Source organism: Gossypium hirsutum, chromosome D02 (assembly GCF_007990345.1).
Source record: "Gossypium hirsutum isolate 1008001.06 chromosome D02, Gossypium_hirsutum_v2.1, whole genome shotgun sequence".
Lineage (NCBI taxonomy): Eukaryota > Viridiplantae > Streptophyta > Magnoliopsida > Malvales > Malvaceae > Gossypium > Gossypium hirsutum.
Genome location: NC_053438.1, coordinates 71,029,976 through 71,132,829, shown reverse-complemented (window position 1 = coordinate 71,132,829; position 102,854 = coordinate 71,029,976). Strand labels below are relative to the sequence as shown.

General features: G+C 32.9%; 13 protein-coding genes, 4 non-coding genes and 2 pseudogenes across 19 annotated transcripts; 8 read left to right on the top strand and 11 right to left on the bottom strand.

Annotated features, from left to right (window-relative positions):
* Positions 1–1,985: 1,985 nt before the first annotated feature.
* Positions 1,986–5,937, bottom strand: LOC107908669 (probable magnesium transporter NIPA6; annotated as a pseudogene).
* Positions 5,938–6,599: 662 nt separating this feature from the next.
* Positions 6,600–10,822, bottom strand: LOC107908670 (translocon-associated protein subunit alpha). Its single transcript, XM_016835908.2, has 8 exons — positions 10,622–10,822; positions 9,228–9,389; positions 9,074–9,124; positions 8,819–8,907; positions 8,217–8,294; positions 7,746–7,949; positions 7,368–7,439; positions 6,600–6,921 (listed from the first exon to the last, which is right to left on the bottom strand). The coding sequence occupies exons 1-8, from the start codon at positions 10,683–10,685 to the stop codon at positions 6,874–6,876; spliced, it is 768 nt and encodes a 255-aa protein (XP_016691397.2). The 5' UTR covers positions 10,686–10,822; the 3' UTR covers positions 6,600–6,873.
* Positions 10,823–11,338: 516 nt separating this feature from the next.
* LOC107908671 (protein XAP5 CIRCADIAN TIMEKEEPER) lies at positions 11,339–15,581 on the bottom strand. Of its 2 annotated transcripts, none has more exons than XM_016835910.2 (12): positions 15,246–15,581; positions 15,088–15,153; positions 14,819–14,883; positions 14,606–14,718; positions 13,590–13,668; positions 13,385–13,461; positions 13,243–13,304; positions 12,979–13,110; positions 12,816–12,869; positions 12,020–12,085; positions 11,853–11,927; positions 11,339–11,686 (listed from the first exon to the last, which is right to left on the bottom strand). In XM_016835910.2, exons 1-12 carry the CDS (start codon positions 15,414–15,416, stop codon positions 11,636–11,638), a joined length of 1,011 nt encoding a protein of 336 aa, XP_016691399.1. In that variant the 5' UTR covers positions 15,417–15,581; the 3' UTR covers positions 11,339–11,635. The 2 variants fall into 2 exon arrangements, with proteins under 2 accessions (XP_016691399.1, XP_016691398.1); XM_016835909.2 differs by having other exon boundaries at positions 13,590–13,692; positions 15,246–15,561.
* A 6,291-nt stretch (positions 15,582–21,872) lies between these two features.
* LOC107908672 (transcription factor bHLH121) lies at positions 21,873–25,630 on the top strand. 2 transcript variants are annotated; one of them, XM_016835912.2, is made up of 5 exons: positions 21,873–22,231; positions 22,341–22,462; positions 23,583–23,710; positions 24,197–24,679; positions 24,757–25,630. In XM_016835912.2, exons 1-5 carry the CDS (start codon positions 22,101–22,103, stop codon positions 24,925–24,927), a joined length of 1,035 nt encoding a protein of 344 aa, XP_016691401.1. In that variant the 5' UTR covers positions 21,873–22,100; the 3' UTR covers positions 24,928–25,630. The 2 variants fall into 2 exon arrangements, with proteins under 2 accessions (XP_016691401.1, XP_016691400.1); XM_016835911.2 differs by having other exon boundaries at positions 21,955–22,231; positions 24,194–24,679.
* A 3,598-nt stretch (positions 25,631–29,228) lies between these two features.
* Positions 29,229–33,314, top strand: LOC107908674 (probable alkaline/neutral invertase B). The gene is made up of 5 exons (XM_016835913.2): positions 29,229–29,364; positions 29,768–30,296; positions 30,926–31,357; positions 31,838–32,396; positions 32,881–33,314. Exons 2-5 carry the CDS (start codon positions 29,844–29,846, stop codon positions 33,174–33,176), a joined length of 1,740 nt encoding a protein of 579 aa, XP_016691402.1. The 5' UTR covers positions 29,229–29,364; positions 29,768–29,843; the 3' UTR covers positions 33,177–33,314.
* Positions 33,315–35,686: 2,372 nt separating this feature from the next.
* LOC107908675 (ER lumen protein-retaining receptor erd-2.2) lies at positions 35,687–39,475 on the top strand. The gene is made up of 6 exons (XM_016835914.2): positions 35,687–36,052; positions 37,491–37,690; positions 38,237–38,377; positions 38,461–38,541; positions 38,950–39,074; positions 39,166–39,475. Exons 1-6 carry the CDS (start codon positions 35,830–35,832, stop codon positions 39,212–39,214), a joined length of 819 nt encoding a protein of 272 aa, XP_016691403.1. The 5' UTR covers positions 35,687–35,829; the 3' UTR covers positions 39,215–39,475.
* A 453-nt stretch (positions 39,476–39,928) lies between these two features.
* LOC107908676 (5'-methylthioadenosine/S-adenosylhomocysteine nucleosidase) lies at positions 39,929–43,439 on the bottom strand. The gene is made up of 8 exons (XM_016835915.2): positions 43,075–43,439; positions 42,909–42,972; positions 42,164–42,255; positions 41,706–41,812; positions 41,504–41,578; positions 41,348–41,422; positions 40,840–40,932; positions 39,929–40,435 (listed from the first exon to the last, which is right to left on the bottom strand). Exons 1-8 carry the CDS (start codon positions 43,166–43,168, stop codon positions 40,238–40,240), a joined length of 798 nt encoding a protein of 265 aa, XP_016691404.1. The 5' UTR covers positions 43,169–43,439; the 3' UTR covers positions 39,929–40,237.
* Positions 43,440–46,055: 2,616 nt separating this feature from the next.
* On the bottom strand, positions 46,056–49,502 carry LOC107908678 (uncharacterized). Its single transcript, XM_041089270.1, has 5 exons — positions 48,967–49,502; positions 47,585–47,887; positions 47,261–47,479; positions 47,043–47,171; positions 46,056–46,573 (listed from the first exon to the last, which is right to left on the bottom strand). Exons 1-5 carry the CDS (start codon positions 49,213–49,215, stop codon positions 46,367–46,369), a joined length of 1,107 nt encoding a protein of 368 aa, XP_040945204.1. The 5' UTR covers positions 49,216–49,502; the 3' UTR covers positions 46,056–46,366.
* Positions 49,503–56,171: 6,669 nt separating this feature from the next.
* On the bottom strand, positions 56,172–56,669 carry LOC107908156 (auxin-responsive protein SAUR23). The gene has a single exon (XM_016835411.2). The coding sequence runs from the start codon at positions 56,632–56,634 to the stop codon at positions 56,320–56,322; it is 315 nt and encodes a 104-aa protein (XP_016690900.1). The 5' UTR covers positions 56,635–56,669; the 3' UTR covers positions 56,172–56,319.
* A 1,348-nt stretch (positions 56,670–58,017) lies between these two features.
* On the bottom strand, positions 58,018–58,537 carry LOC107908679 (auxin-responsive protein SAUR23). The gene has a single exon (XM_016835918.2). The coding sequence runs from the start codon at positions 58,417–58,419 to the stop codon at positions 58,135–58,137; it is 285 nt and encodes a 94-aa protein (XP_016691407.1). The 5' UTR covers positions 58,420–58,537; the 3' UTR covers positions 58,018–58,134.
* A 6,181-nt stretch (positions 58,538–64,718) lies between these two features.
* LOC121214920 (uncharacterized) lies at positions 64,719–64,870 on the bottom strand (annotated as a pseudogene).
* Positions 64,871–74,662: 9,792 nt separating this feature from the next.
* Positions 74,663–74,823, bottom strand: LOC121215222 (U1 spliceosomal RNA). The gene has a single exon (XR_005910951.1). It is a non-coding gene; the product is annotated as a U1 spliceosomal RNA (small nuclear RNA).
* A 286-nt stretch (positions 74,824–75,109) lies between these two features.
* LOC107907676 (auxin-responsive protein SAUR21) lies at positions 75,110–75,427 on the bottom strand. The gene has a single exon (XM_016835010.1). The coding sequence runs from the start codon at positions 75,425–75,427 to the stop codon at positions 75,110–75,112; it is 318 nt and encodes a 105-aa protein (XP_016690499.1).
* A 3,361-nt stretch (positions 75,428–78,788) lies between these two features.
* On the top strand, positions 78,789–80,155 carry LOC107907679 (auxin-induced protein X10A). Its single transcript, XM_041089269.1, has one exon. The coding sequence runs from the start codon at positions 78,825–78,827 to the stop codon at positions 79,140–79,142; it is 318 nt and encodes a 105-aa protein (XP_040945203.1). The 5' UTR covers positions 78,789–78,824; the 3' UTR covers positions 79,143–80,155.
* Positions 79,482–79,643, top strand: LOC121215233 (U1 spliceosomal RNA). The gene has a single exon (XR_005910962.1). It is a non-coding gene; the product is annotated as a U1 spliceosomal RNA (small nuclear RNA).
* A 5,775-nt stretch (positions 80,156–85,930) lies between the features above and the next one.
* LOC107907680 (secreted RxLR effector protein 161-like) lies at positions 85,931–86,320 on the top strand. Its single transcript, XM_016835012.1, has one exon. The coding sequence runs from the start codon at positions 85,931–85,933 to the stop codon at positions 86,318–86,320; it is 390 nt and encodes a 129-aa protein (XP_016690501.1).
* A 4,348-nt stretch (positions 86,321–90,668) lies between these two features.
* On the top strand, positions 90,669–90,830 carry LOC121215029 (U1 spliceosomal RNA). The gene has a single exon (XR_005910765.1). It is a non-coding gene; the product is annotated as a U1 spliceosomal RNA (small nuclear RNA).
* A 2,494-nt stretch (positions 90,831–93,324) lies between these two features.
* Positions 93,325–93,486, top strand: LOC121215144 (U1 spliceosomal RNA). The gene has a single exon (XR_005910873.1). It is a non-coding gene; the product is annotated as a U1 spliceosomal RNA (small nuclear RNA).
* A 986-nt stretch (positions 93,487–94,472) lies between these two features.
* Positions 94,473–95,060, bottom strand: LOC107908157 (auxin-induced protein X15). Its single transcript, XM_016835412.2, has one exon. It carries the CDS (start codon positions 94,996–94,998, stop codon positions 94,708–94,710), a length of 291 nt encoding a protein of 96 aa, XP_016690901.2. The 5' UTR covers positions 94,999–95,060; the 3' UTR covers positions 94,473–94,707.
* Between the last annotated feature and the right edge of the window lie 7,794 nt (positions 95,061–102,854).

Here is a 102,854-nt window from a genome sequence, read left to right as displayed (position 1 = left end):
AAAATTAATATTTTAGTCGGTGTTTCTGTTAAGAAAAACAACAATTCAACTCTTTTTGAAAGGTTGATAGTCAAATATAACTTTTATTAAAAAAATTGAGGGCTAAAATTGATAAAAGATATAAACATTAAGGGCTAAATTAGACATTATGTCAAAATAAAATTATGTAACAAATGTATTTATAAAGAATTGGTATAAAGGACAATGAAGTTTTAATTAAAAGAGCAAAATAAAAACGTTAAAAACCATAGCATTTTAAGTTTAAATCCCATTATGCATGTGTATTTTTTTTATTTTTTTTATATAAAAGATATAAGAATAATAAAATATCCTTAAAATAATATAATTTACCTTGTAAAATAATAGATTTTAGTTATTACCAGGGACGTAGCTAAGGGGACTAACAGGGGCCCCGATCTTCGCTAAAATGGAAAATTTTTCATTTAAGTTCTTTAAAATTTTCAAAATTTAAAGATATAAGTTATTAAAATAGTGAAATTGTTATAATTTAATTTCGGTATCCTAAACAAATTTGCTGGCTTCATCCTTAGTTAATTACACAACTAAATTAACATCACCACAATTAGAAGCTTAATATATAGTACAAATAATTAATATCTCTAAATAAATATGATCAAAATCAATCATTACAATACACAAACATACTCATAATGGAAATATATCTGAATATAGATCAAAATAAATCTGAATAAAACTCACACGAGATGGAACTTAACCTAAATGTGATATTTTATACATAGGGGTGAACATTCGATCGAATTGAGTGAAATTTTTTTGAGTTAATTGAGTTGACAAGTCTCATTTTATCATCCTAACTCAATTTGAAAGTTTTCGAATCGAATCGAGTAAAATCAAATTCGAGTCGAGTTGAATCAAATGAAATTGTTCAAGTTAAATAAAAAAAAATTAAACATATCAAACTAAAATCTTGTTACAATATAAATAATTCCATGTTAGAACACATAAATTTGAAACTATATATTTTTGAAAAAAAATCAAAGCAAAATAAGAGAAAAAAAATCAAAAATTATTATTTTAGAATTTTTTTAAAATTTTTTTTACATATTCTTCAGATTTTTTAATACTTTTTAAGCTTTTATAATTTTTAAAAATATAAATTTTGAAATTTTTATAAATATTTTGATTAAAAATTATTTTGTAAGTTTTGTTAAGAGAGACCAATTTGCTCATTTTTAAAATTGATAGGGGCCAAAGGTATATTTATACTAATCAATTATTTGAATTATTCAAGTTATTCAAATTGTAAAATTTAACTCAACTCAAACTCAAATTACTTATTCGAGTAGAAAAAAAAAAGAATAACTTAATTCAATTAACTTGAAATTTGAATTTTTTATTTTATTTTTCGAGTTGAATTGAATTTTGATCGCCACTATTTATGCTTAATAAGACTCGAATATAAAATTAGACAATTGTTGAAGTCTCACCATGGTATGTTTAAGATGAATTTACAAAGGGTAATGGGTGACAAATAATTACAATTAAAAGAAAAATAATTTAAATGATTTGATTTCTGATTATGCCCAATTAGATTATTCTGCTGGATTTTAAATTTACGGTAAAATTATAGTTTTGCTCTCTATACCATACACGATTTTGAGAATCAATTTTTGTAATTTAATTTAACATAATTTGATATTCTTGCTATTATTCATGTTATGCCTTAATCCATATCATTAATATACGGAGTTTTTATTTAGGAAAAAAAAATCTAAAATCATGAGGCTGAGCAATTCTTTTTAAAATGATAAATTAGTAAAAAATAATAATAATAACTATAATTTCACCATTTAAATGACATAAGGAATTTTGAGTTTCGGGTTTTCAAAAATAATTTGGCTTAAGGCATAACATTTATAATAGTAGGAAGATTAAATTATGCCAAATTAAAATACAAGTAGTAAACCCCAAAGTTGAATATAGTACAGGGACTAAAACCACAATTTAACCAAAATTTACCTTTTCCATTTCTAACTGATACACCTATTGGGGTCTCATTTGCAAGTGGTTGGAGAAAAGAAAAGGCATTCACCAAAACTACCTTTTAGGCTTTTGTTGACCCCCCCCCCCCAAGTAACTCTTGCTTTGCTTTGGTTTCCACATGTACAATTGAGGGGGTGAGAGCAATCATCTTAGAATGGCAAAACCTCGTGGCTCGTAATACTCATCGAGACGGTGGTGAGTGATTAAATGTTCTTCCTCGGGACTCTTTAAGGAGTCGCCATTGATGAACCATGTCACGGTTCCTGCAATGTAAATGAATGCTTTGATATAAGCACAAATAGGTTTCTATGGAAAGTTGAAGCAATTACTTGTTTGCAATTCAATAAAGACAATCGAAGTTACAATAATTCCAATCGAATCGATCATTGGAAGTACTCAACTGAATAACTAACTCAATTCTAACTAACTAACTAACTAACTAACTAAACAGAATAAATTTGGAGAGAACCCACCCAGGGCCTCAACCTTGCATGGAAAGGTTATAATATCATATAAAGTTTCAACATGTATGGTTATCATGCACATGCAAGGGAATGCAAAATTCAAATTGCTCATATAAGGAACTGACACATAGGTGAAATGGTGGGAGTGGCGTTGCGCAGATAGCTCATCCCATCCATAATACATTGTAGTCTATCCATGGAAGGATAAGTTTATAGTTTCGAGTTTAAACAAGGGCAGAAAGAGGGGCAACTCATGAAATTTATAGTTTCAAGTTTCGACCTTTCCCCTGCCAAAAGGGGGAGGGGGGGGGGTGTGATGAGTTCTGCATGTACCTACTGGAGGAGGAGGTGGTTCCTGTTCTCTTGTCACATGAAGTATGATTGTTCCCGAGAGCACGGTGATGAATCCGCATATCTCAGAAGCAATGCTGCCTGCATTTTGGCCTGACCAGTCCTATAAAAATAACAGTATAACAGCAACCATTACAATTAACAAGCATAAGTAGGAATCGGTCCCGTGGTCCTGTGTTCTGATGAATTAAAATTTTCACCTTAAACATGATTACACTAGCGATAATGGTCAAAGTCGTGAACATCACATAATATACCGGAGAAACAAGTGTGGCATTGAATGTATCCAAGGCCTACAAAAAAGAACATATGCACATCAGCCAAAAACAAGCCAACCAGTCCTATTTGAAAGATGCACAACTTTAAAAATATTACGCCGGACATGAGAACGAAAAAGAGAAGGCTTGTAGTTATAGACCTACTTAGGGCATTTTCGACGTCCAAAAATATCAATGGTACTGTAAAATGAAAGGATTATATGCAGAAATAGTTCATCAGATGATGCTCCAGAAGAAGCTACACTTTGCATGTAAATTTCTGGACACAAAGCTTTTGAAACTGCTAGTAATTCTGGGATCCAAAATAAGAGATTTTCAGGTAAAAGTACCATGGAGTCACCTATACTAAGAGCTAGATTGTATTTTGCTCCCTTTACTCAAAAAAATAGCAAATTAGTCCATGTATGTCAGATCAAATAGCAAACTAGTTCTTTTGTGTTAAAAATTTCATCCATTTCAACTGTTAAAAACTGATGTGGCTGATAGAATAATCAGACAGTTAGATATGGCATGCCACATGTGCTTCATTCTGACGTATAATGACCAGTTATTAATAGTAGAAATGGATAGAATCTTTAACAGGATCTATTTGCTCCTTGGTCTAAAGTACAGGGATTAATTTGCTCATTTTTCTAGTAGAGGGGGCAAAATGCAATCCGATTATTAGTACAAGGGCATCCATAGTACTTTTACCGAGATTTTCATCAAAATGTTAAATTATTGAATCATTCGATTAAGTTCCCATACCTAACATGCAATAATTTAGCATATCTAATGACAAAACTATGCTAGTTGCATAAATAGAGCGTATGTTTTTCAAGTCATTCACTCAAATGAAGGAACAGACAACCAAGGAGGCATGGAATCGAAAATACTAACCTTATTGAGATAAATTAATTGTGTAATGACACAGATAACAGCAACTGTAAGAAAAAACCAAGTCTGAGGATAAGCAATCTGACTCATCCCATCCAATGTAAGCTTTATAGCAATTCCAATGGCTTTGATGCTAACAACCTGTGACACCACCTGAGAAACATTGTGCTTACAGCATAATTTGCCGAGAAAAGTTCATTAATTAGACGTACATACCGTAAGAGAACCCATCAATGAACATATTCCCAAATAAACCAGTATATTAGTCTGTCCATAATGAGGCTCAAAATGCAAAACCAAAGCTAAAACTGCTGAAAGTGTAGCTACTACATAAACCAGAAAAGCTGCCAACATAAACATGCGAAAAGGAACAAAAATTAATGACTCAAAACAAGGTTTGAACGCCAAAGGATAAAAAGTATGAAGAGAAGGATCAAACCTGGTTGTGTCGCTAGAGTCCATATGTCTTGTACGGAACTCGGGTATGCTCTTGTGGTGCATGAATTACAATCACCACCGAACCAACAATGCAGGAAACACAACCTACAATCCCCATTTTCTGAATTCGTTCGTTCAACAAAAAGTGTGCCAGGCAAGCACTGTAGATGTTTATAAAGCTTGTAAGTTATCGAAAACATATGAATCACTGATCTTTAACAAACAAAAGGAACCTCACCTCACAATTATACTTAGAGCACCAAGCGGGGTAACTAGAACAGCAGGAGCATAGATATAAGCCACGAAATTCGCAATCTCTCCCATGATCACTTTCCATACGAAACTTGATTAATTTAACAAGGAATGTGATTTCGGGCTTATATGTTTCGAGAAAAGAAGATTATTGTGAGTAATAAACTTACTTGTTATCATGCCTGCCCACCAAAGTGGCTCTAGTAAGTAGGTATAACCTCCAACTCCTATATTATACCATAAGAAACCAAGAAAGAAAGTTAATTACATAAGATAATACTTGCATTCTACAATCTCAATAGCCATCTATCGATCAACATAATCAAGCACTAATGGATTAAAGAAAAGATCGATTTATTGGAAGAAGCCTGTGAAGTGTCATTTGTCAGGAATCAACAAACCTTTAACGGATCAAAAAATCTCTCACTGATTAAGGATCCAATCCAATGATTCGACATTTTCCAACATTTTTCTTGAATTTCTTACTGTAAATTGAACGTCATACATCTAAAAATGAATTTCTAGAAAATGAACAGTAAGCTCTCTCCTAATATCAAACACATTCAAAATTCAATACCATTGAACTAATCCTATAAACAAAATCCTATTAACTCCACTGAAAGTTCAAAAAAAAAAAACAAAAAAACAAAGAACACAAAAGAATCAAAATTAAACAACGCAAAACAAGCTCAATGGTAAGTCATAATTAGCAGCAAAAAAATCACGTATCAAAATTAATTTAGAAAGGAAAACAAACCTGCGCGAATACCCGAAGCACCACCACGCTTGAGCCCTTTCTTCTTCAAAATAAAACTTGAGCCAATAAAAGCGCTCGACGCCACTGCTAATATCACTCCCTTCAAATTGTCGGACAACCCCATCGCTCTTTGATCACATAAATGATCAATCAACACTTAAATTATTATTAATCAAGAAGAAGAAGAAAGGAGAATCGAATTCCCGCCAAAAAAGCCAAGAATTTTTATTCAGATGGAAAAGTGAATTAAATGATTAATTAAAGAAAATGAGAGAAAGAACATAAAACCCTCTTTCCCTCCATTAAACAAGAATTGAACTTATTATTATTATAAATTCCGTCGTGTTGCCGGAAACTTCACGGGTTTTTTCATTTTTGTACGGTCCAAATTAATGGATAGATTAACGGATCCCCTGCTTCGCGCGTTATTTTACCAACTTACACTCAGCTTTTCCCTCTATCGTTGGTTGCAACTACTAACTACTACCAGAAGAGGGGAAAAAATAATTAAAGATAATCAAGGCTTTGTTACAAAAGATGGTGGATATGGATGGATTTCCATTACTATTTTTAAATTTAATTATAAGGAAGCTTCGTAGAATCTTCTTTTAATCATAGGAAGCTTTCCTTTAAGTGCTCAAATAGTCGGAATTTAAGATTTAATTTTTAGTGACTAGCAAAGGTTAAATTATGTTATTTTTATTTTATTTTATTTTTGATAATTTATTAACTTCTTTTATTTTCAATTTTCAATGAAATCTAAAAAATTAATTAATAGATTTAACACTGAAAATAATTAAATTAAATAACCAATTAATGAATTTGGCGTGTATAAGAACTAAAAGTTAAAAATGATCATCTTGAATAACATGAATTAAATCGAATTAAATCTACAAATTTTCATAAAGAATAATAGGCTTTAAAATAAATATTTTAAGATCAAAAAGTATAATTAAAATTGATCAGAAAAACATGAAAAACTAAGTTAGAATTAAATTTATAGAAACTGACAAAAATTGAGCTAAGTATAGATGAAATGAAACTGATGTTTTTCCAAAAACAAGAATCTAATAATTAATTATTTTAACTAATAATTATAAAAATAAAAGAAGCAAATTAAAATTCATGGACTAAATCTTAATTTTGAACATGATAAAAGGACCAAAACCAGAAATTGACCATTAGCAAAATTCCCCAGTTTCCTACCACTTCTAATACACAAGTTAGTTTTGCTTCAAAAAGGCTCAATTTCGGAATCCTCGTGAAAATTAAATCTGAAGGTTTTTTTTTTTTTTTAAATTCTTTCACATACTACAATAGCAAAGGTATGCCATTTTCCCTGGGCCTAATTCTCAAACTATTTGTGCCCTCACTTAAACTTTCCAAAATGCCAAGAAATGAGTTTGCAATTAGCCTGCAAGCACTGCCCCATCTACTTCTTTTTCTTCGATTTGGAAGCTGACTGAGTGTAAGCAGTTCCCTGAAATAGCCAAAACACAAAATTATCAATAAAGGAGACACTGATACATAGTTCGACCAAATAAACTGAAATTTGAACGGATAATTATCAAGCCGAACTTAAGCTTGAGCTATCAATTGAGCCAAATCCGAGCACTATAATACTCTATTAGAACGGGCCTAATCTATCTTTTCCTTTTTAGCATATTTTTATATTATGAAAATACATTTTAAAAAGCTTAATTACGAACAAACTCAAGTTCTAGCTTGAGTACGAAATCGATATACAAGCTTAATCAAGCTATTAGCTCGATTATGCCTCAAGCCAAGCTCAAGCTTAGAAATTGATGTTCAAGTTTAGCCCATGCAAAATATCGAGGCCGAAATTCCAAGTCGAGCTCAAGCTCGATTACACCGCTAAGCATCAAAATTATGGTAAAAGTGATAGATGGTGCCATAAGCCCTAACCTGAAGCCACTCGTCCAATGAGGTATCAGTAGTCCTGGTTCCGACTTCCACCTTTGGAGCTCTCTTAGTTTTCTAGCAAAAATTAAAAAAGGCAAACATATAAGGTTATAATCACATTGCAACATGGAAATTTTCTTCAATGTAAAGAACAACAATCACAAATGTTCAACATTCACAGCACAACAGATTGCTGGGAATTTGAAATAAAGTCATTCATGCTAGAACATTGAAGATTTTCAGGAGCTCTTAAAATGAGAGAGATATCTAACTTATGTTCTATCACAAATCGATCTTTTAATAATTAAAAAAAAAAACTAGCTCCAAACTGTTAATCGTATCTTATTCGTAGTTATTGGAATAAATTAATTATTAGAATACCTTGGAGATACGCTGAAATTGACCGTGAAGCCATAAACCGAAGAGAACAAGCAGTGCAATCCCGAGGGTAACAAGGAAAACAGACTCGACACTGAGGAAGCCACCAGCTTCAGCAACTTCAATGGTACCATTATAGAATGTACTTTGGTATGGGTGCTGGTCAATCTCATAGAAAATGTTGCCCACAAGATCAAAAGTTCCAGGCTGCATCAAAGTTCTAAACATGTTAGCTTAACTGCAATGAATAGTTCATCCTGTGCGATCTCTAATCAATAGTTCAACCCGTATACATTTAGGTTGATTGTATGATCAAGATCCAGCACACATTTAAGGAAAAAAAAACCTCAAAAATGCCAGATTCTCTGTTACACATTGAACCCAACAGACCTCCGGTTCCAAATTGAACCAACATAAAGAACACATATACAGTTCTAGCCTTATAGTGCATAAACTCTTTAAGTAACCATTTACCTGCAAGTACTTGCTAACCGCAAATATGTAAGGGAAAGTAGCTTGCTTTGAAGGGGGTACGGATGCATTGTTAAAGGCCTACATTAAAACAGACATTTTTCAGTTAAAAAATCAAAAAATGTCACAGGCAGTTTCAATCCAACAATGTAGGATGTGACATTCCAAGATAATGAAGTGTGTGATCAGCTTTGTAACAACAAAGAAACTGAAGATCGGTATTAGATACTGCAACAAGCATTGGATAACCAAAAAAGAACATAGGCAGCAACAGTCGAAACAAGGGGCACAGCACTGTAATTGCGCATTGACCAATTTGAGCATGAATGACTAAACTGTGATTACAAGCTCAGGATCCAACTTTAGCAATAACATCATCATAAGGTAACTGAATTATGTGAACTAAATGCATATATCACCATAAGGTAACAGAATTATGTGAACAAATGACTCAATGAATACAACATTTTAGTTTTATAAAAACTAAGGGTAAGATATTCAATTATGTGAAGTTTTTGAGTTTGGAAATAATAGAAATCAATCAAAATGATAACTGAACGAATTAATGAACAAGAAGAATTTGAAAATTTTCAAGCTATGATTACCTGTGCTGATAGATTTTGAACAAGCATACGATGATCAAAAGGGAGATGAACACTGGCTGTGATTGCAATGACATTCACAGGTGACTCACCTGCAATTTAAAGAAGTGTACTAAGCAAAGAGACAAGGAAACCACACATGGCTAATTAGAAAGAGGAAAGCATTTAAGCGTAGCCAACAAAAGACAAAAATTATGCATCACTACTTCCAACATAAATCTATTACTTCATTGTGAAGACAAATTAATTAGTAATTACCAACATTTTCCACCCCAACAAGGAGTTCAGTCTCTTCTCCGGCTGATACCACTGCCCAAGTAAAGCAAAAAGGTTAGCCATTTTTAAAAGTGCACATCACTCTCAAAAACCTACAACATCAAAATCCCGCATGAAGCATCAAAAAAGTCCTTACATTTGGCACTGTTTTTAGGGAAAAGACAGAGAGTTTCAACTCCTGGAGCCGAGTCAAAATTCCCAGAACCGAAATCCTGAGCTTCCTCACCAACAATCCCGAGTTCACCTCCTTCAACAGCTTCTGCAACATCCGCCTCCGCTTCAGATTGACACCTAGCAACTATCACACAAAAGAAAAATCACGGCACAACATAATATAAAATCAAACAATTCATTTATTTATCTATTTATGAGAACAAGAAGGTAAATCAGCGTGCAGAAACATCAGATCAGAGTAATTAACAAGCACTCTTTTCTTGCACTTCGTTAGACCAAAAAAAAAAGAAAAAAAGAAAGCTAAACTGAACTTTAAGCAGCCACAAAATTAATGGGGAGATCCAGTGTGAACTACTTAAAATTACTGAATTTGTTACAATTTTTTAATGTTTTAAGTAAAGTATTGAATTAAGTTACTGAAATCCTTACAAAATTATTAAAATCTCTTACAAAATGTTCTTGAGCTTATGTGAAGCTCATTCTAAGGAGCTTTTCTCTATATTTTCCCTTAAAATAACAGTAAAACGATGCATAAGCTCTTTTCCAAAACCAAGGAAAATAAAAAGAGAAGCGACATTAATTGAAATTTCACAACCATGCAAATGCAACAACGAATCTGAAAAGAAAGAAATCACTTAAAATTCTCATAATCCAATCGTAAATAAAGAAACAAATCGATCTCATGTGGATTTAAAGCGAAAAGTCCAAAAAAACACTGAAACAAGACAATCTAATTGCATCTCAATGGAACAGATCAAATCTATCAAAGCAAAAAGCATGCAAGCAGAAAAATCCAAAAGTAAGATCGAAACTATGAACAAATAAATGAATCGATGAACATATATATAGCTATTTAATGACAAATTACAGCGAAGATTTAATGTTTTCAGTAAAATGTTGAATTCTTTATGATGTAAATTACTTAAATTCTTGCAAAATTCTCTTGAGCTCATATGAAGCTCATTCCAAGGAGCTTTTTCTATATTTTCCCTTAAAATAACAGTAAAACGATGCAGACAGCGACATTAATTGAAATTTCACAACCATGCAAATGCAACAACGAATCTGAAAACAACTTAAAATTCTCACAATCAAATCGTAAATCAAGAGAAACAAATCGATCTCATATGGATTTGAAGCGAAAGGTCCAAAAAGAAAAACTAAAATAAGACAATTGAATTGCATCTCGATGGAACAGATCAAATCTATCGAAGCAAAAAACATGCAAGCAGAAAATCCAAAAGTAAGATCAAAACTATGAACAAATAAATGAATCGATGAGCATATATATATATAGCGCTTTCTAGTATCAAATTACAATGAACATATCTAGATCTGGGATGTATAAGACTAAACCTTGGAGAATAGGAGAAGCAAGGAGTAGAACGAAGAAGAAAACGCTGAAGCTTTTCATCGCCATTTCTAAGAGTTCCTATTTTCGTCAAAGAAGTCTAGAAAACAAAAAAGTGAGATTCTATGTGCGTAAGAGTATTATGGAGGGCCGTGGTTTACAATGCCTATAAATCTCGGAGTCAAATATAACAGAGGCTTGAGGGCACACAGACCAAACCAAGGATAAATGATACTACGTTTGTTTGTTTGCATACGTCGTCGTTTCGGTCCAGCCCAACAAAACTGATCTCTTCCCTTTTCTTTTCCATTTGCATTTTCTTTTTCAAATTTGACTTTTTTTTACTTTTATTTAACATAAAATTATTTTATTTTTATAATTAGATTGATTCAAATATTTAACACCATATATAATTATTACAAATTAAACATAATATTTTAAAGATTAAATATTAAATTTATACATTAATTTTGTTCAATGTACAATTTAATATTTTTTTATTTGATACAATAATACATACAAAACTTAAATTATATTCACATATATACATATTTTTTTATTTAATTATACACATTTAAAAAAATAAATTTATTTATTTAATTTTATATTAAATTAATATAATTATTTGTATATACGATATATCAATATTTTATGTTAATTCAAAAATATTTTAACAATTTCTAAAAATTTAATCACACTAAAATATTATCTATAAAATCGCATACAATTAAAATTTATCTTTATTTTTAACTATGTTAACTATTAACAAGAACTCATAAAACCAGTGACTAATTTGGCCTCTTTTGTAGAAAAGGCTCATTGCACTATCATTGTTGGGAAGAGTACCTAACAACCCCAAAAGGTACATTCGTTCCGAAAAAGAATCTAATTTATAATTAAAAGTTCATGGTTACGAGAAATAGATAACAAAACCATCTGTTCATATACAATCAGAACAGTTTTTCTTCTTTAAAGTACAGAGACGGTCTCCTCTCGTCCCGCAAGGCTTCGCCGATTATTCAATCTCCATGGATGGTGTATCGCTCCCATTTCTTCGTTGGATCATATATCTGCCAAAGATGAATAACAACCAATTAAAACTTAGGCTTCATTCTTTTCATAAAATCGAAATGATTCACAGCTATAGCAAGGTTAGGCTCCCTTGCATCACAAGCAAGCCAACGACGAGGACAATGCATGGAAGCGAGCGCATGGAAAGAGAGAAATAATACGTACCTCCCATCTTGAAGCAGGGAAGATGTGCTTGTTCTTTTCGTACCAATGCCTCTCGACTACTTTACCGGCATGGGACTATCAACAATTGGAGTAAAAATCAATGCACTATGTCATACTACTGACTTTGAACCTCTTGAAAGCAAAGGATAAGAGGGAAGGAGAAATACCTCGTCCTTCTCGATTGTAGCATCGGCTATCGTTCGCACATCTTCATGCACATCGAAATGGAAAAGCTGTTTGAGGGGAAAAAAAGATGAACAACATTAATAAGCGAAAGGTATTAGTATTAATAAACCTTACCAACATTAACATTAGGATGATTTCACAATCTCAAATGGTTAAATTCAGCTTTTAGTCCCTGTACTTAGTAAAAGTTGTGGATTTAATCCTTGTACTTCTATTTGTTCATTTTTAGTTCCTATACTTTCCAAATTTTAAATTCTAGCCCTCACCAAACAATAATTGTTAATTTTATTAAGAAAAGTTCTGTTATTTCCAAAATTTGATGTGCCAAACATATTATCATATTTGTATTATCATGTCAGCTTATTATTTACACATATTACTCACTGAAAATCTAGTTAATGGATTAACGACTTTCATTTATGTTAATACTGAAATTTCAAACTTAAAGTATAGGGACTTAGAATGATCCAATTGGAGAAGGGACTAAATCTACAACTGTATAAATAGTACAGGACTAGTAATTGAATTTACCCAAATGGATTTAACGGCTACTATCTGGATCAGGACTAAAACTGACCAATTTGAAAAGTACAGACTAAAATTGATCAAATAAAAGTACAGGGACTAAATTCACAACTTTAGCAAAGTACCGTGACTAATAGCATAATTTAACCATCTCAAAATGATTCAAAGTTGACTGGCAAGAAGACTGAACTACTTGTGACAAGCAATATATGGCAACTAATATGCAGAAGAATTCACAGAGCATATTCTTACCGGTCCACTTTTGCCCCTCGCCTTGTTAATAATCAGCTCGTAGAAGCTATGTTGCTGAACTTTCACAAACATGCAAAGAAATGAAATCAAGTTAGATAACATCCATTAAACATAGTACAAAATTGCTGTTGAAATTAAGAGCCTGGTTTCGTGTTCAACTCACATGAGGAATAATAAGATCTTCTTTAACATAAAGCAGATTTTCCACAGAAGTTGTCCGAATCTCTCTAAACTCTGGTGCAAGTTGCTGCTGAACTGCTCGAAGGAATTCTCCTATGGTATCACCCTTGCGTACCTGAGCAAACATAAAAACAAAATAATAAAAATAATGGCTATATGGAAAGAGTAGATTAAAAATAAAATGGAAAGAGTAGATTAAAAATAAAAGCATTCAAATAGGTAAAACTTGTTTAGGTAGTTAACTTGCCTGGATCACTCGTCTATGGCCTGCTCCATCCCAGTAGCTGTAAGTAATTTCAAGGGGTTCATCTGAAACACAAAAACACTCAGCCAAAACACTGTTTTTCATGTATCTGTATCAAAAAGGAAACTGTCACAAGAAAACTTACTCTTAATTTGCTCCTGTTCGAGAATCCACTGTTTCCGCAACCTTTCACGTTCAGCTTGCTCCTCAGCCTCCCGCTCACTGAAAGAATAACCTCGTCAACACTAAGCTCAAATGTTAGGTCCAATTCTGCTAAAAACATTCATATAAAAGTGCATGCACATGCATGCATGGAAAACCACTAGACGCAAATATGTAGGGAATGTAACCTGTCAGGAAGAAAGCTAGTTTCCACTGATGGATCCTTGCCAAATTTTCCACGACTAAACCTCTTTGATTCCAAAGTTTCTGCAGAAAGCATCATAGAAGCAGCTATTGTTGGTCAACACACTAAAGAATCAACGATGAAGTTTAAGTCTCTAGAAACTAAATCAATATCAAAATCAATATATCAAACAAAAATTGTGGAGATGTCATCTCATGTACAACCATATATAACAAAGGGAGGATCTTAAAAATCAACTATATTCGTTGCAGTGATGAAATATCAAGTAAAATAACAGTGAAAAATCTATACATGAATGCATCCAGAGGAGACCGCGAATGCTAGTAGAAGAGTTATTATTATCTATGATTTCCAGAAATATAATTACCCAGGGATAGAGAGCCATAACCCCACCTAGACAACATTACCAACAAGTCAATAGTATAACATCCAAGACACTGAGTCGACAGCTTCACAACAGCAATCAAAGGACTCAATAGGAAGTGAAAGTTTACAACAGCAATTGGCAACAAAACCTCATGATCCTATTCTAATCCTCCGTGTCCAATAGACCCGATGATACTAAATCCGTTATGATGGGATGCAATATATGGCCTAGAAAAAGAAAATGGTTGCAACCCTAAAATATTAAAGAAACTAAAACACCATTTGGGAAGGAAAGTGATTTATGAACTTTCATCCAAGGTGAAATAACAATACAAAATTTGTTGGATCTATCCATGTACTACTCAATTACCACTTTGCCTTGGAAATGTTAAGATAAAACAAATCTAATTCTCTGTATACTATAAACGAGTGGAACAGTCAAGCACGAGATACCAAGTTTCAATGCTGATAGTTGTATATTTGATCAAAACCGGCTACCTTCAATGCATCTTTAGTTAATTATATCTCCAAGCTACAATCGTTCTATATTCAACACATACCTAATATATTGTAACTGCCATAAACCTATTACTATAGCAGTCTTAAGAGTACAAAAAAGGGATAAATTCTCACTGTTTTCATCATCTTCCTCTTCACTTCCGTTGTCGAAATCATCTGCAAAAGACAGGCGAGAATTCCCCTTAACTTTCCTCTTCTTCCGCTTTTGCAATTGAAGCTCTTCTTCCCTGTAACGTTAAGATTTAAGAAAGACAAAAATGTTAACTAACTAAAGAAAAAAAGGATCCAGAGAAAAATATACAAATACATATATATGCAAAATCTTACTCTTGTTGAAGCTTCTGGAGTTTCTCCTTCTCTTCCTCTTCGATTTTGTTTCGGATATTAACTCTCTATATCAAAGATACCAATAACAGTTCCAGTTAGGCACCTTACTTTAGTAAAAGCATAAATTATATAATGTAATGAACAAAAAAAAATATTTTCTATTCAATATGATTGATTTGCTTCTATTAATAAGGAAAACGATAAATCTTTCTTATATTCCTTCAATTTTTCATCCTATCATCAATCGAAACCCTAAATTAGAAAATTACCTTCTCTACATATTGCTCTCTTGTAACCAAACCAACAGTTTCCTTCTTAAATGCAGTCTCGAGAATCTGGAAAAAAAAAAGAGCAAAGCATGAGCGGAATTAAAGAATTAAGAACCCTAGGTTTCAAATGATTGGGGGGAAAAGAAAAGAGATTGAACCTCAGAAGTACTTGAACCGAATTGGAGAAGACCGGGTTGACCTTTAGCGGAGGCGGACTTGGTTTTAAGCTCTTGGATTTTACGGCGTTCGGTTTCTCTCTGCTTCTCGAGACGGCGGATCCTAACGGCATCTTGGGCCGTGCCGACGTACCCGTCTCCCATGCCCGACATCTTTTGTTTTCTCCGATGAGTGCAAATTGAATGCAGAGGAAGAAACTGAGAGATGCCGAAAGGTTATGTGAATGTTCTATCTAAGGACTAAAATCGAATCAAAGTTGTATTGTTCAGGGCTTAGTATAAAAAACATATATACACTACCATGTTCCTGACCCATCCACAAAGTCGGTAAAAAAATTCAATGTGCAAGTGAGGCTTTAGTTAAAAAGGTTAAAATATATTGTTAGTCCTTGTACTTTAAAAATTTTGAGATTTAGTCATCGTACTTTAAAAAAGTTAATATTTCAATCATTCAACTTTTTCTATTTAAAAATCATAAATCCAATTAGTATCATCAGTTCAATTAAAAATCTGAATCTCATATTCAATTTTTTTCATGAGACTGTTTTGAATGTCATGAATCTTCGAATAAAAATCCAAACAATTTTAGTTTTCGATCTCTGACATTGATCGTCATGTCAACTTAGGTCTAAAGTATGTTTTTTTCCTTGTCGATGGGTATTGATTTACTGTATTGATCATCGAATCGTCACTTAGAACTCGCTAGTAAGACTTAAAAAAAAAACTTAATAGCCCAATGAAACAAAATGGTTAGTGACTTATTTGAAAGTTTTCATTTGCCATTAGGTTGTTAAGGTTTTTTTAAGTCTAGTTAGGGAACTCCAATGGATGATTCGATGATCGATACAATGAATCAATGCTCATCAGTGAGTAAAATAACATACCTTAGATCCAAGTCGATCTAATGATCAGTATTAAATATTAGAGAAGAAAATTGTTTGAATATTGGTTAATAGATTAAAACGTTCAAGGTTATTTCATGAACAAAAAAATTGAATTGTAGAAGATGACATATAATAGCATGGTGACTTAAATGAAAACTTTCGAATAATTCAGTGACTATATTATAACTATTTGAAGTTGAATGATCAAAACGTAAACTTATTATAATTTAATGGTATTGGTGTAATTTGCCCTATTTATAATTGAGTATTTTTTTTTGGTGAAATGAGGTATCAATTACATAAAGCAACCATTCATTTTATCTACTTGTAGTAAATCTAAAATATCCTTAGGAGTCTCATCAATAACTTGTAAGCTTGATTTCCAACTCAAACTGAGTTTAGCAAGACGGTCCGCTACCAAGTTTTGATTTCTTGGTATATGCTTAATCCTCCACTCCCCTTCTGAATGCAAGACGCGTAAAGCTCTTCGGAGAACAGTGATCCCTGAATCTTCCAAATCCATATCATTCAAGGTTTGGGCAACATCAAGATTATCAGTCATGATGGTAATTCGTCTAAATCCCTTATTGAGTAAAATAAGGATACCATCAAGAATGACCCAAACTTCAGCTTCGAACGGAGAACACACGCATAGGAATCGGTTAAAATCCACTATCCACTCTCCAACCTGGTCACGAGCCACGCCTCCTATTGCAGCATAACCGGAACTACGTCTCACATGTTGAAAATCACATTAACAATAAGCAGAGCTGTAACACCCCTTACCCGTATCCAACACCGGAATAGGGTACGAGGCATTACCAAAACACATACACTTGTAAACGTATTTAACCGAGTTATAAAATTTCATCAAAATTAAAACTTTCAAAATAATTAACATGTTTCTATAACTTTTCCCAATATATCCTCAAAATATTATAATCATAATAATTAGGGCCTGCGAGACCCGATACATACTCATGCAATTTAATGCTTCATTTCCATTTCATTCAATTCGCAATTTCTCATGCTCATAATTTAAATCATATCACTAGCAATTTCCATTTAATTCACGTGCAATTCAATGACATCAAATTCAAAACTAATACGTATTTACCATTTAACTCAATGTTTATTGATTATACCATTCAATAACACATTTATGAAATTCTCAATTTAGCAATGAAAATATCACTTTAGTTTGAATAACAACATCGTCCTGATATAAATACACTACCACTTATCCATTTACTTTAATTCTTTTGGGCCCATTTGTCACTTACCATCCTTAATCAAATTAGGGAACGGTCACGGAAAATTGAGTACTTCACTTTCACTTTGCCATAGTATAACTATGGTCTTACGTATGATCACTTATCACTTGTCCCTGATCAGATAAGTGTAGCCACCTATCACTTTGTTTCTTGATCAGATAAGTGTAGCCACCTATCACTTTGTTTCTTGATCAGATAAGTGTAGCCACTTATCACTTTGTTTCTTGATCAGATAAGTGTAGCCACTTATCACTTTGTCTCTTGATCAGATAAGTGTAGCTAAAGCTATCACTTATCACTTTTCACTTGTCACTTGATCAGATAAGTGTAGCCGAAGCTATCACTTATCACTTTGTCACTTGATCAGATAAGTATAGCCGAAGCTATTACTTATCACTTTCCACTTGTCACTTGATCAGATAAGTGTAGCTAAAGCTACCACTTATCACTTTGTCACTTGATCAGATAAGTATAGCCGAAGCTATTACTTATCACTTTCCACTTGTCACTTGATCAGATAAGTATAGCCGAAGCTATTACTTATCACTTTCCACTTGTCACTTGATCAGATAAGTGTAGCTAAAGCTACCACTTATCACTTTGTCACTTGATCAGAAGTACTCAAATCCGGCGTTCCGCTCAATTTGATCATTTATTCATATATCAGGCTTACCAACATGTGTTAATTCATAAACCATTCATGGTATTATTTCATGCCAAATCATATACTGAATATACCATACACACATACTATGAAACTTTATTTTCACACATGAGCTTAAACCATGACCAATAATGCACAAAAATAAGCATCATTCATATTTCATCGTTTATGAGTTATAATCAAACATATGACCATTTATACACGAATCATTCATATATTTCCCAATTTTCCTCCTCCTCCTCTCCATTCCACATCCTTAATGTGTATAACACACTTAAACAACATTAACCATAATTTCAATATTCACTAACATGTATATTCAAAGCTGTTTATCCGAGTCAGAGTCAATAAATTATTTTTATCCGGAGCTACAGAGCTCCAAATTAAGATCCGTTAATTTTCCCTGAAACTAGACTCACATATCTTCATACCATAAAATTTTCATAATTTTTGGTTCAGCCAAATAGTACAGTTTATTCTTTAAAGTTTCCCCTGTTTCGCTGTCTGACAGTTCCGACCACTCTTCACTAAAAATTAATTATCTCATTGTACAGAATTCGGATGATATTTTAGCTTGTTTCTTCTAAAAATAGACTCATTAAGGATTCTAACCATATAAACTATAACTCATAATAATTTTTGTACAATTTTTAATGATTTTCCAAAGTCAGAACAGGGGAACCCGAATTCATTCTGACCTTGTCTAACAAAATCTATTATATCTCATGATTTACAATTCCATTGCTCACATCATTTCTTTTATAAGAAACTAGACTCAATAAGCTTTAGTTTCATATTTTATTCATCCTCTAATTCAATCTCTACAATTTTTGGTGATTTTTCAAAGTTACACTACTGCTGCTGTCTAAAACTGCTTTAGTGCAAAATGTTGATTTCCATTTTGCCCCAAATTTCACAGTTTATACAATTCGGTCCTTTCTCAATTAACCCCTCAATTAATCTAATTTTCTCAATTAGTACTTTACTAGACAGTATAAGTTGTTACACAACTATTGAAATTCAGAATTTCCACATATAACTCTATCTTCAAACTCTTTTACTATTAGGTCCCAAACATTCACTTTCTATTCAATTCTTTCAATAAAATCAGCATATGAACAATTTAAAGCTCTAATTTCATGTTAAATCATCATATACTTCCAGCACATATTCATATCAACTTTCAACTTCTTTCATAAAATCAAAAACTAATGGATTTAACAAGTGGGCCTAGTTGTAAAAGTCATAAAAATACAAAAATTTCAAGAAATAGTCAAGAATTGAACTTACTTGTAATAAAAATATGAAGAAACAGCTTGAAGAAGCCCTTCCATGGTGTTTTAGCTGATGAGAATTCAGAAAAATGAAGAGAAATCTAGATAATTCCACTTGGGTCCTAACTTTATTAAGCAAATTTTGCAATTTTCCAATTTTGCCCTTAATTCTCCTTACTTTCTTGCTGATTTCATGCCTCTGCCGTCCAGCCCAAATAGACCTTGGGTCTATTTGCCTTTAAAACCCTCTTCCTTTTATCATTTAAGCTATTTAATCATTTCCCAAATTTTGCATTTGTTACAATTTAGTCCTTTTTGTTCAATTAATTATCGGAACTTTAAAATTTCTTAACGAAACTTTAATACTAACTTTTTAACACTCCATGAATATTTATAAAAATATTTATGGCTCAGTTTAAAATCCCCGAGGTCTTGATACCTCATTTCGATTCTAATTATTTTAATATTTATTTCTAGTGCACTATTCACTATTTCAAAAATTTTCCTAACTTCATATTTAACTTATACTTACTAAATTAATAATATTTTCTACCCATTTGTCGAATTTAGTGATCTCGAATCACCGTTCCGACACCTCTGAAAATTCAAGCCATTACATTTTTTTTTCGTCGGATTTGTGGTCCCGAAACCACTGTTCCGACTAAGCCTAAAATCGGGCTATTACAAGAGCTCTCCTCTGATGATCAATCCAGATGATAATTGGGTGTTTTTATTCACTGATGGAGCGGTGGCCAGAGATTCCGATTTATAATTGAGTATTTAAGCAAAGAAAAACCACGTTTATTGTTTATTACAAGTATGAAAGTAGAGTAAACCTTCAACATTTACTTCTTCTTCTTTTTTTGTCAATTTAGTTTTTTTAGTTGAATTTGATTATTAACTTTTTTTAAGTGCAATCACTATTTTAATGTAAATGTGGAGTAAAGTATTAATTTTTTAACGATTTTGATGTAACAACTCTTATATTAGTCTACGTGTATTTCATACTAACATAACAATATTTGTATTATATCATGTCAACAAATAATTTAAAATTTATAAAAATTCTAAATTAGAAAATGTATAAAAAAAAGTTGATAAAATTTTAAAAAACTAGCATGAAGTACACATAAATTGCCATGCAGACTGTCATATTTAAGATTTTAACGTTTTAGTCATGATTTTTGTAAAAAATAATAGCTATTCATTTTTAAAGGTTGATAGTCATATTTGACACTTTTTAAAATGCTGAGGGCAAAATTTAGATAAAAAATAATAGTTAAATTGATAAAAGATGTGAATGCTAAAGGATAAATTTATTGTTATGCCTATATTATATTATATTATTACATGCCTTTATTATGTTAATGAAAGGAAAAAAATTACTGTAATTAATTAAATTAATTGATTGTTTTTGTTTAGATAAAGAAGTGATAAAAATAATTTTAGGTTTTATTTGGCATGAAAGATAAAATTAATTAATTTAATTAATTGCAATATTTTTTCTTTGTTTTTAATATAGTATGAAAGATTCAAAATCATATAATCAAAAGAATTGATTTGATTTTAATTTGAAAACATAAAATAAAATATTAAAATTTAGAAGAAAATTTAAATTAATTAATTTTATTAATTTCAATATTATAGTAATAAACCGGTGATAAAAAATTTCAATAATTTATTTAATTGATTTTGATATTTTAAAATTTAAAATTTCAATATTAAAAAAATAAAACTTTCTAAAAGGAGGTAAACAAATACAATATAAAATAAAATTTAATGAATTGTTTTAGTTTCTATTGTTTTTTACTTTAATCCCCAATGTTTTTTAAAAAATATTTGTATATGCGACTAAAATGAAAGTGTAAACACGGCATGTATGGGGGAGAGCAATATCCAGTTAAAACTAAGAAATCTAACTCTGGGTTCAGTGAAAACTAAGAAGTATTTAGTTTGAGTAATATTTAGGGTGAGTTTGGATGGGCGGTGCGTTTACCTGCGGTTAGTGTAAAAACAGTGGTGGCGGTGAGATTAGATACTGTAGCGTGAGACAAAAAGTAAGCTAAACGCACAGTACCGCACCCAATCGCCCATCCAAACCCACCCTTAGTCAGTTTTAGTTTGAGTAGTTTGAGCAGTTTTTTCGGTTATGGGTTTGGTTTTGTCGATTATTTCAATAGTTTATCGATTTTTGAATTTTCAAACCGGTCCAACAAAACGGCTTAATTTAATATTTTTAGTTATTTAAAACATATTTATAATTTATAATTTATGAAATAAATATAATTTATTTAAGCCTAATAATCTAGTCCAATAATTAAATGACCAAACCAAACGACTAAAGTCAATTTGGTTATATCAATTTTTGAGCTCTAATTCAATCAAGTCGTTTTTTTTGTAGATTATGATTAATTAAGTCGATTTAATTAAAACTGACAGAAAAACAAATGCTCTCCTTTAGGTGTGTACAGTGTGATTAGAGTGATAAAATTATAACAAATTTATTTTAAGTGATGAAAATAAAAATATCCTAAAAAGTTGGACGAAGAAATGTGTAACATACTAAAAAAAATCAAACCGAATACTGCCCATTGATTTTCGATTGTGTTTTATATTTTATTACCAGCTATAGGCTTTTTGTTGCGGTCGTGGATTTCCAATAACAAGGCAAATAAAGCTAAAGAAAACGATGTGAATTTTGTGAAGCTACGTCGTCACTCTGTTTTCCTCACTTCGAATCAATGGATCAACTCAGAAAAGACGCTGCCTTTCTTCCATCAATTCCATCTTCAAATCCTTCTATAATCGAGTTTCGTCAACCCCCAGTCGACCCGCTTGTTCCCTCCACGACCCGTACCCAATCCAAATCTGGGTTAGGTTTTTTTTTTCTTGTTTCATTTTCATAAATTTCCTAATCATCAATTTGATTCTTCGTTTTTGTGTTAATTTAACACTGGTTGCTTTTGATTTTCATTTTGCAGCCAAAGGGATGGAGAGGAACCTAAGGATTGCGTTGCGGCGAGGAAACTTCAAAAGGCTGACCGTGAGAAATCGAGAAGAGATCGACTTAATGAACATTTTCTTGAATTAGGAAATGCACTCGGTAGATTTTTCGAACTTTGGAACTTTCACTTTTTATAATCCTCTATTAGCAGAAATTGGTTTCTATTACGATTTATTTTTCCGAATTGGTTGACACTATCGAATACTAGCGATCAAATTCAGCAAGATTAACGATCTGATTAGCATAACAATTCATAAAATTCAGAATTTATTTATCTATAATTATATATTTATCACAAAAAATTTTATATAAGTTCAAAAAAGAGAGTTTTACAATTCAATAAATTGTATTTCGTTCTTGGGCTGCTGTAAATGAACAGAGCGCTGTGAACCATTGATATAAGCTCCCTTTATTAAGCTAAATAAACCAGTATTCATTTATTAAACAACGAGTCTGAATAGAGGTGTGTTCGATTCATTTATGTTCACAAATAAGCTCTTTTATAGACTAATTTATTTAAAGATAATATTTTCCTATGAAAAATACTTAAATAATATTTTCCATCTATTTTTATATTTAAATTTTGTTGGTTTGTTTATTTAATATTTTGTTTGTTTGTTTGGTTTACTGTTTGTGAATGTGTTTGTTTAATGTTCGCAAACATGTTTGTTTAATGTTCATGAACATGTTCGTGAACATTAAACAAACATGTTCACGAAGGTTAAATGAAGCGAGCCTGAACATACCAAATAATAAATGAACCAAGTTTGAACATGATGTTAAAAATTTAAACTAACATGAACCGAACATGAACAACTTCAAAAATTAACAAATGAACATGAACAAAACTTTGTTTGTTTGAGCCAGGTTCATTTACACTCCTATTCGTTCCTATTGTTATAATCGTTACATTAGAGTTCGATTTGAAGATATGGTTTCTATTTGTATAATGATTAGTAGTAATTGGTTTAAGGTATTGTGCTTTATTGTATTGTGCCTATAATCATGAAGTTTGGTTGAAATAATGTCAGCCAAATGCTTACAGATTATGGGTGTGATTTATACATTTTCTTAAAATCTTGTTTATGATTTTTCGCAATCCGATTCCTTCTGTACGGATATGATATGAGTACTTGAACTTCTTGTATAGTTTTAGTTCTTTTTTAATTGTTACCTTGGAATTTTGAACAGTCGTTGCTTATTTGTTTATGGAATCCAGATCCTGATAGGCCCAAAAATGACAAAGCAACCATCCTTACCGATACCATTCAATTGTTGAAGGATCTTACATCTCAGGTCACCAAGCTGAAAGGAGAGCATGCCATGCTCACTGAAGAATCTCGTGAGGTGATATTTGATATGTTTGAATTTAGTATACGGTGCTTAGATTTGCGAAACTTGTTTGATAAGGCTCTTATTGGTAAACGTACCATTGAGGCCATTATATTAGAAATTAGATTGCATTTTGCTCCCTTTACCCCAAAAATAGGCAAATTTGTCCTTGTATATTAGATTAAAGAGCAAATTGGTCCTTTCTAGTAAAAATTTCATTCATTTCTATTGTTAAAAACTGGCGTTGCTGACAAAATAACCAGACAGTTACACGTGATGTGTCATGTTTACCTTATTCTGACGTACATGACCAATTTTTAATAGTAGAAATGGATGACATTTTTAACAAAAAGACCAATTTGCTCTTTAATCTAATGTATAGGGACTAATTTGTCCATTTTTTGAGTGGAGGGGGCAAAATACAGTCTGACTCCTAGTATAAGGGCCTCCATATTACTTTTACTGGCTCTTACGAGGTTGTTTTTCTTGCTTTTGAAGCAGTTGACCGTGGAGAAGAATGATCTAAAAGACGAGAAAGCATCTCTCAAATCCGAAATTGATGATCTTAATATTCAGTATCAGCAGAGAGTCAGGACTATGTTCCCGTGGGCGTCTGTAGATTACCCGGTTGTCATGGCTCCTCCTTCTTATCCTTTTCCAGTACCAATGGCAATGCCTCCCCCAGGAGCTATTCCAATGCATCCGTCCATGCAACCGTTTCCTTTCTTTGGGAACCAAAATCCCGGGGTCATTCATAACCCTTGCTCCACTTTTGTCCCATATATGACTCCTAATACCATGGTTGAACAGCAACCGACACAGCATGTCACTCCACCTGCACAACCAAGCAGCCGGTCTCATGCTTCAGGCAAAGAAGACTCGAAAAACAAGTCCTCAGGAGAGAGCAAGATTGAGAAAACTGTGGATTCTAACGACGTTGCTACTGACCTTGAGTTAAAAACACCTGGTTCTACAGCAGATCAGGTTCATATGTAATATTTATTACGATTGTAAGAAAATTATTAAGAGCATGCAGCTGATTTACTGATGTATATCTCCAGGATTTATCATCAGGACAAAGAAAGCTCAAGAAATCTTTAAGGAAAGAAAACAGCAATACAGAAGGGAGTTATTCAAGCAGGTGCTCTTCATCTTATAGTGCACAAGATAGCTCATCCAATAGTGTTGTTGGTGGCAAAAAGGCAGATGACCTAGACGGGCGAAATGATTGACAAATAAGGTCAGCTTGTTCGCAACACGTACGCGTCATCTCTTCCATTTATTCCATCCTCTAATATTTTCTCCACTTATAGAATCCAATTATCTGCCTACAAATTGTATCACTTTTCTGATATCATGAAGACCCCAAAGAAATTGCTGTTTCATAGTATAGTTTAGTTCGGGTTGGGTTGGGTTTTGTCCAGCTGCTTTCTGGTGGTAACGATATTCTCTATGGCTCTACCCTCTTTCTAGGTGAGATACACCCTAGATAGGTAGACGAAGGTCATAACCTATTAGTATGATCTTAGATATATTTGATGGTAGCTGCTGATACATTGTTAAATTGATCTCTTCTTCCTATTGCTTCAAGTTCCGTATAGAGAATATTGAGTTGTAAATGTTAACATATCTGCCAGTGTACATGTTAGTGACTTACTGGAACTTGGTTAACAAAAAATGCTTTGCCCAAAGTTTGCAGCAAGTTCCTGCTTCTGTGGGTTTTTTCTTGCAGTTTTATTCCCTAACATGGATATGCATAGAGTTGGGAATAGGGGTAATAGAGACACTAGTGCTTGTAAGTTCTTTGAGTTCGACTTGAAAAAACTCAAATTCGATTATCAAGCTGAGTTCAAGCTTGAGCTGGTCAAGCCGAATTTGAACACTGTAATACTCTATTCTAACGGCTCACGAGCCCAATCGGGCTTTTCATTTTAATATATATTTATATTATAGAATTACATTTTACCCTTTTCTTATAGAATGAGCAGTAAAAGTACCATGGATGCCTTGTACTAGGAATAAAATTGCATTTTGCTCCTATTAAAAAAATTGGGCAAATTTACCCATGTACATTAGATCAAAGAGCAAATTGATCCTTTTCATTAAAAAATTCATCCATTTGTATTGTTAAAGATTATTGTGGTTGATGGAATAATTTGACAGTGACGTGGCGTGCCGCATGTTTGACGTATAGAGACCAGTTTTAGTAGTAGAAATAGATGAAAATTTTAACAAGATAAACTTGCTTTTTGATCTATTGTACAATAATTAATTTACTAGGTTTTTTTAAAGGGGGATGCAATTTGATTCCTAGTATAAAGAGTTCCATGATACTTTTACCTAGAAAGAGTTTACGTACAAACTACAAAAACGAATTTAGTTGAGTTCAAATTCGAGCTTATTACACATGATAAATGAGTTTTATCAAGTTACTTGAACTTGATTGAGTTTAAGCTTGAAATTGATGATTGATTGAGCCTGAATTGAGTATTAACTTTTGAATTACTTTTTTTTTAATTTAGCTCGGTTTAATTACATTCCTAGTTGAGAAATTACTAATTTTGAGTACTTGGTTTTTTCTTATTTAAAAAAAAAAAATTGGAAGCGGTTTTAAGAGGTTTGAATGTTAGACATTTATTTTGACATTAGACTGATAGCGAGTTAGAAGTTTTTATCAATCTGAACTCAAATTTGCTTTGAATCTCAAATTTGTTCCATCATAAATAGTCTCAAGCTCAAATTTATACATAATATATATTTTTTTCATTCATAACATAATTGTGCTAATATAATAAGTATCTCCTTCATTTGTAGCTCATCAGTCTGCCAGCACTATTTTGTTTTTCAGCACTTAGTGCATATACAACCCAAACTGCGTACACTACATACCCTAAATCGTGATTCCAAATAAATATATTTTTAAATTAAATTATGTTTTTAAATAGAGAATTTTAATTTTTAGCCTTTTGAAATTATTTTCTTCATCTCAAATAAAAATGTTTTAACATATTTTTTTTGTACTTTACAATGAACATTGTATTATTATAAATTCTTTTTTAACAATCTTATTATAAGTTTTGATCATATCTATTTTTTTATATAATATTTAAAATTACTCAATTTTTTTTTAACTTGTAAATAGTAAGGTAAGACACTTTAACATATTTAAATTTACATCTTTTTATATTAATAACAATATCTATATCCATCATAATAGCAGAGCTAATAATGTAATAAAAAACCAACATGATTTAAGAAACAGAACAAAGCAACAAAAGAGGAAAAAGGAGAAATAAAAACCAATAAAAGGAAAGGCACATATCAAATAACAAGGCACCTTTGGATCTCTGCTGACCGTACACGTGGAAATGAATGAACAAAAATAAATTCAGAGAAAACAAACAAATTTTGTCTGCAAAAACCAAAAAAAGATCCCTCTTCTCCACTGTGTATGTGCAGTAGGCTCCTCCATTATTATATATAAAGGGCTCAAGTCCCAATAGCATGTTAGCTGTTCCTTCACTGCATGTAACTATCATCCACGTCACCCTCCAATTAGGGGCCTCTACCACCCTCGACTTTTCCGCTCCGTACATTGAACTTCCATCTAGACTCTAACTTTATTTGGGTAAATTGCAATAGAGGTCACTCAACTATGTTCCTTTCTTCATTTTTGGTTACTTAATTATGAAAAGTTAAAAAATAGTAATCTAATTATTAGTAAATTTATTTTTTGGTCACTTAACTATTCAATTATATCTTTTTTAGTTATCAACTAGCTAACATAAAAATTGACTACCCAAGAAAAATCTAAAATAATTAGGTGATCGATAAATAAATTTACTAATAATTGGGTAACCAAAAAAGAAAAAATAATAGTTCGGTGATTACTAATATAATTTACCTTTTTTGTCAAATTATTCTACTGGTCCCTGTATTCTACATAAGTTGTTGATTTAGTCAATTGTACTCCATATTCTTTTCAAATTTTGAAATTTCAATAATTGTTTTAATGATAGTCGTTAAATTTGTTAAGTTGTATTATGTTATTTTTAAAATCGTACGTGAGAAACATGTTATTGCATGTATGATGTCATTTTGGCTTATTGTTATTTTTACATAATACTAGCAAAAAAAGTTATTTTGTTTTAGTTAACGAATTTAATAGTTATTGGTTGAGTTCGAATTAGAATTTTATAATTTGAAAAGTATAGGGTATAAAAGTGATTAAATTAGACGTCATAGACTAAATCTACAACTTATGCATAGTATTGGATTAATGGCATAATTTGATCTATCAGATTTAATTGCTAACATTTTGGGTCAGCACCTATAGTTTAAGGACTAATAACAAAAATCGACTATCATTTTTAAACTTAAAAATAATTAATTGATATGATACTAATATTTTAAAAACTTAATTAGTATGCCTTAAAGTTTGAAACAATTTAAAATTAAGCCATAATTTGAGGATGTTTGGTGCAAATAATCCATTTTAATATTCACTAAAATTAAACTTCTTAATAAATTCAAGAATTACTTAGATTAAACTTGACTTGTTAGAACTTGATTGAATAATAATAAGAATACAAACAATAAACAAGTTTGGTGTAATTATATGCCCAAATCCAACTTGCTTATTAATATAAACATGTCATTTTCATAAGCTGACGGCTATTAAAATATTAATTTTTTATGGAAATTTGTTTTAAAGGTAAAAACCAATAGAGAAATTAAAGTGTAATTTTATCATTATATTGAAGGATTAAGGTTTTCTACCCTTTCTTCTGCCCCTTGAATCTTATCAAGGACAGAGTTAGGGTCCTTGTCCCCAGTTTCCTCTGGAGTGGAAAATTTTTTATTTAGACATCTTTATAATTTATAAAATTTTAAAACAGTAATAATAAAATTGCACTTTGGTCCAGGGGTGAAGTTAGAAAATCTTTTTAGGGGAGCTAAAATTAAATTGTAATTTTTACGATAGTAAAAATGTAATTTCACCATTTTAATGGCCTATATCTTTATAAATTTTAAAGGATTAAATCAAAATTTTATATTTTTAATGGCTAAAGTACAATTTTACCTTTATTAATTTAAAATTTAAAAAATTTTAAAAGGATTAAATGAAAAATTTTCATTTTAGGGGACCAAGCCCCTATCATCTCCCTAGCTACTCTCCTACTTTAACCCCTCAAAAATTATAAAAATTTAATTTAATCCTTTAAAGAATATAAAAAAATTTACTATAGTTAAAATCTTTTGATCAATTTTCATCCAATTAAGTTTTATATTAATTTGGTTTTATTATATAATTATATTTCATTTTCACCCTTCACCTACTAAACCCCCCACAAAACCAAAAACTACATGCATTTCGTACACGTGATTGTTTCAAGCTTCTGGGCCTTTTTAAGATTACCCAGCTGCCGGTCACCTTATACTTATTCCCTTAACGAGGTTTACTGGTTAAGCCGGTTAACCCATCAGCCTCATCAATTATCAAATGGGATATTTCCATGTATATTATATATTTAAATTCATAATTACATAAATACTTCTAGTACTATATATTTCCATCCTCACTCTTCAAACTGAGATGATTTCTTCAAAATTTTTTCTCCTTTTCTTTTCTGGATCCTTGACAGAGTATAAGCCTTTGCTCTAAGCAGGTTAGTGTTTTTTTTTATTTTTTTCCATTTTTATATGATTTTACGATGAAAATATTAGCATATATGATGCATGCAACACTGTTTTTATGATCTTAAACTCATCATTTCTGTTCGTCTTTTTTTTCTTATTGATTTTGTTAACCTAAATGTGTATTAAGATTTGAATTTAGTGATTTTTTTTTGGGCGAAATGATATATGTTGATAATGATATATACGTGAATATTTCTGTTTGATTAGAAGCAAAGCATGATGGAATTGAATTGAATATTTCTGTTTTTGATCTGTTAACTAAATTTTGTTAGTTAATTAGTTGTTTTCGCTTTGGAGCTGCAATTTAACATGCAATTTCAAGTGTTAAATGATTTGAAAATTTTGAATCCTGTTATTTACTTCGGATTTTAGGTTGTAGAAGATTTGAATCAGAATTCGGTTACATCAGTTTGTCTTTAGCGTTTAGAATATATATACAATTCGGAAAATGTCGACACCGGATGTGGATGTGGATGTGAATCAGAATCAGAATCAGAATAAAAACGTAAAAGCTGAGGATATACTCTGCCCCCTGGCTGAATATGAAGAATGTGATTTCTCAAAGCTGTTAGAGAAGCCTAGGCTTTTGAATATAGACAGACAGAGATCACTTGATGAAAGGTCGCTCAGTGAATTATCGATTGGGATATCTCCGCGTCATGCTACCAGAGCCATTGATCCTAATTCATCTCGCTTTTTTGAGCAATTGGATTCTATTTGTTCACCGGTGGGTAGAAGGTCAGGTTTTAGTACACCTAGGTCACAAATTGGTTTTGACCCGCATCCGATGGTTGCCGAAGCTTGGGAAGCCTTGAGAAGGTCATTGGTGTATTTTCGTGGTCAACCGGTCGGGACTATTGCAGCATTGGATAATACTGAAGAAAACCTAAACTATGATCAGGTGAGCACTCTCTTTTCTTGTAACTCTATCTCAGTTAAGAGTGAAATTAGTTCGATTTGCGTATACGTATGCTCTCTTTGTCATGAGAGCTGATAATTGTAGTGGCCATGGTGATGCAATATGAAAAATCTTCAGTTTAAGAGCTGAGTTAATTGTCTATTTCTTCATCTTTTGCAGTTCTGTGGCTCTTTTTCTGAGCAAATAGCTAATAAATAGTGCCTAATTCCTAAGTAGAATATACTATTATCATATTTTGCACTGCTAGTATCTGTTTCTTTTCCTCATGCTGGTTCTTCTGACCTTTATTATTTACTTTGACTGCTATATGGTGCAAGTTATAGAGGTATTTTCGTTTTTCCTGTTTGTATGATTTGAAATAACATTTGTTGTTATTGATTTAATAGGTGAATATATCTAGTTCTTTTCATCTCTTTCATTTTAATGTTAGCAATGTTAAATATAGTATGTTTTCTTTTTAGATTTATGTGATGATTTTATCCATTTGATTTGTGTTTCTTTATTAAGCATTCTATTTCTTGAACCTCCTATGAGACTAACTTTGTGAATTTCCAATAAATGTTCTGGTTTGTAACGAGTTCTTAATGTGATTGCTTATGTTTTCTCCAAAGGTCTTTGTGAGAGACTTTGTCCCTAGTGCGTTGGCTTTTTTGATGAATGGGGAACCAGAAATAGTAAAGAACTTCATTTTGAAGACTCTTCGCCTTCAATCATGGGAGAAAAAGATCGATAGGTTTCAGTTAGGAGAAGGAGTAATGCCAGCTAGTTTTAAAGTGCTCCATGACCCAGTTAGGAACAATGAGACATTAATTGCAGATTTTGGTGAGAGTGCAATAGGAAGAGTTGCTCCTGTTGATTCTGGATTTTGGTGGATTATTTTACTTCGAGCATATACAAAGTCTACTGGAGACACTTCATTGGCTGAGTTGCCTGAATGCCAGAAGGGTATGCGCCTAATTCTGAGTTTATGTCTCTCAGAGGGATTCGACACATTTCCAACCCTTCTCTGTGCCGATGGTTGCTGCATGATTGATCGTAGAATGGTGAGTTTTTCACAGCACATATAGCACTAGCATTAAATAGAGTTTTGCCTATTTCTATAACTAAAAGTATAATATTACTTGCTTGACATTCCTTTTTTTAGTATATCTTCTTGCATCTATATAATGGTATGTGCCTTAAAAAAGTAGCACTCGTGTATTGTTCTATTTTTTATAGTTTACCCAACTATTGTTTACCATATGGGCCACTAGCAATTTTATATTTGAAATGGTGATGATTATTTGATCCAAAATGAAAGTAGTGGGTCGTCCTTTATCTCAAATAATCTTCTAGTGGTTAAGCCTGATAACATGCTTTTATTTTGGGTTGTTTTATATATGATAGTGCTTATACAATGAGAGTCTAAAGGCTTGTACATTAGGTCTTCGATTTATCATGGGAAATTAGTTTCAGCACCGCATTCCTATTTTAAGTTTCAATACTGTTGGGCTGAGCTTTACTGCTTCTCATCGTTTCTACAGGGTGTATATGGCTATCCCATCGAAATCCAAGCTCTTTTCTTTATGGCTTTGAGATGTGCTTTGCTTCTACTCAAGCAAGATGATGAAGGAAAGGAGTTCATAGAACGTATAGTTAAACGCCTGCATGCCTTAAGCTATCATATGAGAAGTTACTTTTGGCTCGACTTGAAGCAACTCAATGACATATATCGGTTTAAGACGGAAGAGTACTCTCACACCGCAGTTAACAAGTTTAACGTAATGCCTGACTCTCTTCCAGAATGGGTTTTCAATTTTATGCCTGTTTATGGTGGCTACTTTATCGGTAACGTTAGCCCTGCAAGAATGGATTTCCGTTGGTTCTGCTTAGGTAATTGCATCGCAATTCTATCATCATTGGCTACTCCCGAACAATCAACTGCCATCATGGATCTTATAGAATCACGCTGGGAAGAGTTGGTCGGAGAAATGCCGTTAAAGGTTTGTTATCCAGCCATGGAAACTCATGAATGGCGGATTATAACAGGATGTGACCCCAAAAACACCCGGTGGAGTTACCACAATGGAGGATCATGGCCAGGTACGATTTAAGACTTATCGACCCTCGTTCTATCATACGTTTCTTATGTTTAGGTAAAAGTACCATAGAGACCCTTGTATTAGTAACCGGATTGCATTTTGCCCCCCGCTACTGAAAAAATGAGCAAATTAGTCTCTATATATTAGATCAAAGAGCAAACTGGTCTTTCTATACAAATTTTCATCCATTTTTACTATTAAAAACTGATCTTGTATCTCAACATGAGGTATAGTTACACTTCACGTTAAACTATTTAGTTATTTTGTCAATTATACCAGTTTTTCATAGTAGAAATGGATAAAAATTTTAATAAAAATGATCAGTTTGCTTTTGATTTAATATATAGGAACTAATTTGTCCAATTTTTTGAATAAAAGGGTAAAATGTAATCTGATTATGATTACTAGAATAGGGGCTTCCATAGTACTTTACCCTTATGATTGATGAACTTCTTATCATATTTTGCTTGCTGCATTGTGTCCAGTGTTACTATGGCTTCTCACAGCCGCTTGTGTGAAGACTGGACGTCCCCAAATTGCAAGACGTGCCATCGAAATAGCCGAAGCCAGGTTGCTGAAAGACCATTGGCCAGAATATTACGACGGAAAGCTGGGCCGATACATCGGTAAGCAATCACGTAAAGCTCAAACGTGGTCGATTGCTGGTTACTTAGTGGCGAAGATGATGTTGGAAGACCCATCTCACTTAGGTATGATAGCGATTGAAGAAGATAAACAAATGAAGCCCATTTTGAGAAGATCATATTCATGGACTTTATAGAAAAAAAAATTGTAGCTTTTGACTCACTGACCTGTTTAAGTAGAAGGGTTTAAAAAAAAAAGTTAAAACAGTTCAATAATATTTGGTCATTGTAGAATACATTATGTTTCAGTTTAATTTGCACGATTACTTTTTCCATTTTTGGGCTTATTTGAAGAGACATTGAAATATTTTAGTCAAAAATGAGAAAAAATAAATTAAACTAAAAAATCTAATATTGAACTAAACTTTTGGGGTTTGGTTAAAGCTGTTTTTGTTGAGTTGTATGACTTCTATCTACATAAACAACACAAAAAGAATATTGTTATGGTGGTTATTGGGTAGACCGGGTTCGGGATGCTCGGTTTGTTTCGTTTGAGCTTAAATTAAGTTGGCATTGTTATTATTATTATAATAATTTATGTAGTATTTTTTTCTTTAAAAAATTTGAATTAAAATTGACTCCAACACTAAAGGGTTAATTTAATCTCAATGAATTGAAAATTAATATTTTTAGTAACTTAATCTTTTAAACACATTTTATAACTCACAATGAAAACTACTCTGATGAATTTTTATTTTTTTTACAAAAAACTGTTGAAAATTATAAGTAGATAGAAATCTATTCATCACTTCATAAAGAATAAATTCAATGGGTTTTTATTTTATTTTATTTCATTTTATTAAGATTATATTATCATTTATCAAATAATCTAATTATATTTAATGTTTAATTTTAAATAAAATACCAAATATATTTTATAACTTATATTCAACATATAATTTTTTAGTACTTGTTTTTTTAATATTTAATTTTTCAGTTTATCAAAGATAGTTTAAATTAGATAAAACTAAATTTCATATATAATTAAGTTAGATAAAAAAACTTCATTGATTTAGGTATGATTGAAATATTTTTTTGGTAATTTTTTATATAATATTTTAAACTTGTTTTTACTAACCTAAATTTAAAAATTAAAATTTAATTATCTTCAACTCAAATAATTATGATTTAAACTTATAAAAATCAACAAAAAAAAATAAAAAAATAAAAATGAAATTAAAATTAATAAAATTATCGAAAATGTAATTTTCGATTTTTTTTTAAAAAAAAAACCTCTAGCTGCAGGCCCCACCATGAATAGGTACAATGTTGAATGGTCTGATAAGCCACTCACTTGTCTTCATCCTTAAATGTCAAACTAACATAGCCAAGATTTCACTTCAGTTCCTTCTAAACATAATAAACTCAAATGTCCTTAACATTACTCACTTTTTGCATTAATTATCAATAATGTATATATCTATTATATATTATAAAATATTAGGTAAACTAGCCGATTGAGTTTTAGCTCAACTGGCATGAGTATTATTGCTAGTGTAGGAGGACGTGAGTTCGAATGTGTCAAAGTGCATTATCCTCCTATTTAAGGGTTGGAGAGGGGTTATGTCTAGTTTTAGACATCTAGTTAAAAAAAATATGATCAAAACTTATAATGAGATTATTCAAAAAAGAACCCCTAAACTAAACATATAGACAATACTTGGTTTAGTTGATCAATTGGACGAACTATTAGTGTAATTCTATTTTGGTTATAAAACTTTAAAAAATTTAATTCAATCATTAGTGTTATTGACATTAGGTATTTTGGTCACTCATCCTTTAAATCATTAATGGAATATTGACATAACCTATTTTCATTGGCACAATAATAAAATCAGCCCTCCACTATTTATAAATTTTACCAAATTGGTCATAATTTTAAAAATTCAATACATTTAGTTTTTAACTTTATGCATTATGTCAATTTAGTCTTAATTGATAGTTTAAGGACCAATTTAAAAGTTAAGGACCAAGATTCACTTTTGCTCCTTCTAAACCTCCTAAACTTAAGGATTAATTTGAAAATTAGGTTATAATTTAAGAGGAAATTACTAATTCTATCACACGCGCGTATGCGTGTGGAAATCACATATTTAAAACATATACTTGTTTAAAAATAACATACAATATACAATAAAACATATGGTTTAAAATTAATTATATAACCGATGGAGATAATACAATATGTATATTAAAACAAAATTATAAAAAAACATTAAAACAAATATTTGGTTAAATGGCATAGATATTTTAATTATTTTTTAAAAAATAAAAAAATAAAATATTCTCAAAAAATATAATTTTTTCTAATTACGTAAGGATATTTCCATATTTATTTTATCAAATTGGTGACCTGATTGAAACTCATCAAACTTAGTTAGGGACATAATAAATAATATAGATTATTATTTTATATAAAAAATATCATATATATATTTTTTTTAATTTCAACCCAATTTTCAATTATTGGTTCAAATTTTTTTAAAATTTATCATATAATTTTTTCTTTATTAATTTACTATTTTAAATTTAAATAAGAATAAGAATTTAAAAAATTCTACTTATTGATATAAATAATTAAAATTGAAGATAGTAATTAATAGTACATAAATAAAGGATTTATTTTTGGCAAGAAAATAAAGGATTTATATTCTATTAAACAAAAACTATAAAATAAAATCCCAAAAAGACTTCCATTTAACATTACGAATAGGCGGATACCCACTTTCTCTAAATCCCACAAAATTTCCATCACTTTCTCGGGAACAAGAAAGAAAAAGAAAAGACATCATGAGGGCAGAGAAGAGGCTGATCCACGCGGCAACGATGTGGGTGAGACGACAGCCGCCCAAGGTGAAGGCTTTTTTGGCGGTGGTGTCGGGGATGGCGGCTCTTGTTTTGCTCCGATTCATCGTACACGACCACGACAACCTCTTCGTCGCCGCCGAATCTGTCCATTCTCTCGGAATTTCTGTACTCATCTATAAACTCACAAAAGAGAAGACTTGTGCCGGTAATCCGCAATTAAAAAAAATGCTTTATTTTTCTCATTCGATAATTAGAATTTATATTTTTGATTAATTTGTATTTAAATTAAATACATAATGAATGGGTGACTTTGCCCAAATTTAGTAATTAAAAAAAACCGTAAAGGGTAATTCAAAAGCTACAAAATTTTAGAGGTTTCTATTTTAATGCTTGTGCCGATCGGTGATCAATTTTAGCTTTACTCGTTGTTTTCTGGGATTTCTGGCTTTGTTTTTTCTTTTTTTAATTTTTGTTAAGATTGAAGGTATGAGTCTTTTATTTTTGTTTTTGTGACATGAATTCAATTTTTAATATTTAAAGTTTATTGCTTTGTTCTAATTTTTCTTAGCCATACCGATGTGGGAGAGTTTTTTGATTGATTTCTTGTAGGTTTTTAAAGTCAACTATGATATTTATATGTGTGTTTATGTATTTACATGTATACGTATATATATGCTATTAAGTGTTCTTACTATGGTATCATATCAATTTTATATTGAAGGGTTTCTTTTTTATCCAAAGAAATCCGTATATATATATATATAAAGACATCAGAGTTGATATTAAGAACACTAAATAGCATATATATATATATATGTAGATATAGGAGTTGACTTCAATTAGCTTAGTGAATTGATATGATACCATATTAAGAACACTTAATAGCATATATATGTGTGGATGATATTTTTTGTTTGTAAACTATGCTAATTCATTTGCTTGATTAATAAATATATATATATATAGGTGAATGTACCTCAGAGATCCTTCTATTATAGGGACCTGATTAAATTAGTCTCTCTACTATTAAATGGATCAATTTAGTCCCTATACTATTAAAAAGAATTGAATAATTCCAAATTGGAATAGAGTTAATGTTTACTCTCTAACCGAGTTAATATTTTAAAAGTTTTTATAGTTCTGTAAATGAAATATTTTGCTTGGAGTTGAACTGCGGTTGGAAAATAATAAATTTTAAGACATTTTTTATACAGCAAATGTTAACTCTGTTACAGTTTGGACTTATTTGATTCTTTTTAATAGTATAGAGACTAAATTGGTTCATTTAATAATAGAGGGACTAATTTGATCTAGTTCTTATAATACAGGGACCTCCTAGGTACTTTAACCCATATATATGTTATTTATGTAAGTTTGTGCATAAATTGTATGTATGACCAGAATATTTGATTAATAAATAATAGAGTTTTTGGAGCAAAATAAATGCTGCCTCTTTTCTTCATGACATTGCTGCTATGGTTCTAAATCATTTCCCGTTAAAATCCCAAGAAGTCTTTTAATCTTTGTCATTTATTTACACTACATAAACTGTGCATTCTTGATTAACTATGTTTTAACTAAAGTGTAGAAGTTATTTATCGGCGAAAAAATATTGGATTTACTTTGTTTTTGAATGTTCCCAGGACTATCTCTGAAATCCCAAGAACTAACAGCTATATTTTTAGCTGTTAGGCTGTATTGTAGCTTTGTCATGGAATATGATATACACACCATACTTGATTTAGCCACATTGGCTACAACCTTATGGGTTATTTACATGATCCGTTTTAAACTCAAGTCGAGCTACATGGAAGACAAGGACAACTTTGCTATTTATTATGTTGTAAGTTTCCACCTGTCGTCCTAACTTTTTTCTTTACTTTTATGTATGCTGCCCCTGTTCCGGATATTGTTGGGTTTAGAAGTGAATTGCTACCGGCATTATCTCCTTCGGTTCATGCTTTTTAAGTTGATGGATGGTCGTTTTTTGTTCCAAAGCTTATTCTTTCATTCGTATGAGGTGTTTGTAACCCTTGAAACGAATGTCCATGCTTACAGAGGTAAATTACCGGTTAGATTCTCTGTTTGTGATGGTATTCGCAGGGCATATTTATAACTACTTGTCTTACGAGCGTTCATTTGTCCTCAATCATGCTGTTTGTTTCAAACACCATCGTGAAAGTGACCTTGTACTTTGACTTGCTCAGTTTGGTTTAATAGATAGTATCATATAAACCCGTTGAACCAAATCCATCGAGGTGTTACTTTTTGTGGCCTTAGACATTGGCTCATATTAACCGCACTATTATCACCTTTGTCGCTCTTGTGGAATCTTATTGCGATCACTTTCTAGCAGTCATATCCTTGCTCTTTTGTAAATTGGACGCAGGTTATCCCTTGTGCAGTACTAGCTCTGTTTATTCATCCATCAACTTCACATAATCTTATGAACCGAATTTTCTGGGCGTTCTGTGTATATCTGGAAGCTGTTTCAGTTTTACCTCAGTTGCAAGTGATGCAAAATACCAAGGTACTAATGACTTAAAAACTATAGATTACATTTAGAAGGCTTATAAGAGTTCTGCTTTAACTCATCTTCTCGTGCTTTTGTAGATTGTCGAGCCTTTCACGGCTCATTACGTATTTGCATTGGGTGTTGCAAGGTTCCTCAGCTGTGCCCATTGGGTTCTCCAGGTTAGATCGTTGATGAGAGGTTGACCTTGATTGGTTTTGGTTAAAATTTTTAGGGTAAACTACATTAATAATCACTCAACTATAAAAAGTTACAAAATGGTTTTGGTCATTAGCTGGTTAACGTAAAAATGGAAACATCCAAAAATTTAAGATGGTTGGGTGACGAAAAAAAGACAAAATTGAATAGTTGAATGACCAATTTCTAACATTTTATAGTTGGATGATTACTTTGTAAATAATAGACAACTCGAGCATGCATGATGATTGGCCTTGAAGGTCGAATTGATGTCTACTAACCATGTTGTATGTTAACATATAAGCATTCTAGTGCAGCGGTGAAAACATATTTTTATTACGATGGTGATTGATTGCATTGGGATATTAACTCTTGTCTACCGCTTTCAACAGGTTTTAGATAGTCGAGGACACTTGCTGGTTGCCCTAGGTTACGGATTATGGCCTTCTATGGTTCTTATTTCGGAAATCGTTCAAACTTTCATTTTAGCTGACTTCTGTTACTACTACATCAAGAGGTCCATTTACACAAGCTTTATAGTTTAATTGGTCCAAGCTTAAAACATATCATTAATGTTTACTTACATAATCATATTTATGTCTTTACAGTGTATTCGGAGGGCAGCTTGTTCTCCGTCTTCCCTCTGGAGTGGTATAAGTGAAGATGCTGTCGTGTAGTCGTTGATGAGCTTGCTGACTGAAAAAAGAAGTATGACTCGTTTCCGTAATGTGGCAAGTTATCCTTGTTTAAGTTCTTGTTTTTCGCTCTCGACGCCTTTCTTTTGACTCGATATCAGTGGATAGTTTGTATACTTCGGAAGAGGATATTTATATCGAAAACATTTCATAGATGGATTAACTCTTTTTTTTTGTGTCAAATCCTTAAATTATTAGAATAAGCTTTAAACATTGATTTCAATTAGTGAAAAATGCTATTACTATTATGTTATATAATAAAATGGATAAGGGATTCATTGAGAAGCAAGAAGGGGCTCATCAATAGTGTATCTTTTCCTTTTGTACATGTCATGAATCATGATAAGAGTAAATTTTCAAGTAATTTTGACGAAAAAGAAATTTTTTTTCCTTTTTTAAAGATGGTAAGAACACAATCAATGTATTGGTTCTGATGCCAATTTTCATAATTCACTTGGAATCTATTGAATTTCACACTCAAAAAGCTAAAAATATCTCACAATTTTGTACTAGAAAAACAAAAGATACAAGTAATTGTTTGTCTCGTTCCATGTATGAACACAATCAATTTGTTAACTCTGATATCAAATGTTGTAATTCAATAATGCATGCTAAAACTTTTTAACCTATCAAATCTCACACGAGATCAATTTCTTACAGCCCTCAAGAACTGGCATTTACCATGCAAAAGGAAAGCTACAATTGCATTCGTAAGAGGATACACATAACAACAAACATAGACTTATATGCTTGTAAGCAAAATTCAATATAGGGCAAAAGCCAGTGTGCAATGAAGCCTACTATGTAACGTTAAGACTGTCTTATTCAAACACTCGACTACTTAAAAACTATGGATTGTTTGTTGCTGTTTTGATCTCTAAAAGAAACACTCCTCTAATGTTTGCATCTCATGGATGTAAGAATCACAAGTTTTTTATTGTCCATATATTTTTCAGAATGAAAACGGTGATAAGTAGGGACACAATCAAAGTTCAGGCAAGCACTTTCCGCTGATAAAATCGATGACTTGAGTGACAACTTCTTCTAGAGTCGCAGTCACCGCAGCCAAATTCTGCAGGAATTCCTCTGCAGTTGGTTTCTCACCATCTACTATATCGGTCACTGCTTTAACAAATATTGCAGGGACTTTCAAAAGCTCTGCCACATAGGCTACAGCTGCTCCCTGAAACAAAAAACAAGAGGAAAAATTTAAGGGCTTAATGTGTCAAATATTGCAAGGATTAAATAGAATTGTTTTCACTTTTTAAGGGGGGGCCAAAGTGCAATTTTATCACATAGTAACTTTGAATTCTACCATTTATTAGGGGACTAAAAGATAGTTTTTCCATTTGAGGGGTGCCAACGCCCGTGCCTGCCCCCTCTAAATTCGCCCTTGAATAGAAGGACATGAGTTCAAGCTCGTATCATTCTCCGATTTAATGGTTTTCGGGGGGGGGGGGTTATGAGTAATAGTAGAAATTGCATAAAAAAAAAAGCCTCTTTCAAAGTAGCATGCATGGTTTGCAAGGATAATATGATCTATTTCGCAATTTTTCTTCATGACATGGGGGGTGTTTTGGTGATTACCTCCATGTCTTTAACCGTAGCATCGTTTGCGGCAATTGATGCTTCATCATGAGGGGACATATCCAAAGAATCGCCTGTGGATAACTTTCCGGTCTGAAACATAAAGCCAAACCAAGTATAACGGAAAATTATCCTTGGAGTGTCCCTTGACAAAGAGTAATAACTAAAGAAAAACAAATGTACATGTGGGAGACCCGAGGGAGCAGATCAAACAATAACCATGAACAACATGCATATTACTAATCACCAGGTAAATCGAATAGCTATCTTTGTATGAAGTTGATGCAGGTGCAAGCATTTCAATGCGCAAACGGCATACAAGTTATATGGGAATGATAAACAATGGTCTTAACTAACTGATAAGCAATTTCGAGGGAAAGACACTTAGAACAAGGAAACGAAAACAGATTTTAGAAGTTCAGTATAAGCACAAAATACAAGAGTTCAAAACACAGCCAACAAACCAGCTTTGTTGCCGGACGAAGTGGAATACAAGCAAAACAGTTACCTTCAAATTAAGAGCTTTCAAGAGATTTGGTGTTGAGTAGGTCTGCCGCAAACCAACACCGTATAGATCAAAAACCTATATAAGAAAGGGATTGGTATCCTTCTATCATGGAATAAGAAGTAAATGAATTGAAGATTAAGGGCCCGTATTACTCACCGGGATTGGTATTCTTCTATCATGGAATGCAACATGAGATACGAGAAAAACATCACCGATCGCAGCTCCTTTTTCCTGGAAAAATCGAAGAAAATCATTAGAAGCAATGTATACCTAATAGAAATGTAGCTAAGGATCATTGCTATTACAACCGTTCTTCCTTAATTTGAAAAAAAGAGGAAAATTTGGTGCTTGGAATTACCTTAAAGCCGCCGGCAGTGCCAGCATTTATGATTAGGTCTGGCTGCAATGCTCGGATAGATGCATAGGTCACAAGAGAGGCAGAAATCGTGCCAACACTATCAACCCCTGCAAAGAATTAACCAAACAATTCAACAAATTGGGACAGTGAACGGAAGAAACTTGCACAACAGACTCAAGTACTCACAAATAAGTTGAGCATTTTCAAATAACATATGCTCAAAATGTTCGAATACAAATACTATCTAAACAGAAGTTCTCTTTTACCTGATGCAACGTTTAATTACATTCTTTCTTTTTTCCGTGTTTTTGGTAAAGGATTTAATCAGAAAGCTCTTAAATTTAGACAAGAACCATAATGTATAACTTCCAGCCAACTAAGAATTGCTATATCACTTCGAAAGTAAGATTAACAACACTCTGGAAAAAAGATGAACTTTTGCGTGAAAAAGTACTTACCAAAGGTTAAATCTTTTCCAGGCCAAACTAGATTGATTATGATGTCCTTGTATGCACCATGATAATGGATCCAAGGGACCCCTTTTGGAAACCTGCAACATTCATTAACAAAAGAAAAACACATAAGCAATGTTGAATAATAGCCAAAACTAGACAGGAAAACCGATTGAGCCTTAGCTCAACTGGAACCGTAATTAGGAGAATGTGGGCTCGAGCTCATATTTTCCTCCAATTTAAGGGGTTGGAGGGGGGGGGGTTATTGATAAAAGTAAGCACCGTAACAAATAACTAGACATGAAATAATCATCTGATAATTAAGTCCATTCGATTAGACATTGATAGTTTGCTCTTTTCGATTAGTAAAAACTAGTTACATGCAACAACATCGGTTGGACCAAGTAGTAAGAAGCTCGACAAGCTTGCCCCCTGTTTAGGGGTTCAACTTAACTCAACTTAGAACTTTTGATTACTGACACCCGAGGGGAGGTTCTCAGGGGAAAAAAGAACACATAGCATAAAACCAAACACCAAATATACATATCTAACAAGCATAAAATAAATAGTTTTAGCACGTATTCCAATTCAAAAAACATAGCAAGAGAACATTTTTGTTCATAAAACTATAAAGATCCTGCAATAACTCACTATCCATCGAAATATTGATGATTTAAAGATTAACCCAATATCAAAATCGTTGAAACATTCCAAGAAATAATAGAAAAGGGAGAAAAAAATGGGAACTCACGAAGAATGAGGGTTTTCAATCAACTGGAACTTATTCACCACCGGCAAAGCTTCTGTTTGCATAGCTATATCAATAAAAGAAGAAAACCCCAATAAACATCATAAAAATCAATAGAAATAACAAAGATTGAAAAATAAAGGAAGAAAAAGAAAACTGGGTTTATTACCAATGATGATAAGGATCGATGAAATTGGGTGTTTTTCGACTTGAGCAACCATGGCTTCCACTGAAGCATCTGATCCTTCTCTATGAGGAGCCATAGTTGTGTTCTTTTGAAAAGTCTTTTTTATTATGTATATATCTCTCTCTCTTTGGCTTCACCTTTTATTGCCTTTGCCGCTGCTGGTTTTCACCTTCTTCACCTGGGGGTTTTGATTTTCTTTTTCCTGGAAAATCTGGAAATTTGATAGTGGTGGGCAAAAGGACGATGTTATCATTTAAAGATTTTCAACCATTGGTCGAATGAAGGTCCATGAGAGAGGCTCTTGATCTGATGGTCACGCCTGCATGTGCGTGTTTATGTTTACTCATTATATACGGGGAAGCAATTTTCGGTTAAAATCGAGAAAAATTAATTTAATTGAGCAAAAAATATTAGGTCAATAAAACAGGTTGAATAAAAAATTAGTCTCGTTTAAAATATGAATTGGGCTTAAGATTAAACATTCAAGGTCCGAACCGGGTCTAATCCGACCCATTTTCTATGTTTATAAATATAATAAGTTAAGTTATTTTTATACATTATATAATTTATAACATATAAAAGCTAAATCTATAATAACATATAATACTATAATGTAAATATTAAAATTATCTATAAAATTTTAATACATGAAAAAAATATTAAATTAAAATAATATCATTTTAAAAAATTTAAAAAAAATATGAGCAGATTTGGGCAAAAAATTTAGTACCATATTTTGAATTGTGCCGGACATAAGCAAATATAAAGCATGTTAATATTATGCTTTAGCCTGATTCAAATTTAGCCTGATTCAGATCTAGCACAATCCGATCTATAAACACCTATATTCTCACATTTTCATACAGTGTGACTCACCTTAATATTGTCATTGAAGCTAAAATCTTATTGACCAATATAAGGACTGTTAGACATAATACGTCTACTATGTTAGAATATGAGAGAATCATCGCTTTTCAAAATTAATCTCTTTACTATGTTGAAATTTGAAATTTGATCTAAATAAAAAATTAGTCGCTTTTTAACTATTATTTGGTCACATTATTAGGATGAAATGAAAATTCAATTCTTTATATTCAATCAATAATAAGTTTACATATAAAAAACCTGCTAATGATTCACACTTGGTGCAAAAATGATTGGCAAGTGAGATTTCGATGCATATTGCGAGAGAGCAACATGGTTATTGACTGGTAGTGATGTTGGTCGATTAATTATTCTCGAGAAGCCTCCACTGTTTGTGAGACACATCGTGAAAGAAGATAAGCAGCAAACAATACTGTTAGGTGCAGAAGAATAATAATTCTTCTAATATTTTAGTCTTGTTCCAAATTTCTTTTCTTACCATTTAAAAAAATAATTTTAAGTCATCACTTTGACCACGATGGTATCAGGTGAAGAGACTAAAATCATAATTAAACTAATCAAATACATTATGAATTTTCCCTTGAACCCAAGTTTTAACTTTTGACTTATTTGATTGGGTTTTTGTAAATATTAATTTTAACATTAACATAAAATATTTAAAAAAAAAAGTCAAATAATGAATGTTTGAAAGTGAAAGTTGGTAAAGTTATGTACTATCATTAACAAACAACTTCACTTTCAAACATTAACCTAAAAGCCTCACCTTTATTCTTTTTGACCCGAAATTTTGATGTTCCGAAATTCTGATTAAATTTAAAATCGAGTAATCTAAATTGAAACAAATCTCTTTTAATATTGTTTTCAATATTTATAAAACTTAAACCCAATAATTAATAAAGTTAAATTAACTATATATGCCGATTTTTTTATTTAGTCTTTTAGGCCGTCTTTTTTACTTTTAAGAAAATAGGCCATATTTAGAGAGAGAGAAGAGAAAACCCGTCCATCCAAATTATGTAGAAATAAGAAAGAACAAGGAAGACAATAGTTTTATGTATTTCACGCGTGAAAGGGGAAGCAGAACATGGACCACATTGCAAAGCAATCAATCTCTTTGTTTCTGTACTTAAACCCTTCAATATTTCCACATGTGGTCATATTTGTGGCAACTTTCTGAATGTGTTTGTTTCTTTGTGCTATTGTTCACTTGATATCGGTTCGGATAAATAGATTAAATTAGTCTATGAGTAAAATCGTTCGAAATCGGTAAAAAGCGAAAATTAAAAGAAATTTTTTCTTTTTTGGTACAAGAAGCAGGATAAAATCTTAACTAGACTAGACGAGTCCAAGTCATTCCAGAGCAGTCATAATGTAGTATTTGAAGAGAAAAAAATTAGTGATAAATTGATTTATAAATTTTTAATTGTTTATTTAATTATTGTTGGATTAAAAATCGAATTAGGAAGAGGCTATTTAACTAATTCGACCATCAATTCGATTTTTAATATATTGATCTTGACTCAACCCTTGCACTTTGGGCTATGTAACTTAGGTTATCAGTATTGCAGACCCTAAGGCCTAAGCACCTAACTGGTTTATCCGTGCAGTGTTATGTTTAATGATGTTTGAATCGAATCGGTTAGATCGTGAATTGATCGGGATATGAGTCTAGAAAATTATATTAAATTGATTGAATCAGAAACTAATACAAATCGACTAAAAAATCGGTTGAGTCGACAGTTGAACTAGATTTATTTTATTTTTAATATTTTCTAATCAAATCGATTAGATTGACGAACCAATGGCTTGACTGATTCAACCACCGATTTAGATCTAAAATTAGTGGTTGTGCTATGCTTTTATAGCATATTTCCAAAAAAGTTAGTGTTTACAAAACCAGATCAAATTAAAAACTATACATCAGTTCGAAACAATGTAAAGAACTAATTTATCCCATGAACTAAAACGAGTCAATTTAACCAATAGTTAAATTGATTGACTGGATTTATGTTTTTATCAATTTATTTAATTTAAATAAATTGATAACCAATGAATTGGTTAGTTGGATTCCAAAAACATTAAAATAAAACTGGGTTTTTTTATATATAAAATCTGATAATCATAGACAGCTCAAAAGGATGTTTTCATTTGTCTATCACACAATTTTCTGGGTTTCTTTTTTCACTTTGGTACTAAAAAAGCCAGTGAAAATATTGTATTTTGTACTGTATTTGCATGTATTATGGTAATATATTTTCATTAGACAATACAAACCAGTGAAACTGCACATAATGCAACTTAAAAGCTACTAAGAGTTTTTTAACTTAAAATTAACCAAAATTTATTGTCCCTTTTTTCTTTTGTCACCCTTAATATTAGTGATATGCAACTAGGATGATGGTTGCAGTAACGATGAGGACGATGCGAGAGGCTCGTGAACGACAGAATTCGAAGAAATCGAGACCGGGTTGCCTTCTAACTGCAGCATGACGCTTCCTAAGATCTCCGTCAATAGTTTCTTGAACTCATCTTCTTTAACCGCTTTCCCGTCGTCCGCGTTTATCATGTCAAAAGCATCGGCAACGACCTGGTCGATCTGGAGAGATTACGATAACTTTTAGCTAAGTTTACAGCTACGTCCATTGTGTAGAAGATTGTACGTGTAATATATGTCATTTGCATGTAAAAGTATTATGGAGGTCGAGTCTGATTATATTTTGCCCTATCAACTTAAAAAATAGACAAATTAGTTTATATACGTTAGATTAAAAAGTAAATTGGTCCTTCTGTTAAAAATTTTATGTACTTTTACTGTTAAAAAATGATCCTTGTACACCAGCATGAGGCACACGTGGCATGCCACATGTCACTATTTAATTATTCTGTCAATCATGCTAGTTTTCAACAGTAAAAATAGATAAAAAAAATTTAGTAGAAAGGACCTGTTTGCTCTTTGATCTAATGTACAAGAACTAGTTTGCCTATTTTTTGAGTAAAGGGGACAAAATGCAATATTACACCTAGTATAAGGGTCTCTATAGTATTTTTACTTTCATTTGCATTACCTGTTCAACTGCACCTATTGGAGGTAAACTGGCAGATGGTGCCACTACGTCTAGCACGACGCGCAAGTACTCCTTTGATACTTTACCATTACGATCTTTCGGAACATTTTCTAAAGCCGTATTAAGCAACTGCGATCACAAAAAGACGAAAGGATCGATTAGAAACGGTAGCAACACGAGAGGATTGCGTTTCTTTCATACGTCTTAACATATATTACCTTGTCTAGTTCGAACTTGTTGGTTAATAGTCTTTTAATGCCGCTCCCATCGAAAGTGTTCTCACTATGGGCGACGATTACGGGTTGTTCCTTGAGATTTTGAGCCACACGTTCCGCAACTTTCTTGAATTCTTCCAAGAAGGTTTCTTGGGAAACAAGTTTCTCTTGATTGTTGCCATCCCACAATTGCAAAGCCGGTTCGATTATGTTACTTGTAACCTAAGCAACCAAAAACAAGCCACAAACAAGTGGGAAAACACAATTCCCTAATATATTACAAATTGAAGATTTGAACTATTCATGTGGAAAAAAAAGTTAGATTACCCAAGAATCCGGAGAAGGCGGCATTCCTTGATCGACCGTAAGTTTCTCCAAGGCCTGAACGATGCAATCACGCATCGGTAGTACAGCATCATCCGACACAATCTGCGAAAATACGGACAACATCTCCACTTCATAACTCGGACCGTTAATGAACTCCAAAAGATCTTCACCGTCGATACGGAGGATCACGATAGGGTCTCGCTTCAAACCCGCCGCCATACCTAATAGAATATCCGAAACAACCTCTTTAAACTCGGTCTTGCTCACTTTTTCTTGTTTCCCTTGAGTGAATTCATTCAATACCTGGGGAAAAAAATGTCCTAATGTCAGCTTCTATATCCCATTACCGGTCTGATGAAACCATCAGACGCCCACCCCCGCCTAGACCAAAGCCTTCAAAAATAAATTGATAAATTACACTTCGACCCCTCAAAAATTAAAAAAATTTATTAATCCCTTCAAAAATTATGAAATTATATTTTTAACTTCTCGAAAAATTTATAATTCGATACTGACCCCACCCCTGCCTAGACCAAAGCCTTAGGCATGGGAATATGGCTCCATTGTTGGTGTACATTACTATAATTATATCTGCAAATGGTTAGCAAGTTAGGTGTGCAAAAAAGTTAATTCTAGTCCAAAATTGAAGGAATTATATTCATTTTGGTCCCCACTAACAAGAGTTCATTTAATTAACTTAATTGGACCCTCAAAAAATATATATTTACATATACAATTATTACATATATAAGAGCAGCTTGACTTTGTCTTAAGTGACTTATATGAACAGCAAAGTTTCAAAACGACAGCAAAAAGCTTCCACACCATTCGTCACAAAGGAAAATAAATAAAAGACCAAGTGGGGAAAAAGCTAGAAAGTCGACCATAACACCGACCCTGTTGAACAATTGGTTCTCTCGAGCTACCTAGAAGCTAGAAATGGCAATGATCCCTTTATTGAATGGTATAATTGCATTTTTAGTGTTTCTCTAATATAAATAATTTAAAATTAATCTTTTTTAACCTTTTCTAGTGGAAAAATTATAATTTTGTCCCTTTAATTCTTTTAGTTTCATCCCAACCCCTCACATAATTCCCAACTTGTCCCCCCCCAAAAAAATAAAATCATAACATTATGGTTCAATCCTCTGGAAATTGAAAATTACAAGCTCATACAATAGATTTTGACCGGACCGAACCGAACACCGGTCCACAAAGGCAAAGCAAACGACTAACAGATATAGAAGGGGTTCATATGCAAACCCCTTTATGCCTTATGGCATGAACATGCGAAGCTATTAAAGCTGAAAAAAGAAAAAGAAGCAGACTACAAACGAAGAAAAGAAAATGGGAAATTTAAAAGAGAGACAAAAGTGACAAACCTCAGAGTAAATATGGTCAGAATCAGGTGAAGAACCTTGAGCAGGCAAACCGAGAGCAGCACCAATATCAGCCACAGCAGGTTGTAATTCTTTCACAGAGAGGTGACCATCACTGTCTTTATCAAGCTCTTTGAACTTATGGTCGACGAAACTAGTGAACACCTCTTGGTTTTCAACCAACTCCATTATATCCGAACCGTCTAGGACTTGCTCACTTTTCTTCTTTAAAGAGGATGTGTTTGTCGCCATTAAATTCACCCAACTGGTTTCCTTGTGAGTCTTGTGATTTAGCCCAAAGGAGTAGGGTTTTTTGTATTAAGTAGAGATTGAGTAGACCCGTGAGTGGAACACGAGTTAAAGGTGATGATGGGAGTGGGGGTTTTTTGGGGAGGTGAGTGAGTTACCGAGTTGAATGTTCTAGTTTGGGTGAGTGGGACACGAGTTGGATATTTGGGGTTTAGCTTGTTATATATATAGAGAATAGATATAGATGGGGAAAGTGCGGTTTTTTGTTTTGGTTTAATCGAAGTAAGTAAAAGATAGGGCATGTTTGGTTTCATTTTCATGAAAAATCAAACTTTTTGGGTTACTTTAATTACGAAAACAATCATTCTTTTCCGGTTAACGAAGATTAATCTTCTATATTTCGTGATTATTATTTCTAATAATATTATTTTTTGATTATTTCAATTTAATTTTTCCTGATTAATATTATTTGAGTTGATTAAACTTAAAATCAGCTGCTACATTGATTTGAATGTAAATTTAAACTAGCTTAGAAGCAAAAGCTTGCAGCGACGAAGCATAGTATAAATTTTTAATTTAAATCCTTTATAATTTATAAAATCTTAAACTATTAATAATAAAATTATACTTTTGTCCCAAAATGAGAAAATTTTAATTTAACTCTTTAAAAATTATAAAAATATATATTATTAAAATAATAAAATTATCGTAAAAATATACAATTTAATTCTTTCCCAAATTTTCTGACTTCACTACTGACCGCTTGTAATCAATAAAATTTTAGAAACCAAGATAAAAAAATATCAGTGATTGAAGAGGTCTTAATTTTTTTTAATTTTTATGTTTTTTAAATAATTAATTATTATTAGACTGGTGGTTGAATCGTCTAAACAAAAATTTAGTGGCATGATCAATTCAACCATTAATTTAATTAAAATATTGAATGTGACTTCCTACTATATCCGAGACTTGTTGTTTTTATTATTTATAAAATCAATAATACGGTAAAAAATAGTAAATTGACGTTAGAAAATTCTTTTAACCCATAATTTCTTGTATTATGATTATCAAAATAATTATTTTTCAATTAAATAATAATAATTTGGCATTCATCCAAAAGCAAGAATGCCATATATAAAAAGATAAATTAAATTATTAAAATAAAAATCTAAATTAATAATTGAAATCTTTTTATTATATTATAAATTAAAATAATTAATTCAATTCAAATTAGCAAATAAAAAAAATCAAATGTGATATTTTTGGTATTTGTCCATATTAATTTTTGGTTTTCGATATTCAGATTTATTCTAGAAAAATAAATTTTATTTTATAATTTTTGAATATTTTTTAAGATTAAAATATTTTTCAAAAATTTTTAAGTTATTTTTATTATTTTAAATATAAAACATTTATTTTTATTTCATAAAAATTATAATTAATTATATATTAAATAAAACAAAATTCGTTTCGATTGCGAATAATTATCTAAATATCTCGTTTGGATTTATTTTTCGATTTTTCTTACTTAATCCTTTTAATAAATTTATAGATTAGACACGTGGGGCGGTTAGGGAGCCTCCAAAAAATGAAACAAGATATTACATTTATATCTGAACAGGCGAGCGAACCACACAAAAAAGTCTAATGCTCGACCCAACCTTTTGCTTTTAGAGCTTTGTCGGCCCCTACCTAAGATGATGACACGTGGATATGTGGACCCCACTCCGCTTAAGCTTTTTGATTTATTGGAGTCTGTATCCTGTCTCCATCAATGCTACGTGGCCACCACCTGATGGTAAGACATTTATTCAATTTTATCTTTACATGTAATGGAAACGGATTCAGCGTATAAAATTACCCTCTGTTTTTTTTTTAATAGGACATTTATCACCAACAATTTTGTATAAATTATCCTGCATATTTTAAATAATAATTTAATTGAAGTTTAAAAAATATTTTTTTTCCCAATTTGATTACTTAAATTTAGATTTACCGTTCAATTTGATGCCAAAATTAAACAATATTACGTGACCCAATAAAATTATAGATTTTTTATTGGGACAAAAGATAAATTTAGACACCAAATTGAACATTAAAGTTAAATTTAAGTACTTATATGAAACGAAAAATTCAAATTCCAAACTGAACATTGAAGCCAAAATCAAGTACCAAATTGGACTAAAAAACACTCAGGTATCAAATTGAACATTAAAACAAAATATAAGTACCAAATAGTATATCAGCATTTATTAATATTGTAAATTATCATATTTTTTTATCAATTACTAGTCAATTTAAATATTAAATATTAATTAAGATTTGACTTTGTGAATATTTGTCTATTTATTGTATGAATAGCTTAATTTGATATGTTAAAGAAATAAACTGTGTTGATGAAATTTAGAAGGTTATATCCTTTTGTTATTATTATCCCATTAGAATCAAATTGTTTATGTAATAGGTATATATTTATACTTTATTCGTGTGTTTTAAATATGTTCGACGTCACATTTGAATCGATTTTTAACGTTCGAAGTTCGAACTAACAATTAAGTTTAACAATATGGCTTAATTGATACAATATGTTAATGCTCTGATGACTAAATTAAAATATTTTAAGCATTTAAATCATATTTTAAAAAAGTTTGATGGGATTAATTCTATATAATATTAAAAACATTGGATTAGTTTATATGTTTTTTTAAAATGAAATATTACTCAATACAAACACAATAATACGTAACAAAATAAAACATAACATACAACACGATATAATATTATTTGATCAGATCAACTGATTGGATTGAGGATTGATTGAAGTATCAATTTGAAGAAAAAGATTGAACCATTTGAATCATACTAAAAAATTGTTCAATCGGTGAATCGAGTTGGTTTTAAATTTTTTGTGTCATTTTAATTAGATTAGTTTTGAATTTTCGGTTGTATTTGGATATTTTAGATTTATATTGTTTTGGGTTCGGATTAGTTTTAAATTCATGTAATTCAAAGTTAAAACTTAAGTTTTTTTCAGTTTGGTGCATTACATGCTCAAATAATTTTGGATTTTAGTCTTTCTAATTTTAACCATTTTTAGTATAAATTGTTTGAGTTAATTTTAAGAGGTAAATTCATATTAACCTTTTTCTCTCTCTCTTTAACTTTACTTTAAATTATTGAATTTATCATTATTAAATAATTGTTTAATTGACATTAATATTATTATAAATTTGTGAAATTTATGGATTCAAGTGAAATTAAATGAGTAATAACTTTTTCATGTGTATATCGTTGATTAAATAATTACTCAATTGACATTAATATCATCATAAATTCGTAGAAATAGTAGATTCAATTGACATTAATATTATCATAAATTTGTATAAATGGTGGATTCAAGTGAAATTAAATAAGTAATATCTTTTTGAAGTGATTATAATTATTTGATGTTACAATCTCAATTGGTTTTGATGCTCACATGGCTTTGCTCAAAAACCCCTCTCTTTTTCCCACACTTTTTCATCATTTTTAATCATCCACCAAAATTTTGATAAAACAAAAAGAAACCCATTTTTTTTATCTTGTAATTTGATAAATAAAAATATATTAAAATTGGAGTTTATTATGGAATAAATAATAAAAAGAATAATAAATATGAGAATAAAACTCTACTTCTAATTAATCTTGGAGTTCTAAAGTATATCAATTTTATTTTAATTTTGATGGACATCTGTTTAATGATAAAATATTCATAACACTCTCCTGTGTCTCGTTAAAATTAAAAACCTTGTGGGAAAAAATTACTAGTGAAGGAAAAAAAACACATATCTATACTATATATAACATATTGTCTCATTAAAAACCTTATCAAGAAAATTTAGTAGGACAAAACCTTGGTTAAGGGAAAAAAACATATAGCGTATTTACTTCCCCTTATGACAACACCATAATCAGATAATATCTCATATTTTACGTATTTCAATCTTAAATACTAACTATTCAAATAATCACTTAAACATATTTGATATTCTTTTGGAAGTCATGACTAATGAAGATTTTTGGGAAAATATATTTTGATCTCTTCAAGAGTTTCAACAATAATTATAATAAACTTTGACCATGATCCTTCTATACATGTGCAAGATAGATCATTTTATAATTTTTCGTCAATTAGGAATCACTTAGCTCTCGAATTCTATTGGATTCGATCATTGGAATGTTCGAGTGTTTTATTGTAATATTAAAAATATTACAACTCGACCTGTCACACTTGCAGTACATCGCTAGTTTATTAATGTTTGTATTTTTGTTGATTCATAGCCCCAATGCACGCACACCAGGTGGCGGTCAGTAACTAATCAAATAAATAAATGACCAAATAATGAAGTTTGATCAATAAAATCTTAGCATTGATATATTAGTTTTTCTGGAGCTTTCAACTGATTTTGTACTATCAAATATAACAACAATATTGATGTGCTTCAGTACCAATTTTGCACTACCATATTTTGTAGTACTAAATATTGTAACAATATTGGTTTGTTTCAATATCAAATAAAATAAATACTTTTTATCTTAAAAATAGTATTCATTGTTACATTGTCAGGGAGACATATATATATTATTTTCTTTAAAGAATATTAATATAATTGGACAAAAATGTTTGGACATACAATAGGTATGTGACCAATGATCTTATCATATCACATTGATAATATAAGTTGTACCTACCCTTTGAAGGATTTTCTTGAAAACTTTTATTATTATGTTTTCACTTCTAGTGATTATTGTTATGTCACTTATCGCGTCCATGATTATATCCTCTAAACTATTTTAATACTTGCATTGGCGAATGCAACAGACCTAGTAAGGTGGACTTCTAAAGGTTCCAATATATTCTTTGTTTAAGTTTTAAAATCCTCAATTTAAGATGCATATAAATCTTCAAGGGGTTGCGCGGTTAAAGTCAATGTTGAAAATTTAGGTGACGCAAGTTTGAATCTGTTGGTGGATTAAGATTTTTTTAAAGAATTTTGTGTGGGTACATGAAATAACTTAAAAAGAAGAAAGTTTAGAGGAAAATCGTGTTGATAACATGTTATGAAATAAATAATAAAAAGAGTAAAATAATAGAAAATAGGAGAGCAAAAGAAAACATATTTTTTATTGTTCAATAGGGATGTCTACAATACTTCTTCAAAATTTATATTTATAATCTCTACAATACTTCACGAGGGAAAGTTACATTTTTCAATAAAGGTGTTCATGTCGGTTGGACTTGTTTTGAGTTGGATTTAAATTTAGTATTTTCAACCTCGAGTCCATTTGGTTCAATCTGTTTTACCATTCAAAAATAAAAATATGTAAAAAGATAATTTACAAAAATATATAATATTTTTATAAGGGTTAAATATAAAAATTATACATGAACTTTGATTTTATACGATTTTAAAGATTTGATTCAATTTTCACAAATCACTAACAATGTTATCGAATTAACCTCATTTTATGTTGATATATTACATACATAAACAATTATATCAATCCAATATGAAAATAAATGTATGTATTGAATCAAAATTAAAGTTTTATGTTTATATACGAATTACAATTCAAATTTCATGTGTATAATTGCAACAAACCAAAATCTATGCATTAAATTGCACATTCAACTAAAATTTATGTATAAATTTGATATATATATTGTATAATTAAAATTTTAAAAATATTTTTATTATTTTAAACAGTGAAATAGACAATTGGGTATTGATAGGCGTGCAGTAGGGGCATGTCCATGTGAGTAGCATGTTGCGCAGCAAAAGCTGACCCTTTGGACCCGCTGCTTTTGGGTATGACGTAAGTGGAATTTGAGCTTTTTTTGCATTATTTGATAATGTTGGTTTTAATTCGAGTTAATTTAAATTGTTTAAATTTAACTTAATTATTATTATTTTAATTTTATATCAATTTTGAGTTTAATTTTTTTTAATTCAAATGATTTCGAGTTTATGTCATTTTAAGATATTTATTGGGGCCATTTTTATTTGAATTATTTGAAGTTGGAATCATTTTAAGTTAAGATTACTTTAGGTTCAAGTATGGTTTGAGTTGTTGTCTTTTTTTTTTATAATAAGAAAAAGCATAATAATTTTTTTTGGTCCTTTAACTTTATAAAAAAGTTATTTTAACCATACATCTAATTTTTTTGTCTCTTTTAGCCCTTTAAGTTGTATTTTTTGTCAAATCATCCTTAAAATAGATGGAAAAATTAAGTATGTTAACTTTGCTAATGTAGAATACACATAAATTGTCATGTGGATGACACATTAACATTTAATATATATTTTTAATAATTTTAATGATGTTTAATTTTTAAAAATAGTTTTTTATAATTTTTTATTTTTAAATTTTTAAAAAAAATTAATTAAATGCTAAAATGTCATTCACATGTATGTAACGTCAGCAAAATTAATAAAACATTAACTTTTTTATTTATTTTGGGTGATTCCAAAAAAATAAATTTAAGGCTTAAAAAAATGAAATATTGAATGAATGGCGAAAATGATTTGAGCCAAATAAATCATTATGCGTAAAAAGATTAGATTATGTTTGGATTCAAATTAATTGAGTCACATTGATAAGCCACCCTAAAAAAATTGAAAATTTGTCACTAAGCCATTCAAAATTTTTAAAAATTTACTTAAATCTCTCATTTTTTTAAAAATTTTAATTAAGCCCTCTAAATTTTTTTGACAATTTTCATTAATTTCCTTAAAAATTTTAACTAGACCCCTTTTTCTGAAAATTCTCATTAAACTCCAATTTTTTTAAATTTTTTAATTAAATCCCAAAATTCTAATGCCACGTTTGGGTCGAAATTTACATGTTTGCATCTTCATCAATCAATCATACATGATAGGAACAATGGAAAGCAAACATTCACAAACTCAAGAACCAATATTGAAGAGAGTTATGTATATGATTCACAAGCCAACAATTTTCATTATAATTTCAAACAATACTGTATGTTAATTGCCAATAAGCTATCTACATTTTACATTTCTTACATCCTAGAAATAAAAATAATCTGAAATCTGGTTAATTAACTTAAGCATTTATGGTTTTGGTTTTCATACTTGAGCAGCCATGCAACCGAGAAGTGAGATCGATAAAGGCACCTTCGTCACACGGGATCGTAAGACCGCCGATTGGGTGATTGAACCCGAACTCTTCCTCGGCCCGACCGAGCAAATCTAGAAAACAAGGGTGGTTCAAGTATGAAATAGGAACCACAAACCTTGTCTTCTTCATTTCTCCAACATAAACTGCAATGTGGCCTTTGGGCACATGTAGCTGGTTCCTTGATTGGAACTTAAGAACTTGCTTGGCATGAAGGATCATTGAAGGTAAATGGATACCCATATTTGATTTTTGAAGGTTGATGAAAGTGTATTTTGTAATTGGAAAAGCTTGTTGGGTGGTGTTTGTATTTATAGGCAAGTGTTTAAGTCTTGGGATGAAATTGGAAAATTTTCAACATAGAAATAATCAAATATGGACCCACGTTTTGGAAGAATCACATGGGGTCTGCCTTATTAGATCAACTATTTATAAATCTTAATTAACAATTAAAGACCCAAGGGGTACAATAGATGGTCAATTTTGCATGTTGTTAATGTGATGAGGTTGTTTTTGAATGATAATTTTGAATAACATCAACATTCATGTGAGTGCAACCCCCATTGCTTTCTCTACGATCTCATCAAATACGTAATATAACATTGTGTAAGCCATTGATGATTTTGGTTATGTTTCGAAAATTTTAATGGTCTATATTTGAGTTTTATTATCTGCAAATGTTATGTATGAATATTTTTTTTAAATTTATTATGGGAGTAAGTATTATAATGTATGAGTCTTGTTTGGACGTATTTCGATTTTTAGATCTTACCGATAACTCAATTTGGATTAGACAGCACTTAATAACGACTTTGGTTTCTTTACTTAATTTTTTTTACCTCAATGCCTAAAACTACTTGTAGTCCTCTAACTCATAAATAAGATGATAATGTATATTATTCAAAAATTTTCAAAAACCTAACCAAACTTCCCTAACTACCAACTTGCCATGATTTTATTTTTGAAAAAAAAAAAAGTAAAACATGAATCTCAATGGATTCTCGGATCTAGAGCAACTGATATGAAGAACATGCCCAAAATACTTGGAGAATATTCCTTTTATAATTATAGAGATAAATATACAAATCAAATATGCTCTAAAGATTATATTCTTTCTACATTTGTAATTTAGTACTTTATTTTTATTTTAAGAAATTTAAATTTGCCGATTGAATCTTAACTTAATTGGTATGTGTATTGTTGTCTATGTAGGAAGACGTGGGTTACTTCGAGTAAGTTGAAGTGCATTATCCTCCTGATTTTGGGTAAGCAATGTGTAAAAAAACAAAAACAAATATGACTAGAACCTATAATGAGATGTATTATGAATAGTTTAGGGTAAATTCAAATTTTAAACTTTTTTTAATTATTTTGAATTTTAAGTTATCTTTAGTCGAGTCATTTTGAGTTTAGGCCATTTAAGTTTGTTAATCGAGTTTTTCAAGTTGGATCCTTTTAAGTTCTTGTCATTTCAATTTATTTGTTCGGATCATTTTCAATTTGAGTTATTTTGAATTTTAATCATTTCAAAATTTGATTATTAATCTTATTTAAAAAAAAAAAACCAACATCGAAAATTCACAAAACCAAAAATTTCATTATCATTTCATAACAAGTTATGTTAATGAAACTAAAGCTATCTACATTTACATTTCTTACATCCTACAAAGGAGCAGAAGAAACTAAAATCAACTAAAAACTTCTAAAATCTGGCTTAAACTAAGCATTCATGGTCCTCATATTTCAGCAACAATGCAACCGAGAAGTGAGATCGATAAAGGCATCTTTGTCACACGGGATTGTAAGACCGCCCATCGGGTGATTGAACCCGAACTCTTCCTCGGCCTGACCGAGCAAATCTAGAAAACAAGGATGGTTCAAGTATGAAATTGGAACCGCAAACCTTGTCTTCTTCGTTTCTCCAACATAAACAGCAATGTGGCCTTTGGGCACATGTAATTGGTTCCTTGATTGAAACTTAAGAACTTGTTTGGCATTGAGGATCATTGAAGGTAAATGAATACCCATATATGAAATGAAATTAAAGAAAAAAGCACACACTAAAAACAGTATTAACTTGATGAAAGTGTGTCTTGCAATTGGAAAAGCTTGTTGGGGTTTGCTTTATATTTATAGGCAAGGGTTCTAATAAAATAATCAAAATATGGACCCACCTCTTGCAAGAATCACATGAGGTTGCCTTATTAGATCAACTATTTATAAATCTTAATTAACAATTAAAGACCCAAAAGAGATCAATGGATGGTCAATTTGCAGGTTGTTCATGTGATGCGGTTGTTTTTGAATGATAATTTTTTATTTAAAAAAAAAATCAACAATCATGTGTGTGCAACCCCATTGCTATCTCAACAATCTCATCAAATACGTCATATAACATCGTGTAAGCCATTGATGATTTGGTTGTCTTAGTGAAATTGAGGTTTGCGGGTTTTATAGCTTATGTTCGAGTTTTATTATGTGCAAATGTCATGTATATAATTTCTTTCAAATTATTATAGGTTTAAATTTTACAATATGCAAATGTCATGTATACATTTCGATTTTCAATCGGTTGTGCTTTATATTGAATTACTTCTAGTTTTAATTTCGGAACAGATGCAAGAAAGCATAGAAAACTAATGAAAACAAAGAAATCTCCACTTCTACTCCAAATTAGGCGGAGGGAAGGGTAAAATGGGAGGAAGAGAAGATGAGGCTGGGAGAGTGGTGGTGAATTTTCTAGTTTGTTTGTTGACTGGTGCAGTGCAGATTTCGGCAAAGAAAGGTGGAAAGGGGAAAGATCAAAGATGAATACCGGCGACTGGTGTTGAGAATTGTTGCTGGATGGCGGCAAGCACTGGATCGAGGTCACAACGAAGGGGGAAGGGGAAGGGGAAGAGGGTTTTTCTTTGTTCGGGATATGAAGAAGAGAAAGATTGAAAAATGTTTTATCGAAAAAAAGGGTAAGACATTTTATTAAAAAAAAGCCTCATTTTCTCATGTTTTGAATAATGATTTACTGTGCGAATTCGTTTTCCACCAAACAAACATGGGAAAAATATTGTTTTTCGTTAAACCTTTTACAGATAAATAAACGGACTCTTATTAATGTTTTATTGTAAATTTCGTAATAGGAATTTTAAATATTAATCATTCAATTTAGATTAGGAAGCACTCTTTTGGGTATGGGTTTTTTTTGGCTTAGGGGTCCATTTGCTTAGATTTAAATTTTAGTCTCTATATTTTGATTTGATATAATCTGATCTTTTTCAGAATTTATGATTGTTAACAAAGGCATCTTCTCGGCAAGGAATTGTCAAACCACCCATCGGGTGATCAAACCTGAACTCTTCCTCGGCTCGCTTCAACAAGTCCTTGAATGATGGTTCAATACCATGATTGGAACTACGAACCTTTTCCTTGGTGTCTCCCCAACATAAACCGCGACGTGGCCTTTCGGGACAATATCGGCCTTTTCTCGTGTAATAAAAGATTGAAGCTTGAGAATTTGCTTGGCGCCGGAGATCATCCACGGTAAACGAGCACCCATTTAATGTCGTCTCTAGTGTGCTTTTTGGATAAGAACATGGAAAGCTAAAGAGATAAAATGGCTGTATTTATAGATATATTTTTTTAATGATTGGTAGTACCACAGTTTTCAATATCCACGAAAGCCCGGCTTTGAGTTATTAGATTAACTCGTTGACTAAGATGTATAGGATGAGTTGATTGATTTGATTTTTTATTTAGAATTTTTTAGGTGATTTTGGCGTTTGAATGTTTTAAGTTTGGATTATTTTGGGTTTGAGTTATTTTGGATTTGGATTATTCAAAATTGAGATTTTGAGTTTTTAAGGTTAAACTATTTTAGGTTCAAATCATTTTAGATTCTGATTATTTGTTCAGGTTTAAGTTATTTCGAGTTATTTGTTCAGCTCACTTTAAGTTTGGGTATTTTATATTTCGATCATTGGATGGTAGATTTTTTAGTGATTTCAATTAGGGTCAATCTCAAGTTTAAGTCAATTTTATGTTTTAAAAATTTGGGGTTCAGATCATATTGAATCTGAATTACTTTAGATTTGGGTCATTCGAGATTGAGGCTTAAGTCTTTACAGAATTCATTTTATTGTATGTTCTGATGACTTCAAGTTCATATAATCTCGAGTTATTTATTTAACTCATTTCAATTTCATATCAATTCGAAATCTAATCAAATCAGCAAATGTGAGTTCTTAGAGGACCCACTGTAGTAATGAATCACATGGCTTTGCTCAACCCCTTTTTGGAGCCATGTATTGCCCAACTTCAATTTATATCTTATCTACAAATCTAAAAAGTTGGACCGAGCCAGTTGTGCAGTAGCACCCAGCAGCTCCTACGTCCAATCAAACATGCTCACTCCAAACGTTGGTTAGCGATTATCATTTATATTCGACTTACTGTCTATAAAAATTGGTTAAATTCCACAATTAATCCTTGTACTTTGCAAAATTTGTAGATTTAACCCATATATTATTATTTGATCATTTTTAATCCCTATACTTTTCAAATTTAAAAATTATAGTCCTCACCAATCAATAACTATTAAATTCATTAAATAAAGTTATATTATTTCTAAAATCTGATACACAAAACATATTATCATATGTATAAATTCATGTCAACTTATTATTTCCATATATTATTCACTAAAAACCTAGTTAATGAAATAACGACCGTCATTTGTATCACAATAGAAATTTTAGAATTCAAAAAGTATAGGGACTTAGAATGATCTAATTGGAGAAAACAGATTATATCTATAATTATACGCATACTGTAAGACTAGTAATTGAATATAACCAGACGAATTTAATTGCTAAAGTATAGAGACTAAAAGTGGCCAATTCAAAAAATATAGAAACTAAAATTAATCAAATAAAAGAATAAAAATTAATAGCAGAATTTAACCATAAAAATTAAATCAGTTCGTAGTTATCTTTTTCAACAATATATTTCAAAAATTCACAGCAAAATATTCCAATTGACGGTTTGTTTTTCTTCCGAAAGTGAAAACAAGACAACGACATGTTTTGATAGTTGATATGTATTAATTGGTAGTGCCAAATAACAATGACTGAGATATGTTCGCCGGAATCTTTAATTATTAGAAATTATTAAAATATTATAAAATTTAAATGAAATAAAAAAATTATAGGAAAATTTATATAAATTAATAAATATTATAAAAATTTAAAAATTATTAGTCCTTTTATGAATTTTAGTTAATTTTATAAATTTTCCTATAATTTTATTTAATCATTTTATTAAGTTATATATATTTATAACTTTTTTATAGTTTTTTTAAATAATTTTTTTTATAATTTTTAAAAATCAATTAAGCCCTTCACGTAAGTATTTTTCACTTCAAACACCACACCAACTAGCACATCTTGAAGGTCTGACACTGGCACATCTTGAAGGCTTTTCAGACAAAAGCCTATATTTTAAAGGTTTTGATTGTTAATTTTCATTTTAAAAGGAAATAAAGTATATAATTAATTTTAAGAGGGGTCAAAAATAGAAAATTATCATTTATTCAAATGACTAAAAAACTTAAATTGAATGATTAATACTCAAGGGGGACTAGTAATAAAAATTTCCCACTTTGACCGGGGAGTTGCCTACCCCAGCCTCCAAAGTTTCAGCTTTGAGCATATGTTAAAATTATAACCGTGCATACATTGGTTCCCAACACTTCGCTCAAAACTTGGTTCAACCCTTTTGTCTGAACCAGTATATCAGCCGATCCGGTTCGCTCAAACTGAGTAACAGTTCACGTTGGCACCATCAGAAGGACCAGACAGTCAGAAGCACGACGATGGCAATGGCGCTTTTGTCTTGCATGTAACATGTTTCATTATCAAAGTAGGCCATTTTTGATACACTACGTAAATCCTGAACTCAAATTTAAAAGGGATAATCAACGACGTGGCAACACAAAACATGCCGGAAAAAGACTACTCTTATCTCCTATCATTTTCTGTCATAATAATTTGCTTCATAAATTAGATCATCTCATGTGAGTAAACTCGGTGCTTTTTTTTTTTTTGCAATAAGATCCTCTCTTATGTCATGTCTCTACTGTAGGAAAATATATAATAATTTGAACTTGGACTTATCAGAGATGTTCCAAAGATAATGATATAGTAAACAAGGTCCTTTAAGCTTACACTTCATCGCCATGCATAAAACTTGAAGATCCTTTCACTCACATTCAACATTCAAAATCAAGAAACTCAATCACAGTCCCTAAATGTCAATGATATGATTGAAGAAGTTTGAAACGTATTGTTTTGTTTTAGCTCGATTTTCTAAAACTCGAGGTTGATAATCTCAACTCTTACCAGAACGAAAATGACTAAACAATAATGAACCATTGCAGACCAAGCTAGTTTAGTACGTAGAGGAAAACAACTCTGCAAATTGTCAAGTCCAAGTTCAATGCTTTGGAACATGATGAAAGTGAATCATCAATATGAACTTAAGACAGTGTAAGTCTTTGATGTCGAAAATGCATTGTAATTCAAAACAATGGGGTCGGAAAATTGGTATTTCAGACATGGTTTCACAAGTTATACATTGCATTTTCTTAAGTTTCTTTGGGAAGGTAGAACAGGATGCTTTGTAACAGATAAAACAGAACCATGTGAAACTTGACTAAATCTCTTATATATTTAGGTACTAAAGATTCCATTTTAGCTCAAGTTTAGTTTCAGTCTTAGTTAAGCTTTTCTATCACTCCTACCCTAAGATGTGTATAGTTGAGTTTGCTCAGGCCAAGCGAATGCACCACCGAAGCATTTCATCAAGAATTCGGGATCTGTTGGGGATGAAAAGCTTTCCAGAAGGCCACATTGCAGTATATGTAGGGGAAACCAGCAAGACCAGATTCATGATTCCTATATCTTTCTTGAACCATCCTCTATTTGAAGGCTTATTACATCTGGCTGAGGAAGAATTCGGATTCGACCATCCGGGTGGTCTCACAATTCCATGCAGCGAAGCATATTTCATCAGTCTTACAAAAATGTATTACATTAAACAATGATAAATAAAGGCAGTCTTGTACATATTCAAATCAAGAATGATATAAAATTTCTACTATTCTGTAACTTGACTGCAATTTGAGACTTTTATTTTGGGTTATAAACTAAATAAATTTTAGACTGATATTGGAGACTACTCCTATGTCCTATCATTTTCAGTTACAATTTGCTTCATAAATTTGACTGCAATGCTTTTTTTGCAATGAGACCTCTCTGATGTCATGTCCCTACTACTGTTGGAAAATATCTAATAGTTGGAACTTGGAGTTATCAGAGATGTCCCAATGATAATAGTATAATAGACAAAGCCCTTTAAGCTTACACTTCACAGCCATGCATAAAACTTGAAGACCCTTCAATCCCATTCAGCATTCAAAATCAACATGCAAGTGCAAAAACAATTAGTCCAACCTGAATAGTCAATATATTCTATTCAAAGCTTTGTTTCAGATCAGGAAGCTCAATGATAGTCCTAAATGTCTGATATTATTGCAAAGGTTTGAAACGTATAGGTTTATTTTAGCTAAACTAGTCATCAATAATCTCAGCTCCTAACGAAATGAAAAAGACTGGACATTGAAGAACCATTGCAGAAGATAAGTAAATATTGAATGACTGTGAGCAAGGGGTGATCAGATGGGACCGAGAGACATTGCAATTTTGCAACAACCAAGCTAGTTTAGTACGTAGGGGGATCGACTCAGCTAAGTTTCAAGTCTAATTTCAATGCTTCGGTAACTATCATCAATATGAACATAAGACAGTACATGCCTTTGATGTCGAAAGTGCATTGTAATTCAAAACAAAGGGGTCGAATAATCCGTATTTTGGACATGGTTTCGCAAGTTATACCTTGCATCTTCTTAAGTTTCATTGGAAAGGTAGGCCAGAGTGCTTTGATACAGACAAAACAGAACCATGTTTAAGTCTCTTATACATATATGTTTCTATATATAGGTTTAGGTACTAAATATGCCGTTTTAATTCAAGTTTAGTTTCAGTATTAGTTAAGTTCTCTATCACTCCTACTCTAAGATGTGTATACAGTTAATTGGGTTAGCCAACGCCAAGCAAATGTGCTAGCGAAGCATTTCATCAAGAATTCGGTCTTCGTTGGGGACGAAAAATGTTCTGAAAGGCCATATTGCAGTATATGTAGGGGAAACCAGCAAGAGCAGATTCATGATTCCTATTTCTTACTTGAATCATCTTCTATTTGAAGGCCTATTAAATCTGGCTGAGGCAGAATTCCCAAGTGCCACAAAGTATGACGTAGGCTCTCCTACTTTGAGGAGACCTTAGGCAAGCGCCCTTCCCAAGTGCAATAGAAGTCACTTACCTAGGCCATCGGCCATGATGATCACTATCGACCCTGTCCAGGTAAGTATGTTGCAACGTTGCTAGCTGCTTCTTATTTATATGGCCTTGCTACTGTTCCTTTCGTATGTACTTTCCCTGTGGAATTAGTGATTCAACATAAATTTGACATGGGTGAGTCAGAGTGGAGATTTATGACTTACAGAGAAAACTACCCGGAGTCCTGAGAAATTATACTAGTTGAATTTCTCATTTTCACTCACTGCAAACTGATTGCATAAAATATGTATATATGGTAAAATTGTGCTTTATTAATCCTTTGCTGACATGAAAATTAACAAGTTATTTTCTCTGTTATCACAGTAAAGAATATATGTATATATGGTGTGCAAGGTTTTTGAGTACAAATCATTAATATTCCATAGCAGAAAACAGCTTCAATCGCATTGAAATGAATCTCAGATAGCAGAAACAGAGAGGATTTCAAGTTTTTCTTCAAAATTTTCGAAGCATTCCTTCTCTGCAATAACGGAGTTACACAGTGGAGTACTTTAATACATAAAATTTGCATATAGCTATATAATTCTCTGCAATGACATGACTTACAGTGGTGGAAATTTCTGGGTTTGGGGTTTCAAATCAAAACCAATTTATCATTCTCCTTATTAGTAATTACCCCAGAAGAATAAACACTGTAATAAATTAATCAATTTCATGATTTACATTAGTTTGTCAATTAATACAAAAACAGGAAGCAAAATTTTGGATCCTTAAAACTCATTTACTAATCTCAATACCATACACTTACAGTGGAAGATTAAACTGAAAAAAAAAACACAATGAGAAACCCACGTAGGGAGGAGACAAATTACAAAACATCATTTTGTCAGTTTGAATGCATGAAAACTGTCAACATGATGTACTTTTGTCCTAGTGCTAGGAAGTTGTAATAATTGATATTAAAACTTGGGGTCCAAAAGGAGACCCCAAAGCTACTAATTTTATAGTATCCACCCACTGATTTTCATATCCATATATCTCTGGTAGTTTTTGTTGCATGTTCCTTATGTCAGTGACTCTCAGTTATGGGGCTAGTTTCCTCTATATCCCGTTACTCATGCATCAACATTTATGGGGTATTTTTATTATTATTATTTCTTTTCTCTTTCTTATAATGATTGCCTTTGAACTTGGCCTCTTTTTGCATCGCATATACCGCAGAAATTTTATACTAGAGCGAGAAATGAATTTCAAATTTTGAGGGGATCACTTAAAACTTTATAATTGTTGAGTATCTAAAGGAAAATTTTACCAAAGGCCCCTGCATACCCGGTGCCAGCCTTATGCATATATGCATTTTCATGGTAAAAGGTTATTACTCACTGACAGTGCACGAAATCGTGTATCAAATATTCATATATATTATCAAAGTGTTTAAATAATGAAACCCACTGTAAAAGCTAGCTCATATGGGACATCAGGTAACCACAGTTGAAAAGTATATATATAAGTAATCAATTGCTACTGTGGATTTCTTGTAAGTTGATGTCAAGTTTGTAGTATGATTGGCATCGTATATTCCAATGCACCGCCCTCTGGTTTTAAGTCTTTGATGAAGTTGGTTCAGCATGCAGCAAACTCGACAGCATGCAGGCCATGAAGACCAAGACATGCAGGAGCTGCTGATGCAAGCTTATTTTATTTATTTTGTAATTTCTAGTCAATGAAATGTAATCTTAGTTCATTTCTAACTAAGTTAGGTTGTTGACTGATGTAATTAGCTTATATATGAGCTGTAAACACAACTTTGTATAGGTTTACAAGCTAAAATTTCAAGTTTCCATGTAATTAGTGGGAGTAGGTGATGTTTAGGTAATTATTTGCTGTTTTTGACAAGCTTAGTGCTTGGTTTATGTATTGGCATTATGCCATTATTCAATTTTATGAATGAAGTTCAGTTTGTTCATCAATTTTTCTCTTCATTTTCTCTTAGCTTTTCTTCCTTTCTCTTGCTCGAATTCTCTTGTTTGCTTAGCAAGTCTCGAGACTTGCTCGACAAGTCTGTACTGAATTTGTTAGTTTCAGTTACAGCACCAACAATTGGTATCTAGAGCCTATTTCTTAAGGGATCTGTTATACAAATACATGGCTTCATCAAGCTTTTCACCAGCTGCACCTCAAGTCTTCAATGGAGAAGGCTATCACATATGGGTGGTCAAAATGAAGACCTACCTGCAGGCATACGATCTGTGGGAGGTGGTCAACTTAGATGTTGAACCAGAACCACTTAGAGGCAATCCAACAGTGGCTCAGATCAGGCAGCATGCTGATGAGAGGACCAAGAGGCACAAAGCCATGTCTTGCATCCAGAATTCAGTGTCTGATGTGATTTTCACAAGGATTATGGCCTGTGAATCACCAAAACAGGCCTGGGACAAGTTGCAGGAAGAGTTTCAAGGGACAGAGAGGACAAGGCAGCAACAGTTGTTAAACTTGAGGAGAGATTTCGAGAATTTGAAGATGAAGGAAGAAGAAACTGTCAAGCAATATTCTGATAGGATTATGGCTGTGGTTAACAGCATCAGGCTCCTTGGAGAGCAGTTCAATGAAGCTAGGATAGTGGAGAAGGTTATAGCAACTCTGCCTGAGAGGTATGAGGCAAAAATCTCATCTCTCGAGGACTCAAGGGATCTGTCCACCATCTCCCTGACAGAGTTGATCAATGCTCTATATGCTCAAGAGCAGAGGAGAGCAAGCAGACTGGAGGAGCACCAAGAAGGTGCCTTTCAGGCAAGAACAAATACTGCCTACAAAGGCAAGAAGGCCTGGAGAGACAAACCAAAGAATGATGCTGCAAGGAGAGAAGGTCAAACTTGCAAGCACTGCAGAAAGGTTGGTCATCCAGAAGAAAAGTGCTGGTTTAATCCAGAAGCTGTATGTTAGTATTGTAAGAAGAAGGGTCATGTTGAGAGAGTCTGCAAGAGTAAGACCAAATCGAGACAGAATCAGTTTCAACAGATGAAAGCTGAGGCTCGAGTAGCTAAGGAGGACAGTGATCAAGAGGAGCAAGTCTTTGCTGTGTCATGCTCAGCTGCTCAGGAAAGGTCCTCATCTGGTTGGCTCCTAGACAGTGGATGCACCAACCACATGACACCTGATGCTGCAATCTTCAAGTCTTTAGACAGAAGCTGCAGAACTAAAGTCAAGATAGGAAATGGTCATTTTATTCAAGCTGAAGGCAAGGGTGATGTGCTGATATGCACCCTTACAGGTACCAAAGTGATTTCAAATGTGCTGTTGGTGCCTGAAATTGACAGAAACCTGCTCAGCATAGCTCAGTTGCTGGAAAAGGTTATTCAGTTGTGTTTAAAGACCACCAGTGCCAAATCAGTAATCCAAGTGGATCCAAACTGATGGCAGTCCCTATGGCTGATAAGAGCTTTGTGGTTGACTGGACAAAAAAGTTAGACATTGCCTACACAGCCACTTCAGATGAATCCAAGCTGTGGCATCAAAGACTGGGACATGCCAACTTCAGATCGATGGCCCGAATGGTCAGAGAGGACCTGGCTGAAAATTTCATCAACTCAGTGGACCATGATGATGTATGTAAAGTATGTCAATTAGGAAAGCAGGCCAGACTCCCATTTCCCTCGAATCAAGCCTGGAGAGCTTCTGAAAAACTCCAACTGGTGCATACTTGTAACACCCCTTACCCGTATTCCTTACCGGAACAGAGTATGAGGTATTACTAAATTTTTAAAAATTTTCGGCAGCATTCCTACTTATTTTTGCTTAAACCTCCTGCAAATTTAGAACACATTCCAATATACCAACCAATTTCATTTGTATAAACACACATATAGTTTAACTATTAATAAACACTACATTTAAAAGGGAACCATAACATATATTTACATGATGATCCCACATTACATAAAGTGTCTATACATGCCATAAAATTTCGGAACACTAGTAGTAAAATACCCCAAATGTGAAGGATAGTGTAGATGATTGTCTGACTTCGTTCCAATTTCCGAGTTGTTGGAAGTCACTATAACCAAGAGAAAAATAAAATCGAGTAAGCATATAGCTTAGTAAGTAAACACATGATAAATAAGTAATTACTCCCATAACTACACCAAAATATAAACTTATTCATGAATAACTTTATTGTTTAGGCAATTTCCAGCAAGCTGTTTTTCTGCGTCATAGTCGCTAATTTATTTTTATCTGGAGCTACAGGGCTCCAAATTGAGTTTCGTAAATTTTCCCTGAAACTAGACTCATATACCATTTCACCATAAAAATTTCAGAATTTTTAACCCAGCCAATTAGTACAGTTTATTCATTAAACCTTCCCCTGTTTCACTGCCCAACGGTTCTGACCCTTCCTCACTAAAATTTACTTAACTCTCTGTACAAAATTTGAAAAATGGTTTTTCTTGTTTCTAATAAAAATAGACTCAATAAGGATTCCAGGGATATAAATTTCATGCCATAATTATTTTTTTACAATTTTTGGTAATTTTCCAAAATTAGAACAGGGGATCTCGAAATCAATCCAGCCCTGTTTCAGTAAAATTCAGATATCTCCAAAAATACAACTCTTTTGCTTATTCTATTTCTTTCATATGAAAATAGACACATTCAGCTTCAATTTCATATATTATTCAGCTTCCCATTCATTTTCCACCATTTATGGTGATTTTTCAAAGTTACCCAACTGCTGTTGTTCAACACAGTTTATAATTAAATCGTTCCTTTTGCGTTTTTGATATTTTCTCCCATCTCATACATGGGTCGATTTAGTATTCAACTCAATATTTACCCCATAAAATTTTCCACCATATGGAAATATTCATCTTCCACACTTTTTCGTTGAACACTTGGAATGTTAACCGTTATTGGTGGATCTCGCACTTAGCACCACCGCTGAATCGGGGAATCAGCACTTAGCAACCCCTCGGGGGAATCAGCACATAGCAACCCCCTTTCACATTTCAAAGATATGGTGGATATCGCACTTAGCACCACCAATGAACCGGGGAATCAGCACTTAGCAACCCCTCGGGGGAATCAGCACATAGCAACCCCCTTTTCACATTTCAAAGATATGGTGGATCACGCACATAGCACCACCAATGAATCGGGGAATCAGCACACAGCAACCCTTTTATATACAACATACTCCGGCTTATTCCGAGTGTTCAACCCATAAACCATATATTGCAACCCTTTACCACCTTTCCCGATTTAACAACATTTTTAGGATATGGCCAAACATTTATTTTAATTCCAAATAAATCTCAACATATATCAAATAATATCAAAATAATACATTAAGTCACGTGTTTACTTACCTCGGTGCAAAATATCGTAATTTTGCACTTTACTCCCCTATCTTTTCTTTTCCCCGTTTGATATACTCTTCACGTCTTTCTTGATCTATAATAGCAAATTTAACTCATTTAATGTTCACACTCATTAAAATAATCCACCACCCAACTTTTTGAAAAATTACAATTTTGCCCCCAAACTTTTGCGTAATTACACTTTTGTCCCCAAGCTCGGAAATTAAACTTCATCACTTATTCTTAAGTTTTATAACATGCTGAACATTTTTCCCTTCTATGGAAACATCAAATTCCCACTCCAACACATACTTTTGAATATTAATTATTTTTACCGATTATGTCTATTTACCCGTTTTCGCTTAAAATTGCTTAGCAAAAGTTGTTTAACATAATTTATAGCTTCATATTCCACCATAAAACAGCAAAATAAACACATTTCACCTATGGGTATTTTTCCAAATATGAGCCCTAACACGAATTATTGCTAGAATAAGCTAAACCGAGTTACGAGGATTCCAAAAATGCGAAGAACATTAAAAACGGGGCTAGGATGCACTTACTATGAGCTTGAGAAAGCAAAGAAACCTTAGCTATGGCTTCCTTCAAATTTCGGCAGCAACTAATGAGGAAGATGATGATTTTTGTCATCTTTTTCCCATTTTATTTTTTTATTACCAAATGACTAATATGCCCCCACTTAAAAAAAATCTATTTCTCTCATTTCTTATGTCTATTTTTGTCCATCAACTAACTAATGGTCTAATTACCACATAAAGACCTCCAATTTAAAATTTCATATCAATTAGATACTTCTACATATAGAACTCAACTTTTGCACTATTTACAATTTAGTCCTTTTGACTAAATTGAGTGCCCAAACGTCGAAATTTTCGAACGAAATTTTTACGAAAACTTTCCGTGAAATTGTAGATCATAAAAATATAATAATAACCATATTTTCCCTCGTCGGATTTGTGGTCCCGAAACCACTATTCCGACTAGGCCCAGAATCGGGCTGTTACAATACTGATGTGTGTGGCCCTATGAAGACTGAGTCATTAAGTGGAAACAGGTATTTTATACTGTTCATTGATGATTTTTCAAGATATTACTGGATTTACTTCTTAAAACAAAAATCTGAAGTGGCCTCAGTGTTTTGGAAGTTCAAGACTGCTTCTGAGACTGAAACAGGCTGCAAGCTGAAGACCATAAGGTCTGATAATGGGACTAAGTACACCTCAGCTCAGTTCCAATCCTTCTGTGATAAGGCAGGCATCAAACATCAACTTACCAACATATATACACCTCAGCAGAATGGTGTAAGTGAAAGGAAGAATAGGAGTTTGATGGATATGGCCAGGTGCTTGATGATTCAGAAGAATCTGCCTAAAGCACTATGGGCAGAAGCAGTTAACACTGCAACATACATTCAAAATAGACTTCCAACCAAGGCTTTGGATCAGAAGACTCCATTCGAGGCTTGGTTTAGCTTCAAGCCATCACTGGCTCATCTGAAGGTCTTTGGATGCATCTGTTATGCACATGTACTTGCTGTTAAAAAGGACAAATTGTCTGAAAGGGCTCAACCTGGTGTACTGGTGGGCTACAGCACTGTTAAGAAGGGCTATAGGATCTTGGATCCTTCAACAAACAAGGTGTCAATTAGCAGGGATGTGGTATTTGATGAAAGGTCATGTTGGAACTGGGAAAGACATGAACCTGAAGAAGTTTCTGAAGAACTAGCAACAGACCAAGCTGAGCCAGACCAAAATGTTCCAGAAATGGACATTGATGATGAACCAGTTAGAGGAACAAGGCCATTGACTGAGATTTATGAAAGGGCTCATGTAGCCATAGCTGAACCAAGCAACTTTGAAGAGGCTGAGGCTCAGCAAGGGTGGAAGCAGGCAATGGCTGAGGAGATCAGCATGATTGAGAAGAACCAGACCTGGGAATTGGTTGAAAGGCCAGTCAAAAGGAAGGTGATTGGGGTGAAATGGGTGTACAAAGTCAAGCACAATGCTGATGGAACCTTGAACAAACTGAAAGCAAGGCTAGTTGTCAAGGGGTTCAGTCAGAGGTATGGCCTGGACTACCTAGAGACCTTTGCACCAGTGGCCAGGCTCGACACCATCAGACTGCTGATTGCCTTAGCAGCACAGCTCGAATGGAAAATCCATCAACTTGATGTGAAATTAGCCTTTCTGAATGGTTTCTTAGATGAAGACATCTATGTTGAACAACCACAAGGGTTTGAAATAGCTGGCAGAGAGCATATGGTCTACAAACTGAAGAAGGCCCTATATGGATTAAAACAGGCTCCAAGGGCTTGGTACAGCAGAATCGATAGCTACTTGACTGATCTGGGATTCGATCGAAGCAAGAGTGAGCCAACACTGTATGTCAAGAAACAAGGGACACAAATACAACTCATTGTGTCCCTGTATGTTGATGACCTTCTGGTGACAGGAGGAGATCGAGTAGTGCTGGCTGATTTCAAGACCAAGATGCAGGAAGTGTTTGAAATGTCTGATCTTGGGGAGATGTCCTATTTTCTTGGAATGGAGGTGTCTCAAGTACAGAATGAGATATTTCTAAGCCAGAGAAGCTTTGCCACAAAGATTCTGACCAAGTTCTCCATGCAAAACAGCAAGGCAACTAAAACACCTGTTGCTGTTGGAGAAAAACTATCGAGCCAAGGTGATTTTGAGAAAGTATGTGAAACAACCTACAGGAGTCTAGTTGGTTGCTTGCTATACTTGACTGCCACTAGACCAGACATCATGTATGCTGTAGGATTGCTCTCAAGGTTCTTACATTGCTGCAATGAGAAGCATTTCCAAGTTGCAAAGAGAGTGCTGAGATATGTCAAAGGCACTTTAAACTATGGTTTGAAGTACAGCAAAGAAGGAAATCTAAAGCTGGTTGGCTACACTGATAGTGACTGGGCTGGCTCGATAGATGACATGAAAAGCACCTCAGGGTATGCTTTTAACCTTGGTTCAGCCATGTTTTGCTGGAGCTCGAAGAAGCAAAGTCTAGTGGCTCAATCTACTGCTGAAGCAGAGTATGTGGCAACAGCAAGTGCTGTCAACCAAGCCATATGGCTAAGGAAAATATTGGCTGACTTGAATGTGCATCAAGAGGAAGCTACTGAGATCTTCTGTGACAACCAATCTGCAGTAGCAATTGCTAAAAATCCAGTGTTCCATGGAAGAACAAAGCATTTTAGCATCAAGTTACATGTTGTTCGAGAAATGGAGCAAGCTCAGGAAGTAAAGCTGATCCACTGTAATTCAGAGGATCAACTTGCAGACATTTTAACGAAAGCCCTTAGTGTCACAAGGTTCGAATGTCTAAGGAAGAAGTTAGGTGTTTGCTCCATGCAAACCAAGGAGGAGTGATGAAGTTGGTTCAGCATGCAACAAACTCGACAGCATGCAGGCCATGAAGACCAAGACATGCAGGAGCTGCTGATGCAAGCTTATTTTATTTATTTTGTAATTTCTAGTTAATGAAATGTAATCTTAGTTCATTTCTAACTAAGTTAGGTTGTTGACTGATGTAATTAGCTTATGTATGAGCTGTAAACACAACTTTGTATAGGTTTACAAGCTAAAATTTCAAGTTTCCATGTAATTAGTGGGAGTAGGTGATGTTTAGGTAATTATTTGCTGTTTTTGACAAGCTTAGTGCTTGGTTTATGTATTGGCATTATGCCATTATTCAATTTTATGAATGAAGTTCAGTTTGTTCATCAATTTTTCTCTTCATTTTCTCTTAGCTTTTCTTCCTTTCTCTTGCTCGAATTCTCTTGTTTGCTCAGCAAGTCTCGAGACTTGCTCGACAAGTCTGTACTGAATCTGTTAGTTTCAGTTACAGCACCAACAGTCTTAAACTGCTTTGGGAGTGAGCTTGTATGGACAAGATGAAGCAACTGGCGTGTACTGCAACTTGGCCAGAGAATAGAGATAAGGTGAGGACAAGCCACGTTAATTATATATATACATATATGCAGAAGTTCCAGTTGCCGAATGCCAACAAGATGGTGACAACATAGAAGCCAAATTAAATGTGTTTGTTGAACTTGGAAATTATCGCACTTTAATGTCTCCATACTCAGTAAATGCAAACATTACCAGCCTTTTGGATAAAACTAATATTTGCTTTACTAGTAACAGTTCATGTTGGCACCATTGGGGACCAGAAAGAAGTACAATGATGGCAATGGCACTTCTGTCTTCTATGGAACAACTTTAGTTATTAAGTAGACCACTTTGATTCAGTGCATAAATCCTGAGTTCAAAATTTGAAGGGACGATCCACGTAGGGAAACAACTCTGCAACCTATCGGTAATTGCTGAAAATGTTTCATCATCATAAACAGAAATAGGTTGCCGAAAGTAATAGAGGATTTTATTCCTGAAGGACCTCATTTAACTACTTAAATACATCAAAAGCTTTGATTTTGACCTAAAAACAAGTTAAACTTCCATCTGTAAATTGAACGGGGAATCGCGAACGCAGGCCCCCACTGCCACAAATTATGACGTAGGCTCTCCTACTTTGAGGAGACCTTAGGCAAGCGCCCTTCCCAAGTGCAATGTAAGTCGCTTACCTAGGCATTAGCCTTGTTGATCACCCATATACCTCGTCCAGGTAAGTATGTTGCAACGTAGCTAGCTGCTTCATATTTATACGGTCTTGCTTATGTTCCTCTCTGGCGTCCTTTGGATGTGGGATTAGTGCTTCTTATTTATTAGGCTATAGGACTAGCTAGTTCTTCATCACGTCCACCGACTACAAACGCAAGGAAATCCAAATAGGAACCAAAAATTGGACCCTTCAAACTCATTTACAAATTTCAGTACCATATAGTTACAATGCAAGATCAAACTAAAAAAAACAAATGAGAACCCCACGTAGGTTCAACTTCATTATGAGCTCATTGAATCAGGCATGCATAGTACGAGAAGTGGGGTTGATGAATTCGTCTTCAGCACAAGGAACCATAAGACCACCCAATGGATGATCAAACCCAAACTCTTGTTCGGCTTGATTCAACAAGGCCTGGAACAAAGGGTGCTTCAAGTATGATATCGGGACCACCAATCTCTTGTTCTTCTCTTCGTCTCCGACATAAACAGCAAAATGGCCTTTCGGGACATTAACTGAACTCGATGTCCGATAAGAGTATTGGTGTTTAGAACGTGACCACCTTCGTATAGTTTGCTTCGCATGAAGCATCATCTCAGGCAACCGAATCCCCATTTTGAGAGTATTGTAAACAAAGATAGTTCTTTTTTTACCTTTCTGGTCATGGTCTTCAGGTTCCTAGTGCTATGTAGGAAGTTGTAATAATTAATATTAAAGCGTGGGGTCCAAAAGGTGACACCCAAAGTTACTAATTATAGAAGATCAGCCCACTGTTTTTTCACCTCCACAGATACCTGGTTCTTTTGTTGCATGTTCCTTATCATGTCAGTGACTGTTTTCTCTAGATCCAGGAAATCATGCATAAAGTTTCATTGGTTTTTTTTTCTTCCTTTTTTCTTCCTTATAATGTTTGACTTTGAACTTAGCCTCTTATTGTTCTTTGAATTGCAGTAGATGTATATATACATGTTGCATACAATTATCCATTAATAAGTTTTTCATTTAAGAACCAATGCATGTAATAGGTAAAATTGGTGCCTAATATATGGAGGGCGGTTAAGTCAGTCAATCAGTCAATGCTTTTGTATGCATGGCTAGCCGCTGCAAATTGTATGTCAGTCAAATTGCTGGGCTAACGCCAATCCATAAACAAATTAAATCCATACATCTTGTATTCTTAAAAGTTAAAACCCTATCCATATATTGTATTTTCCATTTTGTTCACCATTTAAATGGTTAAGGATCGGCCAAAGACATAAATGAAACACTAATATTTATAAGTAATTCGAGTTCGATTTCGATTCGGTTATTATTGAGTCGAGTTCGAGCTATAAATCAAATTAAATTTGAGTTTAGTAATACTTAATTTGAATGGCTCACAAGTAGATCTGTTTATGGACTGGGCCGCCCGCTTAACCTTGAAGGCTCGTATGAAAAAGAGAGGGTTTGGACAAAAACATGATGCTTGAAAAATGGGTTTGGATAAAATTTAATGCCCATTTTCTATATGGGTCGGGCCTTGGGCAATATTTTTTTTGCTTGAGCCTAGCCCGATCCGAATATATTATGTTAAAAAAATTATATTAATTATATATTTGAATAATAAATATATATTTATATTAAATCACTAACTCAATAACAATTAAACCCATTATCTAAAACCTAAAAAAAAACTTACCTAACTAAATAACTCAACCTAAAATATAAAATTTTAAAAATTATATTTAATATAATAAAATATTTATTATATTTATGGTAGTGTTTTTAATATAAATACTTTTTAATGTGTTAGAAAACTTTTATTTTAGTGTTTTTAGTGCATTTAGTGTATTATATATATTTTTTAAAAATTATTTTTAAATAAAAACTAAACTAAATAATCAAATATGGTCGGGCGCCCAGGATTTACTTTTCTTAAAATGGGTCGGGCTTGGGAAAAAAGTAATCCCATTTTTTAGGCCCGACTTGGAAAATTGATCTAGATACATTGCATGGACTTGACTCGAACCTGGATCAACCCGGCCCATGAGCACCTCTATTCACAAGGCTCATCAAGCTAAATTTTATATTTTTTATATTATTAAATTACATTATGCCCTTAATACATATTATTAATCCTAAGCTAAATTATGTTATAACCCTACCGAGCTCAGGTTCGAGCTTGATTACAAAAATTGGTAAACTACTTAATTGAGCTCGAGTTGAGTATGAAGCTCCAAATTTCGTATCAAGATTGACAATATTCATATTCAACTCAGTTCGATTTTACCCTTAGACCGGGCTACCTGTTCAAGTTCAAAGCTTTGCTTGAAATTTAAGAATGTTTCAACAAAAATATTAAGCTCGAAAAATGAGATTAAACAAAAAAAATGTTTAAAAATTCAAAGCTCATGCCTCATTCACTTGTTACAAGTTTATAATATGAAATTTTCTTTTATATTTATATAATTTATACCATATTAAATTAATTATACTATATTGTAATGTTATCTTAAAAAATATGTTAAGTAGTTTATATTTAGAAATTTAATAAATATATATATGAAAGTAAAAATAGATATAATTATATGTTAAATAAAAATTATAATTATATTTTTAACGAATAAAAAATAATATAGCAAGCCTAGACAGGCTAGACTTAAATATTTTTTCTAACTTGATCCTTGAACTCTTTTTTGGTCGATATTAATATTGGAGCCTGACGAATTTTACCAATTTAACTTCCAAACTTTGATTGTGTTAAGGTGTGAGAGACGTAACACTTTGAGATTATGTTATGTTATCACTTAAAAAAATTAAAATATTATATAAATATTAAAAAAATACAAAACATATTAAGAAATTATAAAGAAATTTAAAAGATTTTCAGGTGAAGATGGTGTAGAATCTCATAGTGCCACGTCTAGGGACCAAACTGGAAAAAGATGCCAAGTTATGGGACTAATTGGTAGTTTATCCCAAAACATTTAATATTGGATTAATGTTGTCAGCGCAAAGGCATTTGGCAACTCACATGGCTTTGCTCACTTTTGCATCATCCTATCTAATTCTCCCTCGGTCCCTCCTGCCTCCTTGCTTCATCTCTCCAAACACCCGAAGCAACTTAAGCCTTAAAACAGAGGGCCGCACATGGGAATATACTTTTCAAGACCATACCAGTTCAAGTGTTCTTGCTGGTTTACCACCAAGCTACGATGCCAATCGATCATACTATTACTTTAACATCAACCCATATGAAATCGACTCTAACAATTAATTATGTGCACTTGCATGAGTTCCATGTATAGTTAATGGACTGTAACAAAACACTTCATCAATGAGTAAAATATAAAAGACAACATCGGAGGACTTATATATAAATTATACCGACACAGGGCGTAGCTAAGGGGCAGGGAGAGCTCTCTCTTGGTTAAGTGGGATTATATCATTTTTAGTCCTTTCAAATTATCAAGCTATTTTTATATTTGGTATATCGGGCACCAATTTCATCATTACATGCATTGGTTCTTAAATGAAACATTATTATTTGAATATGATCATTTAAAAGCCAGAGGGAAAAAGGCTGGTTTTTTAAAGTTAAAAACCATTTAACCTTGAGCATGAAATGCATTGAAAATGTATATGGACTGCAATTCAAAGAACAAGAGGAGGTCAAGTTCAAAGACGATCATTATAAGAAAGAAAAAAAAGAAAGAAAAACCCAATGAGGAACATGCAACAAAAGCACCACAGATATATATGGATGTCAAAACCAGTGGGCTAGTATTCTATAATTAGTAACTTTGGGGGTCCCCTTTTGAACCCCAAGTTTTTTGTATTAGTTATTTGAACTTCCTAGCACTAGGACAAAAGTACATTATCTTGATTTGTTTCCATGCATGCAAACTGATAAAATGATGTTTTGTAATCTGTCTCCTCTCTATATATACTGCCAAAGACCATGACCAGAAGTGTAGAAAAAAGAACTATCTTTGTTTACAATACTCTCAAAAATTCCTTATCAGTTGTTCAAATGGGGATTCGGTTCCTTGAGATGGTGCTTCATGCAAAGCAAACTATACGAAGATGGTCACATTCTAAACACCAATGCTCTTATCGGACATCGAGTTCAGTTAATGTCCCGAAAGGCCATTTCGCTGTTTATGTCGGAGATGAAGAGAAGAACAAGAGATTTGTGGTCCCGATATCATACTTGAAGCACCCTTTGTTCCAAGCCTTGTTGAATCAGGCTGAACAAGAGTTTGGGTTTGATCATCCATTGGGTGGTCTCATGGTTCCTTGTGATGAAGACGAATTCATCAACCTCACTTCTCGTATAAACCATGCCTGATTCAATGAGCTTATAATGAAGTTGAACCTTACGTAGGGTTCTCATTTGTTTTTTTTAGTTTGATCGTCCATTGTAATTTGTAAGTATATGGTATTGACATTTGTAAATGAGTTTGAAGGGTCCAAATTTTGGTTCCTGTTTGGATTTCCTTTGAATCCAAAATAGTATTTCCTTGCGTTTGTTTTATTGCCTGGTTTGCAACCTGTTAGGAGTCGGTGGAAGTGAGAAATTTAACTAGTCCTATAGCCTTATAAATAAGAAGCACTAACCCCACATGGAAAGCACACGAGAAAGGAACACAAGCAAGGCCCTATAAATAAGAAGCAGCTTCATTACAACGTACATACCTGGACGGAGTCGATCGGTGATCAGAAAAGCTGATGGCTTAGATAAGCAACTTCCATTGCACCTGGGAAGGACGCGTGCCTAAGGTCTCCTCGAAGTAGGAGAGTTTACGACATAATTTGTGGCAGTTGAGGCCTGCGATCGAGCGGCCCTCGTCCGAGTTCAGTTGGAACCTTCCTCGGCTTACAGGATAAAATATAATCAACCAATTGGGCTAACAGAAACCGATACGATTCAAGCTTTTGCAATTATATTAGTGATATATATTTTTGTTCCCTTAAAGTCCTTCTAGGGATGTTGCTTATCAAGCCCTCCTCCTCGATCACTCCTTGAACTGCTCCATACCAACTCTTATTTGAAGATACTTTTTCAACAGTAGGGACATTATGAGGATATTATAGCAAAAAAGAGCTAAATCAACTCACTTGATTGGTTCTTGGTTCCATGCATCACTTCAATTCCTTATCCATAATTGTTAAATAAGGAACGAGCTGATTATGGTACTCAAGAAAATGGTTTCATTACAGAAAATGATAGGACAAGGGAGTAGTCTTATTGGAAATTGGCCAACCATGCTGCTGTTACATTTTGTGGTTGAAGTGCATGCAGCTTGATGACATGCTGCAGCACATATGCTTGCTGTAACAGCAAGGTTTCTCTTTAGTTTCATTCTAATTAATCTAGTTTAAAATGGACAAGTTGATGACAACTTGATGCATTAGATGTTGAATGACTAGTTTAGGTGGCTTGCTTATGTGTACAAGCAATGTTGAATGAGCTATCAGCCATTAGCTCCCTTGCTGCACATTTGTGAGCAAGTAAAAATGCTTCTTGCACCTTGCTTCATGTTCTGTGCTCTTGTTCTCTCTTTTGTTGCTGCCTCTTGCACCAACAAGTCTTTTCTAGCATATCATATGTTGCCACGTCGTTGATTGTCTCATCTGAACCTGAACTCAGGATTTATGCACTGAAACAAAGTGGTCTACTTGATGACGAAACTTGTTCCATAGAAGACAAAAGTGTCATTGCTAGCATTTTACTTCTATCTGGTCCCCAACGGTGCCAACACGAACTGTTTCTCGTAAAGGAAATATCAGTTTTATCCAAAAGGCTGATAATGTTTGCATTTACTGACTATAGAGACGTTAATGTGCAAAAATCTCCAATTTGAACAAACTCATTTAGTTTGGCTTCTATGTTGTCACCGTATTGGCATTTGGCAACTGCAACTTCTGCATATATATAATTCACATGGCTTGTCCTCACCTTATCTATTCTCTGGCCTAGTTGCAGTACATGCCAGTTGCTTCATCTTGTCCGAACAAGCTCACTCCCAAAGCAGTTTAAGACTTAAAACCAGAGGGCCGTACATTGGAATATACAATGCCAATCATACTACAAACTTGACATCAACCTAATAAGAAATCCACAGTAGCAATTGATTACTTATATATATATACACACTTTTCAACTGTGGTTACCTGATCTCAATATATGAGCTTTTACAGTTGGTTTAATTATTTAAACCCTTTTTTTTTATATATATGAAACATGACTTGGCTGATATATATAGATACATATAATGAATAATAACCCTATTACCTTGTGCATGCTAATGCATATATGCACAGGGGTGGCACTAGGGGCTGCCAGTGGCCTTAGTTTGGTAAAATTTTCCTTTTGATCCTCAAAAACTTTTAAGTTAATAAATAGTAAAATTATATTGTCTACCTGAAAATTTGTAATTCATTTCTAGCCCTAATATAAAGTTTCTGCTGTATATGTGATACAAGAAGTGGCCAAGCTCAAAGGCAATCATTATAAGAAAGAGAAAAGAAAGAAAAAAAAACCATGAATATTGATGCATGAATAACCGATCTAGAGGAAACTAGCCCATACCTGAGAGTCATTGATATAAGGAACATGCAACTAACAAACCAGAGATGGATACGAAAATCAGTGGGCGGCTCAGACGGCTCTTCTAAATTTAGTAGCTTTGTGGTCCCCTTTTGGACCCCAAGTTTTAATATTGAGTATTACAACTTCCTAGCACTAGGACAAAAGTACATTATATTGATAGTTATCATGCATTCAAACCGATAAAATGATGTTTTGTAATCTGTCTCCTCCCTATATATACACCCAAAGACCAAGACCAGAAATGTAAAAAAACAAAGAACTATCTTTGATTACTGTCTCAAAAAATTCCTTTATCAGTTGCTCAAATGGGGATTCGGTTGCCTGAGATGATGCTTTGCTGCACGGAATTGTTAGACCGCTCATCCGATGGTTGAATCCGAATTCATCCTCAGCCAGATTTAATAGGCCTTCAAATAGAGGATGGTTCAAGTAAGATATATGAATCATGAATCTGCTCTTGCTGGTTTCCCCTACATATACGGCAGTGGCCTTGTTGAAAGTTGGCAACAATGCAGCAGCATGCAAGTGTCCAAGCAACAATGCAGCAACATGCATGCAGCATGCAAGAGTCCATTGTGTATTTTGGTGATTAAGAAACTTTTGTAACATGTGACTTAGTTTGGTTGTAATATTTTTTTTATTTTGTTCAGCAACATGCATGTATCAAGTTTCACTTGGTTCATTTCTTAATTGCCATAATTCATACTTGACACAATCCCAATTATTATATAAGCCCTTATACTTCCTTACTTTATTTAAACTAGTTTTAGCTCACGTGCTTTAATCTAAATAGAGATACTAAAAGTATATTCATAATTAATATTAAATAAGATCATTTATAAAATTTTGAATCACTTCATATTTTTATTTCAAAAAGTAAAAATGCTTTCAATTTAACTTTGTTTTCTACCAATCTAATAGAACCACTTATGTATATGGCATTTTTTGCTTATTCAAGTAATGAGATAAGTCAACTTGTTTTCTCCTAAAACATCCGATTCTTGCTTCTGTTTTTCATCTTTCAACACAAATTTTTTGTTGTTTTTGATCTTTGGTTTGGTTTAAAACTCAACAAATGGTATCAATAGATTGTCATCTTTGAGGGCGTTTGCTGTGTGTTGGTTTGTGTTGATTCTTTGAGTGATTCATGCTTGAAAGAAAAGAAACAGAAGCTATCTTTGTTGACTTGTTTGGTTGCTGCAAAAGGATGAGTTTTTCACCACCACCACCATCTGTCTTCGCTGGTGAGAACTATAACATTTGGGCTGTGAAAATGAAGACATATCTGCAAGCTAATGATCTGTGGAGTGTTGTTCTAGCCGATACAGAGCCACCACTTTTGAGAGCTAATCCAACCATAGCTCAAATTAGGCAGCACAATGAGGATTGTGCCAAAAAGTATAAGGCTATGTCATGCCTTCAAAATGGAGTTTCAGATGTGATTTTCACAAGAATAATAGCTTGTGACACTCCAAAGTAGGCCTGGGATAGACTTAAGAAAGAGTTTCAAGGGTCAGACAAGATCAGATAGCAATAGTTGATCAACTTGAGAAGAGACTTCGAGAATCTGAGGATGAAGGAGTCTGAAACCATCAAGCAGTATGTTGATAGGATTATGGCCACAGTCAACAACATAAGACTGCTTGGAGATGAGTTTAGTGACAAAAGGATAGTTGAAAAAGGTCATTACAACTCTTCCAGAGAAGTATAAGTAAAAAATCTCTTCTTTGGAGGACTCGAGGGACCTATCAGCTATACCTTTGACAGAGTTGATAAATGCTCTCTATGCATAAGAGCAAAGAAAAGCAAACAGAATGGAGGAGCATTTTGAGGGAGCCTTTCAGGCGAAGAGTAGAGAGAGCTCAAGCTACAAGGGGAAGAAGCCTTGGTTAGAAAAGAAAGAAAAAAAAGGGAAGAATGATGCTACTAAAAAAAAGTTTCCACCACGCACTCATTGCAAGAAGTCCACTCATTTGGAAAAATATTGCTAGTACAGGCCTGACATTTAATGTAGAAGCGGGAAGCAACTTGGCCACATTGAAAAGGTCTGCAAGAACAAGGCAAAATCACAACCACAGCAGCAGAATCAAGTTCAACCTGCTGAGGATGTCCAAGCTCAGGAGGAGCAGGTCTTTACTGCCTCTTGCTTTGCAAGCTCGAGCAAAGTTGGGAAGAATTGGCTAATTAACAGTGGCTGCGCTCATCACATGGCTTAAGACAAAGACATGTTTAAGGAGTTAGACACCAGCTTTGTGTCCAAAGTCAGAATTGGGAATGGTGAGTTCATCGAGGCCAAAGGAAAATGCAAGACTATGATTTACACTCAGTCAGGTAACAAAACCATTTCATAAGTTCTTTTTGTACTTGATATTGACCAGAATCTGCTCAGTGTTGGCTAGTTGTTGGAGAAGAGGTACTCTCTTATTTTTGAAAGAAAGACTTGTGTGATCAAAGATTCTCTTGATCAAGTGTTGGTGATAGTGGCTATGCATGATAGATCTTTCATCTTTGATGTGAATTAGCTAGAAGCAAATACACATACAACTCTGGCTGATGAATCATATTTGTGGCACAAGAGGCTAGGGCATGTGAACTATAAGTCACTAATTTTACTACACAAGATGAGCCTAGTTTAATATATGCTCAAGATCGAGCCTAGGAAAGATGTGTGTGAAGTTTGTCAGTTTGGCAAGCAGACCAAACTGCCTTTTCCTATTAACAAAGCTTGGAGAGCTCAAGAGAGGCTCCAACTAGTCCATACAAACATTTGTGGACATATGAAAACCTCCTCTTTGAATGGCAGCAGGTACTTTGCGTTGTTCATTGATGATTGCACCGGATTCTGTTGGGTGAGCTTCCTGAAACAAAAGTCAGATGTGGCTGACTTCTTTTGCAAGTTCAAGGCATTGGCTGAGAATCAAGCCAGCTGCAAGTTGAAGATTTTTAGGTCTGATAATGGGACTGAATATGTGTCTCAAAGGTTTTAGAAGATTTGTGATGAAGCTGGAATTCAGCATCAATTAACTACCATCTACACACCACAACAGAATGGTGTTTGTGAGAGAAAGAACATGACTGTTCTCGATAAGGCCAGGTGCTTGTTGTTTGAAGGAAAAATGCCTAACCATTTTTGGGTTGAGGCTGTAAATACCTTTGTGTATTTGTTAAACAGACTACCAACTAATGCAGTCAAAAGCAAAACACCTTTTGAAGCCTAGTTTGGACACAAACCAAATGTCTCACACTTGAAAGTGTTTGGATGCTTAGGCTATACACTGGTACCAGCTAAGAAGAGAACTAAGCTAGAGAAGAGGTCTATGCCTGGAGTCTTTGTTGGCTACAGCAGTGTAAAGAAAGGGTATAGGGTCTTTGATCCATCCATTAAGAAGATTGTTGTGAGCATAGATGTGAAATTCAATGAGGGCAGTTGTTAGAAATGGGTTGGAACAGATGCAAGCTTGTCTGAGCAAGACCAGCATGATCTTGATTTGTAGCATGCTGAGATTGAAGTTGAAACTGAGGATGATTATGATGATGCACCTGTTAGAGGCGCTAGAACCTTAATGGACATCTATGAGAAGTGTGAAATGACCATTGTTGAGCCTTCTAATTTTGATGAAGCTGCAAGGGAGGGCTGTTGGAAAAAAGAAATGGAGGCTGAATTGAGGATGATCCACAAAAATGACATATGGGAACTGGTCGATAAACCAGCAAACAAAAAAGTCATTGGTGTCAAATGGGTGTTCAGGACCAAACACAATGCAGATGGGTAACTAAACAAACATAAAGCTAGGCTAGTTGTGAAGGGGTACAGTCAACAGCATGGCATCGATTTTTTTGAAACCTTTGCACCAGTTGCAAGGTTAGACACCATAAGGTTGTTGTTTTCCTTGGTTGCTCAGAAGCAGTGGAAAGTACATTAGCTGGATGTTAAATCAGCTTTTCTGAATGGATTTCTCAAGAAAGAAATCTTTGTTGAACAACTTGATGGATTCAAGGTCCTTGGTGAAGAACACAAAGTCTACAAGCTCAAGAAGGCTTTGTATGGCCTAAAACAGGCTCCAAGGACATGGTATAACAGGATTGATGCATACTTGTCAAGGTTGGGGTTCGAGAAGAGCATTAGTGAGCCTACACTCTATGTGAAGAAGGTTGAAAAAGAAACCTTGCTGATTGTGTCTTTGTATGTGGATGACTTGTTAGTTACTGGATGTAGAAGTGAATTGATTGAAGATTTTAAGAAGCAGATGCAAGATGTTTTCGAGATGACTGATCTAGGGTTGATGACCTACTTCCTTAGTATGGAGGTGAATCAAAATGAATATGACATCTTTATAAGCCAACAAGCATTTGCATTGAAGGTTCTAAACAAGTTATTCATGAAAAATTGCAAACCTGCTAGCACTCTTGTGGCAGAAGGAGAAAAACTATCCAGCAACAGTGACCATGCTTGAGTTGATGAGAAGAGCTACATAATTTTAGTTGGTTGCCTGCTCTATTTGATAACAATAAGGCCAGACACCATGCATGCAGTCACCCTTCTATCGAGGTTCATGCATTGCTGCAATGTAGCTCATTTCAAGGCCGTTAAAAGAGTATTAAGGTATGTAAAAGAAACCTTAGGCTATGGTGTGAAGTTTGAGAAAGCTGAAGATCTGAAGCTGGTTGGCTATTCAGACAGTGATTGGGCTGGCTTAGTTGATGATATGAAGAGCACCTCGGGCTACTTTTTCACTCTAGGTTCAGGAGTTTTTAGTTGGAGTTCTAATAAGCAACAGACAGTAGCTCAATCCACTGCAGAAACAGAGTATATTGTAGCTGCTACTGCTGTTCAAGCCATTTGGCTTAGGAAACTTTTAAGTGACTTGAATGATGATCAAGTGGAAGCAACAGAGATTAAAGTTGACAATTAGTCAGCTGTTGCAATTGCCAAGAATCCTGTGTTTCATGGCAAGACCAATCATTTCAAGATCAAGTATTATTTTGTAAGGGAGACAGAATTGTCAAAGGAAATCAACTTGATCCATTGCTGCTTGGAGATTCAGCTCGTAGACATTTTGACCAAGCCATTGGTTGCCACAAGGTTCGAGTACTTGAGGAAGCAAATTCGAGTCTGCTGCTTTGTAGCCAAGGATGAGTGTTGAAAGTTGGCAATAATGCAGCAACATGCAAGTGTCCAAGCAACAATGTAGCAACATGCATGCAACATGCAAGAGTCCATTGTGTATTTTGGTGATTAAGAAACTTTTGTAACATGTGACTTAGTTTGGTTGTAATCTTTTTTAATTTTGTTCAGCAACATGCATGTATCAAGTTTCACTTGGTTCATTTCTTAATTGCCATAATTCATACTTGGCTCTTAATTGCTCTCTGTTTTCTTCCTTTGCTTCTCCTCATCCCCAACAAATGGTATCATGAGCCCAAGACTTTGAGGGCTTATTTTTGCTTCTGCTGCTTGTTAAGAAAGACGAGAAGCTATTAAAGCCTGTCATCTTTGAGGGCTGCTTGTAAAAAATACAGCAACAACTCACCCCTGTGAGACTCTCAAACAAGCTTGGGATAAGCTGAAGGAGGAGTTGATGGAGTATGTGCATGAAGACACTCCACAGTAGGAGAGAGTATGTGCAAGAAGAAACAAGACTGTAATGAACAAAGAAACAATGCAAGATGTGTTTGAAGGCAAGTTGTCAACCAAGGCTGTGAAGGAGGAAAAGACTCCATTTGATGAACAAATCTTTGGCACAAAAGATTGGGATAGTCAAGTGTGTAAGTCAGATTTGGTTGAGAATAAAGCCAAGGTTGAAAATGAATTGCTTGAGCAGAGTCAGCTTGAAACAAAGCATCTAAGGATTGCCAAGTTCAAAAAACTTGATGAATGATTGGTATTTGCAGCATGAAGTCCCATGAGGAGTGTTGAAAATTGGCCAACCATGCCGCTGTTATATTTTTGGTTAAGTGCATCAAGCTGGTAAACATGCTGCAGCACATATGCTTGCTGTAACAGCAAGGTTGTTTAGTTACTTTGTTAAGCTACTTAGTTGAAAATGAACTAAGTTGGTATTGTTTTGATGTTTTTAGGTGCTGATTGACATAATCAGCTTGTGTGCAAGTTAAGTTTTACTTGTTTTAAAGTATGATTAGTTGTAGTAGGTAGTATTTGGCGATGTATTTGGCTATAAATGTATTGTTTTTTCTAGTTGAATGAATGAGCAAAATGAGCTATCAGCCATAAGCTCCCTTGCTTCACATTTGTGAGCAAGTAAAAATATTTCTTGCCTCTTGCTTCATTGTTCTGTGCTCTCTGTTTTCTTCCTTTGCTCCTCCCCATCCCCAACAGTGCTAAACTAGCTTGGTTGTTGGAAACTTGCAATGTCTCTCGGTCCCATTTGTTTGCCCCTTGCTCACAGTCATTCAAGATTTGCTTAACTTTTGCAATGGTTCATCATTGTTTAGTCATTTTCGTTTCGTTAGGAGACTGAGATTATTGAAGACTAGTCTAGCTAGTTGAGCTAAAATAAACCTATACGTTTCAAACTTCTGCAATTATATCAGTTACATTTAGGACTATCATTGAGTTTCCTGATTTGAAAACAAAGCTTTGAATAGCAAAAATTGACTATTCAGGTTAGACTATTAGTGTTTTCATTTGCATGTTGATTTTGAATGTTGAATGGGAGTGAAGGGTCTTCGAGTTTATGCATGGCGGTGAGTTGTAAGCATAAAGGACTTTGTCTAGTACACTTTTACCTTTTGGACATCTCTGATAATTCCAAGTTCCAACTGTTAGTTATTTTCCAACAGTAGGGACATGACATGATATTATTTCAAAAAAAAGAACTACATCTAACTTGATTGGTTCTTGGTTCCTTTTTATGGATGCATCACTTCAATTCCTAACCAATATTTATAAAGTATCTTCTATCAGTTCCTTCTTGTCTGCAACTAATTTCCTTTCCATAATTGTAAATTAAGGAAGGAGCTGATTGTGGTGCTCAAAAAATGATTTTATCACAGAAAATGATAGGACCTAGGAGTAGTCTTTTCTAGTATATGGTATGTTGCCACGTTGTTGATTGTCCCTTCTGAATCTGAACTCAAGATTTATGCTCTGGAACCAAATGGCCCTACTGGATAATGAAACTTGTTCCATAGAAGACAAAAGTGAGCGTCTGGTCCCAGATGGTGCCAAGGTCAACTCTTACTCGTAAAGTTAACAATAGTTTTTATCCAAAAGTTGGAACTTCCTGAGAAAGATGTAATTGAAAACCAATTTTTCCATCGAAAAGAAAGTTGGTAGTTGCAGTAAATGCCACTTGCTTCATCATGTCCATAAAAGCTCACTCGCAAAGCAGGTTAACACTTAAAAACTGAGGGCCGTACATTGGAATATACGATGCCAATCATACTACAAATTCCTTACTTATATACATATATATATACTTTTCAACTGTGCCAGCATCAACTGTTATCTGTAAAGGAAACATCAATTTTTATCAGCATATATATAATTCACAAGGTTTTATCTCACCCTATCTATTTTCTTGCCTAGTTGCAGTACATGCCACTTGCTTCATCTTGTCCATACAGGCTCACTCCCAAAGCAGGCCACTGCAATTCAAAGAAAAAAAAGAGGTCAAGTTGAAAGGCAATCATTATAGGAAAGAGAAAAGAAACAAAGAAAGAACCATGATCTTGTTGCATGAATAACCGGATCTAAAGGGAACTAACCCCATACTGAGAGACACTGACATAAGGAACATGCAACTAAAACAACAGAGATATATGGATACGAAAATCGGTGGGCGGATATTCTTAATTTAGTAGCTTTAGGGGGGGTGGGTTCCCTTTGAGACCCCTAGTTTTGATATTATTACAACTACTACCCCAAAGACAAAGTACATGATATTTTCATGCATGCAAACTGATAAATGATGTTTTTTAAGCTGTCTCCTCTATATATATACACACCCAAAGGCCAAGACCACAAAGGTAAAAAAAGAACTATCTTTGATTACAATACTCTCAAAAAATTCCTTATCAGTCGATCAAATAGAATGGGGTTTCGATTGCCTGAGATGATGCTTCATGCAAAGCTGATGAAGTTGGCTAGCATGCTGCATGATGAAGTGAGCCAGCATGCTGCACCACCAGCCAACATGCAGATCATGAAGATCGAGGAAAGCAGAAGCTGCTTCAGCAAGCTCAATCAATCCAATTCTTGTTTATTTTGTAATCTCTAGTTAATGAAATGTAATTTAGTTCATTTAGAACTATGTTAGGTAGATGACTGATGTAATTTGCAGACTTATGAGCTGTTAAGGCAGCTTTGCTTGTATGCACAAGTTAATTACTTCAAGTTTCAATGTATAGTGGTGTTAGGTAACAATTAGGTGAATGCTTACTGTTTTTTGACAAGCTCAGTGCTTGGTTTATGTATTGGCATTATGCCATTATTCATTTTATGAATGAAATCAGATTGTTCATCAATATTCTCTCAAGTTTCATTGCTTTTCTTCCTCAAATTTATCTCAAATTTGGTTGTTTGCTCAGCAAGCATCGAGACTTGCTGCACAAGAGTGAAGTCAGACTTGTTTTATTTCTGTTCTAACACCAACAAAAGCAAACCATGCGAAGATGGTCACTATCTAAGCACCAATGCTCTTACCAAACACCGAGTGCTGTAAGCGTCCAGAAAGGCCTTTTCGCTGTTTTTGTGGGAGACGAAGAGAAGAAGAAGAGATTCGTGGTCCCAATATCATACTTGAAGCAACCTTTGTTCCAGGTCTTGTTGAATCAGGCTGAACAAGAGTTTGGGTTTGATCATCCATTAGGTGGTCTCATGGTTCCTTGTGCTGAAGATGAATTCATCAACCTTAATTCTCGTATGAACCATGCTTGATTCAAGGAGAACCTACGTGGGGCTTCATTTGTTTTATTTTTTCAGTTTGATCTTCCACTGTAACTATATGGTACTGAGAATTGTACTCGGAAAATATACACATATTTTCTTTACTGTGAAACCAGAGAAAATAAAATGTTAATATTCATGTCAGCAAAGGATTAACAACCACAAATTTACCCAAAATAGTATTTCCTTGCGTTTGTTTTGTTGCCTGATTTGCATTTGTAGTCAGTGAAAATGAGAAATTCAACTAGTCCCTTAGCCTTATAAATAAGAAGCACAAATCCCTCTTGGAAAGAACACACGAAAGGAACTCAAGCAAATCCTTATAAATAAAAAGCAGCTAGCTACGTTGTAACATACTTACCTGGACGGGGTCGATGGGTGATCAGCAAGACCCATGTCCTAGGCAAGCGACTTCCATTGCACTAGGGAAGGGCACTTGCCTAAGGTCTCCTCAAAGTAGGAGAACCTACGTCATAATTTGTGGCAGTGGGGTCCTGCGTTCGCGCGGTCCCTTTCCAATGGCAGTAAATGGTTTTCTTTATATTGACGGCAATATTATTCTTTATTATTAAAACCAGCCCTCGTTGAAAATACATAGGTTACAGAAATGAAGAATTTGTATCATTATTGAATTTAATATTCCGTTTGGATTATATAGGTTGCTGCATCATTGTTATGGCACATAACTTTAGCTACCATCTACGAAAACTTTAACAATCTTGTAAGACTGATGAAATATCCTTTGCTGCACGGAATTGTGAGACTGCCTGTCGGATAGTTGAATCCGAATTCTTCTTCAGCCAGATTTAATAGGCCTTCAAATAGAGGATGGTTCAAGTAAGATATAGGAATCATGAATCTGCTCTTGCTGGTTTCCCCTACATATACTGCAATGTGGCCTTCTGGAACATTTTTCATCCCCAGCAAATCCCGAATCCTCGATGAAACGCTTCGGTGGCACATTCTCTTGGCCTGAGCTAACCCAACTCTACACATCTTAGGGTAGGAGTGATAGAAAAGCTTAACTAAGACTGAAACTAAACTTGAGTTAAATGGCATCTTTAGTACCCAAACCTATATATAGAAACATTTCAATCCTTAAAATTGGATCGGATAGTTAAGTATCACATGGTTCTGTTTTGTCTATTACCAAGCAATCTGTCCTACCTTTTCAAAGAAACTTAAGAAAATGCAATATATAACTAGTGAAACCATGTCTGATACATGAATTATTTGACCCCTTTGTTTTGAATTACAAAGCATTTTTGACATCAAAGACATACAGTGTCTTGAGTTAATGTTGATGAATCGTTTTCACCATGTACCAAAGCATTGAACTTAGACTTAAAGTTCGCAGGGTTGTTCCCCCTACGTACTAAACTAGCTTGGTTGTTGCAAACTTGCAATGTTTCTCGGTCCCATCCAATTGTCTATTGCTCACAGCCTTCCAACATTTGCTTAACTTTTGCAATAGTTCTTCAACGTCCAGTCACTTTCGTTTCATTAGGAGCCGAGATTATGGATGATTAGTTTAGCTAGTTGAGCTAAAATAAACCTATACGTTTCAAACTTCTGCAATTATATCAGTTACATTTAGGACTATCATTGAGTTTCTTGATTTTGAAACAAAGCTTTGAATAGAATATATTGACTATTCAGGTTAGACTATTGTGTTTACATTTGCATGTTGTTTTGAATGCTGAATGGGATTGAAGGGTCTTCAAGTTTTATGCATGGCAGTGAAGTGTAAGCTTAAAGGACTTTGTCTATTATACTATGATCGTAGGGACTTCTCTGATAAGTCAAGTCCCAACTATTAGATATTATCCAACAGTAGTAGGGACATGACATCAGAGAGGTCTCATTGCAAAAAAAGCACTGAATCTACTCACTTTAGATGATCAAATTCATGAAGCAAATTGTCACAGAAAATGATAGGACATAGGAGTAGTCTTTTTCTTGCAACGTATCAAAAAGTCGTCTGCTTGATAATTAAACATGTTCCGTAGAAGACAAAAGGACCATTGCCATCATCGAACTTCTAACTGTTTGGTCCCTAACGGTGTCAACATGTAACTGGTACTCGTAAAGGAAATACGAGTTTTATCCAAAAGTTGAAACTTTCAGAGAAAGATCTCCATAGAAAAACAAAGTTAGCTACTGAAATGCCTGCAGGTTAAACTTTTACCTCTCCACCATTAGTTTTAAACTATGCACAGTTAAAACACAGTTTAAACACATAAAGTTGTAAATTCTGAATCTGATAGGTGCTGTGTGGAGCTGGGAAAAGGCTAATAATTTTTGCATTTACTAGGACAAAGGTACATCATGTTGATAGTTTTCATGCATGCAAACTGATACAATGATGTTTTGTAATCTGTCTCCTCTCTATATATACACCCAAAGAGCATAACCAAAAAGGTAAAAAAGACCTTCCTTACTATTGGAAGAACGATCTTTGCTTACAGTACATGGGGTTTTCATTTGTTACTTTTTTCAGTCTGATCTTCCACTGTAAGTGTATAGTACTGAGAACCGTAAACGAGTTTGAGAGGTCCAAAATTTTGGTTCCTGCTTGGGTTCCGTTTGAAGGCAACAATTCTGAGAGTTCCATCTTCGAATGAATGCCTTGAAAAATTTGAAGGAAAAATTGAAACCCTCTCTGTTTCAGCCATTGAAGCTGTTTTCTGTTATGGAATATTAATGATTTGTGCACAAAAACATTGCACACTGACACCATATAAAAATATTTTCATGACTGTGATAACAGAGAAAACATGTTAATTTTCATGTCAGAAAAGGATTAACAATCACAAATTTACCCAAAATAGTATTTCCTTGGCGTTTATTTTGTTGCCTGATTTGCAACCTGTTTGTAGACTGTAGTAATTTGCAACCAGTTTGTTTTATTGCCTTATAAATAAGAAGCACTAATCCCGCATCGGAAGTACTCAAGGAAGAAACACAAGCAAGGCCTTATAAATAAGAAGCAGCTAGCAACGTTTCAATATACTTACCTGGACGGGGTCAATTGGTGATCAGCAAGGCCCATGGCCTAAGTAAGCGACTTCCATTGCACTTGGGTAGGGCGCTTGCCTAAGGTCTCCTCAAAGTAGGAGAGCCTACGTCATAATTTGTGGCAGTGGGGGCCTGCGTTCGCGCGGCCCTCGTTCAATTTCAGTTAATTGGTTTGTAAAATTATGATATTCAGTTATTAAGAAAAAAATAAAAAATTGAGAAAATCGACTTTATCAAGTGTTATACAATGTTTATAAGTTTTAAGTTAAAAAAATAATAAAATAATTACAACTTGACTTAATCTTGTAACTAACTAGCAAGAAAAAATGTCTTATTAGGAATTATCACTGTTTCAGTGCAAGTTGACATCTTGTAGAGTAAGGGTTTGCATGTATAGGTTCGTCTAACATAACTCGCACTTTTGAATACTTCGCAATTTTGATTAGCTCGCAGATTTGTAAAGCTCATAGTCTTGAGTGAGCTCGCAATTATGGTGAGCTCGCAGACTTGTGATCAGGGCTCGCCAACGCATAGATGGTCACTTCGCAACAATTTGAGCAATTTGTAAATCATTCTTGAATAGATTGTATTGTAAGGCTGCCTTTGTTCCGCCGACAAATTCCGAATTCTCGATGGAAGGCTTTTGTGGAGCTTTTGCTTGGGCTTGGTTAACCCAACTGGACTTAAAAAATGTCAATCTTTTGGAACCTTATAAAATGGATAGGATATAGAGCTGGATGCCATTGAAGAATGTTAAGGGAAACACAAATATGAGAGAGAATTAGTAAATGTTTCACATGGTTCTGTTTTGTCCAGTAACAAAGCATACTGTCCTACCTTTCCAAAGAACCTTAAAACAACACAATGCATAACTTGTGAAACCATGTCTGAAATTCGAATTATTAGACACCTTTGTTTCGAAACAACAAAGCATTAACATTTATTAGGCCAAACGGTTTCAACATCAAAGACATCTCAGGCATTTTGGTTACTTACTCTAAGCATTGAACATAGACTTAAAGTTATGCTCAGTTGTTTGATTGTTTCCACTACGTACGAAACTAGCTCGGTTGTTACAAACTCGCAACGTCTCTCGGTCCCATCTGAACTAAAAACATTATCGTCATGTCGTTCGTGTGCTAGAGATATATATATATATATATATATATGCATGCCAAACTCGAACAGTTACTCGTAAAAGAAACACCGTTGTTATCTAAAACTCTGAAAATCGAAAAACCATCATGTTGATTTAAGCTGTTAACTGCTAAGGAACATATATAATTTACATGGAACATAAATATATATATATGTATGTATGTTCCACAGGTGGTTGTTGCAGTGTTTTGTGATGTACTGCTGCTACATCTATCATCAACTGTTCAAGATTGTAGTAATTCTAACGAACTGTTCTTCACTACAAGGAATTGTAAGACCTCCCATTGGATGATTGAACCCGAATTCTTCCTCGGCTCGATCTAACAAGTCTTGAAACAGAGGATGGTTCAAGAAAGATATTGGAATCACAAACCTCTTCTTGTTGTCTTCTCCGACATAAACCGCAACATGGCCTTTCGGAACATTTGAGGTCGCCAACGTGTTCCTGGTTCTCGCCGATAGGGTTCGTTGTAGCTTTTGCTTCGCATGAACCAATCCGATTCCCATATTTGAGTAACAGTTTTCTAAGGTTTAGTGTTTTGATATGGCATATCCTAATCACACACATATATATATATATATATAACATATACATGTATATAGGAACTATATGCCATTGAAGAATGTTTAAAGAACATATCAGCTGAAGTTGAATTGGTTAAAATCTCACATGGTTTTGCTTTGTCTTTTGCAAGACAACCTCTGCTATTACATGGTCCTACCTAGAATAAAAAAATAAGTTTTTTGGCATGTCGAATTTAGCACTCAACGTTTATATTTTTTGTCGATTTGATTATTATTATTATTATTATTATTTTGAGTTAAATTTGACTATTATTCTTCTAAAAAGAGTCAAATTATTTTTTTTAAGGAAAATTTTGATTAAAACATTAATTTTTTTTACAATGTTGGTGTGGCAATCCAAGTGTACTTCATACTGATATCACACTATTTATTTCATATAAAAAATGATTTAAAAACTATACACATATTCAAAAAAAATAAAAAAAACTTAAAAATATATATAAAAAGTTCATAAAAATTTTAAAAAAAGAGAGCATGAAGTACATGTAAATTGCTATGCGGACTGTCGTGTCTAAAAGTTTAACGTTTTAACTAATATTTCTATTAAAAAAACAACAAGTCAACACTTTTTGAAAATGTTAATGGTCAAATTCAATTCTTTTTAAAAGATTGAATGTCAAATTTAATTTAAAAAAAGAATAAAGACTAAACGGACAATATATAAACATTGAAGGCTAAATTTGATATTATATATATATATATTTAATTGTACTGCACGATGACTTCATAATGCTAGTGATTTATAAACACCAAATAAAACTCATCTTAAAAATCTTAAAAACACATCATTTATCTTATCTTTTCACCAACTATCCAACATGTTGTTATTACAATTTCCAATGTTCTCTTGCATTTTGTCCCCATAGCTTGTCTCAAGAAACCATTAAATTAAAGACAAGATAATCCATATAGAACTAAAAAACTTGGTCAACTTTGAACTAAAGATCATTTCAATGGTAGATGTATGCATTGACATTTTAGATACTAACATGAATTTATTGCAGAAACGCAACTTGAATTGAATGCAGAAAATTTCCCCATTGATGAAAACGTGTTGGTTTCCACCGATGAAACTAAGATTTGAAAGTTTACCAATTATATATATATTTATATATAGTTTTTGGGTTTGTGGTTTTGCATAGTTGGGTGGATGTTCGTTTTCTTCTTTATTAGTTGACTGCTCCAAAAGCACGAGGGACTGTCTAACAATTTCGAGGAGATTCATGGCCGATTGCATTTGGCTGTAGTTATTATCCAGCTAGTGTGAATATGGATTGACCAGTCCAACAGCATGTTAGTAGTGTTAGAAATCCCACGTTATTAAAAAACAAATTTTGTAAAGGGTTTAAATATTACATTCTTCTTAAGTTCATTTGTTCAGAGTTGAATGGATCTTTGGTGGGGAAGATCAGGACTTATAATTTTGTGCTTGAAGGGTGGGAGAGCGGTGGCAGGGGAGGGAGACGAGAGGTAAGAGGGAGAGAAGGATGAAAAATGGCACAACCAGCTCTGTTATGTCTGTGATGGAAAATAGATTGGTGTAAAAACTCATTTGGTCCCTATCAATTTTGAAAATGAATAAATTTGTCTCTCTCAATTAAAATTACAAAATAATTTTTAAAATTTAAAATATTTATAAAAGTTCCAAAATTTATATTTTTAAAAAATTCCAAAGAATATATTAAGAAAGTTAAAATTTTTTTTAAAATAATAATTTTGGGAACCTAAATAAAGTAATTAATTATTCAAGTTTATCATATTAAAGTATTTTATTTTTTTATATTTTTCTTTGAACTTTTTTCAAATATATATGGTTTCAATTTATCTTCTCAAACATGTAATTAGTTATACTGTAATAAGATTTTAATTTAATATGTTTAATTTTTTAAATTAACTCGAACAATTTCACTCCATTCGACTCGACTCAAATTTCATTACACTCGACTCAATTTAAAATTTTTTCAAATCGAGTTAGGATGACAAAATAGGACTTTTCAACTCAATTAACGCGAAAATTTTTCACTCAATTCAATCGAACGCTCACCCCTAATAACTGATTTGTTATTTTTTGAAAGTTTAGTGATTGAGATGAAAATTGAGTGATTGTTGGTGTAATTTACCTTTTTTTTTAATGAGAAAGTGTTATAAGAAAATACATGTGGTAAAAAATTTGAACCTATTTATTATCAGTAAATTATTCGAGTATTATTATCTAAATTTGAGTGTGAATTAAATAATATTATCCGTTTGATTTTTAAATCTGCAAAAAACCCGAATCAAATTCGCTAAAATTCTTTTCTTACAATATATAAACTCAAAACTATAAGCATTCTATAACAAGTGGATTCAAATATCTGAATTTATTATCTAAATAAGCAAAGCGGATTCAAATAATGAATATATGAGATATCTATCCGAATTCATAATAAACAGTAATTTTAAATTTGATCCAAATATTATCTAAATCTACTAAAATTTCTAATATATATAAAAATTAAAATTATAAAAGTTGTATAACCAGTTATCCAAATCGAAATCAAAATCCAAAAAATAGTACTTTTGAAATACAAATTCTAAATTTGTAATTCGAGGGTGACATTATCAATCCAAAATTGGAGGGAATTGGCACATGATTTGTACAAAGAGACCTGAATTGCCCTACCAATTACCACTCTCATACATTGAATCTCGTAATCCAAATTACAAGCTATCTTTTTATACATTGAAGCTTGTTTTCCGGGAAAACAAAAAACAAAAATGCAGTCATTGTACCTTGAATTCTCCGATTCCGGCCCATATCTAGGGGCCACCGGTACTGTTTTCTTGTAAGAGAAAAAAACAGCTGTTTCACTCTCAAGTTCAATCATTCAAAGATTGAATCAACTAAAGGAAATGAAAATCTTTTCCATTTCCGATCATATGGGAAACTTTTAAAAGAATGGTCCAAATTATTTTACATATTTGAAGTTTAGTCCCTCTACTCTTTTATTTAATAATTAAAATCCTAATTAAGGTAGAAGTTTTGGGTTCTAGAGTACCGAGGTTCGAGTCTCATTATGTGCAATTGCGACGTGTAGGTTTCTAGCCCATTATGTGTGTATGTCTAAATCTACCCATGAGTCGAGCTTGGACAAGGTTTTTAATGTACCGACTCAACCCGAATTTAATTTAAATAATAAAAAATATTTTTAAAACTTAAATTTAACAATAAAATATATTAATATTAATATAAAAATATGTTTTAACATTTTCATTAAATTTTGAACAATGAAATGGACTTTTGGGCGAGTCAAATCGAAAATGGGTTTTGGCTTGATTTTTTTTTTGGAATCAAGTTGTAGCCCGATCCATGGATAGATCTCTATATGTCATGTGTGGGTTTTGTAGGTCCCCATATGTCATATGCTTTATATTGATTTGATTTTACATTATAGTTGGTTGCGCATTTATTTATACTTGTAAATGTATTGTATTTGTACTCATGAAACTTCCAAAAAAAAAAAATTAAAGTCTAATTAATAACATTGTCAAAGGATTTCTCAATTAAATTAGAGTATGTTGCATTTTTAAAATAAAAATAAATTACTCATTTATTCAACATTACACGTGGAAGGCCAAGTAAGCAAATAATAATATTGAATCCGGGGTTATAACTTTATTCACCATTGTTTTAGAGAAACAAAATGAAAATCGATACTATCTTTTTCCTTACATGGCTTCCATGTGACTTTAAATTGGACATGCGAAATGCTACATAATTAGAGGCGACGCCGGAGGCCCCTTAAAAATTGAAAATTTTCAATTCAATCCCTTTAGAAATAATAAAATTACAAGTTAATTCATGATAAAATTACACTTTGAACTCCAAAATATGAAAAAAAATTGTTTAGTCCTTTAAAAAATTATAGAATCCTAAATTTATACATGATAAAATTATATTTCGGTCTCTCAAAAATTTTATAATTCAATCCCGGGCCCCCTAAAATTTTTTTTGACTTCGCCCCTAAACATAATCCAATTTAACGGATGTCCTTTGAAGGTACTATCCATTGAACTTTAATTATTAACTCAGAAGAATCAAGCGATTAAATCTTTGAAATTATAAATAAATGGACTAAATTTCAAATATGCGAAAATATAAATATCAAAACCAAAATTAAACCTAGAAGAATTTAGAATTCATTTGATCATATTAAGTTTATCATTAGGTTATTAGCTGTCTGTTTTGAAACTAAGAAGAATGACAATAATTACATGTTCTATCCTATTTGCCATAAATGGCTTATCAATTTAAACAATGAGAAATCAACCCCATTACAAATTTGCAACATACAGTCTTGCACAAGGAAGTGAATAAAATAAAGTAGTCATTGTCAAAAACACCATTGCCAGTTAGGTAGGTTGGTCTGTTTTTCTTATCTGTAAAAGCATGGTACATGTCTTTGCATTATAGCACTAGTAGATTTTGGTTTTTATAAGACATGTACTTTTGAAAAAAAGTGTAAAATTGTTACTTTTATAAGGGTAAATTATTTAGTTGGCCTCCCAATTTTTTAATCGCTTTTATTTTGGTCACTCAAATAAAAAACTTGCAATTTGGTCACTGCCGTTACATTAATTTATTGTGTTGGGTGGTGCTAGAGATGATGCAGTTGCTAGAAGCGGGGAGCAAAGGAAGAAGAAGAAGAATAAGAAGAAGAAGAAAAATAATTGTGGAAGCAAGGGGGTGGCTTGGAGGGAACAAATGGGTTGAGGAAGAAGATGATGAACAATAACAAGGGTTAAAAAAACTTCAAAATTGATGGCATGACGTGCACAATCATTTTTCGTGTAGGATTTAATGGTTTGATGACCAAAACGATAAATTATTGTAACGATAGTGACTAAATCACAAGTTTTTTTATTTGGATGACCAAAATGAAAGCACTTAAAAAGTTAGGTGACTAACTATGTTAATTAATTAAAAAGTTGATAATGTCATGGGGATGCGATTTCGCGGTAGGGTTTTTAGGGTTTTTCGGATTTTTAGGGTTTTGGAGAGAAATTAATTAATTAATTAAAATTAAATTACGTTTTGTAATTAAAATTTATTAAATTTTAGGGTTTAGGATTTTGTAATTAAATTAATTTATTAAATTTATAAAATTTATTAATTTATTAACTTTTTGGATTAGGGTTTAGGGTTTCATAATTAAATTAATTAAAATTTATTCAAAATTGAATTACGTTTCGTGTTTATGGGTTTTTAAGATAAAATTAAAGCATGATGATTTATCAGAAGGATTTTTGCAGTCGAGCCTACGCGTCCACGTCAGCAAAGCGCGCTTTCAAGGCCGCGCTTTGCTGACACATCCCCTGACATCGCGCTGACGTGGACACGATTTAGGGGAAAGGGGCCCATTCTGATAAATAATAAAATATTGAGCCCATTTCGATAAATTTAAAAAAAAATTGGATTTTTTTGGTAAATTGCCCAAATATGACCTAACATGTTCACTTGACTTTTTGTAGTTTACAAGGTTTGAATAGTTGTGTTTAATCCATCTCTATTTGGTAAAACTATCATGGAAGCTTTTGTATTAGGAAATATATTGCATTTTGTTCCTCTTACTCAAAAAATAGGTAAATTAATCTTTGTGTGTTAGATTAAAGAGCAAAATGGTTGAAAATTTTATTCATTTCTACTTTTTAAAATTGGTATAGTTGACAAAATAACTAGACAGTTACACATGGCGTGCCACATGTACCTCACGCTGACATGTAGGAGCTGATTTTTAACAGTAAAAATGAATGAAATTTTTAACAAAAAGACAATTTATTTTTTGATATAATGTACAAGACTAATTTATCTATTTTTTTGTAGAGGGGACAAAATACAATTTGACTCCTAGTATAAAGCTAGTTGTGGTGAGCCTTGAAGGGCCAAGATAAAATTTTAAAAAAATTGAATAACTCAAAGAAAATTTTTACGATTTGGGTTTTAAAGAAAATACATTAGTCTCTATTAAATTTTTTTATATAACTTTTTACACTATTTATGATCTTTTAATTTTTAAAGTGGAAGATATTACACGCTTAAGCACGCTCGAGTTTATATCTTTTAAAATATTATAATATTATTGATACTAATCGAATTAAGAATCGATAGTGAATATTTTCATTTTAAGTCCTATCATATTCAAAGTTTGATCCATGGTGTTGTTCAACCAAAAAAAGAAAGCTAAAATAATGTTCACCACCGACTAAGTTAAATTGTACTACTAAGAATTGTATCATCATATTCACATGGGGTGACGCACGTTTTATCCAATTTTGCATTATCAATGATCACTTATAGGTTATGTTATTAGATTTCAAGATAAGTGTTGAAAAATACACCTAATTACACACACATATATATATTATGTTTTGTTAAATATAAATTTCAAATAGGGATATTTATATAAATTAAAAATAAGTTAATTGAATTATGATCAATATTCAGGGGCATGGTCAAGGAGGTAGGTAGAGGTTTTGGCTAACTTGGTTAGATAGGAAAATTTTTGTTGAGTCTTCAAAATTTTGAATTGAATGGGAAACTTTTATTTTTGGCTCCCTAAAAAAAAAGTTAATAATACAATTTAAATCTTAACAAAATTTCTGTCTCCATCCTTATTGATATTTGTGTCGTAGTGAATTGAAGTGGGATATCTTACACAAAAAAATTAATTATGCATGAAAGCTAGGGGTGAGCATTCGATCGAATCGAATCGAAAATTTTCGAGTTAATCGAGTTTTCGAATCTCATTTTATCATCCTAACTTTATTTGAAGTTTTCTTGAATCGAGTCGAGTGAGATGGAATTCGAATCGAATCGAATCGAATATATATGTTCGAGTTAAATTTTAAAAAATAATTTTGGGTCCTTGTAACCATTGTCACCCATCGTAATAAAATTTGTCCACCTTAATCAAAATTTTTATTAACTTTCATCACTTCATAATTTATTTATTAATTTTTTATATATTGATTAGCTTCTTTGCTTGTTTAGTTGTTTCAATTATCTTCAGATTCTTGCCACTATGTATTTTAGAATTAAAAAATATATTAAATGTAAAAATATGATTTTTAATAAAAGTTATTTTAAAAATAAAATATGAAATTGATACCAATATAAAATTTTAACGCGAATATTTTATGACATAATTAATAATTCAATTTTAATATAAATATTCAATAAACAATTTAATAATATAAATAATATAAAATGTGAAATTTAATTTAATAATATAAATAGTAGATATAAATGAAATTATTACTATTTATATTTAGTGATTTTTTTTGGATAATTTTGATTTTTTATTTGAGAGTAAAGGGTGAGAAGTAAAAGTTTAGGGGAAAAATAAAAAGTTTTGGAGAATAAAAGTTTGAGGGAAAGTAAATAGATTGAGGGAAAATATTAAAAAAATTTGGAGGGGGAAGGGTTTGGGATAGATGGGAGGTGGGATGGGAAGGGAATAAAAGTTTTAGGGGAAAAGTGGGAGGAAGTAAAAATTTTGGGGGAAAATAAAAGGTTTTGAGGGTTTTTTGGGAGTAAAATTTTGAGAAAAAATAAATGGGAGAGTAAAATTTTGGTGGGAAATGGATTTTGGGTAGATTGGGGGGTTGGGAGGGGAGGGGAATAAAAGTTTTGGGGGGAAAGTGGGAAGGAGTAAAAGTTTTGAGGAAAAAGTAAAAAAGTTTGGGAGTTTGAGGTAAAAATGTAAAATATTATAGTTTGATATTCAAATTATTCGAAT

Excerpts from the sequence above, each read along its gene's own strand:
- LOC107907680 (XM_016835012.1), top strand. The coding sequence starts at position 85,931 with ATGCATGCAGTCACCCTTCTATCGAGGTTCATGCATTGCTGCAATGTA.
- LOC107908679 (XM_016835918.2), bottom strand. The coding sequence starts at position 58,419 with ATGGGTATTCATTTACCTTCAATGATCCTCAATGCCAAACAAGTTCTT.
- LOC107908671 (XM_016835909.2), bottom strand. The coding sequence starts at position 15,416 with ATGTCGGGCATGGGAGACGGGTACGTCGGCACGGCCCAAGATGCCGTT. Across the intron at positions 13,462-13,589 it reads ACTAGCTTTCTTCCTGACAG|TGAGCGGGAGGCTGAGGAGC; the intron begins GTTACATTCCCT and ends TTATTCTTTCAG. Across the intron at positions 12,870-12,978 it reads AAGATCTTATTATTCCTCAT|CAACATAGCTTCTACGAGCT; the intron begins GTGAGTTGAACA and ends GTGAAAGTTCAG.
- LOC107908672 (XM_016835911.2), top strand. The coding sequence starts at position 22,101 with ATGGATCAACTCAGAAAAGACGCTGCCTTTCTTCCATCAATTCCATCT. Across the intron at positions 23,711-24,193 it reads TCACTGAAGAATCTCGTGAG|CAGTTGACCGTGGAGAAGAA; the intron begins GTGATATTTGAT and ends TTGCTTTTGAAG. Across the intron at positions 24,680-24,756 it reads CTGGTTCTACAGCAGATCAG|GATTTATCATCAGGACAAAG; the intron begins GTTCATATGTAA and ends GTATATCTCCAG.
- LOC107908678 (XM_041089270.1), bottom strand. The coding sequence starts at position 49,215 with ATGGCGACAAACACATCCTCTTTAAAGAAGAAAAGTGAGCAAGTCCTA. Across the intron at positions 47,172-47,260 it reads ACAAGTTCGAACTAGACAAG|TTGCTTAATACGGCTTTAGA; the intron begins GTAATATATGTT and ends TTGTGATCGCAG. Across the intron at positions 46,574-47,042 it reads CAATAGGTGCAGTTGAACAG|ATCGACCAGGTCGTTGCCGA; the intron begins GTAATGCAAATG and ends TAATCTCTCCAG.
- LOC107908670 (XM_016835908.2), bottom strand. The coding sequence starts at position 10,685 with ATGGCGATGAAAAGCTTCAGCGTTTTCTTCTTCGTTCTACTCCTTGCT. Across the intron at positions 9,390-10,621 it reads TGCTTCTCCTATTCTCCAAG|TTGCTAGGTGTCAATCTGAA; the intron begins GTTTAGTCTTAT and ends TTTGTGTGATAG. Across the intron at positions 7,440-7,745 it reads AATTTCAGCGTATCTCCAAG|AAAACTAAGAGAGCTCCAAA; the intron begins GTATTCTAATAA and ends AATTTTTGCTAG.
- LOC107907679 (XM_041089269.1), top strand. The coding sequence starts at position 78,825 with ATGGGGATTCGGTTCCTTGAGATGGTGCTTCATGCAAAGCAAACTATA.
- LOC107908156 (XM_016835411.2), bottom strand. The coding sequence starts at position 56,634 with ATGGGTATCCATTTACCTTCAATGATCCTTCATGCCAAGCAAGTTCTT.
- LOC107908676 (XM_016835915.2), bottom strand. The coding sequence starts at position 43,168 with ATGGCTCCTCATAGAGAAGGATCAGATGCTTCAGTGGAAGCCATGGTT. Across the intron at positions 42,973-43,074 it reads ATCGATCCTTATCATCATTG|CTATGCAAACAGAAGCTTTG; the intron begins GTAATAAACCCA and ends TTATTGATATAG. Across the intron at positions 40,436-40,839 it reads CTACGGTTAAAGACATGGAG|GGAGCAGCTGTAGCCTATGT; the intron begins GTAATCACCAAA and ends TTTTTGTTTCAG.
- LOC107908674 (XM_016835913.2), top strand. The coding sequence starts at position 29,844 with ATGTCGACACCGGATGTGGATGTGGATGTGAATCAGAATCAGAATCAG. Across the intron at positions 31,358-31,837 it reads GCATGATTGATCGTAGAATG|GGTGTATATGGCTATCCCAT; the intron begins GTGAGTTTTTCA and ends TCGTTTCTACAG. Across the intron at positions 32,397-32,880 it reads CAATGGAGGATCATGGCCAG|TGTTACTATGGCTTCTCACA; the intron begins GTACGATTTAAG and ends CATTGTGTCCAG.
- LOC107908157 (XM_016835412.2), bottom strand. The coding sequence starts at position 94,998 with ATGGGAATCGGATTGGTTCATGCGAAGCAAAAGCTACAACGAACCCTA.
- LOC107908675 (XM_016835914.2), top strand. The coding sequence starts at position 35,830 with ATGAGGGCAGAGAAGAGGCTGATCCACGCGGCAACGATGTGGGTGAGA. Across the intron at positions 36,053-37,490 it reads AAAAGAGAAGACTTGTGCCG|GACTATCTCTGAAATCCCAA; the intron begins GTAATCCGCAAT and ends GAATGTTCCCAG. Across the intron at positions 38,378-38,460 it reads AAGTGATGCAAAATACCAAG|ATTGTCGAGCCTTTCACGGC; the intron begins GTACTAATGACT and ends GTGCTTTTGTAG.
- LOC107907676 (XM_016835010.1), bottom strand. The coding sequence starts at position 75,427 with ATGGGGATTCGGTTGCCTGAGATGATGCTTCATGCGAAGCAAACTATA.